This window comes from Lutjanus erythropterus, chromosome 15 (assembly GCF_056507025.1).
Source record: "Lutjanus erythropterus isolate fLutEry1 chromosome 15, fLutEry1.hap2, whole genome shotgun sequence".
In the NCBI taxonomy this organism is placed as follows: Eukaryota; Metazoa; Chordata; class Actinopteri; order Lutjaniformes; family Lutjanidae; genus Lutjanus; species Lutjanus erythropterus.
The window spans coordinates 24,253,744-24,397,922 of record NC_139331.1 but is presented as its reverse complement, the minus strand read 5'-3'; the positions used below and the strand labels follow the sequence as shown (position 1 = coordinate 24,397,922).

The window sequence follows — 144,179 nt, the reverse complement described above, 5'->3', positions numbered from 1 at the left end:
TTGTGTTTGTGTTTACATGTGCATGCAAGAGCCAAGCCAGTCCAGACACAAAAGAGTCCATCACCATTAATCATGGGGAGATCATGACAGGATTTAGGAAACACTGTAAAAATAAATGTTGAGGAACTTAGTTGAATCAATTAACCTTCGCAGTAACTATACTATTTATTTTAGAAATTAAAATTAAAATGTGCATTATTTATTTTCATAACACTTCAGAACTTATAAACATCAGTTATTTTAACTTAAAATGTTCTGACTCAAAATGAGTTGAATGAATGCACTGTTCAGAGTTCAATCAACTAATTTAATTAAGTTTCTATAGAAACATGTTCAGCATACTAGCAGACTTCCCAGCATGCATTGTTTGATAGTGAAAACTCTCCTCAGCCCTTTCTTTTTTACAGTTTGATGAAAACATACATGACAAAGACTTGCAGTGGGCCTGTAATACACTTCAAGGCTTTAACAGTGATGGAGAACTGTAGATTGGTTGTTGATCAGTTGTTCATCCTCACCACAGAACGGATGAATGCCTCTCTTTATGCTAAAACACCAGAAACAGTAACAGTAGATAATGCTCACTGGCTGTCATGGCTGTTCATTCGTCTGACAGCAGAGTCCAGTTGGGGATAATCAAAGCACAGATTAAACAGCAGAAGATCAGTTATGAACTAGCTATCCAGAAACATTATTTTTTAAAACAGCATTAAAACTAAAAGTAAATAAAAGAGAGTTAAAACTAAAGTGATAAAGCAGCAGGCAGCCTAACAGTGTCTGTAGGGTCTGTGGTTTGATGAATTAGGGAATGACATGCCATGACTAATGAGAGCCAATCAGCAAATGCACATAGATGTCTGCATCATCATTTCCAAAAGTCTCTGTTTCTGCCCGTCCAGGCTGAAACACAACCTCTGAGTTTTTAAAATGAAAGCGGGCCAGCAGCGTTTTAACATCCTTCAGTTTTAGGTGTCCTAAAACACCACAGTAGTGTGGACATTAGGAGGAAACACATCAAAACTTAACAATAATTGAAACACTGGAAACCATAATTAAAGTCAGTACTGAATTAGGTTACAGTTAAATGTGAATAAATTCACTGGGAGCAGTTTCATATACTGTCTTTGTGTAAATGCTGAAACAAAGAGCTGCTGCAGCTGTAAATTATTTGTGTGAAATGAAGAACTGACTTTTCAAACTGAGAAAATGTAAAAGGAAATCAAATTTGTTAGTAATGTTTGTGAGTGTGATTGAAGAGGTGTTGGTACAACCTACTATCTTTAGATTAATGCACATATTTGCGTATGTACATCTTAAGTGATGTCAGATTTATCTGACTAGATGTGTATTTGTTTTGAATCTTTACAAAAAATCACTGCAACTTAAAATTTTATAGCCGTCTGCACACTAACTTTTTAAGTTAAAGCAAACAGTGTTTGTTTTTTTGTTGTTTTTTTTACAGTGAAGAGAGAAATACAGCAGGTAAGAAACAAAGGGAAAGAAAGAAAGGGGATTTTATTGTAATGCTAAAAAAAAAAAAAAGCCAGCTATGACCATGTGGCAGTTCACTTACAGATATCACCCAAGAGGGATGAATGATCCTCACAGTGGAACAAAGGACATCAGGTCTGGCTGCAGGATGAGAAGTGCTCACCGTTGATGGTGATATAGAGCGTGTGTGGCAGTTAATATAGTGCAGGTTAGAATGGAGCTCCATAAAATGCTCTGCAGAATGTGCTGCTGCAGACGTACAGGAGGTCATCCTAGTGCATGTGGGCTCAGTCTCTTTTTTTATGTTAGATATGTAATATTTTGGAATTTGTTGACAGTCTTTACTGGATGTTTATTTTTGGGTTTTAAAAAATGTGGTTTGGGTTTGACGCATGTGGTTTAGATGGGAATGTTGTGTCCTGTATTTTTCTCTGTTTTGTGTTCCACTTGGCTCGGCCTTTCTGTGTGTATGTGGTAGTACAGCAAGGGGTCAAAGGGGATGTTTTCCCATGTGATAAGCAGAGGAACGATGTGACACACTCCTGTCAGCACGTACTAGCACACATTGAAACACACCTCTATATTGGCAGTTGTTGCCCTAAGGCTTGTATCCACCTATGTACCTAATATTTTTCCACTACTTTCCACAATTCAGGCAGCGGCGACCAAGAATGCACTGTGCAGCTCACAGGACAATATTGTGTTACTATAACAGTTGCTTCTCATGTTTACCTAAGTATATGTTGCTCCTAAATGCATAATCTCCAAATTGCAATACTTAGTTTTTCCAATTGTGTATTCTTTTATCCTTTAAAAAGAATCAAGGGAGTTTTTGTTGAAGCCTTGCAAGAGAAAGAAAGCAGCCTCAAACTAAAAAAACAAGTCCAGTTGCCTTTGACCAAGAACATCTACAAAAGTGAGCCCTTGTGCTGTGTTGAAATTTGCTTTACTTGCTTGTTGTTTAGGATCCCATAGAACACACTGTTGTATGTGTAGAGCACTGAAACTAAGACAATATAGATGTCTATTCAGACCACTATAGCGCCTTTTACACTGGACAAAAAACCCACGAACATCTGGCTTTTTTTCTTCCATGGGAAAGGGTACAATCAGCATTCACTGCCAGCTCCAATGGGAAGTGATGTAAACATTACACTTGGGTAAACATGCTATTTTTTTTTTTTTACTCCTATACAGACATGAGTTGAGTCTTGCTCTCTAGCGCACATTAGAAAAACGTGTGCTGGATCTACTGGCAATAGGAAAGGGGTTAATCGCCTATTTTAGTGAGTTTACCGGTGTTTATACATATACTGCATATACATGCTAATTTTAATATAAAAATGGTATGTGACACCTAGAAAACAGCTGTACCAAATGCAGATTTACTACTGCTGAGCTGTTGCACTCTATGTGGGAATGCCAAAGAATCAAATAAAGACATAATCAACTTTGCATGGCAGTGCCCTTGATCAATATGTGCCTGCTTAAGGCTATGGAAGTGATCACATTGTGGTGGGAAAGTACAGATGGCCTTACACCTGCAGTGTGTTTACAGGAAGTTGCATCCTGCCTTTCTTTTGAGAAATTAACCAATGTGGTCAGAGGCAAATCAAATAAAATTAGAGAAGTTAATAAATAAGACAAGCAGCACTGGGAAAGAGTAATACATCTCTTAATAATATATTTTTATGAATAAAAAAAACTTAGATAAATATTTATTTACTTATTCAGTTATTTTTTCCCTAATTCTTTCTCTTTTTCCCTGAATATTTGATGTTAAGTATGGTGTTGTTTATAACATTAATATCCATATATAATGAATGCATGTTCTTTTGCTTCTGTTAGTTTGATTGTTTTTAAATTATGCAATAAAGTGATGAAGTCAAAACCTTCAATTTACTAGAAAAATTGTGCAGTACATTTAATGAAGTTGACAAAACACAGAAGTGAAGCATTGTTGTTAGACCAAATATGGAAATAATCCATGTTTTTCATGTTATATAGGCTCTTCATGAAAAAATATATGTTCATTTTTGGTCCCAAAGAGTAATATTTCACATATGAAATACTGTACAGTATGTTTGGGGTCAGTTACACCCTAGAGAGGCATGTTTCTCTGTTAGCCTCAAATTTGAAAAAGCCAATGAGAGAAATCCAACTAGACTTATTTGGGGTTTAAGAGGGGCAGTGCTGTGTAAAAAGTACTGTCAACACCAATCACAAATATAGAACATATGAAAACGCATTGTATATAACCATGTTTGCAGCTGTGGTCTCTGAAATCCAAACAAAAGTTAAGTGTAATTTTCTACTATAGACTTCTGAAACATGCCATTATATCAAACTCATGTTTATACGCATTTCTCACAAAAGGAAAAAAGAAAAGGAAAAGTAATTTTGCAGTTAATTTCAGTTTAAGATAAAATCCAATGGTTGTTTCTTACATCACAGCAACTTATGTGTGACAAACACATGAAAACAGCAGATCAGAACCATTTCTTCTTTCATGTGATGAATGTCTGTGTGATTATGGAAGCTACATGTAACACACCATTTCTTGTTTTCTCGGCTCCTAATAAGCGTGCTTGTGCTATTGGTTGTGCAACATAAATGAGCAAAAGACATTCAAGTAAAAGGACAGTTAGTTATTGTCATTCATGTACAAAAAGACACACAAATGCACTCAGAGAAGCGTGACCCTGATAAACACACCACAGCCTGAAAAAGAACAAAATCTGTAAAAGAGCGAGGCAGGCAGGCACCGATGGCCTTCACCAGCCCCCGTGTGTACTTGTTCAGAAAAGTCTATTGTGAGAGCACTGAACACAGACCTTGATGCTCACTTTATAATCTGAATCTCTTTTTTTTCAGGCCTAACAACACCAAGGGGGAGGAAATTTATGGCGCAGCACAGAACACACTCTGCATTAGCATTTTAGCCTCTGTGAATGTTTAACAAATAAATAAATAGTGAAAAATAAGCTAGAGTGTGTCAGTGGATATGTGTGTTTGCGGATGTTTATGTGTGGTCAGGTGGCCTTGGTAAAAAGTGCTGCGAGGAGGGCGGATGCAGGGGAGGAACACGGTGAAACAGACAGACGGGTCAGCACCCACACCCGCATATCTATTCATGGAAACAGACATAAGCTCCATCAAGATAAGGCTGAGTCGCCTGCATTTTGATTTGCATACAAAATGAGATGGATATGCCTCAATGGGATCTGTCAGAGTGATGGTGATCTCAGGGGAGACAAAAATCAGTTAACTCCCTGGGCCTATATGAAATTTTACTCCACATAAGAGCGTTTTAATGCATATCTTAAAGCTGGTTATGAAACAGTCTCAATTTATTACTGTTGCTCTGTTTGACCTATATAAGTTAACAAGACCATCTGCGAGAAGATCGCCATTCCATGCAATTGTTCTTAATGCCTGCCACTAGGTTGGATTCTTCATGAAATCAGATGAAACAAGACTGTCTTTACATTTTCACAGACAAAGTTGCAGTGAGTAGTATGTTAGCCAGTTAAAATAAGCTGGAGGAGATTTTTATTTAGATGCTTTTATTTTTTAGGTTATATTTTGTGGTTAATATGGTAGAAACACAAAACAAATATAAAAAGGTTCTCTGCAGAACCCCCTCAATGTGTTCTTACTAAAACCCTCAGAATATAAAAAGTTTCTCGATAGAACTTCCTGAGTGTGTTTCAGGCAAAACCCTTGAAATATAAAAAGGTTCTTAATAACTTAATAACTCTCTAACTGTCTTATAGATTAAACCCCTGGAACATAAAAAGCTTCTTGATAGAACCCCCTAAGTGTCTCATGGATAAAACCCTTGAAATATAAAGAGGTTCTCGGTAGAAACCCCCGGGCGGGTTCTTATTAGCACTTTTAGAAGGTGGAAAGGTTCTGGACAAAACCTTCAGAGGGGGTTCCATGTGAAACCACTACACCTCAGAATGGTTCTCTGTAGAGGCTCTCATAGGGGATTTCACAGATGGCTCTGGGTATAACCCTTTATGTTGGATTCTAGGTAGAAGTCTCTAAAATAGTTCCAAGTGGGACATATACAAAAGCTTCTGCTACTCCTAGGGGACAAGCCAAAGAACTCTTTATGGTTCTAGTTAGCACCTTTATGTCTAAGAGTGTACCACCATGGTGTGCAGGCTGTCAAATACAAACAAAACAAAACTTTTTTTTTTTAAATCCCTGTGGTTTGAAAGAAGTATTGAGTATCATCACCAGTATTTTTTAATATTTGTATTTTTTTTTTACTTTAAAATTCAGTGACAAGTTTGATCAATAAGTGGTTATAACTTAATATTTTTAGTTTTATTTTACAGTGTCTCTTGCTGTACTGTACGCCTGCATGCCCATATGTTCAAGAGTTTGTGTGCGTGTCGTCTTCATGCCTGGGCGACGCTCTTAAAAAGCTCATCTTTGCGTAATATGAGTGTGTGCGTGTGAGATATTCTATTTTCCATGCACACAAAGAGAGATGAGTGATAAGACGGTGGCTGTCTGCCTGGTGTGTCTGCTTTATTTGAATGTCTATGTACAGTGTCAGTTCACTGCCTGACTGTCTGTCCACCTGTGCCTCTGACTGCACAGTGTGGAAAGACGCCTCAGTCTCATGACATGAGTGTTGACTGCTTGACATTTACAAAAAAGATTAAAAACACTGCCAAGGAAAATGATTACATGGATAAAATGTACTGTATTCAGGATTCAGTGATTCCTATATTTCTCTTTGCCTTTCCTTCCTTAAAAAAACTGACAGCCAGCACTGATCAAGTGAAAAAAGAGCTTGCTGCAGAGTAAGAAAAGTTACTATAGCGTCTTTTTTTCTCACCAAAATATGCAGAATACACACTGTTCTGCCCTGTCCTTCCTGTGTGAGACAGCTCTCCTTATTACAAACCTAATTCATCTTAGGTTTTCTGAGAAAGTACAAAAGCTGAATGTGTAAACTAGTGCAAGCAACAAAGCTGAAAAGCTAGGAGATAGATGCACCACGTCTGTCAGGAACAAGCAAGCTGCTGACTAAGAGCAAAACCAAAGAACGACTCAGTGCTAATTTCTAAAGTTGACCTGCTGGCTCATAAAAACTTTACTCTACTGAGGCATTTGCTGACATCATTGCTGGAAAAGCTGACTAAAGAGTTATAAAAAGGCTAAAAGATAAGAACAGATCTTGAGTAAAACAGAATAACCTCTGCCTCTTACGAGTGTTACGGCCTTATGAGTCAACAGAAAAAACAGGAACCAAAAGTGAGCACATTTTTGCATATATGAAAGGAAAAACTCACCATATTGAAGTGTCTATAATATCTTAGTATCTATATTTTCCATTTCTATACAGTGACTTTGCAAAAAAACACAACACGACAAAAAACAGCTGGACCAAAACATTCTCCACTTACTGGAAATTTTACGGCGCTTTCGGACACATTTTTCATCAGTGAATGGAGTTTTCTCAGGTGTCCTGGAGATCTGGAAAAAAGACAACACATGGACTGTAAGTCAAGATTTTGTTTGTGTCAAACTGCTATTTCCAAGGTCAAGGTTGAACGTTTATGGTCAAGATGCACAATATGTTAATTCTGCCACTAAGGGCATCTCTTACAGTAAAATAAAAAAAATCTGTATGACATGACTTGGACAGAAATCATGTTCATGTACAAGGTCATATTTAGGTTTTATTCAAGTTATGCATAGTCATACTCTGACATATCTGATGTATCCCGTATTTTCCCAGAAGTTATAACAACTAACTAGCAATGGGTAGCAAGAAATGCACAGTTTCCTTAAATAAATTATGGATCTTTCTGTGTTTCACCATTGTTGGAAATATTTTGGGATAATGTAAGTACACAATTCAACAAAATATGTAATGTGTCTAGTGTTTTTAGACATTTTTTAGATGATTTTGGACTTCAAGCCTTAAATTATAGCATAAGAAGTATAAAATGGAGGATACTGACTTTGTTATGTATGCAATGAATAAGTGCTATTTATTTAAGTATAATTAGTAGTATTACGTCTGTACTGACGTATTGCTAATTTGGGCTTGAAGACTTTTTCTAATGCAATAAAAGAGATCTTTAAACGAGAACACTCTACAGTGTTGAGTGTGGTCGGGAGGCAGAATTCATATAATTTGGGAATGCCTAGTGATAAGATCTTTCTAGAATTTCACAAAGCGCTAAAAAGCATTCTTGATCCTGGCCTTCCCTTGCAATTTTCCTTTTTTTTTTTTTTTTTTTGAAGAACTCTTGATTTTTAGACAAGGTATCCTGATGAATATTTGTCTGGCATTTTCACATCTGCTTATAAAAAAAAAGTGCATGTGGCACTGGTTACATCATGGACCCCCCACAATACAAGAGCGGATAGATATAGTAAATGACATTTATGTTATGGAAAAGATTTATTTTTCTCTCTGTCATAAGAAAAATGTTTTCATTAAAATATGGACCAAGTGGGTCAAACATGTAAAGCCCTTACAGCCAGATTTTATGGTGGTTTTGAATGAATGACCCTATGATGCTGTTTTACTTTAGAAAACCTTATTTTATTCATTTTATTTCTTTTCTAATCTCCCTCTTGTGTGCATACTTTACCTCTCGTAAAATCTGTAAAAGTCTGTGTGTCTTGTAATATATGCTGTTCAAAAAAATAATAAAAAAAATTAAAGATTTTATAATAATCTGCAGATTGGTCAGTGATAATCTAATAATCAATTTCACCACTGTGAGATAAAGGGGTTTTCGGAGGGATGAAGAAAAAAATGCAAATACTGGGGCAAAAACAGGTCAAAGAAAAATGAATAAAAACAGAAGGACAGATGGAGAGTAGGAGAGATTCCACTCTTCAGGGGTCAAACCTGGACTGAATGGCGATTGAGGGAGAGTAAAGAAGCCCCTGTCCTGTGAGCTGAGTGCTCTCTGTCAGTCTAAGCTTCTGGCCAGAGATGGAGCTGGTTGCCAAGGAGACACACCACCTTCAAGCAGGACGATGGCTCTCACAAATCAACCCATTCATTCCTGTGACGTGAGCAGCACCAATAACAGTGACGTGAGTGTACTATGAGCTCGTGTGGCTCCTGGTGAGAGGAGCTTCATCTTGTGCTGCTCTCTCCTTGGCAACGCTCTCCATCCGGCTCCACAGGTTACCTCAAACGTATAGACTCTCACTATAATAGAGTCCACTGCTTAGCATGTTAGTGCCAACTGTCCTGGCAGCATGTTTCCTCCTCCTCCCTTAGTGACAATGAAATCACACAGACCATCTTCCTCCTCCCATTGGCTGCTAAGCTCCATGGTGATGCCCTGTGATTGGGCATGCCCAGCATGCACTCTCGGCCAATCAGGTTCACTGTATCCAAGAGACTGAAGCATGTAAGGCTATTTAAATCCAACCAGAGACTCACAAGATTGTTCAGATGTATATTTCACAGGGTAAAAAATAAAAAAGCTAGGGGGAAAAAGGTTTACGAGTGGACGAATGTGAAAATCCAGACAGACCCGATTGGTGTTCAGAGTGGTCGGCCCATCTAGACGGGTTAAAGAGACCCAGAGCGAAGCGTGAGTTGAATGAGTGAACTTCTGCATCATGTAGTCTGAGTTTATCTATGAATATCAAGCAACTTCTACTCCTTCTTTGCAGTATGTGAAGCTTGAAGAGAAACCAAATGGACAGAAGAGGTAAAAGCTGGACAACTATGTGTCTTAGTCTTGCGTGGTGCACCCGGAACAGGGATGTTTCAACTTGCACTGGACCACATGCAACTAGAGAGTGAAACTCTCGCTGACGAACGCGGCGTAAGTCTGTAGCCATTTTGCGTCCACTAATTTTTTGAAACGTCACACTTTCTGTGACAACAAAATGGAGGACGGATCCAAATGTCGGGCTGGCAGGACAAAATTCTTTTTGCTGAAAGTGAATATTTAACATTTTCATACTGTAGTACATTGTATTTTTGTTGCTGATAAGAGACTGTAATTTTATTTTGTTTTGATTTACATTTCAGTCTGAATTCGTGTTAAATTATTTTAACTTTCATGAAAACTTAAATGAATGCTACTTGTCATTTACACTGTATATTGCTCTTATTTATCTTCTTCCACGTGTCTGTCAGTGTCACAGAGAGTGGACATGTCAATACAACAAGACAGATAGGGCTTACAGGATGAGAGGAGAGGTGAAAGTAGGCTACAGCAACGGCCGCTGCTCTAAAATCCAGTCTGACCATAATAACAACAGAACTACACTGACAGAAGGTAGTGAAGAAGTAGTAGATGTGTAGCTTCATGAAAGCAAATACATATATGTAGGATATACAAGAACTTCAGCCTTCTGAGTTTATCTAGGAATATCGATCAAATTCTACTCCATCTCTGCACTGATGCTTGAGTTGCGGTGAGTGAAGCTTGAAGATAGCGGGGACAGTAGGTTCAAAACAAACGGACAGAGGAACTAAAAGCCGGAGGTCTCCTCTGTTGTACAACTATGTGTGAGCGGGGCAGTTGGTCTTTCATGGTGCAGCCGGATGATTGCATCAAAGACCAACCTGCAGTGGACCACAACATCGAGACATGGCATAAGTCTGTCGCCATTTTGTGTCCGCTCATTTTTTTTTTTTTTTTTAACTTTCTGTGACAACAAAATGAAAAAGAAATGTAATGGTTTCTAAAGAAATTCCAATATAATAATAACAACAACAACAACAACAACAACAACAACAACAACAATAATAAATAATAATGTTTTTGAGGGCGGGATGTGCCTTCTAATCGGCTAAATACACACAATCTGTGAGACTGCATGGGAACTCAGCTCAGCACAGGTCCCTAACTGACCTCACCGAGTAAGCACTGGCTCTGTCTGCCTGGAATTGTTTCTCTGTTTTACCTGATGAAGGTCTAAGGACTGATATGTTGTATCTGTAAATAGTTATAAGTTATATGCAAGTAAAGGACAGTGTAGGAGTTCTCTCTTCTCTTGAGCTGGTAGCACAAAATTATTTTTGCTGAATGATTTTGCGAAAAGTGAATATTTAACATTTTGTGATTATATTTTTTGTATACTGCTAATATGAGAAAATGTAATTTATAATTTCTCTATATATTTTGTTTTGAATAAGCCTATATTTCAGTCTTAAATTATTTCAACTTTCAAACTGAAATGAGGACTGCTTGTCCTGGTGTATTGTTCTTATTTAGTTTATATGTATGTCAGTCAGTGTCACAGTGAATGCACATGTCAATAGAACAAGGCGGACAGGGCTTACAGGATTAAAGAGAATGACCTGTGTGTCTTTAACATGAATGAGAGGAGAGGGAGAAGTAGGCTAAAGCTACGACTGCTGCTCCCATCTACAGTATGACCCTGATAACAACACAACTACACTGACTGGAGGTATCCAAACGGTAGTCAGAAAGACAGAGGATGAAGAGGGATTTTTTGTGAACTTAATAAACAAACTATAGTTACATGAAAGCATATTAAAATGTATACTATTTACAGTATTTGCTTGACGTCCCAGTCCAACTTTGTCTTTGTAAAGTCATTTGTAATCTCAATTACACTCAGTTTCTACTGAATAAAAATTAATATTGCTCACTTTTATGTATTGATGTTTTTTATACTTTTTCATCCATTTAGTTCACGAGTGTAAGAGGAACACTATAATGCATAACTCACTGTTCAACATCTTGTAATTTCAGTTAATTGGTAATAAAGTTAAGTTTTTTACAACTTGATTTGAGTTTTTCAGTGTTTTCATGGACTTGGGTATATGTAATTCAACGTGGTCAAATGTCTTCTGGGAAACTGGTAAACAGGCTTAGCATTTAATAAAAAAAAAAGGACTGTACACTTGGAGTTGATTTCTTTTATGAATACGTATGATATTTTTGACACACTCCAATCAGGCTTCTGCACACATTCTTGCTGTTATGTTAATATGTTTTTTATTCATTTTTTTTTTTTTTACTTCATTTCTGTATTGTTTTAACTTCGTAATTTTACTTGCCCCACTCTTGGAATGTTTTAATCCTGGGTCTACCATGTAAAGCACTTAAGCACTGTATAAATAAGGTTTATTTTTCTTCTGATTATATTTCCATAGTAATTATTTGTAAATAATTTTTATAATTTTTTTTTGTTTGACTTGCATACATCCTTTTTTCATCATCATTTACAGCACTTCAACTATTATCTTAATTATACATTTAAATGTGTAACATTTAAGAAGTATCTTTTGGCCCCCTGGCCTACTAGTTAATAATTACAATGTGCCATTGTTTAGGAGGGACAGGTATGAGAGTAACAGCCTAGAGTCCCACATGCAAACCACAGACATATTATACGTAGATGCCACATTGACCGCTTTGGCTTGCTGCTGTGTTACATCATTCGGTTTATGATCTACATCAGTGTTTGCAAAACTTTTTTTCTATCAAGACCTAATTTACAATAGGCCCTGTCAATAAATCTTGGGAAGAGTTAATTTGTGAATAAATAAATTAATTTATTATTTATTTAACATTTCATCACCTTATATCATCTTGATGCACGTTATTGAAAATATGAATTTGTTGAATACTTTGTCAATAAGAAATACATTTATTTAGTCTTAGTTAACAAGCAACCTCATTGTTTATATGTCCCCTCATCAGAAAAACAAAATAGGACATTTTAGCCTTCTTCATAAAGGAGACAAAATAAGTGTATTTAGGTAGAATTAAGATGCTCTCGTTTTTTCCCCGTCATCCGTAAAACAATATACATATTTTAAATCTTAAATCTGTGGAATTTTGTCCACAATCTTTTATTTATTTGGTGACCCAAATAAAATCTCCCACCTGTGGGTCCTGACCCAGTCTTTGGTGAGGCTGCACAATTAATCGAAATTTTACTGAAATCGCAATATGGCTTTCTGCAATTTTAAAATCGCAGGAGAGGAGCAATAATTGTTAAAGGCAAAATGTGTGTCAAAAAACTTTTAAAATAATCAATGTTGTGAGGCATAGATGTGCTGTCCTACATGATGACTTAAAACTTCATCTTAATCTGGTACAGATTCCTGCAGAAAATAAATACATAAATAAATAAATAAATAAATAAAACCCACACCATGGTAATTAAAAAAAATAGGAATAATGGCGTAAAAATGATCATTACCTCTAATATTACAAATCATATCGCCAATGCAATATCAGCCAAAATATTCGTCATTAGGTATTTTTCAAAATCGTTCAGTCCTAGTCTTTGGGAATGACTGATCTGCTACATAAAAAAGGCTAAGTTTTGTTTTGTTTTTTCTCTCATTTACTCCAGTGCAGCAGGAGCCCTTGCAGATGGCACAACTCATTGACTTTGATTGGGTAACAGATGTTGTTGTGCTTTTTAATCGGAATCTCTACAGTCGCCCTTTCTATATCATAATATTAGCAAATCATCTTTAACCTTTTCCGTATGGCGACGGCGTTAGCTAACAATTTCATGGCCTGCACTTATGTACAACCTGTCTGTACAGCATGTTTATGGTACGAACAGTAGAGTGAGATGAGGTGAACAATGATCAAGTGAAGCTGGGTGGATATCTGGTAGCGATGAGTAAAGAAAAATAAAGAAGCTAACGCTAGCTAAAGAAATAAAAGTTGTAGTCCATTTGTTACCCACAGCCCCGGAAGTAAAAGTACTGGAAAACGCTAACAACCAAGAAAAGAAGGTCCAACTACTACTACTACCACTCTGTATAGTGACTATATGTTTGGTGACAGTTAGTAACACGTCTTAAATCAACAAATTTGCCATGAATTATTAACACGGTGTTCTTACAATTTTCTGTGTTGCGCTGAAGTTTGAATCCAACCTCCTCAACCGTCAAACCCTCGTCACCGCCTCGCGCGCGACTGCCCTGAAGTGACGCTCGTGCACGTATCTTCCTCAGGTTAGCTTGCTGCAGGCTGGAAAACTTCACAGTTTTCAACAAATTTCAGCTGTCATGAATGATTTGTTTTGTCCGTGGAAGTTGTCTTGAAGGTTTGAAATGATCACCGTGCCTTCTGTCACCCACAGAGGATTTTACCTGGGTTAACGGTAAGTTTTCTTTACTTGTTAACCGTTGTTTAGTTCATTCAGTCACACTCAGGTCTCTTCAAACGTTTCCTGTGTCCCCACCACCTCTCCGTCTGGTAAACTCTGGTAAACGCTGGGTATACTTGCTACAGAACAGAAGTTTTAAACTCTTCTTACAGGCAATAACCAGCCGTTTAGCTTCTTAAATGCTGCGGTTATTTTGTTTCTTGGGTTTGTTGTCCAAGCTACCTCAGCGGCATTTGGTTACCATGGAGACGGAGCGTGGACGCGCAGAGGGACTTCTCATTCAGTCATTCAAAGCCAGCAAATTTAACAGGTAGAGGTTGTACTGCTGGACTTATCCTTTCAGTAAATAAACTAAAAACATTATTATTTTGACTTTATTGCGTTTTAATGGCAGTAACACTACCTATCAGGCATGTGTTGGTCAGTGTTTGCACTCTATACAGCTCTACAAAAACATTTGACGAGGACTCATACTGTTGGACGGATGAAAAAACGGTACCACATCTTGCCATCACTCCTGAGATGCAACTAAGTTTATTTTCTCAAGTACCACACTTGGGTACAATTAGGGCTGCACTGTATTAGAAGAAAATTTTATGATTACATGTATAGATATTGCAATTACGATATGATTCGTCATTAATGGGAATGACCAGTTTTCCATCACAATTTCATTTTTACTGGAAAAAAAATCATGATGATGTGACATTTGTTTGGAGACATCTGGAGAACAAGATTTGTAGGCCAGAGCATCTCAGTACTACAGTATTTCATTATGATACTGTTTTGTCACACATTTTTCCTTCACCGAAAATTTGTAGCTTTTGTAATTTTAAGGTACTTGTGTTTTACTTGAGTACTTTTTTGCTACTTTACACTTTTACATCACCTAATTTCTGATGTAAATATTGTACTTTTTGCTCTACTGCATTCATCTGAGAGTTACTTTGCAGATTAAAGATTTTACATATGAATATGCCAGCTTGTACTTTGGAATTGAAAATATTGATAAGCTCCTGGACAAACATTACTGCTATTATATAAACAACTGAAAGAGCAAAATGTTCAATAACACAGGAAAAAAATTAACTTGTCATTTCTGCAAAAAACAATTTTTTTTTCCACCAAGTAGTATCAGTAAGAGTATTGATAAGCAGTATCTGTATGGATATCTGTATTAATAAAATCCTAACAATACTCATTACTCACTATTGATTTATTGAGAAAATAATCATCAGATTAATTGATAATGACAAATTTTAGCTGCAGCTCCAAATGCAATCATGTGCTATATAACACTGACAGGGCTGATTCTGCTGCATAATGAGCACTTTTGAGTACTTTTGAAACTTTAGGTGCGTTTTGTTGATAATACTTTCATTTAAGTAAAGATGACTGCAGGACTTTTACTTGTCAAAGAGTCATTTCAGATTGTAGAATTGCTGCTTTTACTTAGGTAAAGGATACTTCTTCCTAGAACTGCAACGATTAGTCAGTAAAAAGAAATTTATTTGCCAACTATTTTAATAATTCAGTTTCAAGCAAAAATGTCAAACATTTGCTAGTTCTAGCTTCTTGAAGGTAAGGATTTGGTAAATGTAAATGAAGTGTCTTTGGGTTTTGGACTGTTTCTGTGAACAAACTAGGGTGTATGAAGAGGTCACTTGGAGCTATGGAAAATCATATTGGGCATTTTTTCACAATTTTCTGACATTTTATAGATTCAACAATTAATCTATTAATTGTGAAAATAATCAACAAATTAATCAATAATGAAAATAATGGTTAGTTGTGGCTCTACTTCTTTCACCACTGCTTGTTATGCTTCAAATGTGATTCATTGCAGTCTCACAGGCATTTTACACCCACTGTTCATTCTCTGCTCTGGCATTATTATTTTTAATTTTTATTTTTTTTATTATTTTTTTTCTATATATATGTTTCCCATCAGTGAGACACCCTGTGACCAGTCACATTATGAAATCAAACCACTGAAGTCATTTGTAGACTGGCTATGGAGAGAAAACAGGAGATTTGCAGCCCCTTCATTCCACGGCACAACTCCTTGAGGAAGACAAGTGCAGAAATTGTCAGTGAAGTTAGACAGTCCCTGCGAGTTCAGTCTACCCAGCGACCGTTTACTCCCAGAGATGGAAACAGGCAGCTCTTTGGGAGAAGCTCCGTCCGTGCGGACTGTGACAACAGGCCTCCATCATCCTTTAGGTTAGTGACAAACTGCACTTAAATCACCCTGATGTTGTCAGGATCTGAAAGCAACTGTGGGTCTCATGTAACATTTTTTGACTTTTCAGTCTTCATGCTCAAAATTTTGATGCTCCTGATTCGAGGCCAAGTTCAGGGACTCGCCTCTCTCCTCTGAACCATGTAAGTTCTCTTAGTTCAAACAGTATTTCAGATTCAGATTAAGGTGTTATTCATTGTAAGCTAAAGCACATATTTGCGCATTCTAATGTTATGAGTATTACCATGAAAACTGAAAAAAAGGATAAGGAGTATATCCGCCTCTCTATGCCACCATGAAAGCTTATCTGCTTTTAATAAATGGGATTATAATGTTAATATATTAGATCAAAAATCTGAATAAATGAGTAACCACATTAATAGGATTACTTAGTTTGTTGGTGGATTCATGTTCTGGCTCATTGTTCACACCATCATATGCCACTAACATATTTATGTGGCACCAGAGGCCAAAGTTTCCAGCCCCATGCGATGCTGAGGATCCATTCAAGGCCTTTCCCAAACCCCCCACTGACCCACTGGAAGTGAAGAGGGGGTTGGCAGGGGCACGGACACGCCTCCTCAGGGCTGGATCTCTCACCACGCTGCCTCCTGTAGAGGGAAACACAGATGGTAAGGAAGGGAAAAATATTGATGCAAGTCTAGACCCAGAGAGAAAAGGTGGTAAATAAAAAAATAGTTACTCAATGTATGATGCATAGTGAGGTAATTATTGTTAGGTAGTCCTCCATGTTTACAATTCTTATTTTATTTTTTATTATTTTTGCATGGACATAAACTATGTAAATTCCATATAATGAACAAAAACTAAGAAAGGACAGAAGACATCAAGAATACAGTGGACCTCCCCTTAGGAGAAGGGCAAACAAATCCAAAAAATAATCATAGTTATAAATAATTGAGACATAATTTCAGGAAAATGCAACAAAAAAGACAACAAGACACACACAATGAGCATAAAAACTAACCAATTTAACCAACACTGTAATAAACAAACAAATAAATACATAAACAACAATATAGAGAAAGAAAAGCATATTTATATATATATATATATATATATATATATATATATATATATATATATATATATAGAAAAAAACATCAAAAATTAAATCTGATGACAGTTTCCTTTTAAAAATATCTTAAGTTGACAAGCTCTTAATGACGTAATTTTTGCATTCGACAAGGCTCAACAGTAAGGATTGCAAGTGAAATGTCATGTTGGGCAAGTAAATCTGGCAACTCACTTGTCCAACTGGGCAAGCAGTTAAAAAAAGAATTAAAGTATTAAGTTATTTTGATAATCACTTCATTGTTTAAGCTTTTTTTCATGCAAAACGGCAGAAAATGATGTTTTCAGCCTCTCAAATATGGACATTTTTCCTCATTTATTATCATATCAAATTGAAATGGTGTTTTTAACTGAATACCTTTAGATTTTGGACTGACAAAACATGACAGGATTCAAAGACATAATCTTGAACTTTGACAAACTGGGATGAACATTTTTCACTATTTTCAACATTAACATTGAACCTTGGTACATCACGCTATCTGAGGGCATACTGGTTATGTTTCATTTTGTTAAAAGGAAGGTGAATCAGACAGGTGATCAGACTGTGTAGTATTATATGAATGGATTTGAGGATTAAATTTGAAAAAGCTGCAAAACAATGACTGTAAAGACAAAAGCAAGTACATATATGTGTATATAAACAAACATATCTGATGAGTATTTATGTCATATACTGAAAGAATGTTCAGTTTTCTGAGCAGGGGGACAGAAGCCTCGTTTGAGTTTGAGAGAGATGCCAATCGTGCAAATCATTTTTGCAGCAGAAATAGTCAATGAAAATTGGAAGGTTATGTATTTACTTCCTACTGGAGACATCCATGTTGTGTCCTGTCAGCCTGGGGTGCAATCTGTCCCTTAGGTGCAACAGCTTGATCCATGACGTTGAGGAACAGGTCTCTCTCTGTGTGGGCACAACAGATCCCCAGTAACTTCACAATTTTGTTTCCAATTTAATTTTTCATCAACTAAGAAAAAACACGTGTGGGAGACTTGAGAAATTTCTTTTCTCTCTGCTGACACTCTAGCATAATCTTTTTCATATTAATGGCCCTGCAAATATTATGAAATTTGACTTTTTAATATTTGATGAGAGCTTATTGAGTACAATAAAAATGCTAATAACAGGAGTTATTAGAAGGAACATTTGTTAAACAGGAAAAAAAATATGAAAAGAAATCAACACACTTTATTATGTTGTATTGCTGTGATTCTCCTGTGCAGACACTAATGCAAGAGCAGTTTTCTCAAAGGGATATGAATGGAGCCATTCACATGCTGACATTATACCTGATTTACATTCTCTGTTGTTGGGCTGGGTGAAAAAGGCAATTTACTGCTGTCGTTTTGAGTGGAAAATTAGTACTCCCCCTCACTGTTAAACCTTTTCTCAGAAATCTGCTATTTGGGGCAATAAAATAGATGATAGCGATGTTCAGAAGCATTGACTGAACTCAGAAATCTTCATACGCATATGTGTATGATATTCAGTGATGACGTGATGATATATGATGATATGTGTATGGTATATGTGTATTCCATATGTTATATGTGTATGATATTCAATATGTGTATATATTCAGTGTGATTCTTTACAAATCGACTCTTCTACAATTAGGAAGGGAAACAAGTAGAAATGTTACTGCAGTATACTGCAGTGACCAGTGAATAACTTATTGCCACATCCTTTCTCTGTGTTTAGTGAAAGAGAGATTGAATCCAGGCCCAGGACAAAAGCAGCCGTCAGCTAAAAGACTCCCCAGTACCGACCACATTGAGGCCCGCAGTGGTCTCCACAAACCTGGCCCACGCAGAACGGCAAGTGAAAGGTATGCTCTCTATCCTTCTGTTTGACTTGCAAGATCTGTCCTTCTCCTCAGTCCCCCCCGCCCCCAGCCTCTCCTGCTGCCTCTTTTTGACCAACGTGACAGTACGACAATGAGTTGAAGATTTATAGGCACACAAAGGTTGCAGTGGTAGCCATTACTAGATGGAGTTGATTGTGCCTCCCGGTTTTGCCTTTCATCAAATCCTCCTCCGCCTTCTCCTTGTTTTCTTGCCACTGTCTCTTTGTCCCAGTATGTCCAGTTACTAATGTCTTCTTGTGTTTCTGTTTTGGTCCATAACTTCATAACTTATCCAGGGGGGATTATAACAGGAAATACCTTAGTAAGGCTGATGTCATTATAGTTGTTTGTGTTTTGTTCTTTGCTTAAATGCCCCACCAATGATCCAAACGTTAATGGGATAAATTGGAGCATTTTTATGGGGTTTGTACAAGGTACTTATCAATAGTCAGTGTCGACATGCCTCTAGTTTGTTGAAGTAGAGAGGGGCATGGAAGCTAAGCAATGAGCTGCTGTGGACGGGGTCACCAGCAAAAGGTATTTTAGCCACTTAAAAAAAGTCCACAAAAAAATATTAGTATCAGTTTAAATGTGCACTGTGTTGAGAATATTTTCACCACTTTACTTTTACATCAGACAGCCTTTGCTGATGTAAAACAGCTGTTATGTAAACCAAATATCACTCTCTCCACAACAGCCAAACTCAATAGATGAAATCACTTATTTTACCTTGCAGAACACAGGAGTTTTTGGTCCACAGCTGCCACTGTCAGTTAGTTTGTGTTATTGAGAGATTTCAGTGAATCCAAACTGTCCTTTTAAAACTTTAAAGTCACACAGTAACAAAATCAAACTAATGGATCAGGTGGTGGTAGATCAGCAACTCATGTGATATATGAGTTAAATTTTGTGATTTTGCTTATTGGATTTGATTGGTTTGGTAAGAGCAATATTTGGCAGTGAGCAATTACACTTAAACTGATACAAATGTTTCAGGTGGATGTTTTTTAAGTTGCTGAAATACCAGTCCACAGCAGTACATTGCTTAGCGTCTGTGCTTGTACTCTGCTCTGCTTCTCCAAACTGGGGGCGTGCTGATGGCCATCTACTGCATCAAATAATCCCTTTAACAAAAATCAAAATATAAAACACAGGCCTGGAAACTTTTATTATGCTTAAATTGGTTGACTTTTATATTGTAGAGGGACTAACTTTAGACAAACTAAAATCTTGTGTAAGTTACTCTTCTAATCCTGTTGAAGAGTTGTTTACATCTGTAATATTTGTAAACACAGCATTTAAAGAGTCATACATTTTTAATCAGGATCACTTGGACAACACACAAAATGCTGGTATTCCATTTGTGAGTCAAACTCCTCAATTATGAATGTAAATGAGGCTGTAATGTGCACAGTCAAAAAAAAACAATGTTTGTAATTAGAACTATATTACCCATGAACATTTTCCAAAGCAAAAAGCTTTCAAAGCAATGATTTACTTGACCCAGAGCCAAAAGCTTTTAGATACATTCAGCTCTCAGCACTGACAGCTGAATGTGTAAAGTCGGTTAGAACAGGAAAGGTGTCACTAACTAATAGATAGAACAAATTCTTCAATTTGAGACCCCATTTTAAACCCTCATATACTTTACTGTACACTATGTCTTGTCACAGTTAAATCCTGCTTCTTGGCAAGCTTCATTCCCAATGAAACGGCCTCTATCTGTCATTACTATCACGTGTCAGCTTTTACACCTTCACAGTGCAAAGAGGCTAAAAGCTCGGCTTTTTTCTGCCGACCTCATCAGCTGCGTGTCAGCACGAGGGGCATAATTCTGGACGGGAGGTCGGGGGCCTGTCGTTACAATCCATCCGCCTATCGATTGGGTGGGGCAGCTGGGGGCTGTAGAGGGGGGACAGACCATAAAACACTTTTACAGGAAATCTGGGCTAACGCTGGCAGCACAACCTCCTCACCTCCTCCCTCACACATGCCAAGTGAACACGCGATGTTTGTGTAACTTGTTGCAGATGAAGAAAGGTCCCAAGAGATGAGACTGTGGTCAATTTATGATTTACGAGAATAAGATTCAAGACTTCCCCTTCTTGATTGGTGTAAGGTCAGAGTTTTTGAAGTACTGTTCTTTAGTGTTGAAATGAACTACATAAAAGGTGCAAACGGAGTGAAAATCACAGGGAAAGTCAAGCCAGAAGTATACTAACTGCAAGTGGAAATAGACACAGCATGACAGATTAATGCGATGAGTTGGATGAGATATAAAGATAGGGGAGATTAGACATCCACTAGGTTCTTTTTCTCCAATAAGCCGGAGCTTTATAGCTCCAAATGGCTCTCTATTAGATTTGGGTGCCCATCTGGGCAAGGCTGGCAGCAGCGTGTGTTGTGACTGCAGTGCACTGGCCAGGCCTAAGACAGGGATGAGGTCATGTCTCAGAGAATGCAGTATCACACAAAGAGGCCTTATTATCAGCCTCTTAATCCTATCATACAGAGCCAAAGCCCCCGCTCTGACATTCACTGCAACATGCATCGGCCAGCTCTCCCTGCTTCATATGCCCCGTGTGCCAGCTTATACCATCACTAAATCTCCAACAGAGTGAAAGTGCACTTTATAGTAGCAGCCATATATTAAAGAGATAGTTCATATTTTTTGAAGTGGGTTTGTATGAAGTAGTTATCCATAGTAAGTGTATTACCTCCTGGAGATGGGACTGATCCAATACTGGTATTGGAGCCTGACATTGCCATAAGTCATTTGTTGTGTGTCAGACTCGCTGTTTGTGTTATTGAGTGGCTTTGGTGTAATTGGTCACAAAATAACACGAACTAACTAACTGATCAAGGCAGCAGTGGACAAGCAGCTCTCATGGTCTGCGGGGTAAAATTACTGTTTTTGTCAAAGGAGTCTGGTGGCTTTGTAGAGAGCAATATTTGGCTTACATAACAGTGGTTTCCCACTGGAAAACGCTGTCTGACATTAAGGTGAAGTGGTGAAAACATGCTAAATATACCATAAACTTAGACTGATGTTGATTTTTTTTTAGTTGGCTAATATACATTTTGCTGCTGACCCTGTCCACAGCAGTACATTGCTTAGCTTCCCAGACCAGGACTCCTGTTGTTTCTTCAAACTGGGGTTGTGCCACCCACCATCTAATACATTAACTATGTATGGGTACCTGAAACATAAGCGGTACCTTAAAGGTACCACTTCAAGTAATCCAGACTATCCCTTTAATACACATGTCATCCAGCAATGCCTTCCATTGATCCTCCAATGGAAAGGAGAGATTTTTACAATATTGAAGGGCATTTTCTGTCTTGTACTTGTCAGCAAGACCATGAAATAAAGCTCACTTGAGAATAAAAGCTCAAAGAAATATTCCATCCTGTGAGCCTGAGTGTACTAATGTTACTGCAGAAGCTGAAGACAGACTTGATAACAAAATAATGTTGTGATTACACTTTTCCATATTTTCTAAGGTTGTAATCGTGCAGTTGTAGAGCTGATTAGTATGACTCAACAGGCTGCTCGGGTTTATTTATTAAGAATTATTTTCTCAGCTGGTCACGCAGCAATTAGTCATAAAACCAAGATTATTTTAGTTTTGAGTCATTATCTTTGTGCAGAGGAATGGTGCAGACTTGACATGTGTGACATGCAGAGAATGAGATGCTCCAGTGACATGCAGAGGGCAAGCCACAACACATAGCACAGCATAACAAGGGGCGTGTTTTTTGGGAGCACTTTACGGTTACTGCACAGAGGCGGTGAGGCTGTGGAGACAGCTCACAGTGACAAAGCATGAACAGCTTTAACCAGACTGCCCACAAAGCTAAGATCTTAGTTCCTGTCTGTTGGGGATTGCAGTTTGTGATGCACAACGGCCCACACACACCCATACAGATATACAGATTCGCACACTCTCACACAAAAACTTAACAAGCAGTCATGCACAAACAGACAGGCAGAAACACACAAGAATCTGCATGAGCGCAAGTGTACATCCACAGATAACAGCACCTGCACACACGTCTCAACCTCTGCTGCAAGAGGGACACCTAGTGGCACTTGATGAAAATACATCTGTAGCTCTGTCAACAGAACATAAAGTCAGCAACTTTCCATGGAGATGTATTCTTTGAAACAGCAGTTCATCCTTTACATGTTTTGTTCAGTTTAGACTTTTTAATATTATTTAAATGCCCAAATGAGTCAAATCCCAAAGGCAATTAAATTATACCAGTCAGTAGCAAGCTTATTATAAACACTAAAACTGGGTGTGATAAAACATTTTTGTTAACTGAAATAAGAAATTAACTGAAACAATATTGTACAAAGCTAATTCAAATATAATAAAAACTATGTCTAGTTTTAGTCTTTGTTGTTTGAGTCAGATTTGTGAATAGAACAAAGCATAAGGAGTCATTGGTACATATGTTTGTTGAGACAAGACTGAGATGTCTATATTACTGCGAGTCAGCTACGTTCATTAAGTGTTGTTTGTATTGTAATACCTTTTCTGAACTTCCTAAAGGCATAATATGCAATAATTTCCTACTAGAAGTGTATAATGGTGGTTGTATCTGCAGAGACCATGTCATCTGCCTTTATTTCCCTCTTTTTCCTCAGTAATTTGCTATGCTCATGACATTTTGCTAACCCAAAACATCAGTATTTAACATCCTTGGACATTCTGGTGTGTTTTCAAACAGCTTGGACAAATGCTACTGATTCTACCTTAAAATCTTGCCTCTTAAATATCCCCCATACTATAATAAAACACAACTAAAACTAATACTGAAACCAATAAAAACTAATTTTTAAACAATAAAAACTAAACTGAAACAAGCAAAACCATTCCAGAACTAAATTGAAAGCACTAATGAAAAAAACAAAACTGTAACCACATTGGTCACTGATCACATACTGTACTGTATGTTTCATCTCCGATATCTGATGTAACAAGACTCTTTGTGTTTTTGTGTTTCTTTGTGCCAACAGTAGAATAATGCAGCATGGTGATGACTCAGGAGTTAGACCCACAGAGTGCAGAGCAGGACGGAGAACAGGTTTGTCCAGATATACTGAATGAACTTCACCGCTGTTTTTTTTTTAACATATTGAACATGAACAGAAGTTTCATTTAATGTCTTTTCATTCCTTCAGTTTGACTCTCTCTCTCACACCAGTTGATTAGGCCTGTTGTTGTGCATGTAATATGTATGTAGTCACAACTTTTACCAACATACCACTCAGCCGTTCAGTGATTTTACTTCAAAGATAACTTATTTTCTAAGATGTCTAAAGTCAAACTGAAATCAACTCAAGTATGGCTAAATATAATAAGACTTGAGCCCAGAAATGTTGTTTCTTAGACACACCTCTCCCAGTAACGGAACACCTCTTCCTGAGTGTCAAACTTTGATTGGGGTGTTGTTGCTAAGGGCCTAATTTCCACCATGAGAGGCAGCCAGCCAATAGCTGAGAGAACTGTTGGTTTGGGCAACCACAGTTTCCTGCATCACACCAAGCAAAGGGGGTATGCAAATGTTCAGCAAAAAAAAAAGATGCATGGTGTGTGGGAGACTGCAGACATTTGCGTGCACAAACACATGCACACGTGTTTTCATCACACATGCCCATATACACAGACTATTTCAAAGCAGCACAGAGACAGCAATCAGAGGAAGTGTATCTGTGGATGGTGACCTTTCATTGTGGCATCAAACTTCCTGCTGTTTTATTTTGAGACAGTGAACTTGTGAACCATGTTTGCCGCTCATGTTCACCGTCTGTCTGGGTTTGGAGGTGGTAATTGGCTAACTGCAGTTCTCTCTGCACATTTCAGAGCTGAGGAATGGAGACAACACCGCAAGCACAGAGGAGGATGCAGAGTCATTGGCGTGGAATAATATGATCGCTCCTCTTCTCCAACAACTGGAGAGTGTGGCTGCAGGTACTGTGAGCAATACAAGAAGGAAAACCAGGGTAAAAAGTAGAAACCCAACTCCAAAAATATTTGGATGCCATGTAAAACAAATAAATACAGAATGCAATGATTTGCAAATACTTTTCAACTTGTATTCAATTAAATACAGGACAAAGACAATTAATGTTCAAACTGATTAACTTTTCAATGATGATGAACTCAATGATTAACTATTGTGTTTTGTAAATATAAAGTATATACACAAGCCTACAACATGTTGGGACAGGGGCATCAAAAGACTTAAACTTGTAGAATGCTCAAAAAAAGTTTTCAGAGCTTTCCACAGGACACGGGTTAATTTGTAACAGGGGATAGTATCATAATTGGGTGTTAAATGGGCCTCATTCAGTCACAAGCATGGATGGGGTGAGGTTCACCACTTTGTGAAAAACTGCATGGGCAAATAGTCCACAGAGCAACATTTCCCAACACAGCATTTCCAGTTGTTTTTTGAAATCATGGATGTCATGTTCTCTGGGCTAAAGAGGAAAAGGACCATCCAGATTGTTACCAGCACCAACTTTAGAAGCCAGCTTTTGTGATGCTGTGGGAGTGTGTTAGTGCCCATGGCATTATGGGTAACTGTCACATCTGTGAAGACGTCATTTTGGTTTATTTCAGTAAGACAATGCAAAGACTCATTTTGCATGTGTTACAACAAGGTGTCTTTGTAGTGAAAGAGTTCAGGTACTAAACTGACCTGCCTGCATCAAAACCAAAATTAGTGTATATTGCAAAAAACATATCTTGTTTTTGTACTGTATTCAGTTGAATATTGGTTGAAAAGTATTTCCATATCATTGCATTGTGTTTTTATTTACGTTTTTATTTACAGTGTCCAACTTTTTTGGAGTTGGGGTTGTACATTAATCCTGATCAGATCCATCATTTGAGAAACAATATATATGCAGTAGTTTCTGTCACCTTCACTACTCACAATATCACTTTTCAGTATTACATTTTTGCTTTTGGTTGTCTCTGAAACTACTCTAGAATGTAATGTGGCTGCAGTAAAAACGTAGGCTTCTCTTATTAGTGCCTCATTTCTCTGTTTCCATATTACGTTTTCAACCAGCAGGCTGGGAAATAGATTTTTAGCATTTGCAGATAGTCATGCATGAAGTCTGATCCACTGAAGAAAAGGCAAACAAAATAGTATTATGTTTGGCATCCATACAGAATTGTCTTTAGCCTGAAAACTGCAGTCTGGCAGCCATGAAATGAAATCTATGGCTGTAAATATTTTAACACTCTACAAATTTAATGGAAAATTCATTTGAAAGATAAATATTAAATATTTATTGCACCAAGTGCCTTCTGGCTCATGCATAAAACACCTTTCAGATTCAGTGGGAAATTGCAGTGAAGTGTTGGAGTGTGAGACTGCAGCCAACCTTTTTTAAGACATGGCCAAGCCCAGTTATTTATGCAGGGAAAACATTTATTTTACCTCAAAAAACAAGGAAAAGACTCCACCCTTTTCTCTTCCTCTCCGTCAAGATTGTAGCTGCCTGTTGCAGAAATTGTTCCCCTGCATTTGACCGAAGAAACTAAGAGCTGCTTCTTAGAAAAGGGAGGAGAATGTTATTTTACTGCTGACTGTTGTATTATTGATGTTGAGGATTTAACTTCAAGTTCTTCATGCAAATAACAAATGTACATCATGCAGTAGTATACTGTGAGTGTAGTGAAGTATATTGCACATACATACCACAACATACACAAAACATCACTCATCTGTGTTTTTATGGATGCACACTTGCCAACACATACAACCGAGTGTTTTCATTTTGGGATGTTTGCTTTCTCTGTGAATGTTTGACATGCCCTGAACTTGACATACTTTTTTTTCCTTTTTTCAAAAATTTGAATATCTGCTTTTCTGCAATGCCAGGCAGCTCTGAGGGCTCGGTGGAACGCCTGTGTGGTTTGTGTGACAGTCTCCATGGCACCTTGGCAGAAGCGGACATGCTCGGCCGACGCTGTAAGAGGAGGTCAGGGATACTTCGAACACTGTTCCGCCTCATCGACCTCAACTCTGCCCAGCTCAACCTGCGCATCGCCAAGCTCTGCCTCGCTGTGAGTTGTCTGTGCCCGTATGGCTGCGTGGGTGTCAGCATGTCTGCGGCTAAGTCACTATCACAAGGGCATCCGGGGCACCGCACACAAAAAAGTTTTTTGCATTTTTCTCTCTGCAGTTGTGTGTCAGTGGAAACAACCTGCTCAACATCTGTAAGCTCATCTTCCAGATCAGCCGCAGTGAAAGCAACGACATCCTCTTCCAGAAGAACTCTTTCATAGGTGAACACTTTTCTAGTGTAGGATTTCCTATTCTGTACCAACTCTCATGGCCTAAAATATACAGGAGTGAATAAAACAAAGTTATACTAAGTCCATTTGAAGCTGTGATTCTCAAACTGTGGGGCATAGAGCCACTGCAGGATGTGGGTGACCAGGAGAAAAATATGGAGTGACAGTAAGTTGAATTAATATGATTTATGTAGGGAAAATACATTTGCTGATGCTACCATGCTGAACTTGAATTTAGATCTGTTTTAAGTTGCTTCTTCTATCATTGATAGCAATATAGTAAAAATGTATAGGTCTGAGGTTTGAACTTTTTTCAGCTTCTGAAGGGTAAAAGTTTGAGAACCACTGAATTAAAGAAACACAATAATAAATATTCTTCTTTTTATGTGTTTGTTGGCTGATTTTCCTACTATTAGACAAAAATGTTTTTGTTTATATCTGGTATAACCTCCTCCAAGAGCATTTCCCCACTGGCCTGGAATAATTTTTATTTGTCTGGTTGTTTTTTATGTGTCTGGTTCTATTTGCCGCCATTTTTGAGTTCCTTTACCAGGTCATTGCAGATTATGTGCACCATATGGATGTTAATGTTTGATTTTTCTCTGTGTCTAGACTTGCTTCTGGGTATTTTGAGCAGAGAGGATGTGTCTGCATCTGGAGAAGCTCTGCTGTACTGTGTTGGGTCTCTGAAATTTCTCTCAGGAAACAGTGCAATCCTCAGACTCCTGCTAGACAAGAACTGCATCAGCGTGGCTCAGAAACTCATCCACAGGCTCTGCACAGCAGAAGACACCAACTTCACTATAGCAGGGCACATCCTTGTACAGGTATGTCACAGATTTAACACTATTAGGAAGGGGTGGGTAAACTTTTAAAAGATATTATAAAATGTAATAAATTGTTAGATATTTGATGTAAACTACTAAAAAAAAATCGCCTATGTATCACAATTCAGGGTGAAATTTGAAGCATCTGCTTCTACTCATAGGGGTCTGAAGAGGCCTTCTGGGCCCCAAGACACCTTGAGCCCCTGGGGCAGAGTATCTGTTTGAAGTGATTGTTAACTAAGAATAGACACTACCACCAATAGACACAAAACTACCACAAAAAGACAAAAGCAACTACAAGAAAAGGGACACAAAACTACAACAGAGACACAAAATTACCACAAAGGACACAACACACCAATAGAGGAACACATAATTACAACAGAGACAAAACTACCACAAGGGACACAAAACAACAACACAGAGACACAAGATTGCCAAGAAGCCAAAAAAACGACTGTGAGAAAGAGGCAAACTATCACAAAGAGCAACAAAACAACTTCTAAGAGACGCTGTGTTTCTTTCAATCTGGGTGTGCTTCTTTAAAGGAGGGGTGGGAAGTGTTTTACATCTCTTTGCCCAGAAGCCTGTTGTCTCATAATCTGTCCAAGCTCATAAAGCAGTACACATACTTTCTAACACTTTGGCCATGTGAGCAAAAAAACAGAAAGTTATACTACATCAGCATAAAGGAACACAATGTTAAGTGTTCTTCTTGATGTGTTTGTTGGCTGATTCTCCTACTATTAGACAAAAATGTGTTTGTTTATGTCTGGTCTATAAGCTGCTCCAAGAGCATAATGTTCTCTGCTGGCCTGGCCTCTTCAGTCAAAAACACACCCTGCTTCACTCTTCCGAAAATGATTGCTGCAAACCGCATAAGTTGGCCCAAGCAAACATTTTGAGCCAGCGCTTCATTTGATATCTAACACAACTCATTATACTGTTAGAGGAGGGAAATAAGCAGACCATGACTTTCCAGAGCTTCCAGTGCTGCCGTGCGTTGGAAATTACTGTTTCCCTCTTGTGATAGAATGATTTATGTCCATACTGAATAGTTTCCGGTCGCCCTGCTGTATGGCGTCCTGTACAGGCCAGCAGCCAGCCTTAATGAGCATATGACCAACATTGTGTGCGAGCCACAGTAGTGCTGACACGCAATACTGGCCTAAAAATAAACGCTGAGATACGCTGAGATACGCTGAGATGTAGGTACAAACCCCAATTCCAAAAAAGTTGGGGCACTATAGGGTGCAATGATGTCCAAATACTTTTTGACTTCATTCAACTAAATACAGTATAAAGATGAGATATTTATTTTTGTGTTTTGTAAAGGTACACTCATTCTGATGCCTGCACCACGTTTCAAAAAAAAGTTGGGACAGGGGAAACAAAAGACAGTGAAAGTTGTGGAATGCTCAAAAAACACTTGTTTGGAACATTCGATAGGTCAGTTGGTAACAGGTGATGGTATCATGATTGGGTCTGACATCCTCAAAAGGCTCAGTCATTCACAAACACAGATGTGGTGAGGTTCACCATTTTTTGTAAAACTGCATGGGCAAGTAGTCCAGCAGTTTAAGAACATTTCTCAAAACAAAACTGTAAATAATTAAGGGATTTCGCAATCTGCAATCCATAATATCATTAAAAGGCTTGAAGAATCCATAATAATCACATAAGGGGCAAAGACGAAAACCAGTACTGACCTTTGACCCTTCAGGTGGTACCACATTAACAACTGCAACGATATTGGTTTGTCGCTGCATCTACAAATGCAAGTTAACACTCTACCATGCAAAGCAAAAGCCAAGAGTCCACAGTGCCTGCCTGCAGTCCAGACCTGTCTTCTACTGAAAATGTGTGGTGTATTATTAAGCGCAAAATACCCCAGACTGTTGAGCAACTGAAGTCATATATCAAGCAAGATTGGGAGGGAATTTCACTTTCAGAACTTTAATTAGTGTCCTCAGTTCCCAAATTTACAAAAACTGTAAAGTTAATCAGTTTGAACATTAAATATCTTGTCTTTGTACTTTATTCAATTGGATATAGGTTGAAAAGTTGCTGCAAATCATTACATTCGATTTTTATTTACATTGTATACTTTTTTCTTTTGAAATTGGGGTTTGTTTCTTGCTGTCAAACGTTCTCACTTTTCTTTGTCTTTGTCTGACTTTTGGCCTCTGTAGCTGACGGCGACCCTGAGGAACCTTGCAGACTGCCCTGAATCCCGTCCACTCTTTGTCTCTTTCTCTATACTATCAGAGCTCTGTGTGGTGCTGCGCCATCACCACAAAGACCAGGACATCTGCACCAACATTTCTAGAATATACAGGTACCACACAACCACGTCCTGAAGATTATATTAATAAGACAATGTCACACCTCACTCCCTCTTTGATATTGGATGATTTCTCCCTTGTTTCTTCTTACTCCTCTCCGCAGCTCACAAATGTAAACCATTATACTCTGTCATGAGGTCAATCAAAACAGGCCATCATTCAGCTCTCACCCTCTGTTCTCTGTTTTCATGTCTAACTCCAGAAGTCACTCCTTCTACATTACCTGCTTTCTTTTTTTCTCTTACATGCCATCTTTGTAGCTGGGTCTCATAAAAACAAGAGTCTCCAGAGAATCATAGCATTTGTCAGGATGTGGTTATACATCTGTTTTTGTGCGCCCCATGCACCAAGACTCATTGTCTAGGTACATGGAGCACACGCTCTATCAGCTGAGCTACCTTGCCACCGTAACTTTCACTTATAAAAAGGACTATCCCTCAAAAAAGTTGAGAGATAATTGACCCTCCCAAAGTCCCACCCCTTTATTTGCTCTGTGCTCCTCAGCCAACTTGCCCTTTTCTGTTTTCTGTACTTAGACAGAGAAACTAAAAGTTTAGCTAGTTTTGTTGTCCTTAGATATGCTACTTGCTTTTTTAAAGGGACAGTTCACCCCAAAATCACAGATACATATTTTTTCCCTGGCCTGTAGTAGAATCTGTTGGAACTACTTAAGAATCTACCGGAACTACTTTCTTTCCACTAGAGAGTAGCAGTTAGCTACAGAGCAAAACACTAGTTAACTAGTCAACAATTGTCATAAAATAGCTGCCAGTAAGCTGGTGTTTTTGAACTTAGGAATGGTCATTTGTAAAGTTTATGTCTAACAGTGTTAAAGTAGCAAAGACTCATAAGGCCATAAGTTGACTTGATATTGTCAGTTACACAATAAACTCATATCTAAAGTTTATTAACCTTGGCTAACATTAGCCACCAGATGCTACCGGTCGTACTAGGCCAAGTGAGGCTTTGAGTGTTCTGAAATAAGCAATAATGCATTTTATTGCTAGTGAATAAAGTCACTTAGGGCCTGTAAACTACAGGTTTGTTATCACCTGATCTCAATACCACCAAACAGAGTGCAGTGACACAACTGATGAGTCCCCATCTTCAGGTCTCAGCATCCTACTCTGGCACAAGTGACACACAAAATAAAACATTAAGTACTTTAGTGTGTAATGAATTTTTTTTTTCAGTAAAATATATGAGGTAAAGCAGTTTTACTTGATAACTCTGCCAGAATATTTTGGGCTGTAGTGATGAAAGTATGAAAGGTAGATCCCAGCCCAGGCCTACTCATCCATTAGCAGTGTTGATTTAATATGTCCATATTTAGTCAGCACAGCCGAGTGGAATGATCAGTGGTACTTGTTGTGCCCTCTCTCCTCAGTAAACTCTCCTCTTACTCGGAGTGCCGCCTCGCTCTGGCCCAGACCCCCGACTGCTACCAACTATTTTTAGAACTGCTGAGCAAACATCGCCAAAAACAGGTGAGTCTGCCAGCCTCCTCTTGTTTGTGTGCGTGCGCGTGCGTGTACATGAGCCTGTGTGTATTAGACCGGAGCGAAGACGTGCTTTTCCAGTGTTCATGTAACTCCACTGAGTATGTTTACCCTCAGAGCAAGTTGTTTGTGTACGTCAAGTCCAAGCACATCCATGGGACATTGTGTCTATCTGCACGTAGTGTTCTTCTGCTGTGTGTCTGTGTGTGTTTTGACATTCAATCATCCCGGGAGGGGCTGAGTAAGTCAAGGAAAGGGAGGGAGGGAGGGAGGGAGGAAGGGAGGGAGGGAGGAGAATAATAACAAAATAAAGGAGAGAACTAGAGGTGACAAAGAGGTGGAGGGGAGGAGTAAGAGGAGAAGAAAAGAGTAAGACTTTGTCAATTAGACATCACTGACGTATTCTTAATCTCATATATAATAAAACACACACCCATGCCTACAAACACACACACACACACACACACACACATACTGACAGTGGACAGTAAGATGTGTAATGAGCACCTAGTCCTGGGACAGCCTGTTCTGTCCTCATACCAGTGCATTTATGGCGGAAAAAGGGTGAGTTCTTAGCTCACATGCTCCTCGTGTTATTTAATAAGTAGAGTCAGGATACAAGGGTGACGCACAGGGTGTCATGTGTTACCTCTTTTCTCAGTAAGTGTGTGATAATTCATTGAAAAGATAGGGTGTAGTTACACTCAAACAAGTCTCCACAGCTATGAAGTCTCTGGGGCAAGAGAGTGACACTGACAATATCAGACCAGGCACGCTCACTAAGCTGCAGGTGGTTGTTGATCATCAAATCTTAAATAAAATCTGATACTGATTTTTTTTTTCAACTTATTTTTTAATTAGTTTTTCAGGTTATGCACGATATAATTTGACACACGTTTGGATATATTTTAACAAAACCCCATCCCACAGATAGCAATGTCATATTAAATATTGACTATTTTTCATTTTTTGTATCATAAACAATCTCTTTCACTCCAGGCAGATCTTTTTTATTCAGAATAGTCCATTGTAAATATACTGTGTTTATATACCATATTCAGGTTTCAAGTTTGCAATTTTACAAACATAAAGTAAAGCACACTACACTAATTTGATTATCAGTTCAAGCAAAAATGCCAAACATTTCCAGGATCCAGCTTCTCAAAATAAGGATTTGATTTGTCTTGTGTCACTGTAAATTGATTATGCTTGGATTTTTGACATTTGACAGCATCACCCTGGGCTCTGGGAAATTATACTGGGCTTTTCGCTGGGCATTAACTATTTTCCAACATTTTACAGATGAAACCATTAATTGATTAAAGGTAGAATTTGCAGGATTTGCCAGTTGCTGTTTGTAAGCACACCAGATATACACCAGATATGCATAGTATGTCTTTAATCAAGAAAGTAATCTGAAGATTTTCAGTCTTTCTAAGAACTGTAATTGACAGCATTCACAAACATTTTTGCAAATTTTCTTGTAAAAATTAAATTGGATGTTCATAATAAGACATTGACTATTAAATATTCATTAAATACTATTTAAATTTTCTCTAAAGTTTTCTCTCTCTCTGTGAACAGCAGTAACATTAGCCTGAAGAGCTACACATTTTACGGCTGTTCTGCAACATTGTCAGCTGCTCTGTCTGGTTGTGTCTCTCTTCTCTGTATCCTGTTCTTGGAATCTGTCATTAACACCAACTTCATACAAACATGTGTCTGAGTGTGTGTGGCTGTGATTAGCGCTGTGGTGGGTGTGATATCCTGGTAAGTTTTTCTGCTGTGTGCATGACATCACCATCATGCAGACAATGTGTGACAATAACGGGCACAGAATCAGATATATGATGCTGACCAGTCAATCGGTGCAACCCTACAAAAAGGCTTGAAATATTGTGTCCCATACTATTTACATACAAGTTGTCTCTCACACTGAGTAAATTAACATGCTGTACGAGAAAAACTGGTGTGGAATAGTATGCCATTAAATGCATATTATGCAGGATTTTCCTTAAAAAAAGAAAACAATGTGTAGACTCATATGAAAATAATCCCTTTCAATCATCATTTATGACCCACTAGAAGTGTGTGGTCGTCTCCATATCTACAGAGACCCTGCCTTCTACCTGTTTTTCTCATTATTTTCTCATTATTTTATTATGTTCCATAGGCTTTACCAACCCAAAGTGTCTGCATTTGACAACCTGTGATACTGATACTGGGAAGAATCAGCTATCTTTTGTCTTTCTGGTGCATTTACAAACAGCAACTGACAAATCCTGTATATTTTTACCTTGAAGTTTTCACAATAAAGTCGGGCCTTTAAGACACATTTGCAGTAGAAAGAAACATCTAAACACATTTTTGTTGGTAGTGAAATTACTGACCACAGCAGTATTCTCCACAGGACCTTGTTGTGCGCCTTCTTTTCACCCTTGGGAACCTCACAGCCAAAATCGAAGAGGCTCGGCTGCAGCTCTTTCAATGTGAGAGCTGCATGGATACACTCCTGCAGCTGTATGACACCTACCAGCGCAGAGATGACACACCCAACACACCACCAAAGAAAGGCCCCTCTTCCCCCGGCAAGCCTCCAGCACCTAATGCTGTGCAGGATGATGATGATGTGCTGGTGAAGCTGGTCAGGGTGCTGGCCAACATGTGCATCCACCCGGCTGTAGGTCCAGCTCTGGCAACTAACACAGCCTGCATTCAGATGCTGATGGAGACACTCGGTGAGCAGAGAGCATCATCCTCCTTAACGACATCCTATATAGCATTTTCCTCAAAAAAAAACACCATTTATAGTCATGTAAACATAATCCCTGTCAATCATCACTTATGAACCACTAGAAGTGAATAGTGGTGTCTGTATCTGCAGAAGCCCTGCGCTCTGCCTGAATGTTCTTTTTTTCTCATATTTTACTGTGCTCGGGATGTTTATTTATTCATTTTAAGATTATTTTTTTACTTTTTGGCCTTTATTTGACAGGACAGCTTGCAGATAGACAGGACACGGGGGAACAAAAGGCCACTGGCTGGAATCACCCTCATGATCACTGCTGAGGGCTCAGCCAGTGTACATGGGGCTCACACTCTATTAACTGAGCTCAGGATATTTCTGGCCTTCAGCTCCCAGTCAATACAGTGTGCAGGTTGGGAGACTAGGGTTGGGTATCGTTTGGATTTTAATGATTCTGACTCTTAAACTGATTTGGCTTAATGATTTCGGTTCTTAACAATTCAGATTCTGGATTCTGATTCTGTGAGTGTCCTTTGTTCTTCTTCTTCTTAACATGGATAAATGTTACCAGCAGAGACACTGAATCAATTCTTATTTGGATTCGGTTGTCAATGATGCCCAACCTAGCCAGGACTCTATAAAAACATAGCAACCAACAGTTACATCGCATTCTCCGTCTCTCTCTCTCTCCTCTGCTCTCTGAGGACACACACACACACACACACACACACACACACACACACACACACACACACACAGCCAGAGCAGATGAACACTTTGGCTGCATTCATAAAAAATCTGCTGTTGTGCAGAGGTGTGGCCTTGTTTAATAGTGCTTTTGAGCTTAATCACCGTGAAACAATCAAAAAATAACATTTTATGTCTCTGGTTCACTGCTGTGTTATCGCTGACAGCACTCACTCGTTCATTGAGCTAAGTAGGATGTGATAACTGTGATAAAAGTTAAAATATCATATTCTTCCCTTAGTTGGAGACCCCCTACAACCAACTGAAGGACCCTTTTTGGTCCCCGGATCCCAGTGTGAAAACCTGTGGTGTATTCTGTTTATTCAGTGTTGAACAAAATCATTGAAAAATGGAAGATACAGTCAGTAGCAGATTTACGGCTGCAACATTCCTATCTGTGTCCTTTTCACCCAAGTTATATCTCTGTCATACAAAGAAAGCAGTGTGTGAAAATCTGGAGTTCTGATAAGTTTAAAAATAGCTGTTTGCTGCATTGTAAGTACAGTAAGTATCTGCTCAACACCCGACCACTTCCCTTGTGCTGGGAACAAGACATGACTTTGGTCGAAAACACACTCCTCATTCGTCTGTTCATTCCATCGCTCGCTTTCCTCTCAGAGCTTTCTGTTCGATACGCAGCACATCCTCTTTTGGTTTACTTGTTTTTTTTTTTTAAGTCTGACAGAGCGAAGCGCTTCACTGCTGCATGAGCAGGATGTTCTGTCACATCTCACAGCCGACTTGGTTTGCGTGTGTGAAATTCTCCCATGTGGTTAGATGGTTTCAGGACAGGTTGAACTGATACACAGGTGGGTGCGAAACTCTCGATTTCTCTGCTGCTTGCCTCCTACACACACTTCGTGGCAGTTGGGAGAGAAAATTAAATAAATAGAACAGAGGTAAAACTAGTTAAAAACATGTAAAATCTCAAAAAAAAGAAGAAAGAGGGTAAGATGGGGAGTAACTAAAAACAAAAACATGAAGGCGAATGAGTTGTTGCAGCTGGAAATAGAAAACAAAATCTCAGTAGAGGATGAAAGAGCAGACTTGGCTGATCGATGTCCTGTTTTGATCGAGTTCATGACAGGCTGTTGCTGCTTTACATTACACAGCTTTGAGGGAGGGGCACAACAAAGTGGCATTTACAGTCAGAACCAGAAACAAAACTCAGTGCGACTGACACAGGCACTGGCTGACACCGACCGCAATATCCTCGATTTATGAGTGAGCACTCGACATCTGCTTCTATATCAGGAACAGACTCGGTTTCCGAGCCAAGCTCACGGTGTCATGGCTGGTTGGATTGGGTCACATTGACCTTTGTGTGCCAGCTCATGATCAAACCGACAACTTCAGGCCAAAATTAACCACAGATAACAGCTACTTTTATGATAATGTCACGGTGTCACATCAGTGTGGCTGAGCTGTAATATGCAAAAAGGCTGAAAACTCAAGCTGTTCACTGTATTTCTACTCCTATTTATTGTCTCTAAATTGGTCTATTTATCTATAAATGTGTATATATATAATTACATTTGCATTGTAAATGGAAATATGAAAATCAGTTCAGCTCAAAATCAAAAACACATATTTTCTTCTCTTACCTGTAGTGCTATTTATCCATCTAGATCAGGGCTTCAACTTCAATAACAAGTCAGCCAAGTGGGAAAATCACTGGGGGTTTTTGAGTCACACAGAATACTTTGTCAATTAATGGCTACAAATAACTCTTTTAGTATAATGATATTCCTCCAAGCCCTCAGGGAAGCTGTCAGAAAACTAGCCAAGATTTGACTTGTTGTGCCCCTTTGCATTGTACTCTTTCATCATACAAATGCAGTTGTTGCTCAATAAACACACCAGTTCATCACTTGTTGTTGCTGCCAAAGCATATAAATACTTGTCAGTCCATTCCCTCTGGGACTGAGGATTTCACAATCAACTTTACATGTCTTGAGCTTTTTTTAGAGAAACGCATTTTGAAGCTTGTTGCTAGCTTAGCTAACATGAGTTTCTCTCTGGCCCTCCAGCTCAGAGTGCAACATACAGCTGTGTTAGACTTGACTGAGCGAATGGCAGGTGTGGAGCAGGTGAAATCCTTTTGCAGGGTGCCTTATAAAGACATAACTTGTGCCATATTGGTTCATGCAGTCTATGAGTCAGATGTCTTAAAGTAGCTCAAAGATATCTCCCTTAGTTTTACTTATCATGCCACACACACGCCAGCACAATTTGCAGGCAGCTGCTTGTGGGCCGTAGAAGAATTCATGAAGGTCATAACTGGGGCCGTGGGCCGCCAGTTGAATAGGCCTGATCGTCATCGTTTTGGTGTGAGTTGCTGAGTTTTGGAGATGTCAGCCATAGAGATGTCTGCCTTCTCTCCAGTATAATAGAACTAGATGGCACTCACAATGTCTCTTTCCAGAAATCATGACCCAGTTACTCAAGATAATCCACAGACCTTGTTGTGAGCAATTTAACGTAGGAACTACTTTCTGTCTACCATAGAAATATCTCCATATTCAGCAACATACACCAAAACAGTCAAGATGCCAGATTCTCAAACTCTGATATGAGTTTCAAACATATGGTACAATCAGAATACTACAAAATCACAAATGAAAATACATAAAATATAAGATCATTGAAAGTTTTTGGCTAGGTAGTCACAGTCATGCATGTAGCCTACTCATACACCATCCATGATTACTGGTAGTTATGAGCTAATCTGTGATGGCAACATAGTAAGCAGAGGTAGAATGAGGACAGTGAAAAATAATGTTGCTGTCGCTGCAATCCTGGCTCCGAATGGGAACTATTATGAAGACAAATGCTGGTCAGGAGGAGAATATTCCAAGCAGCCTTGCTGAAAATGCAAACAGCAAACTGAGCACAATTGCTAAGAAGCACCAGTGAAGTGTCCACAGCACCCACAAACAGCACAAAACAGTAACATGTTTGTATAGAGCAATATTTTTGAAGTGGTACGTGGGGTAGAAATTTGGAGAAACTGATCTAGATGGATAAAAATCTGTATCTTTGATTTTGGAGTGAACTGTCCCTTTAATACTGAGTGCCACCAAGTTTACACAATCCAGTTTCTCCCCTTCATCAACAAGCCGGTCACCTGGATTCACCTGACTGGTCATTATCAGGGAGTTCATTTTGAGTGCATGTATTCTTTATAAGACAGTGACAAGTTGCATTTATAATTTCTCACATTATGTTTGAGGTCAGTCACCAGAATGAGGTCACTTCACATAGATGATTAGTCGGCGCACTTCAGGAGCATGAAAGCCTGTTCCTGTTGACTGTGCGGTGCGGATGCTCCCTCTGTTGGTTGCATTTTAAACAGGAAGATTCTTGAGGAAAAATTTGATCCATTCACTTTAAGGATCTCTGTTAAAACCGATTCTAATTCAAGGTTATTCTTAGTGATGATTCTTTCTTGTGTTTCTTTTGTGTGTGTGTGTGTGTGTGTGTGTGTGTGTGTGTGTGTGTGTGTGTGTTTGTGTTTGTGTGGGGGTGACACAGAACTGAGGTCTGTGCAGGAAAGCGAGGAGCTCCTGGTGAATGTGGCTGCCACCATCAACAACCTGTCCTACTACCAGGAAGAAAACTCAGTTCTCACACACAGTCAACTCATCACCGCAAAGTGTAAGACCCAATTAACGATTACCGTCATTGGTGATTAAATGAATTGAATATTTTCTTGATTAATTGATTAGTTGTCTATAAAATGTCAGATGGTGAAAAATGTTGATCAGTGTTTCCCAGAACCTAAGATGAAACCCTGAACTGTCTTGTTTTGTCCACAACCCAAAGATAAGTCAGTTTACTGTCATAGAGGAGTAAAGAAATCAGAAAATAGTCATATTTAAGAAGCTGGAATGAGAGGCTTTTTTTTTCCCTTGTAAAATTACTCAAACTGATAAAATGATCATTAAAACAGTTGGCAGTTGATTTAATGGTTGGAAATTAATCGATTAATCCTTGCAGCTCTAGTTCTAAGTTCTGAAAGAAAAAGAGTCGGATCATAAAACTCTGTCCTTTAACCTTCCTCGAGGAACTGTATTTTTCTCTATTCATCTAACAAAAATTAAACCACAAGTGTGAGTTTAAAGTTAATACTGGGTCAAAGTTTAAATTAGTTTTAAGTTTGTTGCAACATAATTTAAAGTTAAACATATGATTTAACCCAACAACCCAGCCTTAATGCATGTATTAAAAATAAAAATGAGTGTTACTACATGTCTGTTTTCTTGCTTTTGTTCAATTCCTCCCCTCCCTTTACTCCCTCATTTCTCCCTTTCCCTCTGCTCACTCTTTCTTTGTACTTCAGTGACGTTGAAGTTGGTGCTCAGCTCCAGTATGGACGCCATGCTTGAGGCTACCCGTGTATATGGAAATTTGTCACAATCCAAGGATGTGCGGGACTTTATTATGCAAAACAAAGGTAAATGACGGACACAAACACCAACACACACACAAAACTCGAATTATTTCTTATTTTGTTTAAGCCATACAGAATTAATTGATTCTTAAAGAAAAGAGCCATTTTAGAATCAAGCATGACCATCTTGGTAAAGCCTAATACACAGGAATACATTTTTAAAAAGTCTTATGTAAAGATGCATAAATAAGACCCAGACACAGACTGTCCAGTACAGTATGCACCTCTGCATACTGTCAGGTCATGTTTAGGCTGGACTTATCTGCAAGGCCGACTACAGTCAGCAAAAACATGCCTGCTGACTCTGGTGATAGAAGCCCTCTTATCTTTGCTTTGTCTTCATCTGCTCCCTCATGCCATCATTTCTCTCTCTTTGTCCCACAGTGCACAAGTTTTTAGTGACGCTGCTCGACTCAAAAAGCACTGAGATGTGTTTTTCAGCCTGCGGGGTCCTCACCAACCTGGCTCTGGACCCTCCACACAGGGTCAGTCTCTCACTAGAGGGGGCTGCTGCCAAGTAAGGACTGATGCACTTAGAGATTAAGAGTTTGTTTGTTTGTGTGTGTGAGTTTAAACTGTGCATCTTTGCATTTTATTTGACAGACAAGTCACAGACAGAACTTAAAGGTGATTAAAGATTATGGGGATCTATTTGCAGAATATGTCATAAATTGAGTATAATATTTATACGAATGTTTATTAGTGTATAATCAACCGAAAATAAGAATTGTTGTGTTTTCATTACCTTAAAATGAGCCCTTACTGTCTACAGAGGGTGCAGGATTTTTTTCCATGGAGCCCAGAACAATCAAACCCAACACTGGCTCTTTCACGTTTTTCGTGAGCTTCATGGCCACTGTAGGCTCTCCTACACGCTGTGAGGTGTTTGCAATCAGGAAGCTCACCATTAGATGCCACTGAGCTGGACTGTCACGTCTGCAATTTTGATATTTCCTCCACACAGCTTCATGCCCCAAGAGGAGCGTTACACAAGCGGAATGTTTTGCCCGCCTGGTTTTGTTGATTCGCTCAAATTTTGTTGATTTGGTCATTTCATTTTAAAAACTGACCAGATTTTCTCTGCTTATTAAAGGAATAGGTCAACACTTTATGAAGATGCTTATGTATTTTCTTTGCAGCTGTCAAATGGGAAGATTGACACCAGTCACATGTTTGCATATTAAACATGAAGCTACAGCCAGAAGACAAGTAGCTCAGCTCAGCTTAGCTAAAGACTGGGCCTGGTTCTGTCCAAACCAGATAAGCTTAACCTAAATCTCACTTATGACTGTAACACATTAGATTTTGTTAGTTTAATCTCTATAAAAACTGAGGTGTAAAACCTTGTGGTTTTACTGGGGTTTATTTGTTGGCCTGTTTGAACAGAACCAGACTGTTCCCACTGTTTCCAGTCTGTATGCTAAACCAAGCTAACCAGCTGCTGGTCCTCGCCTCATATTTAACAGACATATAAAGGTGGTATCAATCTTCTCATTTAACTCTCAGTCCTTTTTCATGTGTTTCCCAACATGTTGAACTATTCTTTTGATAGCAAACTGAGTGAAAGCTTTCTGTGTTTTTGGCACATGTAGCATCCTCTTTGCAACAGAGAGCCAAAAGACTTTTTTTGGGGGGGAAATATGGTCTTCATTTTCACAAACATCAGCACATCAACCCCAACTGGCATGAACAAGATGCTAGTAATCATCTCAGCCTTGATGTGATTTGTTCACAGTAGTTAAACAAAGTTATAATTGCTGATCTGTCAGTTTAGATTTAGGTTTAATTTCTACATGTTTAACACAAAGGATCTCAGAGTGAAACACATTCTTTGACCTTTATCTGTTGTTCAAGCTTCTCACTTCCAAAAGTGAACACTGTGTGAACTTTCAAGTTCTTATTTCCCGTTTACACGCAGACACAAGGGTTATTTATAGTCAACTAAAACTCAGCTACATGTGTGTGTATACATATATATATATATATATAACTGAAAAAACTATACTTAAACAATTTTGGATGATACGTACACAACTCAACAAAATACCCCAAATCTAACATGTCTTGTATTTTAGACACTTTAATGTAGAAATGTCACAGATTATAGCTTTAACTGAAATTAAAAAAAAAAAAATAGACTTAAATTTAAATGAACTGAAATTATATTGTGTACTCACAAAGCTAACTGAAATGAAAAATGAAAATACATACTAAAATGTCTTTAGTTTTAGTTCAAAGTTGTCAACACAAGTATGAGGAGGCTTTGGTGCATAACAGCCGGCCTGTTTTACCCCTGTTTAATACTTGTTTGTTCCCAAAAGCACTCAGATTTATTTCTTATTTATTTTAATGCAGGTAAGCAGGCATCTCTATGTTTATTAAACTCACTAATCACTAAATTTGGATTTACTAAACTGAGATTAGTTTAGTTAGCCTAACTTTTTCAGGTAACTTTTACTATTTTATACTATTTTAAATCTAGTTAATTTTAAACAAAGGTTTGCTAAACTCTGATTAGAAGTAATCTTAGATTAAATTTGTCTTAGTTGGTGAAAAATACAAAAGTATAATAACTCTCTCACACTCAGATTTACACACTCAGTCTTCTGTCAGATGTCGGGCCAATGAAGTGGAGCTAATGCCCTCAAACCTGCTGGTCATGTGAATCCCTCTCCCTCAAGTCATACGATGTGTGTTTGTGTTTGTGTGTGTGTGTGTGTGTGTGTGTGTGTGTGTGTGTGTGTGTGTGTGTGTGTGTGTGTGTGTGTGGCCAGGCTTGTGGACTGTCTGAAAGACTTGGGAGCAGGTGATTGGCAGCTGGCTGGCCAGGCTTGTCAGGCGCTATGGAACATGACCGGCGGCGGCGGCGGCGGCTCAGAGAAGCTGCTGGACGTACAGGAGAGAGAGACACTGCTGGAGATCCTTGTTACATACTCAGGTTGGTGCTCACACACTGTTGTTACTAATCCTTACATAATAAGGGAGGGAGGGAGGTATGCTGGGAAAAACATGCTCTTATTCACGTCAGTGGCCCTCGGGGAGGGGGACACGAAGTATCATGAACATAATACTGTACCTCCGTGGTCACATCTGAACACGAACCCTGTCTTTACTGGAACTCTACTGCTCTCTCTCATCCCCTGTCCCACTCTGTTTAATTTTATAGATGAAGACAAGGCTCTGAAGTGGATAGAAAATGAAGATATGAGGGAGTACCACAGGGCATGCTGGGAGTTAGAGTTCCTACCTGTAGCTCAAAAACTGATGAAGACGCTCCAACCTCCGGAACAGAGAAACTGAAGGGTCATTACATCATTAACCAACGTTTTAATGCTTTCTTTGGTGCAATTTCTCTTTGAAGCCTAAAGGAAATACACATTAAAACCAAATATATCTGCACCATATAGTCTTGGATGAAGAAATGCCACTAACAATTGAAAGAACACACTTCAAATAATAGCGTGAATGATTTTTCCAGATGTGCACAGACCAACTGTTGTAAAAACAGTGAGTATGGTGTGTGTTCTCTGATTTCTTTCAGGCATTTCTTCATCAGAGGTCTTAGATAGTCATAGATAAGTTGGGTTTTCGTGTGCTTTTCCCAAAGGCTTCAATAGAACTGACACCAAAGTCTGGCACCAAGCAGACCATAGACTGTTGTTCCTTCCTTCTTTTTTAGTTTCCTTGTAACAAGTTGAAACTATTATAAAAAAAAAAAAAGTTTCATGTTGTCATAGAAACCTAAGCTTTTTTCACAACTCTTAAATACCTAACCCAGAGTCTACATTATACATATTTACTCTTACCTCCACTGGGTTTTAAAGGTAAAGGCATATTCAAAACAAAAGATTTCAGGTAGCTAATAAATGTTATACAAAATATAAGAAGCAGACTGAATCTACATAAAATAGTAAACAATAAGTATGTGGAACAGGATTTTTTTTTCTCTATTCTGCATTAAAGGGATAGTTCTGACAGTTTGAATCTGGGTTGTATGAGGTACTTATCCATAATCAGTGTATTACCTACAGTAGACGGTGGTCAGCACGAGCTGTGGTGTAGAAAGCTGAGCAGCCACCTAAAAAATCAATATCAGTTTAAGTGTACGCTGTAATATTTACTGTCCTTTACCTTGCTGTCAGACAATCTTTTCCGTCACATAAGCCAAATATCACTCTCTCTAAACCATCTAGACTCAGGCGGCAAAAACAGCAAATGTACCTCACAGAACATGGGAGTTGCTGGTCTAGTACTGCCTGTGTTATTGTCTGACTCAAATGAATCCGTACTGTCCTTTGAAAAACAATGACATAAAGAATCTAACCCATTGAGGCATCAGTAACGTAGTAAATCCTGTGTCCTGTGAGGTAAAATTACTGATTTCACCTTTGGAGTTTGGTTGAACAAGAGAGATGGAGCTCTTGTCTGATGGCAAATTTTAAATATAACATACACACTTTTTCTTAGGTAGGGCCTTTTCTAAATTGTCTTTGAATAAGAACCTCATATAACCCCACTTCAAAAAATCAAAATCACCCCTTTAATTTAGTCATTTGGCCTTTGGTCACTCCTCGCCTTGTCAGTACCAACAGCTTTATTTTTTTACTTTCATTTTTTAAATTTGTAACTGTCTTCATGACTTTTTTTATGCACTTTATAGCTCACAGGAGCCTTAATTTCTGGGGATCTTAACATGTACAGGGATACTTTAACACAAGCTCTTTGCACATTTATATAACAGACCTGATCTGTTTTGTGAGCACACCGTGTTGTAAAGGTTCTTTTATGATCATGTAGTCCTGAAAACAGCTGACTGACCTGGAATTTACCTCATAAGGAAATCTTTTGTTGTCTTTGGATTGTGTGTGACAGTGGAACTTGTACATAATAAAGCAGACGAGAGTGGAAAAACTTTTATCTTTTTGCTTCTCAAAGCCTTTATTGTTACACAGATATGGGGCCAGGCAGTGCTTACAAGTTACACCAAGTAGCCTAAAGTACAGCATTTTCAAAATCACATCATTATTACATCGAAACAAATCAGAAACGGCACTTAATGCAAAAACCCTCTGTGTCAGTTTTCCCCAGTTTTCACACAAGAGTGACCTTAAAACAACCACAAGACAAGCCGATGTTTCAAAAAGCCCTAAACAACATTAGCCAGAGCTAGTAACAAACATTGTTCTCTACATAGGATTCATCAGGTTGATATGAAAGACAGTTGGCTGGCTGATATCGAGGTTCATACTCTATATATATATGTATCGTCTGGGAAAAAGCCGCAGAAATGTGAAGGCAGTTTGGTCAGCGGGGATAATAACACTGAGTTTCTCCTGCTGATTGTGACAAGCCTCAGTCTGAGGCCTCGATGGGAAAGACCCTGAAGTTCAGACACATTTCCAGCCTCACCGGGGGGGAAAGTTAAGGATTTTTCCCAGCAGTGACGTGGAGGCAAACAGGAAAGAGAGGTAAGGAATCCCCCCTCCCCTCCTACTTATCTCGATCCGAATGTTGACCAGGAGCAAAGTGATACTTTGACCTAAACTGCACCACAAGAGCAGGGAGCGTTTTCTGTCTCCCTGTGAGTCATGTACAGCAAAATGAAATTCACACTGGACCGCACTGATGACAAACTGAACTGTTCCCCTGAGTTCAGCTTACTGCTCATGAATCAGCTCTATATCAAACAGCTGAGTGTACTTTGGAACATGAGGTGATGCTATATATAACACTCCATGTCTTTTCATGAGTCATTGTTTGCATAAAAGCATTTAAATATGCTGAATAATTACCATGGGTTATTTCAGTTTCTATACTTGTGCAACTGAGCTGATGGTGATACTGATTGCGCTATGACTGGGTGATTCCTGAATTATTTAGGCCTCTCTGTGGCTGCAACGTAACCATTATTTTTTTAACCGATTAATCGTTTAGTCTGTAAAAGTCCAGTCACATGTCCAAAGTGACATCTTCAAATCGCTTTTTGTCCAACAGTCTGAAACATAAAGAGTGGATTGCATCAACAACAATCAATTTAATCAAAATTTAGTTCGAATCAGAGTTTAACAACACCAGGTTTAAAATAAGTAAATCCTGACTTTAAATTAAGCAGAGCTCTGTTGCACAATTAAGAACTAATCTCAGTTTACTAAATCTGAGTTTAGTGATGTAAACCAAAATTAAATGAGTTTAATTGATATGGAGAAGCATCCTTACCCAAATTAAAATTACTAAAATAATTTTTAATGCTGAACATAGTAAGTATAAAAAAGGAGTTAAAACTTTAAGTTTTGTTATATTATTTGCTACCTCACTGAAAAGTTAAATTTAAAAAAAAGACTTCACAAAAAAACGGTTATGTTGTTTGCTAGCTAACTTAAAAAGTAAAAAAAAAAAATTGCTTGCTAACTATAAAGAAAAAAACGTGTTGTTGCTAGATAGCTACAAAGTTAGCTAGCCTGCTAACTAATTTCTCCTCCTTTTAGACAAACTTATTGGCTGAATCCTCAACTGGAGTTGAAGAAAGAAGAGACACATCATACTCAACTAAACTGAGGTTTAAATGGAGGTTTAAATTTAATCTTTCTTCATTTCAAGCTAATTTAAAAGTTTGGTGGAACATAATTTAAAGTTAAACCATGATTTAATCAGGTTTAAAAATAATCCATGTTGGTGCAACCAAGCCAGAGTCTTTATTTACTATCATAGATGACAAAGAAAGCAGCAAATCCTTCAGTGTTTGATATTTTGCCTGAAAATGCTTGAAACAATTTTTGTTTTGTTTTATAAAGTTAGCAATAGTTGGCAACTAATTTTTATTGATAAGACTAATCGATTAATCGACTAAACGTTGCAGCTCTCGGACTCTCCACATTGAATACAATCGCTTTGATGAAGCAATGAAATCAAATTGTTTTAGGAGAAAACTACGAATGATACACAACAATTCAATATCATAGTTTATTTTTTTTTCATCTTTTTCATATAATTTCATATAAAAAAGTGTCAGTAACTGACATCAGTCAGAAGTTTGAAAAAAAAAAAAAAACTCCTCTCCTCTCAAACCACTTCCAAATGTACCATCATCACCCTCCTCCTCCTCACTCATTCATCTGTCTGATTCTCTCAATCCACCCTCAGAAGAATGCAGTACTTAACTGGTTTTAGTAAACAAACAAAAAAAAAACAGCAGAGGTTTCACACCTCTGTTCAAAAAAAAAAAAAAAAAAAACAACAACAAAAGCTGCTTTTGCACTGGTTAGACTTCCCCAGCAGGGAAATAAGCACAGCTACAACCTGTTGCGCTCGACAGCTAATCGACCGCAGTCGGCCCTGTGTGGGCGAGCCGGCGTCCCCGAGCAATGGGAACGCGGCGGCGGCCCGGAAAAGAGTCTCTGCTCACCAAAGAGCACTTCTTATATGTTTTCTAGAGAAAAACAGAAGAGGTATTCATTTACTGGTAAAATTCACAATCCAAAGCTTCGAAAGTGTTAGGGGTGACCAGGCAGCTGGGATAAGCGGAAGACAAATAAGGTGTGGTTAAGGGCAACCGGAAGCAAATCCCTCCTGGAAAACCTGGAACTTTCATTTTTGATTAGCTTCTTTTTTTTCTCTTTTTTTTTTAATCCCCCTCTCATTACCAGAAAAATAAAGACATCATCATCAACAACAACAAAATGATAAAACAGTTATCTCACAAAAAAAACAACAACAGAGCTACAGCAGAAGCAAGAAGTCATTCCTTCAAAGTGCCTCGCTTTTTTTTTTGACACATGAAATTCTTAGACGAATTTTTTTTTATTTCCGTGAACACACGCGCACTAAACATCTCACACACCTCAGTCATCATGAATACATCCACACGTGTACAGTCAAACTCAAAAAAAAAAAAGGGCTCAGACAGTGTTCTTTGAGTTTCTTTCCACACCTCTCCTCCTTGGATTAGCTTACATTGACGTTTGAGATTTTGGGGTGGGGGTGTTGGGTCAGGTAAGGGTAAGGTTAGGGTAGCGGGGGGTAATGCAGTGGATTTCTAATGGATAGGGGGTATGTAATGGGGTTGGGGTGATTTGGGGATCAATATGACCCCACTGAATACAACATGGGAGCAGCAGCATCAGCACGTATGCACACTGTGCTGGATAGTTCAGGCACACGTTAAAAAAAAAAAAAAAAAAAAAAACACCGCCCAAAGTCAACGCTTCCATCTCCAGTTACCACTAACAGCAACATCCACGTCCCTCAATACAAAATGAAATAAAAAGATCTTAAAAGAAACTAAACAAACAAAACAGTGACGACAGAATCAAAGTGCAGGCTGGTTTCTGGCTGCACAGCTTTCTGGGGGATTTCTCGGTGGGTCTTCACTCTAACCAGGAGACGGACAGAAGAGATGCTGGAATACTGAAACCTCGTCGTCCTGGATGCCTCCAGTGTCAGTGCTCAGAGAGAACAGGAGTTTGCTCCAGGCTGCCCTCTCTTGGTCAGTTTTGGCACTGCAGGCAACACGAACTGAGTTTGTGTGTCTCCACTTGAAGTTTGAGATGACTTTCATTTGTTCTGATCCTCTTCTCAACATCCATCCAACAAACTCTTCTCACATCTCTTCCACATTTTTGTTTTTTGTTGAATCCCCCACCCTCTCCTCCCCCTCTTTTGATTTTCTTTTTTTTTTTTCCTCTCTCAATCTTGAAGTGTCCCATAATGAACAACAACAATGACAGTAAAAAGACAACGATAAAAACGCCAAAAAGCACTTCATGTCATGTAGCGGGTGATCGCTCTCAGAGCGTATAACAGTTCTGCCTGCATTCGCGCTTCCATGAGAAGCAGATTAACGTGGACCTGCAAGAGAAGAGACGAGGAAAGACAAGAGTTATTAAACACTGTGCTTGAATGAAGATAGACGCTACAGATCAGAAGCCTCATTACAGAAGATCTTCCTACCTGCCTGCCCGAAATTCAGTTTCAACAATAGGAAAAATCCTGTCTTCCTATTACAGAAACTCCTAAACCGATGGCAATGTCCTGTTCTAGCTTATCTTAGAGGTACTATAGGGAGTTTATAACAAGTTATTCAACAGTCTCAGTTTATTACTGAGGCCTCTATATGACCTACATAAGCAAATGAGACCATCCATGAGAAGACAGTCTATTTTATAGTTATTCTTAATGTCTGTAACTAGGTCAGATTCTCCTCGAAATCAGATAAAACAAGTCTGTGTTTACATTTTCACAGGCAAAGTTAGAATGAGTTGTACATTAACCTAACTTAGGACTTTTAACTTATGAAAATCTTCAATTAGGATGGTTCTGCAAGAGCTTAATCTTGTCCTGAGATGTCACCCGAAACTAAGGTAACACTACAAAGTTTCTGTAATGAGGTCTTAGGTCAGGAGAGGAGAGGATCTCACCTTCTCGGAGTGCTGAAACTGCCTCCAGAAACTCTCATACATTCGTTTGGTGGTCTTCTCAGGGCTGCACACCATGGTCTTTATATAGATCTTAAAGCTGCGGTCCAGAAGCTGGTTTATCTCACCGTAATCGTAGTCATCATACCTGTAGATGACAGACAAACACTTTCAGCCTCACACACTTTCAGCCACGTACCACCTGACTAGTGCAAAATATTTTTAGCAGAAAAGAAGCCCACAGAAAGAGGTACAGTAAAGCGCTGAACCATCCGTGTTAGACGGTATTTTGGCTCTGGTTCCACTTTCTATTCATTACTACTGCTACAGTTCAACCACAGCTCCATTTTTGTCTCGTTCCTCTGTGAGGTTTTACAGCAGTTAACAACTGCATTAAAAAATAAAGATGAAACAGTAAGAGAAATTCATATCATGGCTACAGTGACCAAAATTACCACTGTTAACAGTATTATCATGGGAAAATATGCTGAAAACATTCAAAATGTACTGAAACACACGTTTCACCAAGTTTATTTTTGCAAAGTCAACTAACTTTTGCTGATGCTTTACTGTATTTATTCTGAGTTTGTCAAAGCGAAGTTATTAAACACGGTTATCACAATGATTAAAAACCGACATGGTAATACTAATCATCAGGAAGTTTACTGTGGTTACATCCCTGATTGAAAACAGAAGTATTGAATATTAAATGTGATTTAATCTTTTTTTTTAATGAATTTAACTTGATATAAATATTTTGGGAATTATCCATGACTGATATTTTTAAATGTGACATTTGAAGTACCCCCTGCAGTACTGCAGAGTCCCCCTAGGGGAACTAGTGCCCCCATCTGAGACCCACTGGGTTACGTCACACAACAAGTCAAAGTTTCCAGCCACTGACCTGATGCCGAACATGCACTGGATGTAGTTCCAGATGGCCCTGCGCAGCATGCTGGTGTCCACGTCCTTGTGTGTTGCCATGGTGTTGTAGGTGAGGTTGTAGGCCATCTGGAACTTCTCGTCCAGCATCTGACCGACGTCGGGGTACAGCCGGTTGACCAGAGAGAAGCCGTGATCCTCCCAGCTGTAGTCCTGCAGACAAGAGGAATCGGATGTAAAGTCACGTACACCGTCTTTTTGTAGCACTCTGAACTCCACATTCAGCCCGTGTTTGAGCTCTACCTGCACTCTGAACGTGGGCACGTGCTCCCCCCTCCTGGAGAAGTCCTTGTAGCCATAACTGGGGTCCTCGAAGTGTCGGGAAATGTCTCTGGAGGGGACACACTCCTCGTCCTCCGCCGTGACCACCAGCATGCTCTCAGTCTTCTCCCGCTCGAAGCGAGTCGCCATCTCCTCCTGGCTGGCCTCCTCGTCATCGCGGCACTCCTGCAGCTGTTTCATGCGCTCCATCAGCACCTCCACCTCACCGCACATCTCCTACAGAAACAAAGAGCAGGAAAGTGTTAGGAGGGAGTCGTATCAGAAGCACAGATCATAGTTTTATGGGGTATTTGAATCTGCTACATGGATTTAAGTTTCACACACAAGTAAGAAAACCTTCACTTTTTATCCTTCCAGCTCTCTGCATGCACACACACACACACACACACACACACACTCCTTGGCTACTCACCTGGTTGCCAAGCGGATCATCGTGGTGATTAGCGTGACCGTTGCCGTTGGCAATGTCACAGACGCAGTACTGGCTGAGGGAGGGTGGTCTGAATGTGTGTCCGCCGTCGCAGTGGATCTCGGGCGTGATGCCGCAGCCAAAGGTGAAGGAGGCGAGGGAGTGGTAGTGTGTGAGGAGGACCACGGCGTGGATGAGCTCTGCGAGGGACCAGCTGTGTTCCTCTGCCTTCAGAAGGCGCTGGAAAAAACAAAGGAAAAAAAAAAAACTGTGAGCCTTTTTCACTGGAGCCAAATCATGACTTCAATATCACTGACCTTTTAGGAAGTGGGAAAATATGTTTTCAGCCTTCCCAACCAATTTATTGTCTCTTCATTTTCCAGCCATCTCCCTCTATTTGTCCCTACACCTCTACTGCCATAACTCCCAGCTCCATCCAAGTTATACAGCTGCAGCTACTCTCCAGCCTCCACCCATGATCTCAGCCAGTTACATAAGTCATCTCATGTCCACATCCACCCTCCTGTCCATGCCCGGCCGTCCTCTCACCTCGATGTGTTCCTTGGTGAGGAGCCAGGGTCGGTGGGCCAGGATTTTGTTGAGCTCGCCGAGCTGCTGCAGTTTCTGCGGGGCTTCATCCAGGCCGTTCAGCCACTTGGGATCGCCGCCGACCTGGAGGAAGTCGTTCACGTGCAGGTTGACCAAATAGGAACACTGGTGTCTAGCTGCCGCCTGCAGGGACAAAGGGGGAAATTGACCACAAGTGGTAAGCCAAACATCACTCCTTTCAAACCAACCAAACTCCATAGGCAAAATTGGTAATTTTACCTTGCACATCATGTGAGTTGAGGGCCTAACTTGATCTCTTAGGTCATTTCTACTATTGACATTTTGGTGTTTTAAAATGTTTGGATTCACAAAAGTCACACAATTACACTAAAAAAGTAACCGATTAAGGTAGCAGCACACCAGCAACTCCTGTATTCTGCGTGGTAAAATTACTGTTTTCCCCCATGGAGCCTGGTTAATAAGTACACTCATACATCCCCACCTTAAATAATCTGAGTTATCCCTTTAACAGTTGAATGAGACATGGATTTGAGGGGTTAAAAACGGCCGTACCATGATGCCGATGTAGTGTCGGTAGTGCAAAGACAGGGGTCCATCCATCTGCAGCAGGTAGTGCTGCGTCCGGAGAAAGCTCTCCAGGTACTGCGGGTGGAAGCCCATCACCAGAGAAATGTTGTCGAGGCGACCGAGGGCTGCAAACGCATCCTCAAATATCGTCTGTGTCCGGGCGTCCACTTTACTGACTTTGAGAATCTAACAGCAGAACAATAAATAAGAGGTTTATAACATAACTGCCGTGTTTGTAGCAGAGTTAAAAGTCTGTGCTGAGATTTCAGATGGTCTCGTACCTCTTTTTCAGGGATAAATCTGCTTGGTCCGTTACCTAAGGGTCTCGGGATCCTCACTCCCAAGTCCTGCGAGACACAAAAAGGAGAAATGCGCACACTTTAAATACCACAGAAAGGCAGAGGTGAAGCTCGGAGCACAGATCATCACTCCTCATTTCTTATTCAGTCCCTCTACTGTCACTTTATTGGTTCACCAGTGTGAGAAATCAGCGTCACTGCTTTGTTCGTCTGACACCAGCAAACCTGCCGGATCCTCATCAGATCACAGAGACAATTCACTGAGTTTTGGTGTTTTTATCATGTTAGTCTTGTTTCTTGTGTTGTACCAGGAGTCGCTGGCAGAAGAGATACTGTATCTCAAGGGGACCTTTGTGTTTAAATTAATGGCAACTAATGATTATTTTCATTGTCAATTAATCGGCTGATTAGTTCATTATTTCCTTGATTAATGGATTAGTTATTTGATCCATGAAAAGCCAAAACTGACTTCTTCAAATGTCCTGTTTTGTCCACAACCCAAAGAGATTCACTTAACTGTCATGAAGGAGCAAAGGAAATAAGAAATTAAATCTAAGAATTTGGACACTTTTTCCTAAAAATACGACTAAAAACGATTTACCGATTATCAAAATAGCTGGTGAGTTATTCAATAGTTGACAATTGTTATAATGATAATAAAATAAATACTATAAAAGACGATTTAAGGTGGCAGAGGCAGCATCCAACTCTGCAGTGTCACAAAAAACTGATGCAAAAAAACCCCACAAAAAACAAAATTTAACTCTGACATTACATTAACGAGACATTCAAACATTATCCCCCCTCATACAAGATTAAATGGAGACAATAGAAACCTTTAAATCGCTTCTATTCCGTCCTGTAACTTTCCGATGCTTGTCGAGACATGTCTACCAACGGACACTGTCCCGCAGCGCAGCAGCACAATGAAGCGGATGAATGAATGACCACGAAATGCATATTATTCACAAATGACACTGCGTTAAAAACATGTCATTGAACGCATCGTTTAGACTTATGTTTCTCTGCAGGTGAATTTTGCAAATAAAATGAAAACAGAGGGGTTTTCTTGCCCCTCAAATGACCACAAACTCTTCTTCATACTCGTAAACAAGCAGCACAAAAGAAAGACTGCACTGCAGCCTGGTTTGCTCAAAAGAAAACCGTCGCCTAAAAGCACGAAAAACGTGACACGGTGTGTTTAAATCCCAAACGGTGCAGTCTTAACGACTATTATTCGCTTTTTTTTTTTAAACCCTTTCCCCTTTTCTCTTACCTTTTTGCTGAGCCGTTCACAATGGGTACATATCTTTAACAGGCTTGTCACTGCAAAAGAATTATTTTCCACGTTTTCTGCCGGTGCCACTGCGTGCCTCATCTCGCGTCTTCGCTGCACTTTGATTATTTTGAGGTCATAAAAAATTTAAAATTAAAAAAACACGTATTCAGGATGGCTGTGTCCTCCTCTCTTTGTTCCTTGAGGCACTGGGTAAAGTGCTCCGCAGTCAGCTGTTGCAGCCCTGAAGCAGAATACCGTCCTCTACAGCTCATACATTCGGTAAATAAGTCCAGCTCGGGTGATTGACGCGCGCCGCAGCCAATCAGAAAGCGAAAACAGCCTCCGGGCAGCCAATGGCAGCAGGAGGGGCACGTGTGGGCGGAGCTAACCGTGAGGAGAAAGAGGGAGGGGAGGAGGAGGGGGTCCTAAACGTGAGCAGCACAGAGAGAGAACAATCCCCCCTCTAAGAAAACATCATCACTTCTCTCTCCTTCTTTTGTTCCCTGCTGCCATTGATCATGATTGCATTCACAGTTATGCATTTGCACTCTGTGTGCTAAATGATGGCAGCAATCAATCAAAGGTGATTGCAGATCAATGTTACAATCAATTATCATGTAATGGAGAAAAAACACCTTGCAGGACTTGCTAGAAAGCAAGAGCTGCAACAATTAATCATTTAATCATCAACGATTAGATTAAGCGCCAACTATTATGATAATCAATAAATCTGTTTGAGTAATCTTTTAATTAAACAATCCATTTTCTCTGATTCCAGGTTCTTAAATATGAATATTGTCTGGTTTATTGACTCCATTATGACAGTAAATTGAATATCTTTGTGCTGTGGACAAAAAAAGACACTTGAGGACGTCAGTTTGGGCTTTAAGGAACACTGATCAACATTTTCTGACATTTTATGCACTCTTAGAAATAAGGGTTTCAAAGGGGTTCTTCCTGAAAAGCTAAGGTTCTACCCAGAATGTTCTGAAGACCCCTTTTTTGAAGAAACGTTGTGTCAAGGGTTGTTTGTCAAGGGTTGTGTTGTTTGTGCTTTTTCAAATAAAGAGTTCTTCAGTTCTTCAAGAACTGTTGAGATCCTTGAAGAACGCTCACATCAATGGTTCTTTGTGCCATAATGTAAAAGGGTTCTGGCTAGAACTCTCTAGGTGTGTTCTAGATAATAGCCTTAGAATATAAAAAGGTTGTTAGTAGAACTACGCGAGTGGTTCTAGGTAAAACCATTGGGATTTAAAAAGGTTCTCTGCAGAACTTCCTGGGTGGGGTCTAAGGTAAAACCCTTGAACTATAAAAGAGTTCTCTGTAGAAATGTGGGATTTTATTAACACCCAGAAAGGTTCTGAATAGAACCCCCAAGGGAGGGTTCTGGGTGGAACCATTACAACACAGAATGAGTGTGTTCTCGATTTAAACCCTTAGAATATAATGCATGAAACTATATTTACAGGGTAAATTCTTGCTAGCACCCAGCAAGTGAAAATGTTTTGGATAGAACCCCAAGACAGGGTTCTCAGTGAAACCATTACACCAGAGAAGGGTTCTCTGTAGAACCTCTAACAGGCAATTCTGGGTGGAATCTTTGACAGAGGGTTCTAGATATAACTCTTTATGTTGGGTTTTAGGTGGAAATCTCTGAAAGGGCTATACAAGGTTCTACCAGGAACCAAAAAGGGTTCTGCTGTGGGGATAAGCTGAGGAACCTTTTACGGTTCTACTTAGCATCTTTATTTTTAAGAGTGCGGACCAAACATCTAATTGATTAATAGAGAAGATAATAAATAATGAAAGTAATGGTTAGCTGCAGCCCTACTAGAAACAGCGTTCTGCCAAATGTAGCTGTAAGAAGTCTATCTGTGTGTCCATCTGTGTGTTCATCTGTGTAATGTGCGTTCAATGAAAACAACAACAAGCATGCAGCAGCAAGTCCCCCTCTATCGGCTTCTCGCTGGCGGTGAGCTGAGTCCTCAGCAGAAGAAGGGAGGCGAGAGGTCTGCTGCTGTGCAAAGATCAGCGAGATGGATCGCTGCAGGACCTGCTGCCTGCAACAACAACGGCCCTTCAGTTAGTGGTTCTGCACCGCAGCCTATCAGACCACAGATGAATGCCATTCCTCCACCAATCAGCCCACGCTGAAGGAGTCCTTTAAAAAGGCAGGAGGAAGCAGAGATAAGGAAGGCAGCTCTTATGGCTTTGTTTATCCCAGGCTGACAATAACACGTTCAGTGGAACACTGTATAACTGGTTTATCACTCTGCTGTGTTTCGAGAGTAAATGATTACTCAGAATTATATCAGATGAGATGTACTGGAAAGATTTATATTACACTATAATATCCACCTTTCTTCATCAAAACAAGCCTGTCTTTGTGCCGATGATTAGTACCAGAAGTAGTGGTGTGTTTGTCTTTGAAATTTCTGGTAAACAACAGATAAACAGTTTCAAGTAAAAGAGCATATGCGAGTTAAGTGTTGTTGTTTCCTCTGTGGATTTCCAGAAACCACATTACAAAAGCACCCACAGACACACACGTGCACATCTGTGCGTCATAATTCTGTGTGAAATTTCAAAATAACATGTTTCTCAAGCAAAACAGACAAGACATTTCTGTTCTGAGATTTCACAAAGACTCGTTTTATGTGAGCAAAACTACACAGCGGTTTTGATTGTTTGAGAAAGACGTACATTTTCTGAGATGGCGTTCGTCCCGGCTGTGAAAGTGTGGGTGAACTGTGAGGCGATATCCAATAAGGTTGTCAAAGTATCAATACTTCATTACTTTTTCAGTGCCACATGTTTAAATCAATAGAGGCTATAATAAGGAAAAGATCTAAATGCTCCTTCAAGACCTACTGTTTGGCATGATATTGAAAGAGGTATCAAGTTGCATTGTTTTTTTTAATACTATTATTCTATCAAAGTCTGGTATCATGACACCTCTAATGTCCAATAAAAAGCAGACAGGCAGGTTTAAATTGGTCATGATGTGGAGACAATGAGTCAAAGACAAGTCTGCCCCTGTGCACCCTGATCAAGAGCCTGCCCGGCCAGTTCGGCGACCGGCTGCGAGTCCCCTGCACTGATGGCTGGATAGCACAGTGTTCAGCAGGTTCATTGTGTGGATCGAGCCAACTGCCACCCCCTCTCCCCCTCCTCCCTGGTTCCTCTCCTGATGCCACAGGCAGGCAGGGTGGATGGGGGGGTGGGTGGGGAGCGGGGCAGCGGTAAACATGTTCCCAGGGCTGGAGTCAGCACTCCCAGGGCTGCCGGGAGCCCCATGGCTCAGCAAAGCTGCAGAAGAGGCTGGTCAGCGTTAGGGCTTACGACACACCAAACCTTTTCACATAAAAAGCGCTTAGGCTCGGGGGTCCGGCCTCGCGGACAGGACAGGGCCAAACACTATTGTCAGAGTGCACGCACTGACTGCTCTGTGAGGCTTTGCTGTGCTCACATCAGGAGTATCTGTGTGAGTGCAGCGATCCAGGCCTCTGTGCTCCTTCTGAGATCAAGGCTGTGATCTCCAGTCCGCTGTCTTTGGTCTACAGCTGCAACGACTGATCGATTATTATCCGACCAAGCAATCCGATTGAGCGCCATCAAATCAGCATGACAACACACTGTGCTCACCACTAAAAATATTACTCCCCTATTTAATTTATGGTGCTGTTAGACGGCTGCTGAACGGTCCTGTCAATACAGGTGCAAGCCGGAGAGCAAACAGTTTAATGACCGCAGGGAACATGTTTTTGAAATCCTAAACGGCAACAAATATGCAACACTCAACAATAAGGATTGCCCACTTGCTCAGGGCAAGTCCATCGCCATGTCGGACAAGTGAGCCACCAGATTTATTTGCCCATCAAGTGTTAAAAAATAATTAAACTGAATTAAACTGTTGACCTTCACAACAAGAGGGTTGCCAAGACGTTGCCTGCGTGGGTTTCCTCCGAGTATTCAAGTTTTCTGCACCATCAATAACATGTCAATCCCCCCAACCGGCTTAAAACTGGAGTTGATCTCCGGGTGCTGTACACAGGGCGCCCACTGCTCCTACTACTAGGATCCATTAAATACAGAGAATGAATTTGACTGTATAACTGTACTCTGTATAACTGTATGATCACAATGAAGCTGGCCTTTACCTTTGTACATTCTATACATGTTGTGGACTTTAGAAATGATTACATATACCTTCTTTCAATAGACTTTGACTTTTAGACTTTACAGCACTCTGGAGTCTTGGAAAAGTTTGGATCACAGAGAAACACCTCAGCCTTCATTTCACTACATCCTCCATCAGCTGTGTTGGTGACTCTTCACTATTAGCTTAAAAATACATGAGAGGTTTGTGGACATAGTAGCTAAATCTGTCCATGGATATTTTTTTTTTTCAGGGGATGTCCTAGTTACAACAAAGATGGGCCAACAAAGCAATTTTTTGTTCTTATGTGTAATTTATTACAGTTGGAAAATCCCACAATCTCTAGAAAGCATTAACGTTAGCTCAAGTTGGCTGCTGACTCAACAGGGACTAGAAATCGTCTCGGTTGCTGGTTGTTACTAAGGGTCAGCCTGCTTGCTGAGGTAGTAAATTAGGTTTCATTATGCAGGAGTTCTACTGATGTGACTGACTGTTTTCCAGTTATTGGTCAAACCCCGTGCATTTCCAGAGAGACAGAGCTAACAACAGCCAAAAGTCACTGTTAGAACTGTATTGGCTTTATTAAGTACAAATATTAGTATTCAGTATTGGCAAGTGCCAAATATTAGTATTCAGTATTGGCAAGTGCCAAAATGTAAGAACTGGAACTAGTAAAAAAAAAGTGGAGTAGGTGCATCCCTTTATCATTTATTTTAACGGTACATTCTTGTGTAATACTACTCAAATCCATTATTTGGCATTAAAATTTATCAACAACTATTCTGATAATCGATTAATCTGGTTCAGTAATTTTTAAAGAAAAAGTCAAAATTCTAAGCTTCCAGCTTCTTAAATGTCAATATTTTCTGATTTCTTTATTCCTCTATGACAGTCAAGTGAACATCTTTGGGTTGTGGACAAAGCAAGACATCTGAGGATGTTATCTTGGACTTTTGAGGATGTGATCTTGGACTTAGGGAAACACTGATTGACATTTTCACCATTTTTTGATTTTTTATAAACCAAATAACTAATTGATTAATTGAGAAAATAATTGACAATCAAAATAACTGTTAGTTACGGCCGCACTTTGGTTAAAATGCTAAAAAGTTGCTTGTTTATTGCTGGGACCCACAGAGATGCTAAACAAGCTACATGAGAAGCTTTTGTCATCAAAACACTGATCATCCATATAATATTATGTAGTTTCTGGGAAGACTGAGTTGACATTTACTATTTATTAGGGATGCACTGATACCACTTTTTTTCAGACCGAGTACAAGTACTTACATTTGGGTACCTGACGATACCGAATACCGATACAAGTACTTAATAATGCCATTAAAGTTCTTACAATAACTTTAAAAATACGTTTTAATTACATGGTCATTTTCTAAATGTAGCAGCGAGCGCACTGAACTCTGTGTCGTGGTGGTTTCGTAGATGTTTGCTTGTCGAGCGTCTGTACTTTTTGTGATGTAGTATCGGGTGTCGGGTATCGGCACAGTTTTATGAATACGAGTACGAGTACGTGAGGACAGTATCGGACCAATAGTTGATGCTGGTATAGTTCTTCATTGGCCTGTTAGGAACTTAAAGAAAATAGGTTCAGGATAAGTCTCATTTAGTTTGTCACTGTAACGTCACTTTACATGCACATATACACCACCACTGTCAGATCTTCTTTAAGTGAGTGTGTTGAAGTTGTCGGCACTTGTCAGGACTTCATTTCACGTCTCTGGTGTTGACATAATTTAAGAAACATGACAAAATATTTTACTTGAATCTATCACACCTGGCTTGTTTTACACCCTGTCAGACTTTTTTTTTGTGTGTTCTCTGGGGTGTCCTTTGAAGCCGGTTCAGAACATCGTGTGACATACAAAAAACCACACTGCAGGTGTCTCGAGGGAGTCTGCAGACCTAAATCTCTAGGCACATCAGTTATTTGATGTCACCTACGTACAGTGAGTGTGAATGACGACATGGCTGACAAACTAAATAAGAAAATATCCAAAGATGAAATGTTGTGATGTTGTGATCATGAGCATGTAGACACTTTGCTCTTTGAAACTTAAAGGACAACAGTTTAGCTGAGACTCTTTAGCTGCTCTAGGGGATAAACCAGTGACCTTTTTAGCTATGAGATGGTCACTAGGCCACAGTGCCACCCTGAAGTTGTAACTGTGTGTGTGTGTGATGGGCGTTTGGAGCACAGGGGTTAGGACAACACTGGGAGGATACGTTATGACCGAGGAAAGGCTCCTGGAAACAACAGGAATCATCTCAGATTTGTTTTAACAGGGCATGTATCATCAGATACTGATCTGTTGCAGGAAAGGCCCGAACAATGGACACATTTCCACTAGTCTTACATACACTAATGGTAATAAAAATATTATCATTAAGATTAATAGCCACGAATATTGGTTCACATTACAGGTTTTTACCTTCATGGCCCTTATAAGAAGCTGTTTTCTGCTTATTCATGGCTATTTAAACACCATTTTTACTCAACTGGATATTCTTTAAGCGTACTATAAGGAGTTTTTAACTGATGAAATGAATTTAACGATTTATGGCAAGCAGACCTGAGGAGCCTGTCTTTACATTTTTCCTCACAAAGTTACAGTAAGTAGTACATTAGCCTGTTAAAAAGAAGCAGGAAGAGTTTTTTCTTCAGATTTTATTTTTGACTTTATTTTGTAGTATGAACATGACTGCTTTTGTCTACAGTGGCCTCTGAAGTTGACATAATATGAGGGGTAACTTTTGAAATAACAAGCAAGACAATCTTCTTTTCGCAAAGCAAAAGTTGAATTTCACTAAATAAAACCCCCACTAGCTCAATTTAATATATTCTGAGGTTTTGGTGCTATAGCCTCACATGGTCTAGTATGACCAGTAGCTTATGATGGCTAATGTTAGCTACCACATTTGAGCATTTATTACAATTGGCTATAGAGACTTAATAGCTACTTTGCACATGAGAGCATCAGCTTATACAACTTTGGAGGCAGGAGTTAGACAATTCTGCACAGTGACTGATGATAAATGTAGTCAGTTTAAGCAATGCATTTTTCACTGTGTGCTACATTGAGTTTTCCTACTCGCAGAGCTGTACCAACAGTGCCAACATATACCAGGATGCACTGCAGGTAAGTTTCAGTGAATCACCACCCTAGCTACTAGTTTGTTGGCTTGAGCATAGTGATAGGTGACAAAAATGAAATATATAGCACGCCCCTTGGCTACACTGAGGAGGAGACTAGAAATCTCAGCTGAAAAAGTCTGTAGTTCTTCCTTAACACCAGTGACATCACTGTGACATCACTGGACGTAGAAAGAAGAACAGATTTTGCAGCAGGAGAACTCAGCTTTCTCTGTCACTATGGCACACACTGAGAATATACTGCAAAACAGACTAAAACTGACATCCACATGAAAAGCACCAATTTTTCCCTTTAAGAGGTGTTATATGTACGACAGATGTGTGTCCACTGAAGTTAGCATGCTAACCAGCTAGCCTCGACCTGTCCTGTCTTGTAATACCACTTGGCCCCAGGTGATAATGATGTTGGCCTGGTAGCTCAGGTTGTAGTGCATTCGGCCCATGTACTGAAGCTGTGAGTCCTCCGCAGCGGCCATGGGTTTAGCTTCCACCTCTGGCCCTTTGTTGCATGTCATCCCCCACCACCCCCCCACCCACACCCCCTCCCTTTCCTGTCCTATCGTCAGCTGTCCTATAAAAATTAAAGGCATAAAAAGCCCCAGTATGACTTCAACAGGTGGCTAATTCTTACATATAGATCCTTTTAGTTTAGAAGCTGTGCATTTGCCCATATTTTGGTGACAGACTGACTAATAGGAACATACCAAGCATATCCATACTGTGCTGCAGGAGTGGTTTGAGGAGTTTCTGTGAGACATTTTGACTTTTTTTCACACTTTTTTTCCAACTTATTGGAATTTTGGAATCCATTTTCCTTCTTACATCCAAGCTGAGGACTGCCTCTGAGCTTCATGAATAAGCTAACTGCAGCCTGCAGCCTTTAAGTCTAGAAAGTCCAAACTTTTCACACTCAAAACACTAAAGTATCACTAAACAAACATGAACCATAACCCACAGAAAAGGGTGAAACCAAGTGTAGCAAGTTCAATAAGTGACACTGCCACTGAGGAATTAAGAATTTAAGTACACTAGTAAACAGATATTGTATATGCAACAGCTGGCACGTTGTTAGAACATTTTACAACAGAGTTACAAGGATAGAAATTATATTACTGTAAAAGTGGATACTAAATCTGGAACAAACAATTAGTAGTTTTAAAGCAAAGTAGCTGTTTCATTAAGATCTAACTGTCTACTGTGGAGAATTAGTCCACTAAACTTTTTTTAAGTACAAAAGTATGGCAGCTACTTTCTCAGATGCTCACTAAGGCAGTTGTTTTTCATTTATGAGTGTGGAGCAGAGTTAACAACAGCTTTAAACCAATAAAGGGGCTGATAAAAGTTAATAAGATTAAAAAGCAGAGAGAGAGGAAGCTGTGCCAGGCGTAAACTCTGCACATATGTGTCTCAGCTCTGCGGCTGCTGTGTTTTCTCATGCAGCGAGACGCGGGGGAACCGCAAAAACTGTGGGGATGTTCAACAAGTGGCAGAAGTCCACCAGACCGGTTCAAACCTAACCTATCAGTGCACAGAGGAGAGGAAGCAGAAAACTCGCGAACACTGACACAAGCCTAGCAACAGGCTTCCACCAATCACAGGGCAGAACAACAGTTAGGGGAACCAATCTTCTCTGCCCTCTCTCTCTGCCTCTCTTGTTTCTGTGAGAAAAAAAGAAAAGGAAAACAGAAAAAAAAGTTCTGCCGAGGTATGAAGTTCACTGAACAAACGAATCTGGTCTGTTTCATAGAAAGTAATTCAGTTTTCCCGATCTGTTTGAGTTTCTCTGACAAAAAGTGGCAAAACAAATGTCTCCTAACTTCACAGCAAACACAAAACCACATGGTTCAACTTAGCCCAGAGGCTCACAACAGCCACTCTCATCTGAGAAAAACAACCAGACTTTTTTTTTCCCCTGTGTAAACAAGATGACTCTGAAACCTGCAGTGGTTGTTTTGAACAGTACAGAACCAAATCAATACTTTCAAATACTATAGATCTACAGATATGAGAATAGTTTCAAACTTGGCCACAGTCAAAGAGTGAAAACTGCAGACTAAGAGGGTATCCCCCTCCCCACTGTTCAAACACAGCTCTCGGTTTGAGCGTGTTCATCTATCACTGAGCATTTAACCAAGCAGACTGGAGGGTTAACCCTTACCTGTCCAGCAGGCAGCAACCTGCAGACTTTTCTCTTCTCTTACAGAGCAGTAACCAGCATCTAAAACTGCTGCTAAGCTGTTACAACCTGTTGATCATAAGCTCTACAGTGAAAAGTGATGGTTAGTGTAGTACAATTTTTACCATTTCCATTTGATATTAAGACATACGAACCAAAGTTGAATCAACCAGTGTTAATCTGACTGATAATTTTCATGACAGTTTTCCTCATCGACACTTTCCCACTGACAAAAACTAGATAAAAAGTAATTTATGAAGACAAAAACTGTGACAAAGTTCATTGATACTTTTGTCAATGAATAAAGACAAGATGTCAGGGAGGGATGAGTTGGGAAAATATCTGATGTCTTTGTGTGGTCAGGAGACGGACAAATAGAGTCTTCCTAAGTCCCGCCTCTTTTTGCTCTATGCTTGATACCCAGCAACCAAAAACATTACCACCACACTAACAACAACTGAAATTCATGCAAAGATAAACGCACTTAAAATTATTTGGTTTTTTGTCAGTTAGTAATTTTATCAGCTGTTGTATTTTTTGCTAAACATGAAATTCAAAATAAGCTAAAAGAAACCATCTTAGATCACTAATTAAAAGACTGACACATTACAGATAAGAGTAAAATTTCACTGTCCTAAAATCAAAACAAATACCTAACAAAAGGAATGCACATTTAAAGAAATGTAATAAACTCTATGATAGCTTTACCTCTATACCACAGTCATGCGATGCCTACTGCAGAATTGAGCTTATTACCATCATCGCTGCAAGTTTTTTAAAGGGTCAGTCTCATGTTGAGATCAGCATATGGATCTTTTAATACATCTATGCATTAGTGCTGTCACACTTGTCGCCCTTGTAGGATTGCCAGTTGGCTGCTAACAACATACTAAAATCAACTATTTTCAAGATGGAAAACTTGATAAATAATGGTCTTGGATTTATCAAGAAGACGCCGCAGGTCAAGGATGGATTACAAAGCTTCTGAAGGATGCAATCACACTGGAGCAAGGTACAAAGCCAGCGTTAGCATTATTTTATTATTAGACTCTCCTGCTCAGCTTACATGGGGGCTAACCTCCTTCACTTTTCCAGCAGTTGGGAAATAACAGAAAAGACTTTTCTTGGTCTTGAGAAGTTGCAGGCACACTACAGCCTGTACTGTGCATTTGTTGCCAGACTGACAGCCTCTACTATAGATTTAGTCGACTAAAATCTTGTGATATTTAATCGACTTAAACTAAACAAAAATTAAAACAAGTCAGATGACTAAAACTGAACGACAGTTTATTCAGAAGACAATGACTAAAAATTGACACTGGAATCAATGTGGGAACTAACTGGACCAGAGTTGCCTCTTGGCCCTCCTTGAGCGACTCTTGGTCCCTTTTCTTCTTTTCCCAGTCGCCTCTTCTCTGATCTCTGTGTATTCTGGCAGGCTATCAGAGTGGAGCGGTCTCGCCAAGCGCCGGCTTTCCTGAGAGGAGAGGCGTGCCCCCCAGACCAGCGGGTCCTGGACCAGTGCACACCAACACTGGGAGGAAGCAGCGTTCCCTGGATTCCATGAAACGAGGAGGAACTGCAGAGACCTCAGGGAGAACATGGGAAAAAAAAAAACTACAGATGGAGGAGGGGGAAGAGGTATCTGGGACAAAAGATAACCTCTCTTTTATGACTTTATACTGACAGGCACAAACATGAATAATTCCCTAAATAATCCATATGTACTGTAGGCTTCAATCCAGGGGAAAAGGCGTTGGCTTGCAACCCCTGTGTGCACGTGAGGAAGAGTGAGTTCCCGGGGATGTTATTCTAACAGGGAGAGGGCAGCTGTCACAATACAACGGGCTCCAACAGAAAAGATCCCATAGAAAAACAGAAAATACCAATCCCTCCCCTGCTATCTTTAGCCAGATATGACACAGCCACCTCAAATCAATGAAAAACCCTCTCTTCGGCTTCACCTGTATTCTTGTCTCTCTATAGTCTCTCTGTTTGTCCTTTGCCTCATCCCTCTTCATAGAATTTACTGATGGGAAACATGGGAGACAACAAGTCCAAAGGTGCTGCCCAAAGTTCAAAACACAAGTATCTAACCAATGTTTCAGACACTGAAGACGGTGAAATCTAGGGCAACCTTATCTCTACTACTCATGTTAACCAAAAACTTGGGACTAACAAAGCAGACCTTATACCAGCAGTGGGACTCAAAGAAAACAGCCCCTCTGCTCTGACGCTGCTCTGTGCCTCCTGGCATGCACAGCTGTTTTTTTTTTCTCTCTCTCTTTCTCTCTGACAAGACCTCGGCTCTGCTGACTGAGCAGAAAAGAAAATGACTCATGTCACTGGGAACCTGGCCAACAAGTTGTTGATCATCACCCTATAATCCTTAATGGGCACTATAAACTCAGCACAAAAGAGGAGACCCTTTCTTCACCTGTTTCTGTGGGAATAAGGAGATGATTCATTGACTCATTCACAAACAAACCAATAAACAGCAAGTTCAAACAGCAGCTTACAGAAGACTCCAGCTCGTAATCGGAGTGGCTGGTTCGACTCAATCATGAGCCGCTCAGCCAAAGAAACAAAGTTCAGTCATTTCTGTGCAGCATATGCACATAATCTTTACTCAAGTAGAAGTACAGGTTCTTGTGTAAGAAGTGAAAAAGTATAGGTTCTGAAATGTACTCAAAGTACAAAAGCAAACAGTCGCCCTCTGTAGGACATTTCTACCAGCTGTTTCTGTCCAAAGCTCACTGTCTTTTCTCCGTGGTCTCTTTTCTGTTTCATCTTATTACTTCTGTTATATAATTTTCATCCTGATATGTCAGTCATGCTCAATATTAGGGGTGTTACAATTTAAATATTAACCGAAAATTGATCAAGATGAGCTTTCGACTATAAATATCGAAATCAAAGCCAGATTCATCAATTCTCCCAGTGTTTTTTTTCTCTCCACCCCAGTCCCGGCCACTTCAAAGACGACACAGCATAATTTACCATGACATAATGTCAAAAGTGCAATATAATCTGGCCACAAAAATTATTAAAGTTTTTTTTTATCTGGTTGTTTCATACCAATTTAAACTATCCTTTCACATATAATTGAACCAAAACACATGTCAGCACTTGACGAAAGCAGAGATAAAACCAACAAACAATACAGTATTAAATACTAATTCAAACTGTCAGAAGAATTGCTCAGTTAGTGTCTAATGCACAGTTAACTAAAAAGATGTATGAAACTGCTGTTTGCATTTTCAAATATAAAGTTTAACTATTTTAAATTCAGACTTAAAATGACAACTGTCAGGGCATAAAACCAATCATCTGTTGGTCTTAACAAATCAAGAGAGTCTAATGATGGCACAGCTGGCAGAGCTAAAAACAAATCTAAAAGATCTAAAAGATAAAAGATCTAAAAATCACATTGAATCCTAGATTTGGAGAGTTGTGAACCCCCACATGATAGGCACTTAGGAATCGTCGTGTGTTACTGTCTCAACCATTTAGGTTGAAATCAGTCTTGTTGTTGGGAGGGCGGTGCAAAATAATGCAAAATAAAAACAATCAATAATTCCCCTCAAATTAATTAAAACTAAAGTAAAGTAGAAAGTTCAGATATTTGTGTTAAAATGTAGGGAGTGAAAGTAAGAAGTAGTCAGAAAAATAAATACTCCACTTAAATACAGTGACTTAGAATTTGTACTTCATTAAATTCCACCTCTGCTGCTAACAGAAAACAAGCGAGTCGATGTTGTATATCTGACAGCAGAGGAGAGGCTGACAGTCCTGAGTGCAGAGATCCAGTGTGAGGTACACCAGCTTAGACAGCAGACAAAAACAGACACTGATAAAGTCTGATGCAACACATCATAAAGGCTACAGCAAAGATTAGACACTGTTGCACTCTGCATTAATCTGTACTAATATCTGACGCCGGTTTCACTTCTGCCCTGTTTTTTCCGCTATCTCTCCTCTCAATCTGTAACCTTCACCAGGATGCATTTTGATTGCAAAGAGTGGATGTGATACTGCTGTACTTTAAAGGGGAGAGGAAGTGATATGGCCTAATCGTTCGGCCTCAGAACCATTTTGACCGTGTCCTATTACTTCATTAATAGGCGATGAGCCCCGGTACTGAATGGCAGAACAAAATAGCTGGCAGAACCTCATTTGAGTGCGACGTCACGGCGACTGCCCCATTAATGTTTAATCGTTTATGAAATGTCTGTTTGATTAGGTGGAAACTTGATCACCTTGGTCTCTGTCCTCTTACCCCATTGTCACTGACTCAACACTGCCAGTAATTTTAGAGATTATTTTTAAGCCGTTGATGCTTTGAATGACATTGAACAGCAGAAACAGAAGACATGTGGTGAAGGCTGAAGGTGAAAATCATAATTTAAAATCACATGGCAAGTAAAAGTGGCATTCAATCAATATTTTCACTGCCTCTGTACGCAGTTACTGTTTCACCATAGCGGCATAAATCTCTCCCATGCAATATAAGATGAAAGACTAAAGTTAATTTTCTGTTCAATAGTGATCCTTCCTAAGTCGCGCCCCTTTCTGTCCTATGCTCCAATCACAGTTGAGTAAATGTACCTCAGTCAACTTTCTCATTTTCCTGCAAAAAAGCAACATAAACAGTTTTAACTTAAGTTAGCTAATGTTTGCAAAATGCTAGCTAACTAGCTAGCTAACCAAGCAGCTATCATGATTGATGTAGATTAGCTAGCCTGCCAGTGATTTGCTAACATTAGCTAACTTAAGATGTGAATATATGTCAATTTTAAAATATGCATGACATCAAGGGACATTTAGGGAACTTTGGAGCTAGAGTAGATACTTTCATTGGAAAATAGTTGACAAGACGATGCAGAACACCTGGAAATAAAGGAAATAAAGGTTTTGTTCATGTACTGCAGAGTAGAGCTAGTCCGCCCCAGTATTTTAAGTGTGATATGGAAAAATGTAAAATTGTTATTTTGTTCTAACATTTATACTTTTTTCAGGTTGTTTTACTTAAGAGAAAATGCCTTTAGAGTGAGCATTAACCAATGTGTTTGGCAAACTGCAACACTACCTTGATAAGGAGTTTGGCTGGAGTTGCTGGAGTGCAAACTTCCCAAAAACCAATAAAGAGCAGGACAAACCTGCTTACCTTACACGCTGATACTACTGTAAGAGGAAGGCTAGATAGTCACATGCTAATGATAGTGACGGATTAACTTTTGTTCCTGTGTTTTTGGCTTTTAAAAGCTGATAAAAAGTTACTGCCCTCCAAACTCTTTAAATACAGGATATAGCTTTATGTAGAACCCCATGTTCAACACTTCAACATGCAGTTGTTGTGCCTAGTTATAGTTGTTAAGCTAAGATTGGACATTCACTGTCTGAGGAATGGGTTTAGTGACATATTTATATTCCATAAGCCTATATGTTCATGTAAATTTCAAGCCCTGGGTCTCCTCAACATGTGACTTTTTCTGTCCTTATGGTAATATGTGAGACAACATGGGCTGGTTTCCCTTAAAGCTCCACCTGTTTAATTTTTTTAATCTCCAAAAATACACAGCAACACCCAAAACTCCTACTCAGCAGGCCAGTCAAAGGTCAGAAAGGAGAAGTATGAATAGCAGTGTATGTACTTTCTAATGGACTGAAGTGTTCAGATTATAGCTATAAACTGTTTTTCTTGCGCCACAAGTTCAACATCAAACAGTGGTGCAGGATAAGGTATAGAAAACATACACAGTGAAGCCAGCAGACTCAGTGTGTGCAAACACAGGAGGGACAAGTGCCAACATACATAAACCCATAGTGCATGTGCATGCATGTTGTCCTTTGGAGACTATACCCAGTGGGTTCCTCAAATATGAAATCACAAGCACATGACATGAGGTCATGAGTTTATGCTGTCCAAAACAACACTGGAAAAATGCAGAAAATGCTTATCTCGGCACAATATTTTCCTGGGCCTAAAATATGTCCATACATCCGACCAGTTATACAAACAGTGCATGTTGAGTCATTCACACGTCTAAGTCGGATGCAATTCTAATATCTTCTTAAAAACTTTTAAAAAGTCATTATACTAATTAAAGGAGAAATCTGCAACAATTGCACATCCAAGAATGAGTACTGTAATCCAAATAGTGAGCTGAAAGCATAAATGGTGTATAAAATCCTATTTAATATACAGTTTATGGCTGAGGTGAGCTGTTTCCCCTCCTCCTCCTCCTCCCCAGACTCGAGGAAGCTCAGGCAGGTTGAGGCAGGCTCGTCCTGCTCTCACTGCAGAAGACCAAGATGAGCACAACATTGTAATTTGACAATAACAAGCGACAACGAGGCTGATCAGCTGTTTATAACTGTCATTTGTCTGTCAATGTAAAGCTAAGACCATTATCCTGACAACAAAGGCCCACTGCTCTGAAAATACACACTCTGGACTTTGACTTCAGTGGCTGTCTGTCTCACTGCCATTAACATATCACTCAATTTAACCGTAATAAACATCTACCCCTTTTAAAAGATTATTAATAATTTCTTATGACTCATAAACAGACTCATTCAGAGAACATTCGCCATTACTTTGACTTATAATTAACGTGAAACAGACAAACAATAACACACGTTACAGACTATAATAGAAACTAATGTAGCTTTCTTGCCAGTCAGTTGAGTATTTCAACTTTATATATTTCCTTAATCTGATGACATTGCATCGTCATTTTGTGATTTAATACAGTAAACTTATAAAAGATTCCTCCTTTAAATCTGATTATAGCAGCTTTTGCAAACTATCAATTTCTGAACAGACTTTTTGGGGGAAAATGTTCCATGTTTAAATGATATGAAGTTTAAATTTAGAATATTGTATAAGTTTGTATTTTTCATGCTTAAATGCTGCATTTGATCAATGTAAATAAAAGCTGTAGCGTGAGAAAAACAAATAATAACATAAAACAATGAAAACAATATCATTGCCTTTATTATAACCTTTGTTTTAGCAAAACATTTAGCTTAAACTTTTGTCTGTGTAGGGCTTAGGCGAATGCTGGTTTTTCAAATTTACAAACTCTCTATGGACCTCATAACCCTGACAGAAGTGTGTGTGTGTGTGTGTGTGTGTGTGTGTGTGTGTGTCATGCCACAGGTAGTGTTGGACATATTTGCTCTGTGGTTAATCAATTACAGGCCTGAAAAGAACAAACCAACGGACGAAAACTCTTCCATATCGTTCCCCTTGTGAGCTCGAGTCGGATTCAAATATCTTACTAACTTTCAAGTGTCAGATGTAATTAGGAGATAAGATGGCTTCTGTCCAGCGTAGCGTTCGCTGATTATATTACCATGGTGACAAATAACATTAGTCAGTTTGTCAATTCGTGCAGTCTTGAAGTAAATTACTGTTCTGAAATATTAAAGTTGTTGCTTTTATGATTGTTTATAAATTGTTGGTAGATTTGAATTCTTCATACTTTTTTGTGTCAGTGTTTAAAACTGGTGCTCAGATGACCTGCTGTATGCTGGGAACTGAAGTGTAATAAGTGGTCTTACATAACCCAAACACTGCAGGTAGATACCAGAGTATTAACACTGCTGGGAGGTCTGGCAGTGTTCCCTTTGGTGTCATGCTTGATAAAAGTTAATTAATCCATGAGTAAGTTGATAAGCAGGAATAGTACATTGGTTCTCAGCTAAACTGGCACTGTGGCTTGACTTGACTGTCAGTAATGTCAGAAACTTGTGGAACGTACTATGTTTTTTTTTTTATACTTTATTTCTTTTGGGGGCGGGGGGTGTTTTTGTTCGAACATAAAAGTGATGAGGTCTGGGATATTACAGGACAATCAGTGAAAAGGCGAAAGTCAGAAAAAAGGCACAGGTATATAAAAGCTCTGTGGAGGCAGCATTTTGAAATTTTTTTTCTTTTTGACTTGCAGCCATAACAATGTTCAACAGCGTGCCATCTTTTTTTAAAGATGATTTTTTAAGGCCTTTTATGCAGTTATGGGGAGGGAATAGGGTGATGACACACAACAAAGGGCCACAGACTGGTACGAACCCACACTCCGCCCACTGAGCCACCAGGGCACCCCACATGTGTCATCTTCACTGAGACCTTTAGGGATATGTCTGAGGTACAAAAGGTAAAAGAGAATCAGATTTCAAAAAATCCAAATAATTTTGAGAAAGAGTAAGAAAGGGTGTTTACGAACCCCTCAAAAAAATCCGTATCGGTTACAGTTCCAAGTCATAGGCCACAAAACTGGTTAAGCACAATAATGTGGCACAAAAGTTTTAGTGTGCATGTGTGTAGCCAGGAATCATGTACTCATATACTTAAACTCTCACAAACACAATAAATACAGTCTATTCAAAGGCAAATTATATTACTGGTACAGGCAATCAACATCAGGCTAAACCGAGTAGTGTTAAGTTTACTATTTCATGTTACAAAATTCAAATATTGCTTTTTGTTAGTGTTTGTGTCTGTTCAGTTTATGGTGGTTTGTGTTGGTCATTTATGTGCTGGTTTGTAAAATGCCAAAAAAGTTGGGATGTTGTGTAAAACGTAAATAAAAACAGAATGCAGAATGCAAGAATGCTCGTACCTGAACTCTTTAACTATGAAGCCACACCGTTCAAACACATGCAGAATGTGTCTTGACAATGTCTTGCTGAAATAAGCAGGGACATCTCTGAAGCAGACGCTGTCTGGATGGCAGCATATCTTGCCTCTATGTACCTTTCAGCATTAATGGGGCCTCCGCAGATGTGACAGTTACCCATGATGCCATGGGCACCAACACACCCCCATACTATCACAGATGCTGGCTTTTGAGTTAACGCTGTTAACAATCTGGATGGTCCTTTTCCTCTTTAGCCTGAAGGACAGGACGTCCATGATTTCTGAAGACACTCTGAAATGTGAATGCACACTTTTCCAATCATTAGTCCATCTCAGATGAGCTCAGGGCCCAGAGATGTTGGCAGAGTTAAAGTTCTGAGCAGGTGTTTTTGAGCAGCCTTTTGCTGCCCCTGTCCCAGCTTTTTTGGAACGTGTTACTTGCATCAAATTCAGAACGAGTGTATATTTACAAAAACAATAAAGTTTGTCATTTTGAATATCAAATACTTGTCTTTGTACTTTATTCAACTGAATACACGTCAAAAAGTCTTTGTGAATCCTTGCATTCTCTTTTTATTTACATTTTACACAACGTCCCAACTTTTTGAAATTTGAAGTTTGACTAGTACTTTAAAATTCTGGTACTGTGACAATTCTACCAGCAAAAAAGTAATCTGTGTGGGTCATCCACTGTAATCACATCCTTGTAGACTACCAATCTGGCCAAATGCATGACTGTTTTCATAAGTAACATCCCTCGTCAGTGATTATGTCACACATAATGGATGTTGGGGTTAAAGAGGACATTCGCGGCGAATGAAAAGATGCAGGGTGGAAAGAGTGATGAGAGAAGAGTGATAAAAGGTAAAGAGGACAGAGGGAGAGGATTATTTGATCAGTGTGCGGACAGAAAGCGCCTCGGACCTTATCATGGATAAGTAAACACCCCTCGCCGTCTGGAGTGACATCATTGTCCCTGGGAATCAATAACCAGCCACTTCCTGTGCAGCGGGAAAATCAATGACTCTGTACACTAGATTACCTATCTGTGCCCACTCACCTGAGGAGACACACACACACACACACTAATGCACACACACTGCAATGCAGAGCGCATACATGGGGGAGCATTAACAGAAACAAACCCACACTGTCACAGTTTTCACCAAGGGGGAACAGTATTTGTGCGGCTTCAGTGCAGAGTCAGCCCATTATGGGATTAGTGGCAGCCACAGCGCGGTGTAGGCCTACTGTTGAAGTCTAAAGGGGATAATGGCTCTGCCAAATCAGATTTCTATCAGGTTTCCCACACAAACACACACATACACACACCTAAAAACCAAAGCAGCATGGCTCAGCACCAATCTGCAAATCTCCCAGATCCCCCTGCTTTCCTCAGGAGCATTTGTCAACCTCTACTCTCCCTGCCAATCTATAGTGTATTATTATGTAATAAAGGCTGAGCTCAGGGTTAAAAAGGTAATAAAAGTGAATAAGTGGAGTCTAAAAACAGTTTCAGGCATTTGGCATCATTCAAAGAGCTCCTCGTAAATGCTGTCACCCATAAATGAGTGTCTTGTATGTGGTATGAGCACCATTGACAAAAGTGTAACTGGATGTGCTTACAGCATTCTTTCAGCTGAGCAGTAAAAAATAAAAAAGCGTCGCTCCAGGCTTGTTTTCCTCGCTCGGGTGTCTGGGAGAAAAAGTTAAGCTTTGTGAGCTTCACGGCTCTCAGATTGCTGCTGTTCCCCTGCCAAGGCAGGCGGTGGAAGAGCAGACAGCTAACTGACGGGACTGGATGGAGGATAATGAGTAACTGAGCTCACTGCAGTCCCCCATCACCTGTATGTGTGTGTGTGTGTGTGAGAGTGTGCAACAGGAAGGAGAGTGAATAAGAGCCAAGACAAAAATGGAAACAGAAGGTGAGAAAAACATTCAACACTAATGCTGTCGAAATCACACTGACTAAATACAGCCAGGGAGAAATGTGTGATCAGAAAAGTTGCTCTCGATTTCAAATACAGAAACAAGCACAGAGTGTTAACTTCCCGGGGTGACTAAGACGAAGATGCACTTGCTGAATGGGTATTTTTTTCAGCACAGCACAGATTGGGTTTCATTATCACATACAGAACTATATACTTCTTGGGAATGAAATGTGTGGTTAGCCACAGCGGATCTTTCGGTATTGGTTTTGGGCAGGTGCAGCAAAACATGTACACAACAACCTCCTCTCGTCCTCACAGCGTGAGCTCACCTGGGGTGCCGTCTGTCTGTCTGTCCACATCCTGCTGAGACTCCAAATGGCACAGAGAAAGCCTTGCATTATACACCAGCACAGCCATAATGGGCTTATGAGAATAGATGATCACCAATCAGTAATCATGAGCGCTTACTGATATTCACTTTGAATGAAGGGACAACTGATCTGTCTTTTGTCTCCAGTAAATTCAATATTTAGTAGTTAATAATCTGTGACTTCTTCTATTAATGTAGTTTATGCAGCCTACAGCTTCAATCACTGCTGTAGTGACAAATAAAATCCTTTATTGGTCAGTAAAGTGCATAACTATACAAACAATGTGTCTAAAATTAATTATTTGACATTGTTTTCCTGAAGCTACAGTCTGGGGCTGATTAGCTTATCTTAACTTGGCTTGTTTGAACTGATTAAACAAACAAGATATAACATGTTGATTAGTGAGCTTTAGGGGCCGGTAGGCAGATTTGTTACCTTCAAATAAAGCTAGGCTGGATGTTTGCCCCCGTTCTCAGTCTTTGTGCTCAGCTAACCTAACTGTCTCCTAGCTGTAATTTCGCATTTAGTGTACAGAGTTCATATTTTGATGCTCATTCATCCTCTAAAGGCTTTTGTCCTCTGGTTGAAAGACACTCACATCTATTCACTCACATTTCTTGCCAAGAATTAGCTGAAAGGATTTATACCACTCAAGCTAGCTACAAGGTGATTATTTTAGCATAGCATAAAGACTGGAAATGGGGGTGAAATGGACACAGTTAGATTTTGTTTTAAATCTGGCTAAAGAGCAGCCCTAATTCTAACTAATATGTTTTACTTTATTTGTTCAATCTGCACACAAACAGAAATATAAAAAACATCTCCCTTTTTGGCAGAATGCTTCCTGTTTTTTATGCTAGGCTAAGCTTATCATCTCAAGAATTTACTTTTTAGGTCCAAGTTTAAACCCTAATGACTAAAAACTCCTTCTGCTTTCATGCTATGTCATATGAACTGCAGTTTTGTGAATGAGCACCAAAGCTTTGCACACTTAGCCCAGGGCTAAAAGCATTCTCAGAAAGCTTAGCCAGCAAGGCTCCTAAGCTAAAGTCTGGGTTAGTCCAATTTACGGCTTTTCACACTGCACTCTCAATTTTAGTGAAATAAACATCAGCACAACAGTATCAGCAAACTCTGACATAAATCACATTCATTCAACTTAGTTTTACTCCTTATTTTCCCATGGTCATCCACGCCATGCCCTAAAGTTTAGAGAGAACCACTGGCTTACATTCACCCAAGTGTTGGCGAAAAGTGATATGTCATCCATGTCTTTTGACCAGGGCTAAGGACAGTCCTACAGCGTTTTTTCCTGGTTACATGAACAATGTAGAAATTTGAATGAGTAAAAATATGACACATCATCTCAACAGGACAGGTAAGGACTCCACAGATTTGATTGTGGTCAGTGGTCATTGTTTAAAGCTTTTCAAGTGATCATTTCAGACTTGACCTGTCCCAATCACCTTTGACACACTCTTCGTGAAGCCTAATGATGATTTTTAACAATAGTGTGTTTGGATGTGCGTGTGTTGCTGTCTGTGCCTGCATGTGTGCGATCATGTCTGGAGAGGAAATCTATTCTCTTGATGCACCGGAGCAAAGTTCTGGCCTGTAGCCTTATAAATCTGTGACCCTCCACTAACCCGACTGTAAGGCCCAGTCAGCACACAGCACATGGAGGACCGTCCTGCTGGGCGAGGGTGCGTTCTCTACGGGACTCCCACAGGAAAGCTTCGCACAATACTTGGCTCTCCTTGAGGTAGACACACAGACATAAACTGCACAGAAGCACACACACAAAGACAGATTAGGGCAAACTTCAACACTCACACATAAAAGGCAAGTACACAATCCCTCCCACACATGTTAAGTGCAATGTACTGGCTTGCACACACACACACTCAGAGTCTCGAGCAGACAATGGACAGTGGAACTGTGCCATAAGGGAAGGCTGTTGTCCAGTCACTGGGCAACTGGGGCAGCAGATGGTCATCTTCCCTTCCACTAACACCAGTAACGAAGGGAGGGGGGTGAGGGGTGAGGCTCAGCAGAGTGGTCTCCGTCTCCGAGCGAACACCTTTCACCAAGTACATGGGAATGACTCAGCCATAACCCATAAAGCAAATGAGCTGGACACTGATTATCTGCGAGTCTGCACGGAGTTACAGCGCAGAAATGGAAAGTTTCCTGGACCAAGATGTACTGAGTGAAAACGCACCGTTTGCCCAAGAGAGGCTATTGCTTTCAGTGTTGTTTGAAATGAATGCCACGGGCTCAAAAAGTCAACCAAACACACTCACAGACAAACCACAAACACGGCAGAAATGCTCACACGAACAGGCAGAGAGTGAGCTTTGGAGAAGAAAAAGGCAAAAAGTAGGCAAAAGGTCAGTTCTGACATGAAGAAGAAAAGAGGGAAAAAAGCAGAGAGGAAGGTTTCATATCCTGTTGACCAGTTGCTGCCTCTCAGCGTGAAAGTTTTGACTGCAGAGCATGGGTTGGTGTGTGTATACAGAAGTGTGTGTGCTCAACAGAGAGAGGAGGAGGAAGAGCCTCTAGCCTAGTGTGTTTATATTCTTTGCTCATCTCAGCCCATGTTAATGGAGGAAAAAACAACAGCCCTGCATTTTCCCCCTTCCTCTATTTTCTGTGGCGTGTTAAGCAGCATGTTTTGGGGTGGCTAAACCCAAAACAAGAGTCATCTTACATAAATAAAGGACTTATTGGCTGCGGCACGCCGGCAGATGCGGGGCAGACATGTGAGCTATTTTCAGTCTTGTGTAAAAAAGTGAGATGTAAAGCACAGCAACAAATAACTTTGTATGAATGGAGCCTCTGTATGCACAGGCAGCAGAGTCAAGAAAACATGTTTGTTAGAGAGTTACATCACAGTGGAGGTATGAGAGAGGGAAGAGTCAGAGAGAAAGAGGGAGAGAGGTCAGAGAGAAGCAAAGGGAAGAGAAAGTGGCAGAGCAAACAGGGAAAGTGGGGCAAGGGAGAAGTGGAGGTAAAAGTGAAAAAAAAAGGTGACTGGTGGTCATGTAAGTGGGTCATTAAACCCAGAGGAAATACTGTACATGTATGTTTACATGCATGGATTAGATATGTAACCTCATTTTCTGTTTACTTGACACGGTAGCTCACCCTGTTGACTCTCTGAGCTTTTTTCTGCCTCTTCAGTCCACAGGCCGTATATTAAATAACGGACAGAGCTTCCAGGTCTGAAAAGTGAAGCCGATGCAAAAGTGCCTTGAACTTGTGGGGGCGACTCCACTGGCTGCAAAAAGAACTCCGATTGAATGGACCCTTATGGCAAAATGATCCACATTCTCGCTTGATTTATTACCTCAGTAAACAGTTTCTCAATGAGTTTATGGTCTCAGTTGCTCCATCTTCTACTATAAAGCATGATGTTCATTTTCCAAAATTAGGCAGCCCTGTCGTCTAGGACTGAACGATTTTGAAATAAAATCTAATTGCAATTATTTTGACAGATGATGCAATTGCGATATGATTTGTGATATTACAGGTAATGATAACTTTTACATCACTATTCTTATTTTGATTGAAAAACAGGTTAAAAAGACTATGGTGTGATGTTTTCCAGGAATCTGTACCAAAGGAAGATTTTTTTTTAAGTCTGTAGAATCTGATTTGTAGGACAGGACATCTCTGCTTCATTAAAAGTTTTTTGACACACATTTTGCCTCTAACAAATATTGTACCTTCTGCAATTTGAAAATTGCAGAAACCTATACATTCCAATTTCGATATAATTTTGACTACATGTGCAGCCCTACTGCCGTGTGATTAGTCATTCTCAGTGAGTCGGTCCAAGACAGCACATAGGGCTCACAAAGCTTGAGATGTTCCTGGCAACTAATTTCATTGTTGATTAAATGCAAATTTTAATCTAGACTAGTCAACTAGGCTAATAGTAAGACAATGTTCAGAAAGCAGTTAAATTGAGCACAATTTCCTATTAATAATGTTAAACATTTTCCGATAAAAGTACTGCGTGTATTAGGAGCCATTTTAAACTGTTAAACAGAAAAAATGCTGCAGAAATGTGTGGCAATTTGCGCCACAACATAAATAAACCAAGATAAACCAAAACCAAACTCTGCTGAAGATGCAGTGTGTCACCGACCAGTGCCACACCCTCATCGGTACTGCACATACTCTGATAACAAAAAACAAGATGGTAACACCCATAATGTAGGGCTGCAACTAACGAATATATTCATTCATTATTGATCTTAATGGAATATCGAATCATCACCAGATTATTGTCATAATCATGACTAAACGATTGATCGACTAATCGTTGCAGCCCTGCCATGATGCCTAACTTGAGGCTTCAAAACAGTAGTCCACAAAACAATTGGTGACATCACGTTTGGTTCAGTCGAGCTGTTTTCTTCTGCTCTGTCAGTCATCACTCGTCTTTCTCCACTGCCGTTCATCTTCCACCTTCCTTCTGCTGTTCATCCTCTCCATTGTTAATTTGTTTCCCTGTTGCCTTTCATCATTGCCTTGAAGCAATCCTCCCTGATCGTTGTTTTTGTCCATGGGACACTTAAGAAGAATGTAGTCAAAGCAGGATTGACAGAACGCCCGAGGGCCGGCTAATGCATTAGTCATCTCAGTGAGAAGCCGCTCGGGTCATGCCTGTGTGTGTTTGTGTAAGAATGTATGTAAGAAGATAGCTAAAAAGGTGAAGAGTAACTGCAGTAGGTGCCTGATGTGACATGTCTTGATATGAGCGCCTGTTAGTCTACTAAAACACACCAAAACAAATAACACAACTGTTGTTGATTGCTCCAAGATGCCTGGAATAAAACCACACTTGCAGGTTTTTTTTTCCCCCTCGGTGCAGTCTTTCTAAGAACGTGCTGGCGGATTCCTGAAAAGCCGGGGGCCAACGTGCATTTCAGGACTCAACTATTTCAGCAGTTTCGAAAAACAACATCGGGAGCCAAGCGCATGTCGATTTTTTCATACAGCAGAGTCAGAAAATACTGTAAGCCACATCCAATCTTTCTCATTTCCCTTTCTCACCCCCCCTCTGTCCTTTAGTATGCCCCCTAAACCCCCCTCCTAGTTGTTCCCTTTGCACAAACACGGCTCTGAATAACATGTCTTCAGATTGAGAGAGCAAGGCAACAGCGGGCTGAGGGTAAAAGAGAAGGGGGGTTAACCTAAATAGTAAGCCATGTTTCTTTCCCTTTAGGCTCCCAGCAGACTCAGCTTCAGTTTGATAAATAGCAGGCCCCCTCAAAGCAACAGATGCTACGGCTCAAACCCCAGCAAATTCATCAGCTCCGTGAAAAAAAAAAAAAATCCAGAAAGCCATGAGCCAAGGCCCTGCACGACTGTTCCACATACTGTCAGCCTGCCTGAAGAGGAACACTGCAAGTATGAACAGCGCACATGGAAAACAGGGCCCCATCTACACCCCCTCTGCAGCCCCCCACCACAAAGACAACCCAGTTGTGTTAGGCCCTCAAGTCCAGACTCAGCCAGGAAGGCACTTCCAAAACAGTGACTCCTTCCACAGCTGAATAAGGTCACTGCAGTCCCAGCTTTCTGGTCAATTTCATTGCTTTTTGCAACATTTAGTCTTTCTGCTATCTGTGGTTTGACACCGCAATTGTTGCTACTTTTCTTTATCAAATCGTCCTAGTTACAACTATTCCCCCGTGACGTCCAGGCATCTCCCCACGCTGACACTCCTACAGCTGAAAATATTATGCAGCATGGAAGCAATTCTGGAACAATATGTTTTCCACGCCGTTTTCTGTGAACGCAGAAAAACACTGGCTTCTTGAAAAGTGCTTTTCTCTCTGAAGGCAGATTGTGTTTTCTCTTTAAAAGCCAAGCAGACAGACAGAGGCCTTTCTTTGGGGGACTGTTTGGTGTTTTGTGGGTTGTGTAGGAGAACGTTTGCTCTGAAGTGGGGTTGTGCAAGTTGTTTTGTTTGAAAGAAAAATGACAGAGACATGCTGGGGTGAGGGCCAAAGTTTTGGTTGCGAGGTGCGAATGAGGTGTTTGATTAGGAGTGCGGATGCAATCAGCACTTTTCTAGTGTGATATTTGGGGAGGGCGTCTGGGTGGAGGGGACTGTCATCTCATAATCTGTCCAAAAGTCAGACTGTCTATGGGACTAGACTAGAGTGTTATTTAAAACACATATGTATTAAAATATCTCCAGCAGCAGCCAAGGGTGGCAAAGTGTGTCTGCATCTTGGAGGGCACATGACATTTGTATTTCTGTTTTTGTCTGCTGTTTGCTCTCATAACATCTGCTTTTAGAAATGCTGCTGAATTCTTCCTGTTTTGTTTCACCTCTGTCTGGTTTTTATGCTCTGGATTTTCCATTTAGACACAAATACTTAACTTTAACGATGAACTTTAAAGTCCACCGCAAATGCTTTTGTATATGTTTTTAGGGAGGGATGTAGTGCCAGTATTACTGCAACATCACCCCAGCCATGCAGCTACAGTGGTCCGTTAACATGGGTGCATGCAGATGGGGAAGTCCCAGTGAAAACAGCAAGACTGAATTTGAACACGACAGGAAATACTGTACAAAGGTGGTTTTCTTCCTGAGTTTGGCTCCTGGCACCTCAGGGCTGAGTCAGCTAACTTAGCTGCATGGCTAACTGAGCTAACAGCAGTTAGTGGTTTGCTACTTTAGCAACAAGTAAAGCTATCTTTCCATCAGGAAACAGCATCTATGACAAAATATAAAAGCATCCTGTCTCTGTCCTCAGACTCTGGTGGCTCAAACATGTCTGGACATGTCCAATAAAGCTGCTAGACAAAGCATCTGGGGTTCAGGTCATTTTCAAGTCATAGTAGTGTTTGATTCTGAGCGGACACACCCCCAGCATTTCAGAGCAAAGAAAACTGCTCATTTGTTCAGAATTTTGAGATCCAATTTAGCACTTTCTGGGTTTGGCAGCCAGCAGGCACGTAACAACGGTATTTTGGGAAAACACAACAAGGTTTATGGCCGCAAACATCTTGGAAGACGCACTGATGTACCATGGTGAACACTGCTAGCTAGCTAACGAATTTTGGCTTTAGCTCTGCACTGCTAAAAGTAAAAGATTAATTGGTGGATGTCACAATATTATTGGTTGGTTCAAGCTTACACAAAAGTGCATAAAATGTTGTTTTGCAGGGAGAAAACATGACTGGATTTTAATTTAAAAAGGCAAAGAAATTGATTTACGCATATATATTGTTAAATAGGTGCACAATACATCTGTGGATTTGATCTAAAAGGGTTAGAAAGACATTTCAGCCTGACTTTTAAGGGACTGCTGCTGCTCGGTCAACTCTGGCATTTAGGACATCAGTCGTGCCCTAAATTTACCAGCTATCTGTGTGTGTGATTGTGTGTGTGTGTGTGTGTAAAGCTGGGAGTGTGTTAGAGTGCATATTTCCCAAAGTGCTTCACAAGAGTGGACCCACCACTCACCACAGGCAGAGATAGGGGACAGGTCCTCCCATCAGATAGATGGTTTCTATGGCAGCCACATACACACATGGACAACAGTCTCATGTCCTCCTCAGACTGGCCAGAGAAGCTTCCAGAGGGTCAAGATACAGTGACGCTGACCAGAGCTTTAAAAATGTCAGCCTGATCCAGTCTACCCATATACTACACCTCACCGTCAGCATCCACCTAAATAAAAACATCCACCCTAAGATACTATTACACTTATCATCAATCTGATGTGTAACAGGGAGAACCAGCACCACTCTACTTACTAATTTCAGTTACTGATTTCTTTCTTAAAGGAGCTATAATCTCTATAAGTATATCTGCATAAACACAATTGATCAAATGATGATGTGTAATGTAAATTTTTCAGTATTTATCGGGTAAAGACCAAGATATTTCCTTCAGGAGTTAAGCCTTAGTCACTATACATGACTTTCAGAGTAGGGTGGATTTTCACTCGTGTCTCATCCCACTCCCACAAAAATACTCCTGTCCCATCCCAATACTGGAAGAATGACTCTGGTCCCATCCCATTCCCAGCAATCCACAGTCCATCAGATAATACACTGGTCAGATGGCGGTGACAAGCCACCAGAGCAAACAGGAGAGAATTAAAAAAAAGGATTAAGAAAAGACAACAGAACAACAGAAAATGCAGCTTATTCACATTAGAACTGCAAATTTAAAGTTTAAAACTGACCTGTTGTTATAATTCCTGTCTAGCCCACTCCATCCCGTCTCCGTCCCGTGATGAATAGTGAAACTGAACCCCATCCCACAAGAATCCCAAAATGTCAGCCTGCTGATCCGCTGTCAGATTGCTGTACTGCTCACACAATCTTCACACACTACGTGACTGATCGGCAGCAAGGGGTCACACAATACTAGGTTTTTAATCTGAGGAATCCCTGACACGTCTGTCTGGGCTCCAAACTATGTTGTGTCGCAAAAACCCATACATGAAGTTTCCTGGGAAATAATACATGCAAAAAACTTGCTGCATGGCTACATGACCTGTCCCCAACCTGACCAGATAGTTAGTGTGCTATCCTTCCAGAGTTTCTGTGGGTTGCAACAAGTTAAATTTAATTCTTTAATCTTCTTTTAAACATTTTTAAGCCTATTATGATTAAATTTAATTTCACATCAATAATAAACACACACAACACTGCGACACACTGGCGATAAATTCTGACCGGGCCGCACAGTTTGCAGGGGTAACTGTTTTGTCTTGTAAAACTGAAGACCTGTCAAACTCTTATTTAAGGTTTTGAGACATTTTAAGGCCTAAAATTCACATTAGTCGATTTTAGACTTCTTAAGGACAGGTGGAAACCCCGTCTTTTGGCATTGGCAAGCCCTTGCATCTTTCACACCTGTTGGTCAAGTGCCAAGTGCTGATTTGGCTCTGGAATTGTACTGGTATTAGTAAAGACCGAAACAGAACTAAAATCAGACTTAATGTTGGACTCACATTCGTCAGACATCTAGAAACACAACTCCAAATCAAAGATGATGTTGCTCTATAACTGCTGAATGTGCAAAACTGTTTGCTAACAAGTTCACCATATCAACTTAAAAGGTGATGATATGTCAACATTGTTTTCACAACCTGTTGTGTTGCTTTGTCAGCTTGTTTCCCTGCTCGAAGTGTCAAAATAAATCTGTTACTGCAGGTTTAAATTTCCCTGAATGGCTGTCAACAACCACTTAAGAATGGATGAAATGAAATGACATTGTAATCAGTCAAAAGTGTTTATACTGGCGTATAAATAAAGGTGAGCTAATGCTGACCTGACATTACTTGATATATAAAGCTTGAATAAAAACATCATAAACATAGCACATGTGGTCTTTCTGCTTGATATGAGTTAGGCTTTGTTTTCTGTGCTCTGCATGTTCAGGTTCAAATTTAATTTAAACCTGCAAGTTCCACTGGATTATTATGTTTTCTCTTTTGCTGGAGAAGCACGTTTTAAATGCTGCTTGATACAGTAATCATTCCCACTTTTCCTTATCTGGCTGTTTTAGTTACAAAGATTCCCTGTGTGATGTCAAGGCCTCCGCCCACGCTGACACTGCTGCGGCTGCGATGATTAGACAGCATGGAAACATATTTTGAATCATTTTATTTCAGAACCAAATGATTTGTTTGTGTTTGATAAATTTAGAACTCAAATACCTAACTTACTGAGGTGATACTGCAAAATGGCCCAGCTCAAGGAAGAGCATGATTTTATAATTTGTAAGCTTTTAATGATGATAAAATTGATTATGAGTATCAGAAACTACTTTTTGTTCATTTGTTGTTGACAGATACAAGTTAGTTAACATCAGTTTCCAGTACTTTTGGTTAAAAGTTTCCTTTCCTAAACCTTCCTCTTAAACAATGCAGTTCATAACATTATTGTTAAGGAACCACAGGCTCGCTCTCCTTATCCAGATGACAAAATAGCTAAATAAGCTTTATCTGGTGTAATACCAGCACAACAAGAAGCCAATACGGTCTGCGAGGGTCAAAACAGCAGCACCCAGACGGGAAGCAGAAGCATTCCTCTGTGTTGCAAGAAAACTGCCTTTTCATCAATGATGGAGAAGTGCTAACCACATAAACAAGAGCAAAGATTTTTTTTGCTTTTGCTCTTTTTGTTTGCTTTTCTGTGTAGCTATGTCTGTTGAGATTTTGAGCCAGCAGTGTTGACCCCGTCACCTTTCGGCAGGTATCAGTGATGCAGAGCAAAGTCTGATCGGTGGTGTGAAGTTTGTCAGCTATTTTTTTTCATATAGTCTCAGTCCTTTGTCAAATGTTTGTTAGTTTTTATCACATTTAGTCAACCTCATCATGCTTTTTTGTCAAATTTTAGTGGACTAAATAGTCTGGGCATTTTAATTTCCTCTTAGTCAAAGAAAACCATCACTGTTTTAGTCTAGTTTAGGTCAGTGAAGACATTTCAGTCTTTTTTTTATCATCTGATTTACTTGAGTCTAGCCTAGCCTACATAATGTAACACCACTGCTTTACTAGTCGGCAGCCAAATTTGGATGTGGGGATGGAATGATAATCGTTTTCATGATAAAGAGCATTTTGAAATTTAATTATCATAGTATCTGTGTTTGTAAGTGAATTCTGTCCAGCGTCAACCAAATTTAGCAACAGTCTACAGTCTCCCAGATGCAGCGCGCAATACGAGTTTGTTTTGCATCAGTGACATCATAAAGGACATGATGGCATTTCAAATCGTTGAGAGGTTTTCAATACAGAACAATGACAAACAATAAAAGTCAACAAAGTGAGCAAAATTGAAACTTTTAACAATACAGTGTTAATAATGATGACCTTGATAATTTTGGTCACTATAATCGTGATGTGAGTTGGTTCACTTGTGGCGGAGGCTGCTAACGCTAAATGCTAATCCATTCTAGCTCATAGTGTTAGGCTGCAGTGCATCATCGAGACGTGATTTCAGGTACGCCCAAAAAATCCTTAACACAGAAACGGTTTAACGGTCTAACTCCAGAGAGTTCACAGTCTGTTCACATTTCACAGCACTTATTTTCTAAAACTTGTTTAGAAAAAAATCTCTCAATTTTCTTTACACAGACTTTAAAAAAAACCCTTAGAAATCCTTAATTGATCCTCAGGGGAAAATCATTCAGGTTACAGATGCTCCCTTTATGTTGCATAATGCAATTAGAAGAAAAGATATAAAAAGGTGTGTAAAATATGTACAATCTACCAAATATACACAAAAACAATGCCAATAATAGAAAATAAAACAAAATATATACAGTAAAGGTTAATCCATCTCTTCAGGTTTGTGGTATTCTCACCAGCTATACATTTGTTTTTTGTCAGCCTCACTGTAATGAAAACAGTCCCAAATATCACCTTTTTTTTTTCTGTCATTGTTGATTTTAACTTGTTTTCTGTAAAATTGTTGATGCAAGTTACTGTGCTCATTGTTTTCTGCCTGTGCTGATATGGCGGGCGCAGTACAGGACGTGGACCTGCTGCTATGGCAAAAAATAAAAATAATAATTAAAAAATTTTGTCTCCTCTTTTTAGTCAATGAAAATAAAGAGAAACACTAGATTGATGACAGAGGTGGCAGAGCAAAAGAACGAAAGACGGAGACGACTAGAGACAGAAGCTGGTTTGTGATAGGATTTTCAAAAGCGGTGACATCACTGCGTGGGAAAGTTAGTCTGTGTCTTTTCTTATCGTTTCTGACCTCAGAGGTGTCAAACGATGTTTGTGCGCACAGAGCGAAGGTCACTTCAAAACACAGCAGAGAAGCCCTGTGTCCCATTTTCCATGTCCACCCTCATCAGCACCTGCATGTGCACACGTTTCATACACAGAGACACACGCCAACATACACAGTCATGCACAGTAGAATTCATAAGGCTGGAAGACATGAAGGAAGCCTGACCAAGATTGTGGCAGCGCAGGAAGGAAGTGGAACACACCCCTGGATCTGAACAGGAAGCAGCCAGGAAAAGAGGACTCTGACAGGACACACACACACACACACACACACACACACTCAGAGAGTTATAGCTCCACGGTTATGAGCTTGAACACTGACCATGTCATAAATTTATGAAGTGTCTTAATAGAAAGGGAGCACGTGAACTTACAGCTGCATCCTTCAATATCTTTCCAATTCATCATTTCCAGTATCGATGGTCAGTTGAGATTAGCAAAGCAAAAATAATCTCAGCTACGTCTGAACAATGAGTTGATCTTGTAAGTGAGGGAGAGACAAGAGAACATTTTAGCAAGACCCTAGAAAAACAAAGATAACTCAGCGGGGGAAAGGTTATGTTTTCAAAGTGATGCATCTTAAAGTGCATACAAGCTGGGGGCGGTGGGGGGTGGTATTATAGTCAAGGAGCATGTAAGTATGCATTTATTTCAGACATTCATTTTAATTGGCGAGAATAAAAGTGTAACACCGGCTGCCTTGATAACCTCGATAAAAGACTCGACTTGCCTTTGACTTGGTATTCATGACAGACGCCAACACATCACGGAGGGTGCTAGACCAAAAATAATAAAATTCAGATTCAAGGATTATGTTGTCGATGACAGAACTAAGAAAAAAAAAACAGCTGTATGCGATAAGTTTTATATGGGATGTACCTTGGACAGTTAATAGTCCAGGAAGAGATGGTGTGATTCTCCTGAAGGGGAGTCAGAGGAGGCTTAACATTGTGAATTGATTTTTCTGTCATACTTTTGTTTTCACTTTAGAGGACCTTAAGGTATATTTTCTATTATAGTTTCAAAGCCCCACTATGTTGTTATTCATTTACATGGCATGTTATTATTACATGCCACAAAATGTCAAATATCAGTAAGATTTCTAAGTTTTTGTTAATGTTGAAAATAAAACTCAACTTGCCACTTTAACTGATCTGGGAGGGGGGCATCACAACTTTTAATATGACTTGACGTGTGATTTTTTTTGTACGCTGTTCTGCTCAGAGGTCACAGTCTCCAAAAATCTGCCAAAAAAATCCCCATAAATCTTAATGTAACTTGTTCTGATGCCACAGAACAAATTAATTCCTGAGAAGTCAACCTACACAAAAGCTACACAAATATGGGATTTACATTCTGCTTTAATGGAGGGATTTAATGTTTCACTTTATGAGAGACGAGGCTTCGAGGATAATCTTCGCTTTATCCCTGGACTAACAGAACCTCGGGGAAACTTTCCAAGTAGTACTAGTCTGAAAATGTTTCAACAAAAACAGGTGTTGGAAAAAGGGGTGAGTCATCTCGTATTTGGGCCAATACTTACATTACACGACAGTACTTCATTCAAAAAGAGCCAATGTGATGCCAAAAAGATTGATACTGACATGTGTTTGGTGTAAAGGTGTTTTTTTTTCTTTTGTGGCCTTTTTTTTAAAGCCATTTCTTGACAAATCCTGTCTATTCCATCTATTTGTGTCTGTTAACACAAAAAACCTGTTACCACAGTCTGTTAACAGTGAAAACAGTTAAATATATCAAGGTCAACATGACATACTGTAAATATCTGGTTAATATATATTACATTAGAGCTGCGACAATTGGATGATTATTTGATCAGTTCATCGAAAGAAAATTAGTTGCTGAACTGTTCTGCAAGTCCAAAAATTGAGCCTTAAAGTCAAAGAGGACAATATACTCACATTTCACTGATTTATTTGGCTTATGTGTGAGTATTTTTTCCTCCTTCACCTTATGACATGAGATGTGCCACCGTATCAGTTTCTTGGAATATGCTTACTGGATTATGGGTTTTCCACTGAGAATCCCATTGTTGGGGCGCAACGTCCTTTTCCAAATACCATTTTGTTAATCGATTGATCATCATTTTTCCAGCAAAAATGTCAAAACATTTGCCGTTTCCAGCTTCTTTAATGTTGTTTTTCTGTCAGTTGTTATAGTAACTGAAAAGCCTTTAGGTTCTGGACTGTTGTTTGGAAAAAAGAAGCTTGTTAAAGATGTCTCTTTGGATTGGAAATTCTTTGGCATTACACAGACTTAATCAATCTATTAAAGGTGAAAATAAACGGCAGATTAATCAATATATTAAATAATATATAATACAAAAATACAAGATAACTATTCATTAGAGACAACACACAGCTGCGTAGAGATCCTCAACAATGACCTGCGGGCGTACAACACATGTTGACAGAGATCACTCACACACACAGAGTTAAATAAGCAGAGTCAGAGAAGGGTTGCCTGGGGTCTAGGCGGGGACCTGTTTCTCACAGACATGTTAATGGACATGTCACTGTAGCTGCTCCCTATATTCCTACGCTGTCCTCAGGATCCGGGGTCGACAGAACATCGTGTCCCCTCAGGACAAGGACTGATCTGTCTGCGTGTGAACGTCTGTTTGTGAGTACGGTGTGTGAATCTGTGTGTGTGTGTGTGTGTCGCTTAACTGTCACCTGGTGTCCCTGCTGCGCTGCACAGTCAGTAATGATGAGCGAGTTTCATTAGACACAAACAAACAAACATCTAAACGTGTGGCTCATTAATTCTAGACAGCAGCAGCAGGAGTGTTTTACACCTTCATGTCAAATGTGCCGGAGTTGCTGAGCAAAGGGAGCTGGAGGTATCTGCATGACGGATGCAGTGTGAATGAATGTGCACTCGTGTACTTATGCAACAGTTCTGAAACTTAGACCTTAGACTCTGAGAACTCTTAGCTTGTTTATAAACTTCATTATAATGTGTTATGTCATGAGAGGGTGAAGTACATTCTGTTTTACTGCAAATTTGATCTCAGTCATGTCATTTTTACTGTCACCATAAATATAATGGATGGTTCTTGTGCAAAAATGGCACCTAAAAAACAGACACATCTAGAAGAGCTAACACTTACAGATGTGTTTGGACACTTTGTTTAAACTAGTCTGTTCCAAGCAAACAATGCGACTATTAGTGCACATACTGTATTCATATTTTAAGTCATTTCAAGCACTTAAATGTCCTGTGTCCAACTGCTGCAGGAGGAAAAACAACAACTTAGAAAACTAAAAGGAAAACAGAATTATGAGGGCACTTGTATTGAGAGACCGCTGTAAAAGTTTCCACTGAGGTCTGTTTACTCCTCAGCTACTCTGGTTACATCATTGAATTGTCTTAATTTCTGAGATTGATTTAAATCAGTGTTTGAAAACCATGATGAGAGCACAGAAGACAAAAACTAATTTCCAAGGCCAAAAGGCATGTGTGTGTGTGTGTGTGTGTGTGTGGGAGAGAGAGAGAGGGAGAGAGAGAGAGAGAGAGAGAGAGAGAGAGAGAGAGAGAGAGAGAGAGGGAGAGAGAGAGAGAAAGTGTGTGGCTAATATTTTCCTGATCTTTGCTGCGTAGGGGCCTTGTCTAAAGCAGCTGCACGGGCTATCTGCCAAAATAACCACTCCCACTCTATCCTCCCTAGCTCTTGTCTTTTCATTGTCTATTCAGCATCTCCAAGTGTTTTTTTTTTGTCTTCTCCAATTCCCAGTATTGTCTCACCTCAATCATCTCCCAAACTCCCTGTCTGCCCATTCTTCCTCTTTCCTTCAGACTATCTCTTCCTCTTCTCTTCCTCATGGAGACTACAGAAAGCGGAGCCACTGACAGTGATAAGGAACAAAACCTACAATGAGAGCAGACCCATCTGCTAAAATGAGAGAAAACACACACAGTTCCCACTGCCCAGTGCTTCTCCTGGGCGGCTCCTCTCTTTGTTTGCTTTCTGGTCCTTCCCTTTTCCTTTCTCTGTGTTTTTTTGGCTGCTCCCACTGCAATATCAGTATCCAGTGTGTTTTCATGACTCTTCACTGTGCAGATGTGTGCATTGTCCTGCCCCAAACGTGGATGTGTATAGAGGAAATGCAAAAACATAAACTCAAGGACGCATCAGTTTAGGCTGGTGGAGAATGTCACACAGGAGCGTCATAGTACGGAAATAAACCCCCTGCAGCCATCACTCTTACCCCCAGGGTTACATAACGCTGAGGGCCTGAGGTGGTGGTGACGATGAGAGGAGGGTCACATGACTCTCAGCAGGTTGCACCTCGGGTCATTTACCCTGGGAATGCAGCTTATAATGCTCAGCTGACATCTATGATACTGACGTAATGTTTAGGGTTTAAAAAGGTCTTACATGTGAGCTGTAATCTCGATCAAACATTAACATGGCAACATCTTCACGGCTTAAATCTACATGATCAGAGCTAATGACACGAAATTATAGCCCAAATTAATGGAATTAAAGTAAGTGAAGCACTATTTCCACTGAAACTCTTTAAACACCAGAGGGAAACACCTAAAACACAAACAACAGCCACAACATGTGTGGTTTTACATGAAGACAGAAAGGCACTTAGTGATATTTCACAGCTGGTTTCACATTTCTCAGTATCTTTTAATTGTTACACTGAAACTAAACCACTTGTTGGACTTGTTGTTTTAAGCCTATACTGACCTCTTTGTGACTGTGCAATGGTCAGTGTGAAAATCTTCCAAACTCTGGCTATTACAGGGGTGACCAAACATTTTCATAATCACGGTCACAATGCCAAAATCTTGCAAAATGTCAGAAACAACCACAGGTCATATTTTGTAAAAGCCAGTCCCTCTCTTATGATATGCATCAAATCCAGCTGTTTTCTGGATGTTAAAATGTCATGATTATAATACCATGAAAACTAAAATTCAACTTAATTTTTTCCTAATGAAAATCCTCAAATCATGCAAATGTATGGCATTGTACTATTTTAGGGCTGCAAATAATTATTTTCATTTTCTACTGATCTGCCACCTGTTTTCTTGATTAATCAATTGGTTAATAAAACGAGACATCTTCCTGTTGGCTGTTTTGTTCGACCAACAGTTCAAAATGAAAATATATTCAGTTTGCTGTTACATATTAAGATGAAGACCAGAATTGCCACCTCACAGTTGTACACCTCCACCAACCAGTCAAGTAAGAGTTTAGATCCATGTCTGTTCAGACTCATATAATATATGTAGTGAAGGCTTTAAGGGAATTTATTAAAAGTAATTACAAGTAATAACAGTAATTTGAGTTCACCTGTTCACAGATAAGACAGATCACTTATCTGTCCCCTGAAGTCTGACGGAATAAAGGCTGATCAGTTTTTCCTGAAACCTCCTTCCATGCCATACAGTGACAGGCTTTCCCATCTCATTTCCACATTAAAACTGCCGAGCCGTCCATTAAAATACAACACTAGCATTGATGACAGAGCATAATACCTGTGACACCTGGGCCTTGCCACTACTTGCCAGGCAACCAGTAACTTTCCAGGAAAGTTATCTTTCCCAACCTGAAAGATGCTTGTAGGGGTGCAAGAAAACATTGATGGACTTGAGTATCACGATGTGATGTTTTCATTTTTCATTTCATTTTGTGTTGTGTTAAAACCCCTGACTGTGAGACAGAAGTGATGGTATCTATCAACACTGGTCTGAGCAATATATCATCTTGCCTACAGAACTGTACTATCTGGCAATATACTGACCCGTATCGTGATATATATTGCACTGCCAGATTCATGATGCTTGTCAGGAGTCGAGTTTATTAAATGTAGACTGCTGACAGTGAGAGTATTGAAATGGACTTCAGATGATTAAACTGTAATACATGCATTTCATGTCATGTTCAGAGGCCACACTTTAACAACCCCTGAAAAACAATTCAGTGGTTATCGAAATAGTTCAATTAAGCTACCACATTACAGAGTTGGAACTTTAAACTAATACTTTTTTTTATTGTTTTTGGCTCATTCAACTCTCTGAAGCACCGACAGTATCTGTTGGCAGGAGGTTGGACTCACTGACAGCCGAGGCATGACTCATCAGCTTATATTACCTGGGGCCTGATTGAATGTTTTGGCTTCTGTACAGTTCGTTTAGTTGTGGTGTGGCTTTGTGGATTTCTTTAAACAAGCTTAAAACACAATAATCTTTTCAGAGTAAATTAAAGTGATTGCTTTGCATTGAGGTTTAGGCATCATTTGACTTTAAATAGAGTCTTCAGCCCTTGTCACCTGTCAGCGAGGGAGAAAGAGATATGAGGATGAAGTTCGGAGGTGAGCAGCGCCACATCTCTCCTCTGACCTACTCAGTGGGTGACGGAGCAGGTCAGGTTTTGCCTCTGTGCTGTAAAGTAACTCACAACAAGCATGTATTTATGTGTTCATGCATATGTCTTTGCACGTGACTGTGCATGTATGTGTGTGAATGTGTATGTCCAACCATATCAGCCATTCGAGCTGAGAGAGGAAGAACTTGTTGGCCTTCGCCCATCTCCCATGCCCCCTGTTTCCTGCTACATCCCCCACCCCCCCCCCGCCCCGGCTGGTCCGAGGATTAGCTTGTGGTCACCCCACTCTGCCTATTCTCTCTCCTCTGTGTGTCTCCCTGTCCCTCACAGCTCTGCCACCTCAGCGTTTGGGCTGTTTGGACAGGAAAGCCCTCCGCCAGCTGCCTACAATAACAAGCCGACCTTAGTCACTGTCAGTGAGAGTGTGCGTTTGTGTGAGAGAGGAAAAAAGAGCATGTGTGGGGGAGAGGAAGAGCGAGGTGTGAAAAAGATGAAGCGAGAGTGAAAGCAATACAGTAAGAACATAACATCGATGTGTGAAATGAGATATTAAAATATCCAAGATGTGAGAGTATATCTGAGATCTGAGAATAATACAGTCAATAACATCACGATGAAGTCTGTCAGTGAGGACTTGATCACAGGCCGTCTAAATCCTAGCTCCCCGGTGAAGAACCACCTACAGGAAACGGCAAAACGTCTCCACGTCTTCCACCACAGGTAGACAACTGAGAGTGCAGTGACAGTTTCAGTTGTTTGTGGTCTAAACCATAACAGAAAAGCACACTTAAAGATGCTGCTGTGGACAGGCTCAGCATCAACATGTATTTTAGCCACTTAAAAATATTATTACTATATTTAGAATATTTTCATCGCTTTATTTTGCAATCAGACAGCGTTTGCCATTATATAAGCCATATGTCACTCTCTCCAAACCGACCAAACTCCATAGGTGAAATCAGGAATTTTACCTCACAGAACACTGGAGTTGCATGCCTACTAACATCTACTTTAGGTAACACACTGACTATCGGTAAGTACACTTTTCCTTTAATTGGATTGTTGCACATGGTTTATTTATTACCAATTGCCCAGTTACAAGTAAACAGGGAGTTTTTGGCAGCAATGAGGAGGAAAACCAATGAACTCTAATCCCTGCAGATTTACATAAGCAAGATACAGTGGACTTTGCCATCATGTTTTTAGTGTTTATAGTGGATAAAAACACATGATGACATTGCTGAATATGAAAGTCAGTCCAAACTGAACATTGCCTCCAAGAAATGTGTCATGCTTGATTTTCCGAGCAAAGCAAATGCTGGCTATAAGATGTTAACATTCATTTATTTAACATTATATTCTGATTTTAGTGAGTATTTTCACGTAGAGTCATGTAGAATCAATTTTCAGGTGTCTCATTGCAATTATTGGTTGCAATGAAAAGACATATTGGGGGACTTGCATGAGACAGATTCAAATAAGAGTAGCCAAGTTAATGCAATGGAGACTGAGATGCCCTATTTTTAGCACCTAGTATGAGTCACAAACAATGGATGCTACACTTCCCACAATGCAACTTGATAGCATCTTTCATTAAACACTGCCTGCCTGATAAACACTCATATCTTTCAAACTCCATGCCCGCTTTAATGCGGTCTTTCTCTTTAAAGTTTGTAATCTCAAAGCCCAAGCCTGGATCCTCGAGCGTTGTCACTTGAGTAATGGTGTCATTTCAGGCTTGACAAAGTTCCCCCTGGATCCAAGGGGGACATAAGAGAGCTGTTCAGAGGCTGAAGAGTATGGCCTCAGTATGCTTCAAACAAACTGTTTGTCGAATCGTCCAACAGTATCTGTACCCAGCCAAACTTCTGCACTTGAGACATGGTTGAATGACACATCGCACAACCTAGTGTGTTTGAAGCATAGAGGTCTGCAAACGCTGAGTCAATTAGGGCTGGGTTCAGGGCAGTGGTTTTTAATAGACCAGGTTCAAGTCAGTCTTTGGCTCATTTAAATTCTCTGCTTTCATCAAGCCTGTAGAGGCTTCATGCAGAGCGGGATTATGAATATTATATGTTACACATTTTATTCACATACATGCAGAGCATCGGGGAGAGATTGGAGTGTGGGGGAGAAAAAGCTGCATTTTGGAAGAGTTTTATTCTTTATTACAGCTACAAACAATGAGGGTCATGTGCAGTGCAAAGAAATGTGCGTGTAAATCTTTATTTAGGTTACTTATTTGCTGCTGAATCATGTAGTTCAGCCTTTTTCTCTACTGCATGCTTATGCTTCTCTGGAATGGGCAGTTGGTATTAATATTTGTGTGCATATTTGTCTGTGCTATTGTTTTTTTGCCATCTTAACCACACAAAGTAGACTCTCCAGGGCTTGGTGTGACAAGATTCAGAGGCACTGACACAACCTCGCATTTGGTGCATGTACTGACAAGTTTGTGCATTCAGCTACATGAAACCACAGTAAGGTGTCACAAATATTGATACTGCAATACTTTTTTAATACCACATGTTTAAAATGTTACAGTATCTATTAATTATAGTATTGAAAGTACTAAAGCTATAAAAAAATATCTATAAATATGGCCAATCAAGACTTTCAGTTCAGTTCGGTCTTTATTGTCCTGCCTGAAATTTGGCTTACAGCATAACAAAACCAGATGTGACTTGTAGGTTTTTAATTGATAAAGCATTATTAAAAAATATTATTGCATATTTTGTGTGCCTCAGACTTTTTTTTTGCCTTTTTCCCATGATATCACAAAAGGTATAGAGTATCATTTTTGTACATTAATATTGTATCAAAGTTGAAGAGTGTCTTGTCGTGACAGCTCTAAATTGTAATATACAGTAGATCACGCACAGCTGTTGAAACCCTGAAGGAACTTCCCTGTGTGGGCTCAGACGACCTCTTACCCACTCCTTTACTTCCTGTGTGGGGTAGCACACTCTGAGCCTTACTTCCTGTGAAAGACATGCAAACTTTCCCCTTGCAGCTTTTTCACCATCCATCTTCCTCTTTAAATCAATGTACGCTCTTATTCTTCTCCTCTCCTTCTTATATTGCTTCTATTTGTTTGTGTAACTATTCAACCACTTGTTCACGGTTGTGTTTTCTCCCCTTTGCCTCACCCTGAGTGAAAGAGCGTCGGTGGTGAGTTTGGCACCAAACTGGTTTGTGCAAATCTGCCCAAACACAGCACCTCACTCCACCAACCACCACGCTTCATTCAGGCAGAGCAAAACCCCTCTGTTATTACAAGTGGCTTTGTGTGGCGAGGCCACAGCAATACACCCCACAATGACAGATGAACTAGTTTGAACCAGTAAGGACGGTGGGCTCCGGGCAAAAGACACCACATAGACACAGACCACAGACCTTGTACAGTACACACAAATCTACAGTCCATCCATGTTGTGCACACTCACATATGATTGCTGTGATTTAAATAGCTTTTTTTTCCATTGCAGAGTCACAGACACAAACATATGGGAGCGATTTGACCCAAAGACTGCACATTTCACACAAGCTTGCTGCATGACATCTTCATGAATGGCTCACCAGTTAGCTTATACAAGTGTACAGCTCTGTGTCTGTTTACATTCTTTTACGTATGTATAACTGTGACTTATGTATGCGCCATTCTGTTAAGTGCAGTAACCTTTCAACTCTGAGTAAACTGACCCAGAGGCCGGAAGAACATCCAGTACAAACGGCAGGAATGTTCACATACTTTTTGCCACATAAAAACCTGAGACTGTGTATGTTCAGTGGTGTTCAGCAGATGATTTATGTATGTGCATATGAGAGTACTTGGTGGCCGTATAACTAGCTTTATGGAAGGGACAGATAAGCGGAGTCCTGATTTGCAGGGCGATTGTTCTTGCAATTATTTGTTTATACTGAGTTTGTTGCCATGGGAGCTACACAATATGTTAGCATAACATGTCTGAACATGTAACTCTGAGCAATGCAGCCTTCAGCAGACTCCTGCAGGGGGTGACAGGCGTTAAAATGAAATATAATATATATAGGCTAAGATATACACTGCCACCCACACACACATACCAATACTTGTTTACTCATCTCTGGCTCATGTGTATTGAGCAATATCTCAGCTGTGACCGACATAACTTGACCAGCTAACCATGAAACTACAATTAAAGCTGGGAGCATGGTGACATATTAGTTATGCGTTGAAAACTGGTCGTTCACTGAGCTTCTCCTCCAAGCAGCGGTTTTCTAATCACAACTTTGCAGCGTTACTTGGTACAGCAGATCTGTCAAGCTCTGGAGTTTTTCCAACATGCAGAAGCAGTGTGCACTGCTCAGTAAACAAGTTAGGAAGGTGGTGTCCTATTAGAATTAACATGTAATGAGTGGATTAAACAGCGTGTTTGTCTGCTCTTATGTAAGCTTCTACCAACAGTAGTGGCCAAAAGGTGCTTCCAAAGCCAAGGGGTAGCATTACAATGGTTAATTACATTGTTTTGTGGGGTTACAAGTAACTTTTGGACTGTGACATTTACTCTTTGGGATACATTTTAGCCCCTTTTCCATACCAGCCAGAAACAGTAAATGTCACCCAGAGTCAAACCAGCTCATGGAATTAATGTTAAATAGCTAACGAGCTGCAGCTGATAAAATCTGCCAGAGCACGCTGTCAATTCAGCTGCCAAAATCAAGAGTCGCCAGCTAAAAATGACAAGCTGCTTCTGTCTGTTTCTGTCTGAAATTACGGCAAAATTGAAACAGTAATTTTGTCATAATTATTGTAAACCGAGCAAGTAAATATGTAACAGCATTACCAGGAATTCAACCCTGGTGCAAGCACACAAACACATTGACATACCATAAGCTTATAGGTCATCAAATAGTTTGCATGCTCAGAACTATTAGTGCCTATTACTGCAGCTTGGGCCTAATCAGTTGGCCATTTATTTTAAATTCCAGCATGTCCGCCCCTGTTTTTTCTCTCAAACTCTCACTTTGTTTGTGCGCAGAGCAGGTGAACAAGGAGAGCTCTGTCCTGAACATCAGCCACAGAGGAGATGATAGAAACACGTCAGGCTGAAGAGTGAAGACAAACATGAGGAGGGGGGTATGGTGGGATGTGGTGGGGGGCGTCTAGTGACGCAACAACATGCATTTTATAAGTACTCCTAGTTCCTGGACGCCCCCCTGCTTCTGTCACATGATGCTCAAGAGGAGTGAATGTACGAAAGTAACCCATTAGTAACCCTAGCCTCTTCCTAAGACTTGCCCAGGGGTCACTAATGCCTCTGAGCACACCCGCACACTCTTCCTCAAACACACACACACACACACACACACACACACACACACACACACACACACACACACACAGTGAGATGGTAAACAAGGAGTGGATGGAGCTGCCATGTGCTCAGCTTTCATAACTAGAACAAATCGCTGGCCTTGACCCTGTTTATAAACACACTTTACATACAGTATATTTACATATTTACACACACATACACACACATACTCAATGCTGACTTCAGCAAACACTGTTCAAACACACCTGTATCGAAACTATGACATCTTCAGTACCTTTGACCTCAGTCAGCCCTGGGAACTGCAGTCAAAGGGTGGTAATCTTCACAGCGTGCAGTGCATGACCTACCTGTGCTCATGTGAGGTGAATGTGCACACATGAACTCATAACAGGCAAAAAATGAGAAAAACAAACATCCAAAGTTCCTGTAAATGATTCTTATTATTTTTGTCCTGATTTAAGTAATCTATCTAACAAAAAATGCCTAATATTCTTGGTTTGAGCTTCTAAAATGACAGGCTTTGCTGCTTTTCTCTGTTTCATATAATTATGAATTAGATCATTTGGGGTTTTGGACAGCTGGACAGACAATTTACAAACCTCACTTTGGGTTTGGGAAAACTGTACTGTACATTTTTCTCTACTTTTCTGATCACTCCAATCACACCCATAATTTAGAACAGTAAAACACTGTGTTACATCCGGCTTCATATGTTTTTTTACTTATTTTTTTCACTTTGTGAAAGATCCAGTGTGTAAGATTTACAAGGATTTGTTGACACAAATGAAATATTATATAAGTATGCTTTCATTTGTGTATAATCACTGGAAAATAACAAAATAACATATTGTTGCTGCAGTAGCCCTGAACAAACAAACTAAACACTGGCTCTAGATTCAGCCTTTCACAGAAAACATATATTCTCCTTCTCTAAGGGGTTAGTGAGACAAGGTGTTTGCGATCTGCAATCTCACCACTAGACGCCACTTAGGACTTTATAAGGTGTTTTTTTAAAAAGTGGTGTCTGTGAGGTAAACATTGCACTGATACAACTTAAAATATATAATTTTCTTTTTATACATTTTTGTTGTGCCGTTGTGATGGGTTTTGCCTGGAATCCACTTTTTTTATTTAACTGATTGTTATCTTTATATCACACAGCAGAGACTCATTCAAGATGAGTCAGGTCTGCACATGCATGTCGGTTAGATGTGTGTCTGACCTGATGGCAACTTGTTCTGATGTGATGCACATGTGGGCAACAATAATCTCATGAGATCAAAGCAGCTGCAATTTTTAAGAGCCAGTTGTTTTCCACTGACTTCAAGACCCATGACGGGAAACACTTGGCTGTTGCATGATCAATTAGTTTTGACACATACAGAAATCAGACATCAGAGCCCCCCAAATCTTGATCGCCCCCCAGTGGCTGGCTGCAGTGAGGGGGTTTCACATCATGATTGACAGATGAGCTGAGCCGCTGTAACGGGGCCTTGATACCGCGGCTCCAGCCCTGATCACTACTGCGGAGACACTTTTTTAAAAATTATGTCACCAGCACAAGATGGCAATGCTCATTTCTGGAATACTTTGGCTTCAATTTGAACTGTGGGAGGAAATGGGGACACGTTGTCCATCTTTATTTATGTCAGTGGTTTTCACAGCAAACCATGTTCTGTAACAAAATCCTAGTTTTCTGTATAATTGCAGTATTTAACGCTAGTACTAATACTGTACATTAGTCTCATATTGTGCAATAAAATGTTTAACAAACATATCTTCTGTGGTTGAAAATAATATTAATAAAGGTCATTTACTTATCAAAATGAACAGTCACAAAGTGCTTTACAAGGCAAATATAAAAAGATCTCTCCAGCTTCAACTTCATCAACAATCAAGGAGGCATACGCAACAACTATCCTAATGAAACTACAGGTGGTCTACAGATGGATCTAACAGGATGCAGATAGTTCTGTCACTTCCTGTATATTCTTTGAAGGCTGCTGGAAACTGTCTGACTTCACGGCAGCTTTCCAGGCGAGGAGCAGTTCATCTCGACAAGCCTATTATCTCTTCAGCCACTGTGCTAGAATAGGGGGATATGTGATTTCTTTAATGGTCACCACAAATAAAAAAAAAACAACTTTAACAAAATATTGGCTCTTCTATGTATGTTTTCTTGGTTGATATGAGTGTCTTGAACAGCACAAGCATCTACCAAAACATGAACATGTGGGCTCACCTGTTGACACCATGACCAGCCCTACACCTGCAGAAAATGTACAGATCTTTTTGTACATCAAAACTGAGACACAATGTCATGAACTCCTCCTCTATCTCCTCAACATCAGTGATTAGAAAACAATAGCTCTCCACTGTAACTGTCTGGTTTGCTTTAAGACTCTCTGCTGTCTCTGCGTCTCACACACACGGTATGTAACACCTGACGAATGACATGTATGCGTGAGACAGCGTTCACGTATGTGAAATATGAAAAACATGACTTCACTGCTACTTGGTGATAAACTGGCTCTTCTATAGCATGTGAGGGCAGGCCTGGCCACAGAAACATGTTGATGTGATTAACAGAGATAAAGATGTCAATTTTTCCTCTTACATGCAGTTGTTGGTCAACTTTCTGGGAAGGGCTGCTGGCTCATAAATGGTGCTGACTAAATTAGGTTAGCCTGGTTGTGATTTTAAGGCAGACACACATACACACACACAGAGAAAAGCAAACAAACATCCTAATTTCCTAGAAGTTTTTGAACAAGCTCCAATGGCTGTTTTCCAGGGTGTACATGTAACTCCTCCTACCCCTCCCAAATCTCTTCCCTTCTGGTTCTGCACAATCAAACTCAGCCCACCTCCCTCCCAATCACACCCCAACCCTGACATCCCCTTCCTCCAACCACCACAACCACCCTGCCTTCGCTCTTTCTGGCTGCACATAAACAGATTCTAGAGGTGTGTCTCCTCTCAGCCAATAGCAGCCCTCTCAAGCTGTGCATCTGGGCCAATCAGAGCAGCCAGTGGGAGCAGCCGTCTCTCCTTCTGTTAACGGCAGTTGTTGTTTTGCAGCTCTCTGTGTTTTCTTCAGGATGATGGATGGAGGGAATAAAGAGGAGGTCAGGTCAGGCATTAATAAGCTTTGAGTGCTTGCCAACAATTAGGTGGGGGGCTCATCCAAAATTCACAAGTGTGTGTGCGCAGTGCACGCACACACACACACACACACACAAACTCACTTTGTTTCACACAAGAACATTCACATGCTCTTTATCTCTATCTATCTTCCTCCCTCCCTCAAACACACACACACACACACACGCAGAACAGACTTTGTTTCTTGCACATAAACATGATTCACATACTCTCTCTTCCTCACACACACACACATCTACACACAGCACACAGTTGCTGGTTATATCTGGTCGGAGGGTGTGGAGAGCTGGCAATGGGGGAAAGACTGTCTGCCCAGTACAAACAGGACACCTGTCAAACCAGTCAACAAACACAGATTATTCCGCACTTCCCATATCAACATCAGCTTGAAAATAAGCAGACTGCCAGAGTGGAAAGTAATTCTGAGAATATTTGCAAAAGATCTAAGTATATCAAATGCACAAGATGTCTTAGGATCTGGAAAGAGTTTGTGTTTCCAAACAGCAAGACTGGGTTGTACCAACAAAGAAAACTAATGAGTGGATTCAGATTTAAAATTAAACAGAACTCTGCTGCACTATCAGAAAACCTATCTCTGTTCAGTAAATCCAGGTTTAGTGATTTAAATGTAAATTATGCATGCTTTCACAAATTAACATAAATAGCTAGCTAAAAAGTAAAAAGAAGAAAATGTTATTTTGTTTGCAGCTACCTATTAGTTTACTCATGATGACTCAGCAGATAAGCTCTAATTTCTCTTCCTTTTAGAAAAACTTGTTGGACAAATTAATGGCGCAATATGACCAAGGCAAAGAGAGACTGCCTGGCAGCAACTGGCAGACTGTTTTAACAACTCAGCTGGAGTGAAAGAAGACATGCATCATAAAACTCAACTGGGTTGAGTCTGTCGAGGAAAAGGATTACTGGGCTCAGTCCAGCTAAAAAAAATTTAAAGTAAATCTTCTCAAGTGTAAGTTTAAAGTTACTGGATCACATTTTAAATTGGAGTTTTGGAGCAACCGATTTAACTGAATCTTTAGAGTGAAAACTAAACTGAGGTTTAACAAGTGGTTTCATTTTAATATCTCTTCATTTTAAGATAGTATAAAAAAAAACTGGTGCAACATAATTTATACGTAAACCATCATTTAATCTGGTTTAAAGATTTAATACATGTCCGTGCAACCCAGCCCAAGAGACTGAAAAAAGAACTGCAGACCTTGTGCAGAAAGTTGAAAACAATCTGCAGAAGGAAAACATTCATGACTTGTTTTTCTCACTCTCTCCTCTCTTCCCTCTTGTAGTCAAATTTGTGCAACGGGGGCTGTATTGCACAACCAGAGTGCTGCTTTCAACTGCTAACCTGTAACGTCTCAAAAGAAAAATCTTGAGCAAACAGGGCCCTTATCGAGAGAAGTGTAACCGCTCAGACCTCCTGTGATATCAGCAGTATGTGGTGATTGCAAGGGACCACATCAAATCAGCCGTGAAGACAAGAGTGAGCCTGAAGATGTGTCGTGAATGCTCCACTATCTGTGTTTTTTTTTTCTTCTTCTTCTTCTCACGTGTATGACGAGGGAAAACTTCTGAAACGAGCGAGTGATGACAGCATGTTTGGACAAATGTCTCGGCTGGATGGTCACCTTCACACACCTGCGTTCAGAAACACGCAGACACTCGTGGTATTTCACACAGGTTCCTTGGTTCAACAACACCCACTGATCTTTTTCCCTTCTTCACCCATATATAACCGAGCCCTGCTGACCCATATTCCTATGTAAGGAAAGACAAGCTGCTACAATGAACCACACAAAACAAGCTTTGAACAACAGAGGAGGAACAAGTTTTCAAGTTTATCAGTTGGCCTGATTTCACCAGAATGGATTTGGTGGGTACACAATAAAAATACCAGTATACCGAAGTTAGCAGGAACATTATAGCTGTGGACCTTTGTTGGTGAATAAATGCTGCAAATCCTTAAGAACAAAGTTAGTGAAAACTTCGGCACAGGCTCACTTAAGGTGGACTGGCCTTTAAGATGGACTGGCTTGTCTTATTTTGGTGACAAGCTGCTCCTCTGACACTTGGATGCCAGACCTAACTACTGTTCTGGTAGAAAACCTGCTTTGGCATTTTGTATCTGAATAGAAAAAGACACAAAATATCAAAACAATTCAATGTCTGTGCAGATTCATATTTTAATCAATCAAAAATATCATTGCTAGCCAGAAGATTTCCATTTTCAATTGGTGAAGAATTCCTTAATTTTCAAAATTGGTTCTTAACAGTTAATCTGTTCATCAACTAATCATCTAAAGAATACACCTCGACTACACTAAGTTGACCAAAATGACCAAAATGTCAATTTCCTCAACACACAGCTGCATCAGTCCTCCTGTGTGCATCCGCTGCTTTTCAATACACTCTGAAAAGCAACAGCCAAAGCACGCCAAATCTTTTTTCAGTCCGTTTTACATTAAGAATTGACACTATAAACAACACATTCACAACATAGCCTGCTCCAACAAATTAGAAGCAGACATCAAAATTAGATCCAGGTAGATGAACACATGTGATACAGCAGCACGTGACAGCCAGACGACAACTGGCTTTGCATATTTTGAAAAGCACACAAGCTATAACGGGCAAACTTACAGAACAGCATGTATTTTTCCTGCAAGGCATCACTGCAAAGAAAAATAAGCAAAGCACCCAGACATAGATAAGCTAAACACGCATATCTGACAAAGAAAATGACAGATGGGCAGTACAGCCGCTGAGAGGGGAGCACTGTTTTTGTGTTGACATGTCTAGCACATTTAGTACATGATATGTAAAGAATGGGAAGAATTGGGTTAACTATACACCAGCCTACTCAGCTAAATCTACCTATTTTTAAAGGCCAGTCTAGCCAGACTTGAGCATTTAACCTCAATATATTGTAGTCTGACTGATTTGAAGATAAAAATCTGCTGCTACTTCAGACTAATGTAGCAATGCCTTGACCTGTGAATTGATTCCTTGCTCACTGGCTGGACATCAGCAGTGGGGAAACATCTTACATAAGTTACATTGCTTGTTTGCTTTCTCCCTTGTCATCACATCGTGCCCTGAGCTGTGTAAAATTTATGACAAAGGGCCCTTATAGAGTTCCTTCCTTCCCCGCCTTCTTTCCTGACGTCAAGTGACGAGAACTGGCCTAATGGGCCACTGACACACCCGTAAAACAAGCCAATGAGCGGCCGAGAGCATGTCGTTGATTGATATCCTGGGGGGAGCTCTTGTCTAAATAAGCTCATGTGGGTCATGAGGGGATCTGTTCTTACAGCAGATATGGATTCCTTCTCTCCGTGACTGAAATTAAGGTTTGATGTTGGGGAAAGCTGATATTACAACCCCAATACTGAAAGAATTGGGATGTTGTGTATAACGTAAACAAAAGCAGAATGCAACTGAGAACTGAGGAAACTGATTGTTAAAGTATTGAAGGCGAAGTTCTTTCCCATTCTTGCTTGATATACGACTTCAGTGGCTCGACAGTCTGGGGTCTCTGTTGTCAGGTCTCTTAAAAAGACATCTGAATGGCAGCATATGTTGCTCCAAAACCTGTATATACCTGTCAGCATTGATGCTGCCTCCACAGATGTGAGAATTATCCATGATGTCACATGCCACAGCATCCCACCTTTTTTGGGATCAGGATTGCAGTTCAGGATTTAGAGATATTGACCAGCTTGTTATCCCCAATGGTGAAAAAGAGGGAAGGAAAAAAATGAGCAGACCGAGTGACTCAAGGATTTGTGTATATTTTGTGTTGGTGAGTTGCCAACCTTTACATGCCTGGTTTCCTAAGGGCCTCAGAGTGTTTACTGCAACACCACTAGAAACCTACAGAGGAACAGACAAGGTGTGGCAACCTGCCAGCAAAGAAGACTATTCAGGAACCAGATGGAGAAGTTGTTTTTGTCTCTCTCACATCGATCTCCCTATGGCCTAGATACTTCTGTTCTCTCAAGAGTTTAGCCAAGCATGGCCCCTTCTATTCTTGTACTTCTAAGCTCACCAAAAGTTTAAAAAAAAAATGCAGAAGTGGGCTTTTCTTCCCTACATTTCCCTCTACTGAGGCCTTGTTTTCCCACTTATGTGTAAGATATTACTTTATTTTGTCAAGATTCTTTTCTGCAGTCTGACATATCTTCTTTTTACATCTTTCTTTAGTATCTCCTTGCATTTTTCCTTTCACCTATTTACAGTTTCTTTTCAGCATTCATTCACTTACTTCCATTCCAACCACTCATTTTCTCTCTCCTGCTCATTAAACAATGGATTGCATTGTTTCCAAATATTTCTACTTGTTTAGATCTCTGTCTAATGCGCTCTTTGGCCTCAGAGATTATACTTGGTATTTTCAATGAGGGGCTCATTCTTACTTTTAATCACTATTAGCAAAGACATACTGGAAGCTCACACTCACAGACAGACTAAAATGTTGTTGTGAAGGCTTTATGAACTGTTATGCATTATTAGAACCTGCAAGACCACATAAAGGACCTGGGGCGGCAATACAGAAAGTTCCTAAATTAGTCTTAATTTAAGATCACTTTAGGAAACCTCTACTATCTTAGTTCATCCTATCTGGTCTCAGGCAAGGAAATCCTATGCTAATCAACCTGCCATGCTAATCAACTTTAACCATTTGTTTTTATCATTGAAACACAGTGAAACACAAATTGAGATACAAAAAATGGAGCAAAAACAACGGCAGGCACTTAACTTCAAGACAGATGAGTTCAAGGTGTTGCTAACATCTGTTGAAAAAATCCAAACATGTTCTTTCTGGGAATTTTACAAGAATGCTAACTCTGGAAATAAAAGAACAATAGTGGGATAGATAGAAGACAGTCGCCACAGTATCCAGCATCCATTGTGTAAAAACAATAAAAGGGCAACCGTATGGATGAAACAAGTTAACTAATACTACCGTTAGCTACTGTTAGCTAATTAGTAAATTAGTTACTACGACATGTGGAAAAGTGAGGGTTAAGACAGCTTAACAGTTATCCTAAAGTAGAAGAGTTTATTTAAGATTTTGGGAAGTTAGGATGTTTGTGTAATACACATTTCCTTTCTTCAGTTATAACAGGAACACTGACTTAGAAAACGCTCATCTGCAATAGCCTTTTTTTCCTAAATCAGGCCATAACCCTTATTACCATGGATACCAAACAGTTAAGATAGAATCTGCAAATTAATAAGTTACTGTAATACAACCCCTGTTTTCTAAGCATATTTAAATTTTGTTTACTGGGCCTCCAAATAGACTTCCACAGTGCCACAGACCCTAATATGTTACAGATAAGTCCACAGTGGTCCCTGATGTTGACCTTTAAGACCAGTAGTTAATTTTAATCATACTGTAATTGGGCTAATTTCTTCTGAATTACAGTTAAGTGCTCCTGTTTTGCTGGAGACCTTTCTGCAGAACTCTCAAGGACCCTTGGGAGTTTCTGAACTCAGTGAGAACCACTGCCATAATCCAAACATCTGTCATAATGACTCCTGCATTTACAGCAGGTAAGAAAACATGTTATGAAACAATCTATTATGTAAACACAAAGGATTGCTTATAAGTACAGAAACATTCAATGTTAACTTAGTAGCAGGTACAATGTGCAGCCCCACCCATCAAATCAAAGAGCATGAAATGTTTCTATGGTCCAATGAAAGGTCTGACGTGAATTTCATCTTCACTAAACTGAAATAGGACTGAAAGACAGAAAACAACAAACAGACAAAGAACTAATGGAAACTGATGTTTTGTTTCAAGTGACTACTTCATACAACTTTAAAATCTGTTATGATACTGTGCAAGAAATAATGGGTCAAATTTTCTTCTACATGAATGAAAAACTACCTCTGATTTCTCTAAATAAGGCTGAATGAATCAAACATTATGTAGGACTTAAAGTGTATTAAAAAGAAAATAATGCTCTCAACAAGAAAATGAAATTTAACAGCCAAAAGGGTAAATGTTGGCTGTGGCAGGGTGAAAATCTAGATTCTTATATGAATTACTGTTGTTTTTAAAAATCAATCCTTAAGAATAGTTAGGTATTGAGGTTATAAGATTTTTATGGCCAGGCACCACTGACTTCCTTCTAAGGTGTTCTACAGAGATTTCAGAGGTGGCAGACAAAACAACTGACCCAGACCCTGTTCTCCACACCAGAAAGTCATAAAGATAAAACCGTGAAGATAACAGGTTACAGTAAACTAAAGGAAATGGGTAAATAAAAGGAAATATAATGAGGACCTAATAGAAAGTCTGGGTCCACAGGCGTTAAAAGGAGCTAAACCACCTTGTTTTAAGGAAACTGGCTGCAGAAAACAAAAACAGTCCGTGATTTGTAGTGAAAAATCTGAGTACATTATCAGTCCAGCCAGCTGATTTTCAACCTGACTTTTTTCCTCAGTTGGTGGGATGCGCTTTAATTACATTTGATATAATTTATCACATGCTTTTGTTAACAACGTGTTTCTGATTGGTTAATTACAGCATCTTAAGGGCCCGGTCACATATATGTGAACGCAGGGGTGTGACCATCGCTTACTGAGGCGAACAACACACATTTTTGCGATGTGACTCCGCCCTCTCAGTATTCACCATTGTTGAACTTAAGGTGAAGGAAGGACGCGCATGTTTGACCACACATTATGGCCTGTTAATCTGGAGTAACAGTCTATTGCTATGGACACAGTTCTCAGCAACAAAATAATTTTTAAATCATTTTTAAACTAATATTTTGAGTCAAATAATTTATTTTTTGTGAAGTAAGAAGCTGTGTACTAAGCGAGATAATGTACAATAAGCAGGTCTTAATATTGGGAGATAAACCTGCATGAACCTGTTGGGGTTTTTTTCACAATAACGAACCGCTCACTGTACATTATCCTTTATTTATTACATGACTTTGTCAAATACTGGATTTTGATTGGCAAGTTACAACATTCTAAGGTCTGTTATTTCTGTTAAGTAGATCGTCGCTATGAAGAACAGATGGTTGCTATGGATGCGGTTCTGATCAAAGATCTGGAGGAGCAATACCATTTTTAAGTCCAAAAACAAAAAATTCTAAAATGAATATTTTGTGTCAGATTATTAATTTCTTTGGTAAGTAATCATGTAATAAGTGGAATAATGTCCAGCGAGCAGACCACTGCAAAATAAACCACTTCCGGATGATTCAAGACCCTGACACAAGCATCCTGTCAGGGTTTATTTCGCAATAATGACTCACTGTACAGTACCCCTTATGAAAATGCAGTACTGATTACTAAAACTCTCTTGAAGAGCCTCTGAGACTTCACTTCACTTAACTGATGTCGACGAAGTTTGTGATATCATCAAGGTGTCTAAAGCCAACATCTGGAAAAATGTAGATGGAAGGGACAAACCAACTTATTGGTTCAAACAACGAAACACTGATTTTTTCCTACAGGGCTCATGAGTCAGAAGCACTCGGGGGCCCACCCGACTATGTTGCTAGTTACATGATGTATTCATTGACCAGTTCCAGCTTATGTCCTATCCAATGCCTGCAAAACAAATCAGTTAAGTTTGTCAGAAAGTCTTACATGTGCTGCACTGCACACAGAAGATGCATTTAAAGAGTGGAGCTGTTAGGTAATGTGCTATCATAACATTCCAGGAGTGCTTAGTGTAGGGGGAATGTGTGTGTGCGTGTGTGTGTGTGCATGAGTGTGTGTCAGGGTGAGTGGGTGGCCATACCCGGGGGTCTAATAAGCCCACAAGGTGTGATGGATGACAACATGACGTAACTGTATCTCTTCCAATTAGTTGCATCGGGACATGTAGTACAAATGTGTGAGTGTTAGGAGGGTAAACAACTCTGTCTGTGCACTTGCTCTGCACCCCTGAGCAGAAGTTTCCGTTCTTTATTCAGTCATGAACTTTAAAAACCGTTCAACTGTTAAACAAAAAAAAAAAAAGGGAACATCAGCATTTCCTCTTTGACACGTGAGTCTTCTTTTAGCGAGACACAAGACACGAGCATCTGAAGTGACCAAATCAACACAGACAGCAGCCATACTGGTCTCATAGTCAGCACAAACGCACATACACACCTTCAAGTTTCACTTACCGCAGGCCGACAGAAACAGACACACACACACACAGGATGGTGAGTGTGACAAACACACATGCAGAAGAGGGGCAGAGTGTGAAAAACATGCTAACAGGCTGTATTCACCACCCGATTATAGATTATCATCTTTAACACAGGGACATATTTTTAGATAATTTCAAACAGCCCACCGTTTTGTTCATATCAGCTTTCACACACAATATTTGGCTGCATCTGCTATACAGAGGCGTGACATACTGATGCAACAGCCTTAGAATTGTGCTAAATCACATATCATGAGGAATTGTTGGTTACTGACACTTGGGGGCAGTGGAAACACTGACATATCATCAACTTTCAAGTTGATATAGTTAATCTGGGAGCTATGGCAACTCATCCATCAGATACAGAGATACATTTTTATTCATTTGGAGTCGTGTTACAGGTTACCTGATGAATGTAAGTCCAGTATCCATGTCCCCTTTCACTCGTCAGACCACAGTGCACTTTTCCACATTGCATCAGTCCATCTGAGATGAGCCGGGACCCAGAGAAATCTGCAGTGTCTCTGGATGTTATTGATGGCTTTCACTTTTCATGGTTGAGTCTTAACTTGCATTTGTAGATGTATCTATAAACTGTGTCTACCGACAACAGTGTTCCAGAGCCCATGTAGTCTCCTTTGTACAATTATGTGGGTTTTTACTGCAGTGCCGCCTGAGGGGTCAAAGGTCACAGGCATTCACTGATGGTTTTCAGCCTTGCCCCTTACATGCAGGGATTTCTCTGGATTCTCTGAATCTTTTAAAGATATTATGGATTGAGATGGTAAAATCCCTAAATTTCCTACAGTTTTGTGTTGATAAAAGTTGTTCTTGAACTGTTGGACTATTTGCCCACATAGTTTTTCACAAAGTGATGAACCTCACACCATCTTTGCTTGTGAACAACTGAGCTTTTAGAGGATGCCCCTGTAATACCCAATTATGATACCAATTAATCTGTGAAATGTTCCAAGTTTGAGAAACTTTCCCAGTCTTTTAATGCCCTTTTTTGAAACATGTTGCAGGCATCAAATTCAGACAATGTTGATTTACAATAAACAATAAAGTTTATCACTTTGAACATCAAATATCTTGTCTTTGTGCTGTATTCAACAGAATACAAGCCACAAAATATTTGCAAATCATTGCATTGTGTTTTTGTTTATGTTTTTATACAACATGGAATAGGTTTAAGAGCTAAACAATGAGCTGAAACTTCTTATAAAAGCTCTGTAAAGGCAAGAGGAGCTGCAGGTTCATTTTTACATCCTCCTTTGATACATTTTTATTACAAACATTTAATTATAGTTGCTTTTGGTAACTTTTTTTGCTTCTTTAACTGTTACTTACAAAGGAGCAACGATCTCCAAATGTTCAGTCACCACATCCACATTAGTAGCAACTTTGTAGAGCTCTTTGAGCCCCGGGGTGGATTTGATACAACGACTAATAGAGCATCATCACAGGGCCACATTTGAAACACCACACATATTTCAAGCGTTACACACAAGGCTCACAAAACTCAGATCAAACTAATCAAATATGATTCAAGGTTCTGTTACTGATTTTCATATTTCTCAAAACACATTTTAGTGTACTACTTAGCTGTAATTTGGCAACATTTGTGACCTGGCCGCCATTTTTTCCTCCTTAAAACCAGACCAAGCACCACACCAACTTCCACGTGCCAACTGGCAGAGGCATTTTGGTCTGCGTCCCGCTGATAACGCCCCTTGCACATCAAAAATGAACAGAGAGATTGCAAGGCTACAACTGGTCAAATATTTTGTGAATATCACCCAGCCACACTCTTCTGTCAGTCCACTGTAGGATTAAAATATATCACCAGCATTTAATCTTAATCCCTGAAATGTTGGTTTGGTCTGTGTGGTGGATCAATATCATCAGAAATATTTTGGCACAGTATCTGGTTACACTTATAAAAACTCGTTGCTTAGTGACAGCTGGCTGCAACAACAAATACCACAAAGGTGAGTGTGGCAAATATAGTTCATTTATAGTGGGTATCACCCTCTAGATGCAGCTATGATATAACAGAATATGTTATTTGGATTTTTTTAAATGAACATATTTATAGTGGAAGTAAAGTGCACACGGCACTACTCATGTGGCAACCTGTCATTTTTAATGTGAGTGAATGAATTGTTTGTTTGTGTTTGTGTTTTTGAGGTAAAATGATACACCAGAGGCTGTACTGCAGGAGCGTCCAATCTTCCACATCCTGTCTTGTTTGGTAAACATGGTAATTAGGTTTAGGACCTGATTTAGGAAAAAAGCCATTACAGATGAACAGTTATAATGATGATTATAATGATCCTTTGTGAAGTAAAGCCAGGAAAAGTGTATTTAACCAAGCATGCTAATTTCCCAAAATCTTAAATGTACTCTCCTAACTTTAGGATAACTGGTAAGGTATCTTTACTTTCACTTTTCCACCTGTGGTAGTAACTAACTTGCAAACTAGCTAATAGTAGCTAACAGAAGTGTTACCTAACAGTAGCTAACAGGAGTATTAGCTAACAGTTGTGTGCACTTGCTAAAGGCCAGATTTATGGCACTGTTAAGTGTTTTCACTTAAACATGTTATGCTTTGGAATTTGTGTTTCTGTGTCAAAATAACCCATAAATCAAGTCAATAAATATCTCTACTGTTTATGCCACATCAAATATTAAATATGGCTTTATTTAGGTGTATATTAACTTGTCCATTTACTTTCTGTCCCCTAAAATGTGTTATGAGTCTTATACTGCCCTTTAAATGTAGATATAAATACACAGAGTTGGCACTAAAACCTCACAATCATTGTTTCATCTCAAAGGAAACGTGCCTGAAAGTCAAGCAAACACAATTAACATGCCACAACATGTCTGACAGCTTGTGGGTTTGTAAATGAGTGGGTGCATGTATGTGTGTGTGATATGACACCGGGTAACCTCCAACATGAAGGTGCATGTCCAGATTTAGGCCAGACACACTGGTCAATGTGAGGGAGTGTGTTTTCCTACCCTAAGTAAACACAGTGAAGCAATCCCACTCACGCACTTCTTACAAACACTGCATGTCAATCACACACATAGACACACACTCTCCCCCTCTATGTCTGTAACACACACTCGCACTTCAGCCCAGAACTGGAGCGAAAGAGCTGAGGTCAGAGGTGAACGACTGTGGGAACGAGGAGGTCCCGTAGCGTGAAACTGTCGCCGTCCTGACAAACTGGCCTGTAACATAAACAAGCGCACATACATCAGCCTGGGACAATACCCCCGAGAAGAGAGCACAATACCCTCCACCACTCCACACTGGGCCTGAAACAATACCACACACGCTGAAACAACACCATAGCCAGGCCTAAGCCAACATGGCACTGGGCAAAGCTTGAAGCAACACCATTCGGTGAGCAGCACCACACACACACACACACACACACACACACACAGTGCTTGCAATGGGAAACAATCCATCAGGTGCTGACACAGCTAAGTTCAAGTCTCAAAGTGTGGGGTCTTTGGAAGAATGGATGAGCCCTTGTGAGTACTGCAGCATGTTTAATGTTTTTCCTTCAAGACTGAAGGCATTTAGGCGCCTTTAAACTCACAAACATGTTTTGATTTTTAGATTTCATCCTATTATTTCTGATGTACACGCCCATTATGGAAGAGGCCTTCAAATTGTTTATTTTGTCCAATCAATGGTTGAAAAAATATATATATTATGTTTAGAGCTGCAACAATTGGTCAATTAATCAATTAGCTGTCAACTATTAAATTAATCACTAACTGTTTTGAGATTGATTAATAATTTCTAGTCATTTTTAAGAAAGCTTGTGATCAGCTTGTGATTTGGTTATGAAATTGTGACACCCCTATTAAACATTGTGTGCTACTCTGGGTGCCTTTGATGTGTCTGGTGTTTAGTTAATCAGGCTGATCAGACCTGCTCTCAGGACTGTATGGGCATGTACAGACTGTAATTGATTGACATCTTCCTGATTCTCCTGCTAGCTTTGTTGTTGTTGGAAAATTACACCTTTATTACTTTTATTGGTAGATAAAACTTGTGTTCTAACACATTTACATCAAAGCTCCAGGCCAACTTCAAACTTTGCACTGTCTTAGCAACTTTTTTTTGCAATATCCAGTAATTTTTACACAGTCTTATTCTGTCTGTAGTTCATGTCTGTACGTCATTCAGGAAACACACTAGGACCTACCAAATATCTTACATGGTTGCACACTAAATGCATTTCCTTTACACTATGTATAATCTTCTGGCAGCCATCTTATACATGTATTCTTAAGAATAAAACCCATATTCTTTCTGTTTATGTACTTTTTTGTGTTTTTTATTCCACAATGTGGCAATGTATTTTTTGCTGTTGTTTGTTTACTTACTTTGACTATGTAAATGTATGTTTCCCAAGACAATAAGGCTATTTTGAATAGAATTTGACTTAATAAATCATCAAAATCATTGACAATAATTTTGTGTTGAGCTATAATAGTTCAGTGGCATTTTCTGCTCAAATCAAAAGCAGATATTGTGTTAAATCAATAAAGAATAGCAGCTTTGCACCTGGATTCAGATTAAACTCCATTTCATTATTATCCTGATGTGAGCAGGAGCGAGTGTCCCTAATATTTTGTTTGTGTATTCGAGCTGGTTAAGCCTGGTGTTGAGCTTGTGTGGTTTGTATCCTAATAGGGGCTACCTCAGACTGAGGCCTGGACTGCAGCCACTGGGCTATTCATGCTTTGTGACCTGATCCGCAGATGCCTCCAAATCCTGCATGCTCACTGCTATAAATCTCCCAAGACATGTAAACACACACACACACACACTCACATTCAAAGGCAGACAGATCAACACACATAAACACACAGAACAAGTCTCACACACACACACACACACACACACACACACACACACACACACACACACATTGGATGAACGCCCGGTGACCTGGGCAAAAGGAAAAAATTAAAATCATGCGCAGCATTGCATGCATTCAGCCCAGTGCATGGAAAATTCCCATCCAGCAACTTGAGAGCAGGGCAAGAACAGGCTAAAGGCTGGTATAGAGCGCCCTCCTGTGTCCACACGGTGAACTGCAGCTGCTTCAGTCCCCCTATATGCTTTCTGTGTGAGTGATGAAACCACTCAAAGGGCCACTCTGTTTCATCAAGTAAAAGGCGGAGCATTAAAGAGTAAGAGGGTGAAGGATAAAAGGCAGATATTGATTTTTTTTTTCAAATACTGGATCCACTGGACAATAACCTTCATCATTAATTTATGAATTCAATCAAATTAATCCTGAACAGATGGCATGCGAGTCAATAGATGAAAGTATCTCGGAGCAGGGACTGAGCGTATGGGGCCAAGTGGGCCGATACACAGTCACTTTTATATCAGCTAGATTTATTTTGTTGGACTGTAGGAGTGTGTGTGTGTGTGTGTGTGTGTGTGTGTGTGTGTGTGTGTGTGTGTGTGTGTGTGTGTGTGTGTGTGTGTGTGTGTGTTAATACTCCCTCAGGGTATCCAAAAGCTGACAGAAATATACAAGGGCATAGATCTGATTTGAGAGGTGGTGGGGGGTACTTGATACAAGAACATTTTCATATTTCATATCATCGTAGCACATCATTTTATTTTTCATGCAAAGGGCTTGCGTAACTGTACCGCATCAGATTCAGCGAACGCTCATAACTTAACTTTGTAAATGATGCGCCTATGCATACTTGAGTTCAGAAGCATGAGACTTGTAAATTAGCATAATTTATGCCCCAATAATACCATATAATGGTACGCTTTCTGCCCCATATGTCAGGAAGTGTTCATTCATGAGCACTTTTTATCCGCTTGTCTCTTTTCTAATCTGCATTATGTTCACTGGACAGCAAGAGGACAAGACATTGGGATTTATATATGAAAAGCACAGGTGTAACTATTGACATTAACAAAGGCTCAGTTCTATTTAAGTGCCCCAGTAAAACCCTGAAACTGAAGCCGCAAAATGGAATGCAGCCATCATTCATTTTATTATTCACACCTGTGCTTTCACAGTGTCAAAATGTCAGCTGTAGATAAAAGGCCTATTAGTGCAGGATGATGTAACACTGCCACAAGATTACAGGGTCAGCATACTGAACCTTTAGCACGAGAAGCACAGGTGTAATTAACAACATTAATGATGCCTCCGTCCTGTTAGTGTCCAAGTAAACCATGTCAGTAAACCATCATTCAAACCAGGACCTTGGAAGTGGATCACCTAAACCACTGGTTCCCTGTCTGATGGTTGTGGATCCCACTAGGGGTCGCCAGATGTCTGGGGGAGTTGCTCCTTCTTGATTAAGGGATGCAAGAAAACATTTTTATGTGTGGAGAAAATCTGTGTCACAGAGCTCTGCGGAGAAAACTAAACGAAATTGTTGCTTAGCATTGTTTAGCGTCTGTGCTGGTACGTCTGCTTCCTACAGACTGGGGGCGAGCCGACTGCCATCTACTGTAGGTACAACAGCAATTAAGTACCTCATGTAACCCCACGCTGAATAATCCAAACTATCCCTGTAATATCTGCTGTGAAAGGGGTCCACAGTTTTGAAAAATCGCTAAAGCTGCCCCCGTAGATGAACCTGTTTAGTGAAGGTGTTAAAACTGCTAAACCAGAATGATTCCTTTTCATATTCAGGCACTTACCCAGAATGACTTATGGCTGCTACAGTTACACAAGCTTCAGTTTCTACTGGCAACATTAAACCACTAGAGAGGAGAGTTGAACAGATTCTTATGAGAGACGTTCTGGGAAAAGAAATAAAAATAGGAGCTAACGAAGCAGCCGAAGGCTTTACTTATGAATAATTTGTGATCTTTAATTCCATATGCAAGATATAAATATCACATTTACAGCAAGAGGAGAGAGAGGGAGACTTGTTTATTCAACAGCATGTGATGAGCCTATCTCTATTCTTAAATCTCCTGATAGGAGCAACACAGTAAATCCTGCTGTGTCTGAGGTTGAACGTTATATTCACACACTGAGCTGATAGCTCTTTTATTCATGTGTGTGTTTCTCTCCTTCAAAGAGTTTCCTATTCCTTTCCCACCTCCTGCTGCAGCACTTTGTTACTGTTGTCCACCACCTCGCCTCCTCTGTCCACATATACACGTTCTTCTTCTTCCACAGTCTCGGGGTGTGTGGGTGAGACAAGCTGAGCCTTGCAATGTATGCTTCATCAGAAAGGAGACAACTGAAAGTCAGGGTTCCATGGAAGTGTATTTTAAAAAAAGAACGACCTGATTATGAACTTATTATGGGGAAAAGTATGATCTATTTGGGGCTTTACTCTGCTTTAGAGACATTTAAAGCTGTTAGACATCGACTTTGGTTCTGGACCGAAGAGAAATTATTCAGGTTTGGAGTCAGGCTGGAGAGCGGGGCTCATATACTCGGGGTGCTAGTAGTTTTCCACTGGAGGTTGCTGACTGAATACAGAGAAAGACAGTGTTTGTTCCACCTCCTCCATCGTTTTCACCCCTTCACCTCTCCTACGACTACACGATCTATTCAATCCCTGTTACTTCCCCCCCTCCATCTCCTGTTTGACCTTCTGTGCACAGACATCGTGTTTTGCAACATTCACTTTTCCACCTCCCTCCCTCTCATTCTCCCTCTCAGCTCCTGCATAGCACAGCCAGAAATAATCGCAGACAAGCCAGAACCCCCCCAACCCCCCCCCCACCCCCAAGTAACGATGTCAACCAACCCACCCCATCATTGCACCTCATGCCACTGGTACCATGACGACTGCTCAGGCTCTGCAAAAGCCTGTGCCCAACACTTGCCCATCTCCCCCCCGTGCCAGCCTTTTCATGTTTCAACGGAACAGCCGTTACAATGAAGACCGACGAGGGAACAAATTAAAGACTCTTCTTTTTCTTTCTACAGTTTCAGATTTTTTTTTTGTGTGTGTGTATTAATGGCAAAAGAAAACAAAAATTTTTGCTTTTTTTTCAAATCATTTATTCAGGCTTACAACAGGATTGACAGTGACCTAGTTGCACACTTCCCACAAAGCCCCCCCTTCTAGTCTTCCCGAGTCTGCACCCGGCAGCATGCTGCACTGACTGGAAGGTGGGGGTCTGTCTGTGTTGTAGGATCAAAGTGGGAGCTTGTGTGTTAGTATGCTTCCCTAGCATGTTAGAAATGGTCTCTAATATCATGGAAAAACAGGCATTCGGTGCTGGAAAGTCAAGATATTGTATAAATACTAAGATTCTTGTACAATAGTCACTGTACAATGAACTAGATGCACTTAATCATTAATAATAATAATAATAATAATAATAATAATAATAAATACTATGTTTCCATTAGTCTATAATCACTGGAAAATAAAAATCATTGTGTTTTGGTTACCTTAAAATGAACCTTTCATATCTCTAGAGGGCATGCGTCCTCTTTCACTTAAATTTATGTTTGACTTATGTTTATTTATGTTAAACTAGTTTATCGTAATTGGCAATCAGATTTTTTTTAGAAAAACACAATGCTGATAATGGTAAAAATGCTGACTATCGGCTTGTGACTTAGCTTGTGACTCACGGATAAAGCCCATGCAAGTACATAAGAAAACTGCCAAAACAATCTCACTTTAATAATAAAATGAATTGTAGGGCTGCAAGTCTGCAACTAGTGATTATTTTCTCAAGCTGCAATGATTAACCAATTAGTTGCGAACTATTAAATCAATCACCAACTATTTAGATAATTGATTATTTTTTAAGAAAAAGGTCAAAATTCTCTAATTTCAGCTTCTCGAATGTGAATATTTTCTGGTTTCTTTATTCCTATGACAGTACACTAAAACAAGACATTTGAAGAAGTCATCCTGGCCTTTGGGAAATGTTTTTCACCATTTTCGGACAATCTGTGGTCTGAGGAACTTGTCAGTTTATTGGGAAAATAATTGACAGATTACTTGAGAATGAAAATTGCTGCCCAATTATTTTCATTATTGATTTTTAACAGTTGTACACTACTAACCATGTATGCATGAGATATATTGCTATCATTGTTGTATGGTCTGCCTCAGGTTAAAGAAATATGGCATATGGGATGCTGCTGGGAAGCGGTATGATCTCATTTTGGGGCTAAAAAAATATGTGATATCAGATCAGTGCAAAGACTTGCATACTTGCCCATACCAGATCAATATTGGAGGCATTTATTATACTGGCTTGATATTGGAGTGACCATATTTACATGAAAGAGCAAAGAAATCCTCACAGTAGAGAAGTTGCAACCACAATTTGACACTTATTTTCAAAATGGCTGAACTGATGAATCATCATCATCGTGATCACTGATTTGATCAACAGAAACTTCTTCAACAGTTATTACGCGACTAATCATTTCAACTTTAAATTACACCCGAACTTTTAAAACAACTTAAAAGAAATTAAAACACATCAAATAACTGCCGCAACATCGTGCAGCTATCATCACCAGTATCGGCATCACAAGGACTGAAAACAATTATATTAGAGGCTTTAAGGACTGGTAGTAAAGCTTTACATGGTCACAATGGGATGGAAACATAAAGCTTCATGTAGCTTAGTAAAACTGAACATCCCACAGACACATTGTCAGTGCACACACACACACACACACACACACACATCCCAGCCCCTATCAACACTGTCCCATCACTAGTCTGCCCAGCTGGCTAACAGCTGTAAATCCACAGCTTTATTCCTCTGTCACTTCCTCTATATCCACGGAGCCTTTCACTGTACAGTTACTGTGCCAAAGGTCATCGCCTGCTGCTGCTGCTGCAGCACACTCTCCCCCCTCGATATGCAATTTGTCTGACCTGGTTCAAGCAGAGATTGCCCATAATCCAGCTGATCTGCACAGACCACAAGGCCCTCACTCCATGGGTCCTCACTCTGTTTACAGAGTAAGCAGAGGTAGCCCGGAGAGGACTGGAGGCATGTACACAAACACAAAGACACACAACCAGTCCACTCACAAAGACCCAGACAGGCACATGCATATACACACACATTCAGGCACACAACAGCATAGAAAATGTGGAAAACTCCCTGCCAAAAACTTTTAACAATTCTCTGAACTAATGCCACAGCCTGCAGGTGGACTTTGATTCTTCTCAGAAAAGCAACTCTGCATCTGTCCGCGCTTCTGGCTGTCAAGGTTGACAAGTCAAGTTTGTTTATACAGCCTCACCACAAGCGTGCCACCTTTGAGACAGGCTTACACAGACAACAGGCTTTTCCAGAACAAACTGATACCGGATATTTGGGGTAGATGACCACCATGATTTTATGGAGTAAAAGAATTCTGATATCAATATATTGGCCGATATGATCCCTCAAATGTCCTTTTCAACAGGGTTCTGCAAATCCTTGAAAATGCTTGAATTTTATTGTAGTGTTTTCAAGGTTTGAAAAGTCCGAGTTCACCATCAGATAAACACCAACAGTTCACCATTAAGATAAATATATAAATCAGATAGAACTTACTTGTTTTGGCCTTTTGCACAACAGAAGACGACTCTTGGTGTGAATCATCAGTCTTTGATGTTTCAATCAGGAAGATAATTTTGGTTGTTTGCAGCACAATAACAAGTGGGGACCAATAGTTTTGAACATAAAAATATGTCATATACCACAGCTGTAAGGTGCTTGAAAAGTTTCAAAATGCACCTTGAAAAAAGCTTGAGATTTTTGACTTTGGGACAGGTGTATGAGTCCTTTATCAAAACACTTGTGACAAAGATATATTACGGAGGCAAGTCTTTTTTTCCAGTTAAGTCTAAAATGACACCAGCGCACTGATGTTCACCAATATTAAAAAATATATAAATATACTATAAATGAAAAGACACACAGATAGAAAAAAAGAGTCATTGATTTTTGGACTGTTGTTGGACAAAAGAAGCAGTATGATGGCGTAGCTTTGGGCTCTGGAAAACTGTCATTAAATAATCCTGAAAATAATCTGCAGATTAATCAATAATGACAACAATAATTATTTGCAGGCCTGTTGTCAAACCACACATATTTCAATCATGACGCACAGATTTAAAGGCAGTGCCTGCCCTTTAAAACCTGTACGACAGAAACCCTGTGCACCTTCTATGAATAAATCAATCCTAAGAAAGCAATGCGATCATTATCTGATGTCATCTCTGAGGTCCTGGAGACACTCCCAAGCTTCCATGTGGAGACAGAAATGTGTTCTGGGTTATTCTGGGAGGAGGCCAGATCCAGGAAGCCATTTCACTTAATTAATCACACACAAGTGTTTATTACGAGGGCTGCTGAGTCATCCTAAATGTCCATAATTAGCTAAATAAGTATGTGTAAAAAATGAGGAGCAGTGTAAGCTTGAAACGTCCACAGGCACAGCTTTGCCTTCCTCAGAGAAAAACAGGTAGTTCAAGTCTAATAAATAAATGGTAAAAAATATTAATCTGTCATATCTTAAGCAGTGAAAAGCAGCAAAATCTGGAACAAAAATTAATATTTCTATATGTTGATATATATTGTAGAATTTCCTCCATACTTCTTATTGTATATATTTTGTTATATTATTATTACATTATCTCCGTTATATATTGTAGCAGAATGTATATGTCTCAACATATGTTTTATTTTCTATTTTCTCATAATTTCTTTGCTTATATATTTTTCTATTCTTGAATGGAAGCATTCTGATTTTCTTTGATACTGATGACAGTAAAAGCCTTTGGGTTTTGGATGGCTAGTTGGACAAAAGAAACAAACTGAAGACATGAACACAGTCATCAGATTAATCGATCATGAAAATAACCATTAGTTGCAGCCCTAGCTGGCATTATGAAACAACTTGGAAAATAGGTTAAAATATCTTGTTTACTGCACAGAGAACTGAATATTTTTTTGTTCTTGTGGACAAAGGAGTCTCTGAATCCATTCAAAACTGCAGTAAATGTTGTCAAACAACCGTCTGGGTTTTTGAAAGATTGCCAGGGATTTATCTTTCAGAAAAACAGATGCTTAGCTCCGTGACTCGAATGATAATACACGAGAGGCACAAACTGGGGCTATCCACTTCTCTACAGTGCTGAATTGTGCATTTGGATCATTAGTGAAAGAAGGGGTTGTTATGGAACAAGATATAATACTTACAAAATAAGATGTTGATTTCCTGTGTTGGCCACAATTACACACTTTCTACAAGTTTCTTATCAAACTGAGTAGAATAAAATAAGGAGCCAGACCTTAAACTGACTGGACTTAATTGTCAGTTGATCATATGAATCAGATTCAAAGAGACACTAAGTCCTTTGGGTATTTACTGTGCTCTCTTTCCTACATCTTTTCATCCCCGCTGTAGGCTGTCGATGTGGAATCTGAGCAGTGCCAGCCTGCATCACAAGAACAGGTTGATCTTTTGAGAGCGGCTCTTAATTCAACTTAGGGTAGAGGGCTAACACAATGGTGTAATTACATAACACAAAGAAACCCCCCTCTGTCTCTGTCCAGCCGCCCAAGACTGGGCTCCTTTCATCAAGCGAGGGAACATGGTGACCGGAGAGCGAGCGGGACGATGGAGTCTGCCCACCCCTTTCATAGACTTCAGAACAAACACTCACCATTGTCTCTCTTTATTTGTGCGCATGTGTGTTTGTTTGTCTTCATCCATCATTATCCTCCGTGTTCTGATATATGCATGCGATCAATAAAGTTCAACGTGGTCAACTGCCTTGACAAGCCTCAGGATGACCCTCTGACAGTGTACGCATATGTTGACCATACTGGCAGGATTGCAGGTAATAAGTGTTTTTGACCCCGTCTGTTCACCCCAGCAGACCCTCACACAAGGACGGCATATGGGAACCTAACCCCTCATCGCGCACATAGGACCCTATTTTCAGCCGCGACCCCATAACCTTTAACCCTGGGGACTCAGCAATACTGAGGCAACATAACACAGAAAACATCCGAGCCTACAAGCCCGTTCCTTTAACCGTAGTCACAGCCTGTCTGGCACATTCACACAGCCAACAAAGAAACACAAGGAGCTACTGCATAAAAAAGCAAGTGAGGCAACTGTTTTCTTAGACAAAATCCTAGCTGTAATATTAGTGTCAGTTATTAAAGACAAAGCTGGTGAAATAAACAGCATGGAGAACTACAAGCCAATAACCTTTGACAGCATTTTACCCAAGGTCTTGGAGAGAATCCTCCTGAACAGGTTTGAGCAACATGTACATGTAAACATGTCACTGACATTGGTATGAGATGTCAAGTTTTAGAGGTACTCTATCTGGAGAGTAGGCCTGCACAATTGATCGAATTTTTATGGAAATCGCTATATGGTTTTCTGCAATTTTCAAATCGCAGGGGGTGCCATACTTGTTAAAAGCAAAATGTGTTTCAAAAAACGTTTAAATTAATGAATGTCGGATGATCAGATGAATGGTTCTCAAGATAAACAAGTTATAGTTTATACTTTATAGTTAGAAGTAGGTCTATTTCAGCAATCCCCAATGGTGGCTGACCTCTTTTATTTAATTCGCCAATATAGATTTTTACTAGAATGTGGCAAGTAGCGACTTCTAATTTCGGATCCTGTAAATATTTCGGCCATCACATTGTCAATGATTTATCAGATGATAAAGATATACGGTCAGACAGAAAGTGTTGCAAACAGTATGTGGAAGCTAATACGCTTGCTTGTAAATTTAGCATGTGCTCGGTTACCGTGAAGATTTATTTACAGCAATTGTACCCTGCTATATACTGCCTACTTGTAAGATCCCTATAGAAACAGCAACATGCAGAGACATGGCTTAATGGGATGGCATGAGACTGCTTCTTAAACTTTCATGATAGTGTAATGGATAAATGTTCACTACACTGTGAATAAAATGTTCATAAATAATAGGGCGGGGTATCACATGTTGCATTAAACTGAAGAACGTTTACTGTGACTGACTGGGAGTAAAACTGTAGAAATTCAAAGTAATTTTATCATAGACCTGGGTACAGAAGATTGAATGCAGGTATTGTTCAACTGGAGAAGCTCTGATACTACTTAGTACTGGGTTATTTCAGTTAATACCTTAAAAGGTACAAGTACCGATGCCTTGCCCTGATAAATATTTATCTTCTTTTCTAACTATCAGCAAGAACAGGAATCAGTATATTTTTCAAAATGTCAAACCATTGCTTCAAGTGTTTGTAATGGAGCTTTTCCATCGGCACATTTGGTCCTGCCAAATCAAACTATGCTGGGCTGTTTTGAATTTCCATTGCCACTTTTAACAGTGAGCTGTGTCACGTCACGCCAGAAGATGGACCTCACCGAAGGTAGCCTGACGTGCGTCCAACAGTGGCAATGACATCTCGCGAACTGTGGCCAACCCCCCTTTCTCCTCCTCAAACAAGTGTTCGTTGCAAGAATGGACTTCATGTCTGTGTGTTCAGCTCTCAGTACATTCACAGCTTCAAACTGAATCTCTGTGGTTTGAAGTTTACATTCTGTCCCCTGTCCCTGTTTGTACTTTCAGATATCTACCTTAATTTACTGTTTCATGTTTGCTTTCAGATGGATAAGAGTCGTGTTAATTTTGATTTTTTAAATTGGATTTATTCATGCCACACTCTACCCATGAACGAGGGCATATTTCTTTTTTCATCCGCTAATTATTATTATAGGATTAACCCACACAGTTGATAAAATGTATAAGATATACTGTAAATATGCACACTGGAGTGACAAGCTAGCAAAAATCTGTCCCAGGCCAAATTTTATGTGAACTGAGGGTATTAGAGGACATTATTCTCACCAAGCAGGAGGCCTTCCTCTTCCAGAGGAGAGGGGGTTGTCATGAGGAAAGGACTGTCTGCGCTTTCAAAGATTTTGTCTTTAATCAGCGGATCTGCTGGAATTAGAGGTCTGTCTGAGTCTGAGCCCCCCACCCTTTACCCCCTTCCATCCCTGACAACATGAGAAAGGTGTGTGTGTGTGTCTGTGTGTGTGTCTGTGTAAGTGTTTTGGTCAGGGGGAGTCTTCAACCGTGGGACCAGAGCGACATGAGCTGCCACATTGGGCTCATAAATGCACCCTTTGGCAAGCCTACGGCAAATGCAGCTTAGCATAATTCAAAAATACCAGACGGTGTGTACTGTGGCGCACTGCTAAATCCACAAAGCAGCTTTCTCCCTCTCTCATCTCTCTCTGCCCCTCTCCTCCATCTTCCAAAAAACACTTCCGCACAAACAGGAATTAATGCCACATGCCAAACAGTCTATTTCCTCAGAATAACAACATGTCAGGCCATCAAAAGTTGTCAGGCTTAGTTTTGTTTGTTATTAGAGGACTCATTAAGTGGAAAAGGTCACAGCTAATGCCACACGAAAGCCAGGATAAATCTAATATTCTGTTCTCTGCAAGTAAATAATAAACAGTTTTTTTTAAAACTGCTAAATTATAATAAATCCAACAGCTTAGCACAAGCATTAATCATCATAAGTAGTTATAAACCATGAATATTGATTAACACTTGCTATGTCCAGGTCTTAAGGATTTCTTTGGTGTTTGTAGAGATGAGAAAATAAGGCTGGTTCAGAAAGAATTGACAACAACATGAATACAGAATCGAATTCAGGTGCATGCTGTGACCTGAATCCAAATTACACCAAACCACATCTGCAAAACCAACAAACAACAGCATGGCATACTCAAAGTGCTGGCATGGATTTTAGCTCATAGAAGGATATGGTCCATCTACAGACCAGTTCGGCCAGTCCCATTCTCTGTAATATTACACATTTCATGAAAAACAGACGTGTGCTATCATGCATGTCAAAACAACAGCATTGTGCAAAATAAACAAAAAAAAAACCCCAGAACAATTAAATTACTAACTGCAACGATAGAACATGGTGGTTGTGTTATATAAGCTGCACTGAAAACATGATGGAAATGTTGGCTGACATGTTGGCCTGACGTTTCTGATGGAGGACGTTACTGAGTATTTTCAGTAAACATGTCTTAGTTTTCTCAGAATACCCACATAGGTGCAGTGTAGATGTTTTTGTTGGTAGAACTCACTGTGTGGATGTAAACAGAATCCCTTCTGCAAAATTAAATAAAAAATAATATAACGAACTAATGAAAGATACTTAAAAGGCAAGGAAATTGGTCTTTTTTTATCATATTTTTCAGAAAGAGTCATTGCTGTACTTTTTTATCAATGTTATATACTGTATGACAATTGTGACAATCTAAATAAACCACTTATTAAATTGATTGCTAACTATTTTGATAATTGATTAATCATTTTGAGTCATTTTTCAAAAAAAATCTCAGATTCAAGCTTTATCAGTGTGAATATTTTCTGGTTTGTTTACTCCTCTGTGACAGTTTGGGTTATGGTCAAAACAAAACATTTGAGGACGTCATTTTGGGCTTTAGAAATCACTAATCATCTTACTTTTGTTTGCTTGTAATTAAGGCAATTAAGACGTTTAAGTCTGCTGTTTAGTGCTGCAACTAACAATTATTTTCATTATCGATTAGTCTGCTGCTTAATTTATCAAATAAATCATATACAGATCATATAAAATGTCAAAACAGAGCTCATCAAAATTTCCCAGAGCCCAAAGTGACGTCGTCAAATTCCTCAAATTGGTTCTTTTGTCCAACCAACAGTCCAAAGACTCTTCATTTACTTTTACAAATAACAAAGAAAAGCAGCAAATCTTCACATTTAAGCAGCCAGAACCAGCAAATGTTTCACAATTTTGCTTCAAAAGGACTGAAACAACAAATCGATTAGCAAAATTGTTGGCAACAAATTTTCTTTTGGCCAGCCAATAAATTAATTGACTAACTGCTGCAGTTTTAATGCTGTTACATTAATTCTAAGTAGAACCTTCGATTTCAGCTTCTTTAATGGGAATATTTTCTGGTTTCTTTACTCATTTATGACAGTAAACTGAATATCTTTAGGTTGTGGACAAAACAAGACATTTGGGGACGACATCTTGGTCTCTGGGAAACATTGATCAACGTTTTCACCATTTTCTTACATTTTAAAGACCAAACAAGTAATCGATTGAGTAATGATTGACAAAGTAATCAACAATGACAATAATCATTAGTTGCAGCTAATCTACAACCTCAGGTAAATTACAGTAGACAAAATTTTTGTGCAGTCCAGACATGCATAATGAACCCTTTGTAGCAGTAGTTTTTATTTTTCTTTCTCTAAACTGAAAAATGAGAACAGTGTTTAGCAGGATTGAAACATTACAGTGCAATTTAATATGAAAATTTGTATGTTTGTTTGTATACCAGTTAAAGTGTTTATAAAGGTTCCTCTTCTTTGTGCATGTATGCGTGTGGGTGAAGGGCTGGACTGGCCTTGGCTCCTGTAGTGTTTCAGTGTTAATGAGTTCATGGTGTCTCATCGTGTCACTGAATGTAATCCACTTGACAAAACATGCATGGGGACGTTCTGACTCTACCACAAGGTTTGCAATGCTTATGAGAAGGTGCAGAGAGGAGCAGATGGCAGCAAAACAATACCATAAGTACCAGTATGGGAGGACATATGATAGCCTAGTGCAGCTTAATGCAGCACGGGACAAAAAGCTCACTCAATATGAGCTGTATGAATTTCCTACCTGGACAGCCTGCAGAAGACGGGCACATCGCTCCCTGACGTCTTCAAAAGGACACCGTTTGGACAGCATAAGAAGGTGAGCCAGGATGTCATTCAGGTCACTGTTGGGAGGGCATCCCAAGGCCGGGGGTGATGGGGCCTGTGACAGTATGGGCCCGATGGCCTCCACTTTCCTCATGACCACCTGACAGATGTTCTCCATGGCTTCAGTTCTGGAGGTGGCATCCCGGCTGCCCAGCCCGTCCCACCTGCCCAGAGACTCCTGGTCCTGCACTTCCATCTTGTGACGTAGGACTAACGTTTGTGCTGTCTTACAACAGGCTAAACAACACATGACATGGAGACAGGCTTTGTTTACACCACAGCATAGTCCAGGGCAATGAAACAATAGTGATATGTAATGGCAAGAGACAGTTCTTCAATAGCAATAAGAAAATTGTTAAATAAAAAGTAAGATAGTTTCACTTAAATGCATTAAATGCAAACTGCTGTGAAAGCACATTATGAATACATAACACTGGAAGAGATGCGTTGTGCAGTCGCATTAACATGTGACACAACAGCAGAAACTGCATGCAGGGAGAACAAAGGGAGACAAAAAAATTCTGTCAGCCGCGTTTTATAAATGACTAGTTGACAAATATGAAATAAAGCACAGTTTATACATATATAATATTTATGTAGATTTAAAGTTGTATATGAATTGAGAATAAGGATCAAATATACATAAAATGCTGCTTCTAAAACTAAAAAAAACAAAACAAAACTACAAACAATCATCATTATGTTACCAACATGCACAATAATAGAACAATATAGCTGAGATAGACCGATATTGGCTGATAATATCAACCAACCAATATATCGTTTTGCCTCTAGTGCAGACAGTGATACCTGACAGAGCTAAACAATCGCATCATAACAAATTAAATCCAACAAGTTAAATACCTGACAAATCAAGGTGACTCCTCATGCAAATAGTCAGAACAAAAAAAATCAAATACTGCTTCAAGTAAGTCGTACTTGGCCTGACACACTGACATCACATGATATTAAAGCTATAGTAATATCCTGTATTGTTCAGGCTGTAAAATGTATATTGGCACATGGTTTTACTTACTTTACTATCTTGGTCATAATTCTTGAAAGAAAGAAAAAAATCAAAATAAGGGATTTTTATCTAATGTTATAAAAATATATGTCGGCCAATACATGTGTGTATTACCTGTTTTCTTAACTCTCGAATATATTGGCCTCAAAAAGCCAGTTTCAGACATACAGACATTTAAACCCAGATCATGCTTAAAACTGTGTTAGCAACTTCCAAGAAAGCCTGGTTAAAGTACAGACTATTTACTGAGATTACAAGCCCTCAATTAAAATGTTATTGCTTCCCGTTGCTTTTGCAAGCGATAGTGAACCGGCGTTGGTTTATGGTTGGTTATTTATTATTTAAATGTTAGCCATATAACTTAAAATGTACAAATACGCAACTTGTCAGTTAGTGAGCTCCATTCAATCTCTCCTGCCTTCCTTTCGTGTCAAGGCTTTCAAGCTGCCCGTTAACACAAATACACCACTAAAGTACAACGGGACCGCGGCGATAACAACATTCCTGCACACAAACCTGTCACTGTGGACCGAAAACACGAAGTGTCATTCTCAAATACTCACTTTATCCACATTCTTTGGTGCAGGTCTCCTGCTACGGGACGCCTTGTCACAGCACTGACCAGCAACGTTAGTCCCAGGGTAGAAACGAGAGGCGGTAACAACTCGAGGGTAAGCACTGGATTGGCAGAGAGGGATGGCCAATGAGAGGAGGCCGTGGGCATTCTGGGGCGTTACTGCGGGGATTCTGACAGGCGATTGGTTGGAGGCAAGTTGCCAAGCTCGCTGGGGAAGGTTTCATGGGAGTTGAATTCTCTTCGTTCGCCGTGTGTTTTGGAGGATAGCGCTTCAGAACTACAGCCCCCGTCATACATTTCGTTAGCAGCAGCCCCCCCCTTTTCTTGTTTATCAGAAATGACTGAAAGACAGGCAGAGGAGAGAGAAAGGGGGAGATGTTGTACATTTCCATTTGATTTATTTTGTATTGGACCTCATTTATATTCAATAAAAACACCAAACTACACACTGAAACGGTCGATGCCAATTTAAGAATATATGCACATAAATATCAATGTATGAAAGAACTTAATATTGGATTGTGATGCAAACCTGTCCTAAGGTGTTGACCTTAACAAAAAACACATAAATCTACATGAAATGCACAATTTTTAAGTGGAAACGCTAATATCAAATGACTTTTGACATAAAATACACTCTTTATCTCAGAGCAGCACACCTGCCACAGTGCAGGCACGTTGCCTTATGCTGCAGCAGGCTATTTGCATACTGGTGCTGTGCAAATGTTTACAGGGTGATTGATTGATTCACTGACTGGAGACGCTTTACTAACCAAAAATAGCTGAAGTGATCATAAAAAGAGTTGAAAGAAGCCATATCTTTACATAATACATACATACATAAACACAGTGATCATCCACAGCATTAAAACACAGCACTTATGAATAAAATGTTTATGATAAAGACTTGCCAACATATACATTTGTTTTAAATTCATTTGAACATTTAATCTGCATATGATTCATTTTCAGTATTTCAGTTTATATTCTGATCAATTTAACTTTTTCTTCTATCTACATTATATCATAGTGGCAAAACCATTTGTTTTCTCTTAAACTACAGTGAAAAGTATGGGGCACTGCGGACTAGGAACCCCAGATTTGTGAAACAAACTGTACAAACTAATTATATTTTAATGTGACAACACTGTGGTTGAGGTCTGTGTAGATTTAGGGACATAAAACACTTGGTTAGGGTTAACGAAAGATCACGGTGTGGATCAAATTAGTCACTCTGGTGGGATCTTTACGGGGATCTGGGGTTCCCTTCTCGACACGACTAAAACAGCGTGCAGGCGGAACCTCTGTGATGAGAGCGGCAAAGAGGAGGGAAATTTAAAAAGTCCGGACTGGCTGCTGATGACAGTTCAACTGAGTCTCTCGAAGAAATCAGTTAGCCGCTTAAGAACAATTTATAACTCAGACAGACAGTCTGAGAATACTGGATATAAATATATGAATCGTTTATAAACGAGTATCGCCGTCTATGTGACAGAATGGAGACTCATTACGACCAGGTAACATTCGTTCGTCAGCCGTTAGCTTAGAATGTGGCTAACACGTTAGCTTTAGCATTGTTTACTTTCGCAAAGTTGTCGTTAGCTGCAGCTAGGTTATATGAACGAGCTTTTCGACTGTTTTTTCGTGTTTATCTTGTGTTAACTTTAACGAGGATGCCTCTAAAAGGAGGTCAACCCTGATTTATGTTAAGATAACCGTTGTTAACGTTATTGTAGAGAAAGTAAATGTAGCTCTCGTAATGTTAGCAAGGTTTTAGGAACGTAACGGTGGGTTACCCATTTTATTGACATTTTCTTGTTTGTGATCGAATATTTCCATAAAGAAGGGCAGGCAATATCGCAGTCACTAAAGTGAAACAATGCAAACAAATCAAAATAGAGTACAACAGTTAATTGTCCTTCATTTTCCATGTTTTCTTCCCTCCAATCCATTCCAAACCCTCCCTCTAACCCTGAAATGATGAATGAAGGTAATAAGAGCTGTAACAATTAGCCAATTAATCAGTCAGTTGATCGCCAACATTTGAAAATCAATTTTTCTAGCAAACAAGTGAAACATTTGCTTAATCTTTTAAATGAAAGGGAGTGTTACTTGTCTTTGTAAGTTATGTATAAGTGAAAGGACCAAAAAACAAATTGGAAGACATCACTGGGCTCTGGGGAATTGTGATAAATATGTTCCACAATTTTTTAGTTAGTTAATTGATTGGACATGAAAAAAAATTGGCAGATCAGTTGGTATAATGGTTATTTTACCATCCTGATTACAAGGATTTATCATGCACCTGATTTTAATTACTTATCATTAGCTAATGTCATTAATGTACTGGATGGCAGCCTTTTATCTCTGCTCTGTTACCTCTGTTCAATCAGTGTCATGAAGCCATACAGCACTGACATCACCCCCATCACAAGTCTGTATTCTTGAAGATCTAATAATATGGAGGCCAATGAGGCATAGAAATGCTGGTCAAATTCAGAACATAAGCAATTTTAATGAGATTGCAAGCTATTTTTACAAAAGTTATTTGACTGTCATCACTTTCCTCTGTGACAAATCATTTTATTGATATTTTCCTAAATTTTATAGACTTAACAATTATCTGAAATTAAGTTGCAGCTATCTTACAGTTACTAAAGCAACCTTCTCCTCTTTTTGTCTGTAGATTTTAGACTCACCTTCCAAAAACAGTTACATTGGGAGCTATTACCAGCCTCCAGACAGGATACTACCAGTACCAAGAAAGCTAGAGTTCCCTGCACACTCACACATCAGCATGGACCCACAGATGAGCAGCCCTCAAGTGCTGCAGACCAAACCTAATATTGACAGCAGAGGTATGGCACAGCCAGTATGGTAAGCTTCTTGTCTCATAAACTGTTTTTGTGATGACTACCTTCTGCTACAAATGCCAGGTTTGCTTTTCTGTTTTTTTTTCTCTTCAGCTGTTGTTGATGCACTGAAGACCCTCCAACAGAAAATCAGGCAGTTGGAGCAGGAAAGGAAGCAAGCAGAGAAGAGCTACCGCCAGTTTTCCCTTGATGCTCAGAATAATCAACCAGTCTCAGTGTCTTACACAGTGCATAGTCAACCAGCAGCCAGTCTGCCTGAGACAGATAACTCAGGCAGGAAAGGTGAGTGATGGAGGCTTCAGAGACAAATAACAATGCTGTTTACTTAGGCATTATAAAAAGTCTTTTCTGTAGATGTTTTTTAATAGTTGTATCTGTATTTATGATAACAGAGCTGGACTCGAAGCTGCAGTCTGCAGAGGCTCGGTGTAAGGTTCTTGAGAAGCAGCTGGACTACATGAGGAAGATGGTTGAAAACGCTAAGAAGGAGAGGAATGTTCTCATGGAGAATCAGGTAGATGATCTGCTCCATTACTTCTTAGCAGCCCCAGCATAAATACATATTAAGAAGTTGCCATACAATCTCTGTCTGCCTCGCCACTAGGCTTCACTGCAGAACCAGCAGCCAAGCAGCTCAAACGGTCAATCTCAGCGCGAGAAGCTGGAGAAACTTGAATCAGAATGTCTAAAATTGAGTCGGACCCAAGCTATTGCAGAGGTAACTCACATTTTTCCAAATGATTAGTCTAAACACTAATCACCTCAAGCTGAATGAAGGTCATCATTTCAATGCAATTTTGCTTGTAGGCAAAGCTCGCCATTCTTGAGCAGAGACTACTGAAAGAAGAGCATGAATGTCAGCTTGTGCAGGAGAAAGCAGACCAGGTCAGTCCACACACACTTCAAAACACATCAAAAGGGCAAAGCTCCACAGCTCGTAAATGATCTCTATTTCTGTCAAAGGTTTCTTTATTGGTTGTCCATAATGAATAAACAGTAACTGTACAGGGAAAGTAAAAACAAACACACAGACAACCACTGCTGACCACAGAATAAATAATAAATATTATATTATATTATCATATAATTATAATAAATAAGATAGGAGAAGAAAAGAAAAAAGAAAGGATAGCTACTCTGAGATTACTGTAATGAGTGTGAGAAGGTGTGACATTAAATGACCTCTAGGGGGTTTAAAGTTACAGAAAACCCACTGTCAATTAATGGTAAAATGCCAGCAAAGACTCTTGAAAGGGAAACAATAAAATGCTTTATCTTTTCCTGACTTCAACCACGCTATTTGTCGTCATGTCCACAGCTGCAGAGGGAGCTGGACATCAACCTTCGATTGTCTGTGCCAACTACTGAAGAGATAAAGCCGAAGAAGAAAACAAAAAAGACCACCAAGGTGCTTTTCTTACAGATAAAGCCAATTAACTGCCTGTGTTAAGTTAATGTTTAAAATAATAGTGACAACAGCTGTCTTGTACCTCAGAAAACCTCCAGACAGAATGAGCTGGCATCACCGAGCAGCCTAAGGCACAGAAAAATGCCCTTTGTTGCAGGAACCGTAAGTCAGCTCTGATGGTCTGCATTGACACTAAAAACTACTAAAACTACTAGTTTTCTTATGAATATATAGTATATATAGTAGTAACTATTTCCTTTTTTGATTTTTTTTTGTTCACCTCTACCTCTTACAGTCAACGAGTCCGAGTCATTCAGTCCACGCCAACGTACAAAGTATTCTTCACATGATGAAGCATCATCAGCCCCAGTTGTGTGAACGAGTGAGCACTCTGCACAGGTCTGCTAGTGGAGTCAAAAAAAGGCTCCAAAAGGAGTTTTCTCCACCTTCTACCACTCGTCACAAGTCTGACAGGGAGCTTGAACCATCAGACCAGTCACTGGGCTCGCTGTCTGACCTGCTCCTGGCTCTGCAGGACGAGTTAGGACAAATGAGCTTGTGAGTAAGCATTTTTTTAAAAATCGTTTAGGTTTTCTTTTGCACATTTAATAACCTGTGTCTGGATTTTTCTTTTCAGTGAGCATCAGGAGTTGGTGGGTCAGATAGATGCGACCCAACATCGCGAGCAGAGGCAGGAGCTGCAGAGAGAACTGGAGAAGTTGGTCAACAGGATGGAGGAGAAGGGAGCTCAGATCACAAAGCTCCGCAAACACCAGCAGACGGTACGTGAACCAGCACTCAGTGCAGTCCAGAGGCACGTTTGTAAAGATGGCCAATTGCACAGTTTCTTAACTTAGTGTAAAAGTGTTGTATGGCAACAGAAGGTTCAGTAAGCCAGGTGTGTGTAGTGTCAGTTGCTCTCCATCACTATTTGTGTCAGGGTTGCACTATTGATCAAATATTAATCACGATTTTGGCTTCCCACAATTAAATGAACATGAATGGCTGTCATTTTGATGTTTAAAATGCGTGTTCTATTAATTGAAAATGCTGTGTATTAAATCAAGCACCTCCTAAATGAACAGCCAGCCACTCTGCAGCAGGAGCAGCAGCAGCCTGAGCTACATTTCCTGGATGTTACAGTTGCAGTCCAAAGTAGAAGAGTAATAGTTTGCACCTACGTCACAGTTTGGTCAGTGACTTGGGTGCGTGGCTGTTTTGAATGTACTCGATGTCTAAACCACTAAAGTTCAGGAAAACGTGTTGAAACTGCTAAAACTTACAGAAAAGGACTTGGTCAGCAGGAAAGGTTGCAACATTTTGAGAAACGGTTAATAAAAAAGGTTAATAGGTGATTTCTTCATCTTGCAATAACAGTTTTACCCTCTCTTACCCTCCTATTACTGCTGGAAACCTGAAATGCTACAAAGGTTCCGAAAGCCTTTTTTAGGATATAGGATAGTCTGATAGTCTACATGTACAACTTTTTAGATCTAAATGCTGATCTGTCATAAACGTGAACAATTAAAATGCCCCTTCTTAACCACCTTAAAGAAGTCAACTGATTAGAAACTGTCATTTATTATTACAAGCATGTGTTTGGTTGACCAAATTTGACCTCTTTGAGCAGCAAAAATCAGGAACATTTGTGAGTTGCCTTTACTTTCAGTTCCTCCAAATAACCGACCTCCGTATTGATGATGTGCTGTGAAAACACGTTAAATACAACAGAGAGCAGACGGGTAAAAGAAAAATCAAATGTCTGGAGCAGGACGTGAAGAGCTAGTCCCTCAAAACAAATCATCATCCCTAGTTTGGTAGTATTTTGGCCAAGTAGCACAGTGAAAGCAGTGTTTTGTTGATCTAATTATGGGTAAAAGATTTTGGTTTAATTTTATTTCTATTTTGCTTCTAGTAGATAAATTGTAAGTAAGGACCAGATGAGTCTCATTTTGATGCACAGATTTGTACATTAGGATGAATGTAGCATTATATGGAAGTAAAACTGATCAAAGTAATCGTGATTATCAGTTTGTCCATAATCATGCAGCCCTACAGTGCGTAGAATGTAGGTGTCTAATGTTTTCTGTCTTTGGCTCCTGCACAGGTCCATAAATTGACCCAGATGGATCCATGCTCTGAGGAACACACAGTCAAGAAGTTTACTGGGATAAAACCCCCTGCTCCTTCTCCGGTTAAGGCTAAGCAGAAAGGCAAAAAAGGTGGGACGACTCACAACAACCTGCAGCTTCTCAGAGAAACACAGAAGTTCAGGAACAGCCTGAAACAAGACGACCTCTCCTGGGAAACATGAGGTTCTCTGAAAGACCCCTCTGTGTGCTGGCTTTGATGCTGCAGCTGGTTGGACCACAAGACTCCCCTTCGTTTCCTTGCAGCCTGTTTTCAACGCTTATCAAACAACCTCTGGTACATTTTTAGTAACAAATGAAAAGAGGGAATAAAGTGTTTTGTGTTTTACAGAGGACTTGATAATGTGTTACTCATCAAACCTATGACAGGCATAGTTTGGATCATTTGAAGAGGGGTTACATACAGTCCAGTCCCACAGTAAATAAAGTTCAGCAGCAGAGAGAAGTGTATGATATATTGAGAATATTTTCACCGCTTAATTTTGCAAGTGAGACAGCCCTTTCTGATGGGAAACGGCCGCCATATAAGCTAAATATCTCTCTATCCAAACCAGCCAATTTCCACAGGAAAAATCAGTAATTTTTACCTCACAGAACTCTGGAGCTGCTAGTCTACTCCTGCCGGGATCTGTTCTGTTGTTCTGTCGTGCGTTTGTGTTATTGTGTGACTGCGGTGTGTTCAAATGATGGTTCGGTTTCACTGAATTCACACAGTAACACAAACAAAGTAAGCGATCGGGGCAGCAGTAGACCAGCGACTCCCATGTTCTGCAAAGTAAAGTTACTGATTGGGCCTTTGGACTTTGAATGATTTGAAGAGAGTGATATTTGGCTTATATAACAGCAGTTCCCATCAGAAAAGGCTGTCTGACAGCAAAATCAAGTGGTGAAATTATTCAAAATATAGCTTACACTTAAACTACTGCATGATTTTTTTAGGTGGACCTTTTTATAAGTGGCTAAACTACCTTTTGTTGACCCTGAGGTAAAATTACTATTTTCGTCCATGGAGTTTGGTTGGTGAACCAGTTGGGAAAGGCTGTCTAAAAGCAAGGTAAAGCGATGACAATAAAAAAATCTAAATTTAGCATATAGTTTAAGTTAGACTTTTTGGGTTTTTTTTAGGTGAACTGCTGTAGCTAATACACTGACTACCAATAATTGCCAAACCTAAATCACATAACTATCCCTTTAAGCAGTGATTGATTGAGATCAATGAAATCATGCAGTTACAGGGTCCTTCATAGGTAGAGGGTGGAGGTGTAGTTCATGAGCCAAGTCTTATGTCTCATCCCAAATGAAGCTGGAACATCTATTTTTAATATTTAAAAAAATTAATAAAGCTTATTCTTTCCACATATTGTAAATACATTGTTTTTTTGTTCATATTTTACCTGCCAACACAAATGTTTTTCTGTTATTCTGCACCTTTTTTGACTTCATACTGTGAACCACTAGGTGGCAGCGGTCAGCTTTTGTCTATTTTACAAATGACCCCGACAGACCATACAGTTGAATGTATAATAATAAGACAGAACCTTCTAATGTGGCTCCTACTGTCTTCAGCAGTCTATAATTGAGATGGACCAAATGCTTTATATGAACTCTGTTACAGCAGCTGCCTGGACAGCTGAGTAAATGTGGCCCTGACCGCAGGACAAACGGATGTGGTTTTTATCGCTGTGCACAAGCGGGAGGAACTGCTTTTTGACACAGGATTTTGCCATGTCACACGGCCAAAACAGCTCAATTCTTCTAAATTTCGTGTATGAGAGCTGTTACTCATCTTAATTGGAGGCCAGTCAGACATTTCTGGCCTGGCTGAGGCTTTTATATTTGCTCTCTGTTTATTTGAGTCAACCACCTTTTTATGGGACGAATAACTTCATGTGAGGTTGCCTCATAAGATTCCTGCATTATCTCTTCACTATCATTGCCTTGGTCAACATTTTTATTGTCTCATCAGGTCACATTTTTGATAAGAAAAAGAACATTTTTGACCTTAAAGCTAATCTCGGTCACTCCCTACATTGCTGAAAAAGAAAATCTAAAATTAAAACAGTCCAACATCCTGGGACATGGGTTAAGAATAAATAAATTAATGAATGAAACAGTGGTAGTTGTGCGTCCCTTTGTAGTTGTTTTATGTGTCTACGCGCCAGTTTTTGTGTCTCTGAGATAGATGCGTGTCTCCTGCTATTAATTATTTGTCTCGTTGTGGTACTTTTATGTTTTTAGTTTTTTCATGTCTTCTCATAGTCATTTTTTGTGTCCTAGTTGTACTTTTGTCTCTTTGTGGTATGCATGTGTTTATGTAGTCTCTTTGAGGTAATTTTATGTCATTCTATGGTAGTTTTGTTTCTCTTTGTTGTGGTTGTGTGTCTCCATGTAGCTGCTTTTTGTTTCTTTGTGGTAGTTTTGTGTCTCCTTAGTCATTTTGTGTCCCTTTGTGGTACTTCTGTGTCCTTTTATGGTAGTTTTGTTTCTCTTTATGGTGGGTTTGTGTCTCCATGTAGCTGCTTTTTGTTTCTTTGTGGTAGTTTTGTGTTTCCTCATAGTCGTTTTTTTGTCTCTTCAGGGTAGGTTTTTGCCTCCACATAGTAGTCTTTCGTCTCCTTGTGTTAAATTTATGTCCCTTTATAGTATTGTTTGACGCTTTGTGCTTGTATTGCGTCTCCTTGTGGTTGGTCTGTGTCTCATCGCAGTTGTGTTTTATCTCCTTGTGGTAGTTTTATGTGCATCTGTGATATGTGTATCCCTTTTAGTTGTTTTGTATCCCTTATCTCGTTATCAGGCCTCGTCAGCTGTTTTCATTGTTTCATCAGGTCACATTTTTGATAAGAAAGAAGCATTTTTGACCTTAAAGCCAATCTTAGTCACTCCCTACGCCACTACTCCCTTCAGTGTTTGTTAGGTCACAAATTGTAGAGAAAGAAAAATACAATTAAAACTGCGCAACATCCCTCGCTGCCCTGTCCAGCGTCCCTGGTCATGGGAGAAGAAGACAACGGATTGTTATTGTTACTATCTGCATTCAGCCTTTTCTGCTCATTATCTAGCTCGGTCCTGCAATTCTTGGCATGGCTCGAAGTTCACTGCATGGTTAAATGGACTGAGCTGGTGTATGAGAGAGAGACTAAACCTAATGCATTGTGTCTCTGTGCTCCCATATTAGATTACAGAGCATGACTGGACACAGCAATCTGGTTAGCTAAAGGCAAGTCGAGACCCCTTCGTGCCCACATACAACATCTCCATGCCCTCCACTCTGTCCACTCTCCTCCTGACCCTGCAGCTCTGATACCTTGTGACTGCACACTCCTCTTGTTGTGTGGTGAATAGCAGTGGTGTGTTCAGAGAGCAGCGTATGTAGGAGGGCTGGGTAGATATGGGCATTTTGTTGTGGGTGTGTGAACAGATTGCCTATAAACAGCTACAAGTCCATCATGTCGTGAAGATAAGGTCTACAGTGCAACATTCAAACAAGAACAAGGAGTACATTTGCCTACAATCAAGTTTATATGGAGGAAAATGTAACACCCTTCGAATCTCTGAAGGTCCTTAAATCTCAAATCCAATAATCTGAATTTTAGGATTTAATATTACATTCACAGAGGTTCCTGGGCCCATAAAAGGCCTCGCTGCCCTCCTTTATAGGAGCACATCCAGAGTGAAAGAGAGACAGTGTATCTTTGTAGTTGTCTCTTTGGGGTACTTTTGTGTCTCCTTGTGGTTAATTTCTGTCACCACATTGTTTTTTCTTTTGTTTCCTTGTGGTAGTTTTGTCTGTCTTCACAGTTTGTGGTAGTTTTATGTTGCCTCGTTGCTGTTTTTTGTCTCCTTGTGGTTATCTTTGTTTCTTTGTGGAAGCTTTGTGTCTCTTTGAGTCATTTTTTCTCTCCTTGTGGTAGCTTTGTGTCTCTTCTGTATCATTTTTGTCTCATGGTAGTTTTCTGTCTCTTTGTGGTAATTTTGTCTACTAGACATTTTATTATCTTCTTTTAGTAGTTTTGTGTCTCCTTGAGTGTTTTTTTGTCTTCTTATGGTAGTTTTCTGTCTCTTTATGGTAGCTTTGTGTCTCATAGTTATCTCTCTGTAGTTGTTTTGTCTCTTTGTGACAATTTTGTGTCTTTCTGCAGTTGTTGTATGTCTCCTCATAGTCATTTGTAGTCCTTGTAGTAGTTTTATGTCTCTTTGTGGTACTTTTTTTTCTCTGTGGTTGTTTTGTGTCTCTTGGTGGTATTTTGTCTCTCCTCACAGTCATTGTCTGTCACCTTGCAGTAGTTTTATGTCCCTGTATAGCAGGTAGCTGTGGGTCCCTTTGTAGCTGTTTCATGTCTGTTTGTGGTATTTTGGTACGTTTGTGTCTCTGTTGATGTTTCTGTGGTCGTTTTGGGTCTTTTTGTATTCGTGTGATTGGCTATTGCAGTAAGATGCTAACAGTCACTTCAAACAGTGCTCTGGTGTTAGGGGCCTCCTGACACCTTGGGCCCCTGAGCCTGCACCCAGTAGGTCCATTCAGTCATCCATCCATAGTTGACTGGTTACTGAGAAGTTGGCTGACTGAGGGATTTTCCACTGCTTAGTCAAAGGCTCATAAGAGATCCTCCTGATAGAACAGCACAAGCTTTTCTATCTCTGTCCAGGAACAGTACACACTAAGTGCAGGGTTGCAGATTGTTTTTAATGGACACACGAGAGAGATTGTGGTGTGGTTTGTCCAAAAAACATTCTCTGCTCCCGAAACTCTCTTTGGTTCTGGGAAACCGTGCCAGCTGGTGTCTCCGGGCCACTGCAAGAATAACAGTCTGCTCAGCACAAACACATGTTCTACGCACACACCTCGTTCAAGAATGTAGTCCAAGTGTACGGACTATGAGACTTGAGCGGGCACACGCAGACTCACACGCACACACTCACATTTCCTTTGGAGTGAACTGTTTTTGCTACATAAGCAGAACCTCGCTGTGACCTCGGAAACTGTGCGTGCGTCCTGTCACAACACGGTGAAAACAAACAGGTTTTTTTTTTTACTTTCCTCTGGTTTTGGCTGCCATCAACACTTTCGGGTGTTAATGGTGCATGATAGCAAACAATGTTGGTTTGACTTCTAACTTTTCAAACATGTTGACTGCTATCATACACAGAAGGTAGTAAACATTAAGACGATCTGTACAACAGAAATCATCACCAAGCTAGGCGAGCTCATTAAACCTTATTATATCCAGAATAATAAATGTATACTACAGGAAAAGCTGTGACAGGGTTATTAGTTTGTCAATGGCCAAAGGGGGGCACTAGTGTTACCAAAAAAACCCTCTTTAATTATCAGGTACATTAGTGGTTCAAGCAATGTCCTCTTGTGACACCTCATCACATTATGATTTTTTTCATTTGATGGATTTTCAGAGTAAAAGTGAAGCTTTTTCTCTGGAAAAAAAAGAAAAGATATACACAATCTGATGTAACTAGAGATGCACAATATGGATATTTTTCAGCTGATATGATAATCAATAATTACCTGATTCTCATGGCAGATGTAATAAGATAACTGACAATTTCACTTATTTGTATTTCTTTTTTAAAGTCCATATAACCTGTAGTTCATGCGCACCCGAGGGTGAGAGAGGCTCAGATGTGGTGAGCAAAGACGGATGATTTAATATTCCACAGCTCTGACCGAACCAAATTTAACTGACATCACTGTTACAACAAAAGCAAATAACTGTTCTGACTCTTTAAATCTCCATTTATTTCTCCTACTTAAGAACAGCATTTTAAAGAAAAATAATTCCCCTAAGATTTCAAATTAAAATGCTTTGACAGAATCCGCCAAATCAGACATTATTATATAGCTAATATTTATTGCTATGATTTCTTTATAGAAATAATAAATGATAATAATGTATTGGGCATTCCTAAGATGAAAATAAACAAAATGCATATAATTGTTATTTTATATTTTGTTGTCTTTATATTTTCACATTTTTTAAACTAAACGTTTTCTTATTCTTTTACAGATTTTTTTTTCTCCATAGTTGAGAAGCACTGCAGTACTTTAGGTAGGAAATGCGGATGGAAAATATCGATGGGGGTGGGGTTGATCCAGCGTGTACAATCAGAAATGCATGTCTATAACAATCTGATTATGCCAGTAAATTACAGTACATTGGTGCCAATAGACTCCAGGCATATTGACCAACAGACTCAGACAGGGGAGCAGGAAAAGCTGACAGTGGGGTGAAACGAAGGCCCTCAGACTATTAGTTTGTCAGTTTATCAGCCAAATAGTTTGTACGGGAAATATAAAGCTGCAGCCAGTTAGCTTAGCGTAGCATAAACCCTGAAAACACAGTGTGCAGTTCACACATTGAGGCTTTAGGCTTTTCTGTCTGAAATCTTGGTGTCAGAAAGACCAGAAAGCTGCCTGACAGAAAGGCTCTAGGAAGTCACATCACACAGTATCGACAGTGACAAAGCCCACATCAGGAGCAGGCTGTGGTTGATGAACGGGTTAAGAATAGAATTTCCAACGAGGACAGGATTGGGATTCAAATGCTGTGCAAAGATTATTGTTGACTTAGTTTGCTTATTGAAAAGATAATCATAATTATAATAATAGTGATAATAATAATAATAAACAAAACTTGGTTAAGGGAAGAAAAATCACTGTTTGGGTTAAAATAGACCATTAAGCATGTCAGAAAGCTCTTTCTAGCAGAATGATTTAAAAGCTAACTTCTCCCATGTGTGCTTGGTTCAGTCAAAATGTAAAAAGTTACACCTACAAATATATTCATTGCCAAATCTAGATTTCATAAATAATGCTGAATTTACAGATGTCTAAATTATTAATTATTATTACCTCTATTTAAACTTGACAATTCATTGAGGGCTGGCTCTCTTTGACAATGATGTAGAGTAAAATTATTTTAATAGATACTAAAATAAAGGCTACAAAATAAATGAAAACAAATAATTAAAACGTGCACAAACAGAGCTCCTGAAAGATACATTCACTATTCAAGTAAAATAGGTAAAGAAGCTGAATGGTTTGATCATGCATTTAAATTTACCAAAGGGGTATCAAAGTATTAACATTTAGGGTACTTTGTAAAAAGCTCCAGGTAGTTGGAGCACAGAAACTAAAGTCGGATCTTCTCAGCTTAGTACAAACTTGAGGGACTTGCAGAGAAAGCCAGTCATTGTAGGAAAAGATGGTACCTTCCGAGAAAAGAGCCTTATAAATAAACAAAAACATATCCTTATCATGTCTCTCTGACAGAGACAGGCATCTAGATAAATATCTAATTGAATGGTTGTTCAGCCCTGCGCTGCTGTTAATTTCTTCTTTGACAAGAGAACTTGTTGACCTAACAGTAGCTACACACACAGACAGAGCCAAAGCCTGAACTTGATACCTATTGTTGTCCAGGCAACTGGCTGTTCAACCGTAACCATGGCGATGGAGCCTTTTACACCGAGACCTGGCTGTGTATCATCGTCCCACTTGTGATTTGTCATGTAAATCAGCAGCTCGAAGAAAGTTGACACCGCTGTCAAATGAGGGCAATACAGTGATTTGTTTAACAATATTCAAACTTTATTGGTTTTACATTGTGAAATTAAAGGCAACACTAGAAAACAAGGCACAAAATAAAAGATTTGAGAGGGAAAAAAAGGAAACAAAATAAGCACAAAACATTTCAGGGGGGCATTGTGGCACCTGCAAGTGTTTACATACTGTATGGCCGTGTGTGTGTGTGTGTGTGTGTGTGTGTGTGTCAGTCAGAGTGGGGTGGGCACAAAACCAAAAAAAAATCGTACCTACAAGACTGATGGCCTCTAACACAAAAGGTCAAATATTTGGCACTACAGTGTGTGCACACAGCAATAAAGCCACAAGTCAAAGGAGGGAATCAAAAAGCTTTTTACTGGTCGCTCTTGGAATTGAACACTGCGAGGCTGAAAACTGACAGGAGAGCCCTCCATGACCAAGCAAATTTCTGAATTTAAAAATCCTATACAGGACAGAAAACAAGTCATTCAATGCAACAATTGAAAATTACAACCAAAAGTAACTTCATCAAGTTAAGTTATCACGTGACTGTTTGCATTATGGAGGAAATGTTGCAACAGAGGACAATAGAGGTCTGTGGCTGTGGTTACAACATTATCGGTACGTTATTTTATTACAATGTGCTGCTGAGAAGTTGTTCAGGCTACAACCAGGCTTCATCTGGTTGAAAACTAGGCCATTCATCAGTCTGAGCAACATTTAAACACCTACAGTTCTTGTGTGTGATTGGTCAAAATGTAGACACTTAAATGCCAGCTGTTAAAGGGACAGTTCTTATTTTATGTACTTATTCATAGTCAGTATAATACGTAGAGTAGATGGTGGTTGGGCGTATCCTCAGTTGGACAAGCAGCAGGAGTATTGGTGTAGGAAGCTAAGCAATGAACTGCTGTCGACAGGGTCAGCAGCAAAACGTATTTTAGCCTATTATGAAAATCCAACATCAGTTTTAGTGTACCCTGTATAAGAATATCTCACCACTTTACCTTGCCATCAGACAGTACTTTTAGGACAGGAAATCAGTGTTATTTAAGCTCTCTTAATTGCTCTTTTCAAAGCAACCAAACAGTATTTTTACCTCACGGACCACAAGAGTTGCTGCGCCACTGCTGCTCTATCTGTTAGTTTCTGTTATTGTGTGACTGAAGACGCACAATAAGTTTTGGAGGCAGCAGGACACCAACAGCTCCTCTGTTCTGCAAGGTAAAATGACTGATTTTGTAAATGGAGTCTAGTTGGTTCGGAGAGAACAGTACTGAACAGTGAACAGTATTTTCTCATTCTCCTGAAAAAGCTGTCTGACTCAAAGGTAAAGCAGAGAAAATATTCTAAATATAGGGAACATAAATACAGATTTTTCTTATGTGGCTCAAATACATTTTGCTGTTGACTCTGTCCAGACCAGCACATTGCTTTGCTTCCTACACCTGTACTCCTGCTACTTCTCCAAACTGGGGATGTGCCAACCTTCTACTGCAGCTAATACGCTAACTATGGATAAGTACCGCATACAACCCCACTTCAAATAATCTGAACTGTCCCTTTGAGTACAAGATAGATCTAAGAAGCGCAAACGCAGCCTGGTAATTTCCTTGACAACTTGTCACTAGCGAATGCTCTGTGTGAGTCTGATCAAGAAGTTAAGGCTGAGCGTGACAAAACAGACATTTAAGCAGAATACGACACAGAAAACCACTTCACAGGGGTCTGAAAGTGCTGAGTCCCATTGATATTTAATAGGTGTGGCATATCATTTTTACAAACTACAACTATATATGTGGATATCAACTGAATAAGGCACTTTTCCTTAAGAGGTGCACAGACTGAGTTAGTAACTTGTAGGAGAAGCTGCAGAGAGGCAACACAATGGACATCTATTGGTATCCATGGATACCAGAGGTGTTTTTGGACACACCGCGATGTCAACATGTGATGCTGTGTTCTCAAGGAATGCAGCTACCGTGTGGAAAAGCAGAGAGAGCACTCTGA

At 39.7% G+C, this 144,179-nt stretch overlaps 3 protein-coding genes and 1 long non-coding RNA gene across 5 annotated transcripts; 3 read left to right on the top strand and 1 right to left on the bottom strand.

Moving 5' to 3' along the window:
* The first annotated feature begins 8,948 nt into the window (after positions 1 to 8,948).
* Positions 8,949 to 9,799, top strand: LOC146314475 (uncharacterized). Its single transcript, XR_014771950.1, has 2 exons — positions 8,949 to 9,083; positions 9,166 to 9,799. It is a non-coding gene; the product is annotated as an uncharacterized LOC146314475 (long non-coding RNA).
* A 5,775-nt stretch (positions 9,800 to 15,574) lies between these two features.
* On the top strand, positions 15,575 to 43,428 carry armc2 (armadillo repeat containing 2). Its single transcript, XM_084737329.1, has 17 exons — positions 15,575 to 15,834; positions 15,924 to 15,996; positions 16,320 to 16,485; positions 18,651 to 18,777; positions 23,822 to 23,889; positions 24,669 to 24,776; positions 26,704 to 26,888; positions 27,008 to 27,110; positions 27,732 to 27,946; positions 30,139 to 30,284; positions 31,679 to 31,778; positions 34,201 to 34,528; positions 38,818 to 38,940; positions 39,626 to 39,739; positions 40,121 to 40,253; positions 42,511 to 42,674; positions 42,903 to 43,428. The coding sequence occupies exons 1-17, from the start codon at positions 15,626 to 15,628 to the stop codon at positions 43,034 to 43,036; spliced, it is 2,496 nt and encodes an 831-aa protein (XP_084593455.1). The 5' UTR covers positions 15,575 to 15,625; the 3' UTR covers positions 43,037 to 43,428.
* Positions 43,429 to 46,682: 3,254 nt separating this feature from the next.
* On the bottom strand, positions 46,683 to 128,290 carry sesn1 (sestrin 1). Of its 2 annotated transcripts, XM_084736844.1 has the most exons (10): positions 128,167 to 128,290; positions 126,494 to 126,813; positions 52,198 to 52,263; positions 51,902 to 52,102; positions 51,329 to 51,511; positions 50,783 to 51,019; positions 50,332 to 50,586; positions 50,051 to 50,241; positions 49,150 to 49,294; positions 46,683 to 48,580 (listed from the first exon to the last, which is right to left on the bottom strand). In XM_084736844.1, the coding sequence occupies exons 2-10, from the start codon at positions 126,770 to 126,772 to the stop codon at positions 48,494 to 48,496; spliced, it is 1,644 nt and encodes a 547-aa protein (XP_084592970.1). In that variant the 5' UTR covers positions 126,773 to 126,813; positions 128,167 to 128,290; the 3' UTR covers positions 46,683 to 48,493. The 2 variants fall into 2 exon arrangements, with proteins under 2 accessions (XP_084592970.1, XP_084592971.1); XM_084736845.1 differs by lacking the exons at positions 126,494 to 126,813; positions 128,167 to 128,290 and adding an exon at positions 53,492 to 53,760.
* Positions 128,291 to 129,485: 1,195 nt separating this feature from the next.
* Positions 129,486 to 135,978, top strand: cep57l1 (centrosomal protein 57, like 1). Its single transcript, XM_084736846.1, has 11 exons — positions 129,486 to 129,697; positions 130,867 to 131,038; positions 131,147 to 131,335; positions 131,446 to 131,567; positions 131,658 to 131,771; positions 131,861 to 131,938; positions 132,372 to 132,461; positions 132,549 to 132,623; positions 132,757 to 133,019; positions 133,099 to 133,243; positions 134,569 to 135,978. The coding sequence occupies exons 1-11, from the start codon at positions 129,677 to 129,679 to the stop codon at positions 134,773 to 134,775; spliced, it is 1,476 nt and encodes a 491-aa protein (XP_084592972.1). The 5' UTR covers positions 129,486 to 129,676; the 3' UTR covers positions 134,776 to 135,978.
* The last annotated feature ends 8,201 nt before the right edge of the window (positions 135,979 to 144,179 follow it).

Excerpts from the sequence above, each read along its gene's own strand:
- armc2 (XM_084737329.1), top strand. The coding sequence starts at position 15,626 with ATGGAGAGAAAACAGGAGATTTGCAGCCCCTTCATTCCACGGCACAAC. Across the intron at positions 18,778-23,821 it reads CGCAGAACGGCAAGTGAAAG|TAGAATAATGCAGCATGGTG; the intron begins GTATGCTCTCTA and ends TTGTGCCAACAG. Across the intron at positions 30,285-31,678 it reads AACATTTCTAGAATATACAG|TAAACTCTCCTCTTACTCGG; the intron begins GTACCACACAAC and ends CTCTCTCCTCAG.
- sesn1 (XM_084736844.1), bottom strand. The coding sequence starts at position 126,772 with ATGGAAGTGCAGGACCAGGAGTCTCTGGGCAGGTGGGACGGGCTGGGC. Across the intron at positions 52,264-126,493 it reads GTCTTCTGCAGGCTGTCCAG|GACTTGGGAGTGAGGATCCC; the intron begins GTAGGAAATTCA and ends TGTGTCTCGCAG. Across the intron at positions 51,512-51,901 it reads GACACTACATCGGCATCATG|GCGGCAGCTAGACACCAGTG; the intron begins GTACGGCCGTTT and ends TTGTCCCTGCAG.
- cep57l1 (XM_084736846.1), top strand. The coding sequence starts at position 129,677 with ATGGAGACTCATTACGACCAG. Across the intron at positions 131,039-131,146 it reads ACCTAATATTGACAGCAGAG|CTGTTGTTGATGCACTGAAG; the intron begins GTATGGCACAGC and ends TTTTCTCTTCAG. Across the intron at positions 133,244-134,568 it reads TCCGCAAACACCAGCAGACG|GTCCATAAATTGACCCAGAT; the intron begins GTACGTGAACCA and ends GCTCCTGCACAG.